Below are 121,667 nucleotides of genomic sequence, written 5' to 3' on the forward strand. Positions count from 1 at the left end.
ATCTAAACTGATGTATAGACAGTAAAGAATAGTTTAAGAAACAGTAGAAGTTACTGGTCACATCTAAACTGATGTATAGACAGTAAAGAATAGTTTAAGAAACAGTAGAAGTTACTGGTCACATCTAACCTGATGTATGAACAGTAAAAGATAGCTCAACAAAAGATAAAAACATACAAGTTACAACTAAGATAAATGTGCAGTTTAAAGTATTAGTCATTACTGAGTTATCAAAATAGTGATAAATAACCTTGTTACTTGTAGTAAGTCCTTGTTTTATATTTCTTAGATTGTCTTCATTTTGTGTCATATACCATGGATAACGAGACATCGCTTTACTATATTGTTTGTTTGGAATTAAGCACAAAGCTACACAATGAGTTATCTGTGCTCTGCCCACCACCACGGGCATCGAAACCTAGTTTCAAACGTTGTAAGTCCGCACACGCGCCGCTGTGCCACTGGTTAGCCATGTTACATTGTACATTATTACCGAATAGACTGGATGGTTGAAATCGACGAAACCAATACATCAGCACGTAGTTAAAGATAAGAGGGTGCTTACTAAATTACACATCATTTAATCCATAAAAAGTTTATTACTTCTCTTTAAGCTAGCTAAATCATATATCTTCTAGCATTTCAACCCCATTAACAACTCAGCTGAGTATGATTGGATAATATTTAGTTTATTTTTTTTAGTATAGGAATATGATATAAATAATCTGAAGACCGAAGGTTGTGTGCTATAAATGATAAATGTGTACTATTACTAAAAATAAACTCAACGTGGGAGCTTCCAAAATGTTTGTTTTTAATTTCAAGTAAAGCTACACGAGGGCTATCTGCGCTAGCTGTCCCTAATTTAGCAGTGTAAGACTAGAGGGAAGGTAGCTAGTCATCACCACCCACCGCCAACTTCTGAGCTACTCTTTTACCAACGAATAGAGAGATTGACTGTAACATTATAACGCCCCTACAGCTGAAAAAGCCAGCATGTTTGGTGTGACGGGGATTCGAACCCGCGACCCTCCCATTAGGAGTTGAGTGCCTTAACCACCCAGCGATGCTGGGCCAATTTCAGTGCCTGAACTTTCATTTGTAGACTGTGTCCCCATCTAACAAAAGGTATACATGACAGCTTTACTAAATGAACGTTTATTTGTTAACTATGCCCCTATTGGTCCATTAAATATGTGTGTTAGCTAACTAAAATTCAGATGATATGAAAGTAGTATATTTGTTCATACTTTTCATAAACATATTACTGGTTATTTAGATATTATAAAAGACAATATGTGAAATAATCAAAAAAGGAAATAAATATAGAATAGCAACAACATGTAATAAAATAATCTAAAATCTCTTAAAATATTGATGAATATATTTTAAAATTTAAGTATATTACAGCTTATCCACCTGGTTGATATTTACAATGGAAATTACATATACTTAAAAAAATAAAAATAAAATTAATCTCACATAAATTTAAAAAAACATCATACAAATTTATAATTTAATCAGCCAAAAAATAAGATAAAAGAGCTGCAAAAAAATGTTATAGTTCCTATTGATAAAGCTTACTGACATTAGTATAATTTTCAAAATATTGTATGCATTAATTACAATAAAAGAAATTATTAATACACAAACTTTTAAACTTGTCAACCAATCCAAAGATACAGTAATTAATAATTTTGTCAAAGCTTATGATAAGCTTTCTTCTAAACATAATTCTTGTGTAGATTTGCCATTTCTTTATGCTATTGCAAAATTACATAAATCTCCAATTAAATTTAGATTTATTTCCAATTCAATAAAATCAATTACCAAACAACTGGCCATATTATTAAATAAGTTACTTAATATTTTACTTGATAAAATAGAAAATGTAAGTATTAACAATAAAAGGCATACGTTTTGGATAATAAAAAATAACCAACCTATTTTAGAATATCTAAGAAAGTGTGAGTAGGTAAATAGTATTCAAACATTTAATTTTACAACATTATATACCAAAATACCATTAAAAATTTAATCTTTGTTTTAAATTCATTAATAGAACAATATTGTTATCCTTGTATAGAACTGGAAAAAAGAAAGGAAAATATAGTTCCAAAAACATAAAAGATAGAAGTTCCTGTATTTATAGCAATTACATACTTTTCAATAAACAGGTTTTTAAACAAGCTATAGGAGTTTCAATGGGAGGTAACTATTCAACTTCTATAGCAAATTTATATTTATACTATTATGAAAATGCATTTAAAGTTGAAAACTATGCAAATCCAGATACTTTTACTTTAAGTTATAGATATATTGATGATTTAGTTAGCATAAAAATTCTGAAGTATGTTATTGACACCATTCATCCAACAGAATTAGAAAGTGAAAATACTTCAATATCTAATACAGATACACATTATTTAGATTTAGAAATTAAAGTAATTGGTAAAAAAGATATCAATATAAATATTTTTGACAGTTTATGGGTTACTCTCCTTACATAGTAATGTGCCATACTCATCTATTATAAACATTATAAATTCGCAGTTATTCAGATATTGTAAAATTTGTAATAAATTACAACATTTTATTAATAATGTTGATGTACTAATACTAAAATTAATAGTTAATGGATTTAATAGAGAAATTTTAGATAAAATTGTTACATTATTCTGTAATAAATAGAAATAACAGAAAATCAGAGAAATTTTACCAAAAATTACTAATAATTATTTTTAGTTAAAAATAAGGTTATTTAATAACTTAGTATTACTTTATGCGAATGTACATCTTGAGCTGCATATAAAAGCACGACAATCACATGTCAACTATTACTTTACTGATGTCGTGTTAATAAATGCCTCTACCATATTAGAGGCGGGAATACTAACTTGAAGAGGTAAATTTTATCTTACTTACTCCCAAATGAGGCCCGGCATGGCCAGGTGGGTTAAGGCATTCGATTCGTACTCTGAGGGTCGCGGATTCCAAACCCCGTCGCACCAAACATGCGTGGGGCGTTATAATGTAACAGTCAATCCCACTACTCGTTGGCAAAAGAGTTGGCGGTGGGTGGTGATGACTAGCTGCCTTCCCTTTAGCCTTACACTGCTAAATTAGGGACGGCTAGCGCAGATAGCCCTGAGTAACTTTGCGCGAAATTCAAAACAAACAAACATACTCCCAAATGGTAGTAACTTATTTTTATTTGTTTATTTATTCATTTGTTATTTTCCATCTTTTTATGCTTATCTTTTTCTTATTCTTATTTGAACTTGGGAGAGCAGTAACCTTCCCACAACTGTCTGGAGCCAGTGAAGGGTGATACAAATGTGGGACGTTGCGGGCTTGAGCACCCACATCTCACTCTCCTAATTTCTAAGTTTCTTATGTGAGACTAGCGAATTGGAGGTTAAGACTGATAGACGGTGTATCCCCACTGCAACGTGGGTCCTACTTTCTCAGTCACTTCCAAAACCTAGGATAAATTTTATAATCCCACGTTGTAGCTTGTACCCATGGGTCTTTTTTTTTTTAATATGCAGCGTATTTTGTTTAATTATAATGCGTTTTGTTTATGGATTAAAAATTTACGGTTATAATGTAATTAATCAGAGGTTGGAATTTACTGTTTTTAATGTACGTGTGTGTATGTATATTTCGAACAATATACATGTTTTATTGAACATCTACATTAGTAACTAATCATTTTAGTTGCCAACAGATACTGGACTCAGTTTTACAAAATAGGACTGTCTTCAGTTCATAGAAACGTGTACGTCCTTCCACGAAAGACAAAGTAAGTTCCTTTCACGAGGACCATACGAAGCTTTCATCTTGTTCTACGAAAGGCTATAATTATTTATTAACTAGGAAGCTTTGTTTTATAAATTTGTTGAAAACAGATCTTAAAAAGAGTGTACTAGTTGGTAAGTTAAACTTGACTCGAAAGAGTTGCTTGTTGTGTAAGGAACCACTTCTTTATTTATTTATTCTTCATCTTGAATTTAATTGTTTAGAGACATTATACCCTGTAGAGTTCGAGGTTTAAATATGTTATTAGCAATCAAGTACAACTTTAACGTCTGTAAAGAATAACCTTAGGGCAGAAAGCCAAATAATCGAACAACAAAATGATACCAACTAGAAGGTAAGAACACCTGCAGCTGTGTAAAATTACTTAATTTAAAAGTACCAACAAGTGAACAATTTTACTTCTAAATGGTAAATTTGTGGTGTGAAGAGGTAAAGTGAAGTAAATTTGTTACTAAATTTTACAGTGATATAGAAAACGACAGGGTTGAGGGACCCGCCCCCCACTTTATAATCTGTACCAATTTAAAGCAAGAGAATGGACGGAATTTAATCCAAAACTGAAGAGTTTACAGAGACATACTGAGAGCCTTGGACCATGACCATAATGAATGCACATTTGATACATTCCTTCGTTTAGCTCGATCAAATAAACCCTGACCCACTCCTTTAATTTATCTCCTATACATTTGTTGTACTACGTTATGCACTTGTGTTTTGTCCCATGAACATCCCGGTTGAACTCGTAATCATTTTGTGCTTTTTAAAATATCAGGTTTTTTAATTAAATATTTGCTTGTGCATTTTTTCTTCTCGATTGTTGACTACCCAACATACAAAGTAATTTTGATTTTAAGATTATGTTATGCATTAAAATGTTTTTCAAATTTTATTTGAGAAATATCTATGACCTTCTAGTAAAATCGAAATAAATATTAAACTTCTTTTTAGAAAACACTGTCTTTCTTATCTGTTATTTTCTCTATCTTACCTCTGTACAGGTTTGGTCGAATTGACCGACGTCATAATCACTATAAAAATTGGAAAATAAAATTTAAGTTACAGTTTTCTCGTTCTAAAATGACTACAGAATTTAACACGAAATCACAACAGACTTAACTCTCGTCCTATCGACTCGTCTTGTAAATTCAGCAGCCGAGGGTTACCGCTTCAGCAAGCTCATTTCTCTTATTAGTCGGGTTATGCGCTTTTCGTAACTCGTTCTTAGGTAAGTGTCGTGGCAAACGTACGTTTCAATATATTTTGTTTGTGCGTTCTTGGACCTGTACAATACGTTTCTCACAGCGTTCTGTTTTTTCATTTTCAGATCCTGTTTTTTTTTTTTTTCACCCATCGTTATGGCTGCTTTTAAAAGAAGAAAAGTGGACTCTGAGTGTCGTGCTTTCAATGAAGAATGGGGAGAAAAGTACTTCTTTGTGGAAACAAAAAACCAGAAAGCTACTTGTGTGATATGTATTGAAAGTGTTGTCGTTTTGAAAGAGTACAATCTTCGGCGTCACTACAAAACAAAACATCTATCAACATATTTGTAATTTTCAGGAAAGCTCCTTTCTGAGAAATTTGAATCTATGAAACGTGTTTTTGAATCTCGAAAGAATCTCTTCACGAGAAAGTTTACTTGAAATGAATCTGTCACTCATACAAGTTACAAAATAGTGCAACGGATGGCAGAGCGAGGAAAACCTTTTACTGACGGCAACTTCATCAAAGAGTGTATGATGGAAGCAGCAAATGAGCTGTGTCCTGAAAAAGCCAATTTCTTTGAAAGTATCAGCCTTTCAGCAACTTCAGTTGTACGGAGAGCAGAAGAACTTGGAGAAAACATCGCATTACAGATACGCCAAAAAGCTAGGAACTTCTTATAGTATTCTCTGGCACAGGATGAGTCTACTGATCTCTCGAGTACTTCTCGTGTTCATTCGTGGAGTTAATTTGGACTTTCAGATCACGGAAGAGTTAGCATCAGTTTGCAGCACGCACGGAAGAACAAGTGGAGAAGACATTTTCATGGAAGTGCATAAAACATTGCAAGACTATAACCTTCAGTGGAATCAGCTTAGAGGTATAACAGTTGATGGAGGAAAAAAACATGGCTGGAGTAAAGAAGGGTCTGGTGGGGCTGATCAGGAAACAGTTGGAAGATCTTCAACTTCCAAGCGCTTTGTTCATACACTGCATCATACATCAGCAAGCACTCTGTGGAAAAGACTTAGATATTTCTTGCGTACTGAAACCAGTTATTTCTGCAGTGAACTTCATTCGGGGTCATGCACTTAATCATCGCCAGTTCAAGGCGTTTCTTGAAGAAATTGATTCGGATTTCTGTGGCGTGCATTATCACACGGCGATGAGGTGGCTCAGCTGCGGTAAAGTCTTGTCTCGCTTTTATAAGCTGAGAAGAAAAATAGATATATTACTTATCGAAAAATATAGATCCGATCCACTTCTGTCGGATCCAACCTTCTTGTCAAAGTTGTAATTTTTGGTTGACATCACATCTTACATGAATGAATTGAACTTGAAACTTCAGGGGAAGAATAACCTTGTCTGTTAACTCTATAGAATCATTAAAGGATTTCGGAGAAAGCTGTCATTGTTTGAAGCACATTTGGAAGGAGGAAACCTCTCTCATTTTCAGTGTTTCAATGAGTTTCATACTGGAATCACAGAAGATGTCAACCTGGCGTTTCAGAAAAAGATTATTGGTGATTTAAATAAACATTATTTTCAGATCTCGACAGAATCGAAAGTGACATTCTCCTTTTTCATAACCCTTTTGATTGTGTCATTGATGACGTGCCAATTCAGTTGGAGGTCATCGATTTGCAAGGACTTGTTGAAAGCAAAACACAGAGAGGGGCAACTTAATGAATTTTACAGCTGCATACCTGAAGATGATTTTCCAAAGCTGAAGCAGTTCGCATCTGGTATGGCATCAGTGTTCGGAACAACTTATGTCTGTGAACAAGCATTTTCAAAAATGAAGTATGTGAAGTCGGTACATCAATCAAGGTTGAATGATGAACATTTGAAAGCAATACTAATGATTGGAGCAATTCAAAACCGAACATTGAAGATATTTTGAAAGCCAAACGCCAATTTCATAAATCTCACTAACCTTTTTGCGGCTTAGTGAAATTCAGATATGTACTCACTGTGTGCGATGTGACAATTGTTTTTGCTAATGTCACATTCTTTGATAACCTTTTGGTAAATAAAAATGTTGGTTGTATTTCTGTTTGTTTTTTATTATATGTGTGTATTGCATGCTACTCTCACATGGCTAATGTGGCATCCTAAACTTAGTGTTACGTCTTTTACAGAGAGCTTTCGTTCTAGCTTATGAGTGTTGAACATAATAATCATGTGGCCCGTGCTTCTTATTCCCCAAGTAATCTGGCCCCCTGTGAAAAACGTTTGGTGACTCCTGGTTTAAATGAACGTTCGTTGTGCAATACGTGAGTAAATTTAACGAAACGTCTTTTTTTTTCCACCTTCAGTGCAGTAGTTTTAAAATTGTATTCATATTAATTTTATTCGTCACCCTTATAACGCACCCACAAATGTTTTTATGTTTCTCTCTGAGGAAACGCAGACATGGACCAACAGATTCACTGTACGGCGTGCTAATCCATCGGGCCACGCTCGGTTCGGCATTTACAGACTTTCCGCTGTACCAACGAAAAATCGTATCAGAAGAACAGATGGAATCTAACAATCTATGTCAACATATATCGTCAGCTAGACTGAACGAATATGATATTTATTAAAGTTTTAAAAATTACGTATGTCCTGTAACCCCAAAGCATAAAGTACAATATTATTTAGAAGTTTAATACCACGAGCAGGATACACTAATTATAAACTAGTAATTAAACAATCGCATAGATAAAAGAGTGTGGTTAAATAGAAGCATTGTTTGATAAACAAACTAACAGACATTTTTATTTTGTTAACGTGTGTCAATGATATTTGTACCGCAGAAAAATGGACTAGCTTTGTTATAATATACGAGTGCTGATTGGCTTTTCTGCCCCTAACTACGCCTACATATTTACAAATACAAACAGTTACCAATAATAAATAAAACCTGAATTCTCTTAAATCTCTGACGCACGTTTCTTAAGGGCTGATTTCAGCCTACTATTAAATTATTAGTTTTAAGAACACATGTGGTGTAAATCAGTGCTGCGATTTCAATACAGTTCATTTTTCGTGACATAAGATCAGGAATTTCATAACATGACGCACTTTTCCCTACGAAAATGACGCCTTCAGGTGCTATAGGAACGATATACGTAAAAGTCTGTAGTTTTTAGAACTTAAGTATTTATAACATTACTAATGACCAATCAATTCCGTTTCAGTATGTGTCTTACTGTGAAACATTACTAATGACCAATCAATTCCGTTTCAGTATGTGTCTAACTGTGTAACATTACTAATGACTAATCAGTTCTGTTTCAGTATGTGTCTAACTGTGTAACATTACTAATGACCAATCAATTCTGTTTCAGTATGTGTCTAACTGTGTAACATTACTAATGACCAATCAATTCCGTTTCAGTATGTGTCTAACTGTGTAATATTACTAATGACCAATCAATTCTGTTTCAGCATATGTCTAACTGTGTAACGTTACTAATGACCAATCAATTCTGTTTCAGTATGTGTCTAACTGTGTAACATTACTAAGAACTAATCAATTCTGTTTCAGTATGTGTCTAACTGTGTAACATTACTAATGACCAATCAATTCCGTTTCAGTATATGTCTAACTGTGTAACATTACTAAGGACCAATCAATTCTGTTTCAGTATGTGTCTGTGTAACATTACTAATGACCAATCAGTTCCGTTTCAGTATGTGTCTAACTGTGTAACATTACTAATGACCAATCAATTCTGTTTCAGTATGTGTCTAACTGTGTAACATTACTAATGACCAATCAGTTCCGTTTCAGTATGTGTCTAACTGTATAACATTACTAATGACCAATCAATTCCGTTTCAGTATGTGTCTAACTGTGTAACATTACTAATGACCAATCAGTTCCGTTTCAGTATGTGTCTAACTGTATAACATTACTAATGACCAATCAATTCCGTTTCAGTATGTGTCTAACTGTGTAACATTACTAATGACCTATCAATTCTGTTTCAGTATGTGTCTAACTGTGTGTCGTTACTAATGACCAATCAGTTCTGTTTCAGTATGTGTCTAACTGTGTAACATTACTAATGACCAATCAGTTCTGTTTCAGTATGTGTCTAACTGTGTAACATTACTAATGACCAATCAATTCTGTTTCAGTATGTGTCTAACTGTGTAACATTACTAAGAACTAATCAATTCTGTTTCAGTATGTGTCTAACTGTGTAACATTACTAATGACCAATCAATTCTGTTTCAGTATGTGTCTAACTGTATAACATTACTAATGACCAATCAATTCCGTTTCAGTATGTGTCTAACTGTGTAACATTACTAATGACCTATCAATTCTGTTTCAGTATGTGTCTAACTGTGTGTCGTTACTAATGACCAATCAGTTCTGTTTCAGTATCCGTCTGTGTAACATTACTAATGACCAATCAGTTCTGTTTCAGTATGTGTCTAACTGTGTAACATTACTAATGACCAATCAGTTCTGTTTCAGTATGTGTCTAACTGTGTAACATTACTAATGACCAATCAATTCTGTTTCAGTATGTGTCTAACTGTGTAACATAACTAAGGACTAATCAATTCTGTTTTAGTATGTGTCTAACTGTGTAACATAACTAAGGACTAATCAATTCTGTTTTAGTATGTGTCTAACTGTGTAACATTACTAATGACCAATCAATTCTGTTTCAGTATGTGTCTAACTGTATAACATTACTAATGACCAATCAATTCTGTTTCAGTGTGTGTCTAACTGTGTAACATAACTAAGGACTAATCAATTCTGTTTCAGTACGTGTCTAACTGTGTAACATTACTAATGACTAATCAGTTCCGTTTGACTATGTGTCTAACTGTGTATCATTACTAATGACAACTCAATTCTGTTTCAGTATGTGTCTAACTGTGTAACATTACTAATGACCAATCAATTCCGTTTCAGTATGTGTCTAACTGTGTAACATTACTAATGACCAATCAATTCTGTTTCAGTATGTGTCTAACTGTGTAACATTACTAATGACCAATCAATTCCGTTTCAGTATGTGTCTAACTGTGTAATATTACTAATGACCAATCAATTCTGTTTCAGCATATGTCTAACTGTGTAACGTTACTAATGACCAATCAGTTCTGTTTCAGTATGTGTCTAACTGTGTAACATTACTAAGGACTAATCAATTCTGTTTCAGTATGTGTCTAAGTGTGTAACATTACTAACGACCAATCAATTCCGTTTCAGTATATGTCTAACTGTGTAACATTACTAATGACCAATCAATTCTGTTTCAGTATATGTCTAACTGTGTAACGTTACTAATGACCAATCAGTTCTGTTTCAGTATCCGTCTGTGTAACATTACTAATGACCAATCAGTTCTGTTTCAGTATGTGTCTAACTGTGTAACATTACTAAGGACTAATCAATTCTGTTTCAGTATGTGTCTAACTGTGTAACATTACTAATGACCAATCAATTCCGTTTCAGTATGTGTCTAACTGTGTAACATTACTAATGACCAATCAAGACTAGAGGGAATGCAGGTAGTCATCACCACCCATCGCCAAATCTTGGGCTACTCTCTTACCAACGAATAGTGGGATTGTCCATCACATTATAACGTCCAGACGGCTGAAAGAGCGAGCATGTTTGGTGTTATGTGGATTCGAACCTGCGACCCTCAGATTACGAAGTCGAGTGTCTTAGCCTCCTGGCTATGCCGAGCTGACTGACTTAGACCTACTGTTTAAGGAAGAAGCACATCGCTATAGAATAATATATATGACACGACTAGGCTTTAATAATACCAAAATTAATGTCATATATCTATAGAAGGGTAGGGCGTGGCTTGGTGATTAGCGTACTGGACTGTGAATCCGATGGTTTCAAGTGCGCATCCCCTTTTGATATAAAATTTGTACGAGGTTCTTAAAAATTAAGTAAGATCCTTTAAACTTTAAATTGCCGTTTGACATAGTAAGACCGATCACTCGTTGATTGAAAAATAAACTTCTGGCAGAGGTCGCACAAAAGATGTTGTCATTATTGTTTTGAATCAAGCCCAAGGCTACACAATGGGCTATCTGTGTTTTGCCTACCACGGATATCGAAACACGCTTTTTAGCGTTGTAAGTCCGTAGACATACCACTGTGTCACTGGGGGCCACACAAAGGAAAAGATAAATGAAAAATAGAAAACCTGTTAATATTTTGTTATTATCGAGGATTTTTGTAATTAAAATATTTCATGTTTCCCTTTTGATACCGAGTATTTTGGGCTTCCAGTATATATCTGTGGGTGTGTTACTAAAAAATGAAATCTATGCATTTCTTATTCAGCTCTGCGTATTTAAGAATTCAAAACATAAAATTGTTTACTACATCGTGAAAAAAATACAAGTGGGCAAAAGCTTGGTTATAAAAGCTATAAGTAATCCTTAGCATATTATGTGTATTTAATAAGAACAAAAGTTAATCATTTACATGCTACATTTTCCATATGCTCCAACTTTGCAAACTGTATTTCAGCATAAGAAATATCAAATAAAAGACATGATTTGAAATAGTACTCTGTAGTGTACGAAATTTATGTTTACATGGAATGTTTTACAAATAAAGCATCATCTGGTTAAACTCTTAAGCCTTATGTGTCTTGAAGGACATGGTCTCTAGAAACTTTGAAGATGCAAAACATGTGTGGAAGTGACAAGAATACTTGAAACAATTTTAACGTTAACCGATCAAGAGATAACATGCAATCAATGGGCGACAGTCATGCCAAATGTATTATGTGCCCAATACCCATTTGACTGTTGTGTCTCTTAAACCACAAGTTCGAGTATTTGTTACGTATGATGTTGTCATCCTTGCTAAATTTGGTGCTGCAAAGATTACCTGAACAGAAAGCAGTTTCTACCCATGAAAGACCAAACCAGCTGTAACAAAATGGACGGGATTAATCTTCTGTGGAATACAAATGCAACAGCAGAAGTATCAAGTGGAAGGTTAGAAGTTGATATGTCGCACAGGTTAACTGAACTTGACTCCCTTAATCTGACTGAACTGTCTCAGTTTGATTATTTGTCTTTAAAAATTTGATCTTTGAAGAACGTCCGAGGTCACAAAATTATGTGATTATCTATGAATTCAAATATATATTTTGTCAGGCTTCTTATATTAAATATTTTAAAAGACCAATTTAAGTAACTTATCTCTAAACTTCAGTGAGAAGCTATCTTAAAACAGGCCACAATTATACCTTCACTTTAATGATGACTTTGAAACTATCACATGAGTTAAAAATTAACAACATAAAGAAATGACTTTGAAACATGAGTTAAAAATTAACAACAACTTGGTGTCGAGGAACTGAAACATTCTCAGTAAAATGTAAAATAAAATGTTTACAAAACTGTGAGGAATATTACATTGAATGTGCCTATGAGAAACAACACCCCAAACGGTGAACAATGCTTAACTTCTTCTGCTGAACATTTTGTCAACAGACAGCCCATGGCTACGATTGCTGAAATAGGGAGGTCTGAAGGTTTAGCTTCTATTTATATGAAACTCCACGTTCTGCTAACAGTACTCTAAAAAATTAACCTAATATTATGCTACAGTATTTAGTGTCAATTTTGGGCATTCATTTTGACTTAAGAAATATTTATGTTGACATAATTATCAAAATCAAATGGTAATTGAATAAAAACCGTTATTTTTTTCAGTTATTTGTTATACTTTATTTCAAAATTAAATATTTCATTATTTTACTTTAGAGTTCTCCTATGGCTGAAGTAAAAAACACTTTGTAATATGAAACCTGTGCACTATACGCTACCTTAAGAACTTTTTAAACTTCTCCAGTAGTCGTGTAGTTTCAAGCTTGTAATTTCAAATAAAGTAACTCGTGTTGTCGCTGTACCTTTGAGGTGTTTCTTAAAGAAAATAAACCCATTTTTGCACAATCCCTTGACAACTAGTTTTTCCAAAACTTTTTAAACTTGTATACTTTCTTTACATTATACTAAGAACACTAATACCAAAGACTTCGAGGCAATCACTGTGAATACTGTAACGGATTTACTATTATGTATATATTTTTAATATCTATATTTGTTTCACTTTAATATATATTTAGAAGTACGTCTAACTTATAGTGTTAAATTCTAGATTGTAAGAATCAACAATGTACCATATGTGTAAGTAAAATATTGTTGCCGACTGAACTTTCGAGAACCTCGCTTAAAGCTTATGAATCAAAGCTCCAAGAGACAGTTATCATAATATTTTTGGTTTGTTACAAATAGTATACCGTAAACCTCGGAAACTATAGCTGTGATAAACACTTATTAATAGGAAAACTACAGATATTTGACTAGAAATGTTTATATATTTCGAACATTACAAACCGTTTAACTTTAGTGAATTAAGTTGTAGAACATTTGTATATAAATTATTTGTAATAACTACTTGTAAGAACTGTTATTATTAATTGTATTGCCATTTGTTTATTAAAATATATTTATGTTAAGGAAGAAAACTGTGTGTATCAAAGTTGTTGACAAATATCACAGTTTTTATACATAACAATATTTAATTAACTTCTAAATACAAATTAAAATTTCCAACTAACTGAAATTGTAATATGTAACATAATAAATCAGATACTTGTCCGGGATAATGAGTAACATAATAAACTAGGAACTAGTTCAGGATCTGAATCAGAGATAAAATTTGATCTAAATTAAAATACAAATCTTAATTAAATTTATTTTTAATCAGTACCAATAAGATTTGATCATGTCTGATTATTAATGGTTTCTAGAATCACCCTCCCTCGAACAACTGGAAAACTATAATAAAAGTGAATTGTTCGAAATTGCCAAAGCTTTATACTTAGGAGTTAAGAACTCAATGAGCAAAAATAAATTAAAAGCATATTGTTGAAATGCTAGTTAATGGATGATTCTTTGTCTGAGGAAGTTTTAGGAGAATACTCTCGTGTCTCCACTAGCAAAGCAGAGTTGAGTGATAAAGATAAGCTATAAATTCAGCTAAAGTGGAAACAAATCCAGCTTGAAGAATCCTGTATCGAAGCCAGAAAGAAATTAGTCTGATAGAAATGGAAATTTGACTCAACTCTGGTCGACCAAGGAAAAATGACAACTTTGAACTCAATATATTAAAGTACAACCATTTAATGAAAATAAAATTGATAAATATTTTCGAAATTTTGAGAAAGTTCCTAAACCATAAAAGGGCTCCCGAAAAATGATCATTATGGTTACAAATTGATTTAACTAGTAAAGCACGAAAAGCTTATGCCGCGGTCTTCTAGAAGGCTTACACTGCTAAATCAGAGACGGCTAGCGCAAATAACCCTCGAGTAGCTTTGTGCGAAATTCAAAAACAAACAAACAAACATGACAGCATAATTGCAAGTGATATTCAGCAACACTAGAATATTTATACTGCAATTCACATATCCTGAATCATTATTCTTGTTGTGCATTACAATGTATGTCATTATATATACACAACAACGTACGGCATATAAAAAGTTATAAAATAGCAAGCAACAAAGTATTTTAGTTCCATCGCTTGCTACCAACAAATATATCAGCACTGCCCTCTACTTTCCTGACATCTATGGGTTGGAAAGCTCATTAAAGCTAGTGTTATGAGAAAATAAACAGACCAAACTTTAAAAGAGATATGACTTTTTAACTGTGATGCACGGAAGGTTTTAGTGCCTTATATTCAAAATTTTATTAAACTACTTTCGGTTTAGGTTATCCCAATTAGAATAGTATAAAATATTAGCCGATAATCCATATTTTAATCGTATATAAGTTTTTAATTTTACAAGGTAACATTTGAATAAAATCCTGAATTTCCTCTATTCTGACATACGTGACACATATCCTCTTAGCTTGTCACCATCCCTATTTTATCCACCACCCCTTGAAAAAGTAAGAAATTAAACATGAATTACTCTCTATAAAATCGTCATTGCTCAGATAAATCATATTTATTATAGTCTTCAATTTTGTTTGGTTACTTAGCTATCGAATAGAAAATCATACCTTTCCTGTCACATTGTCTCTTTCATAATTAGTTAATAGTTCACTCTTACGTTTAATTATACATTACTTATTACCAACAGAAACTCGAAATTTTCAACTACCAAAAGACATGTTGAATAAAGTTATGTTCCAAACGATTAATTGTTCACATGGAATTAGAAAGCCAGAAAATTTTTGAGAGGTAAGGGAATTTGTCTACATTTTGTAGATTATTAGTCTATTTTGTTTAGAGCCTTATTTAATTGAATAAAAATTATTAATTGCAATACTGCGAGTAGTATAAAATAAATTAGGGTTAACCCTCTTCGACAACAGAGAGCGTGTAAAAAAGAATATTTGACAAGTATTTTATTTTTTGTTTTTTTATGTTTATTCTTTATGTATAATTATAAAAGCAACTGAAGTGTATAAATAAGGATATTTTAGGTAAGTTTAAATTAGATCAAGTAAAACAAATAATAAAAATAAACATGTTTCACAAGCCACTCAAGCTAGCTGTTTGTATTAGTTGTAGTAACTTGAGAGTAATATAATTCGATAAAGAAATTTGAGCTGGATGTTCTTCGAATGATTTATAACTTGTAAGCGCGCGGAGATAAGTTAGTCACGGGTGCAAGGGCAATAAAAAAGACAATAAAACAATAAAATTTAATTGTAAATACATGTATATTGTTACGAATTTAGAGATAATTAAGATAAACAAATGTTGTTTTATATTACAATATAACGTCATTATAAAAAGAAAAAATAGGTGATTTAGATTTATTTCGATTTTTTTTTACTTTATTTGGCGGTTACAAGATTGGTCAGACTTACCATTCCCGTTTGGAACTAGGTCAGAGAAAATATCAAAATATCATATTTTACTGAAATGTATTTAGGAGGTCTTAGATATTACACAAAAGAAGTTTGAGATTTTTCAGATAAGGAAAAGTATTTGTAATTATTACATGAAAATTACTTTGCACATGGATTATTCACTAAATATATAATCTTTTGTATGTTAAATACATAGCATTAAGTTAAATAGTGTCAAATTTCGTGAAGATATACACACACTATTGAAAGTTAGAAATATTAAATCTACAAAGACTTTAAGCGAGTACAAAAAGCCACGTGGTCGGTCATATAGACGGACCCCGTGTTGGAAGAAATACGTTAGCTCTTTCAGTCGTGAGGGCGATATAATGTCATGGTCAATACCACTATTCGTTGATAAAGGAGTAGCCCAAGAGTTGATGTTGAGTGATAATGACTAGTTGCTTCCCTATAATCTTTCACTGCTAAATTAGGGACGGCTAGCGTAGACAGCCCTCGTGTAGCCTTGTGCAAAATATCCTAACAATCATTATCAGCTATTGCAGCCTCTAATGTTTTAGGTACTATATCAAATTCAACAACTGTCCTAGGTATTATGATCAAGTGACTCGCAAGTGGTTTTCTTTGAAAACAAACTCCATTCCTGAACTGAAAATAAACGATTTTGTTTGTTTGTTTAGAATTAAGCACAAAGCTACACAATAAGTTATCTAGGCTCTGCCCCCAAGGGTATCGAAACCCGGTTTCTAGTGGTATGAGTCCACAGACATTCCATTGCAACTGGGGGCCAAAAATAAGAGATGAAAATCTGTTTTGATTTTTAAAATCTCGTAGCCAATCTCATCCTATTGTTATCCTAGGCTGCTAATTAGCTGCTGTCCCAGTCATATCAATTTAGAGGCGATGTCATTGTCAAGACCAATCTCATTGACAATAGAGATATTTCATAATCAGCTCATTTTTCTTTAAATGATTTTGACATTCTTACTCTCCATAAAATAGTTGGATTACGACAATTAACATAATAGTAGTTTGTGAATTAACAATCCCTTTCAGTTCTGACCCCATTAATAAACAGTAAACCCATAAGGGATATACAGTTCCAGCTTATAAACATGTTCAATATACTTTTATGTTCCACTGAAGTTCGTAATTTGAAAGCTTTAGATTTCAAAGGCACTTGGTATGGATTTCTCTTCAAGGTGAGAGTAATTCGAATGGAAGTTCTGCCTGTGCAATATTTACGTTTTCTGGAATACAAACATCCACATGAATATGTTTGTCGTATGAAGAAACCAGTGAAAGGAAAAAGAGGATCCCGTTAGTTGGGTTTAAATAGTAACTGGGACACTATAGCATCGCTTAAGCCTTGAATTCGTACGATTATTTGTTATTTTATTTTCTAATTTTTACACAAACATAAACAAGGGCTATAAGTGCAAATTAGCCTCCAATTATAAACCGACAGAAGAGAGAGAGAGAATGTTGTTTTTATTGCAGAGCTACATAATGAGCTATCTCTGCTTTGACCAAATTGCTGAAATCGAACCTCGAATATTAGTGTTAAGTTCATAAAGTTACAGCTGACTTACCGGGAGGCTTATTGGAAAATCATGAGTGTTTACATTTTATAGTATTTCAACAATAGTTATAAGAGAGTAATTGGCTCCTTTGGGTGCCATGACATTAGTTAAAGGATTTTGTTACCCTTGTAATATGACAATGGAGAGCGTAATAACAATTTTCATGTCGTTGTCTTTTATTGTTATCTTATACACTACTGGCCAAAATCTTAAGGTTATTGAACATAAAGAAAAAATATGCATTTTGCGTTGTTAGACTCAACCACTTATTTCAGTAGAGCTTCGAAAGATGAAAATAAGAAAAGGAGAAATAAAAACAAGAAATCTTTTTTAGCTTTTAATAGGGAAAATGTAAACACTATGAAATTAGACTAAATACTAGCTGGTCAAAAGTTTAAGACCATATCAAAAAAAGTCCTAAACAGAGTAAAGTAATGTCCAACAAGAGATCTCAGTAGTGAGTTGCACGGCCTTTATTGCGAATAAGTGCAAACATTCGCTTTGGCATGGTCGATATAAGCGTTTGCAGAAGGCTGGCTGGAATGTTATTCCAAGTGGTGAAGATGGCTTCACGAAGATCATGCACTGTTTGGAATTTACGTCCATTTCTATCGACTTCCCTCGCCATCTACCCCCACATATTTTCAATGGGGTTCAGTTCGAGCGAACACGCTGGATGGTCCAAAAGAATCACGTTATTCGCCATGAAAGAGTCCTTTGTCCTGCGGGCATTGTGGATTGCAGCGTTGTCCTGCTGAAAGATCTAGTCATTTCTACACAAGCGAGGGCCTTCAGTCAATAGAGATGCTCTCTCCAACATGCCAGTGTAGCCAGTTGCTGTTTGACGTCCCTGTATAACCTGAAGCTCCATTGTTCCATGGAAGGAGAAAGCACCCCAAATCATGATGGAACCTCCTCCACTGTGTCGTGTAGCAAGTGTCTCCGGTGGGATATCCTTATCGTGCCAGTAACGTTGGAAGCCATCTGGACCAGGTTAATTTTTTCCTCATCAGAGAACAAAACCTTCTTCCACTTTTCTAAGTCCTTACTTTGGTGCTTCTCAACAAAGTTTAACCAAGCTGTTTTGTGGTGTGGAAAGAGGCATGGCTTTTAAGACGTTTACGGTTTTAAAGCCCTTCTCTCGTAGATGCCGTCTTATTGTTCTTGAGCTGCATTCTGCGTTCGTAATCTGGTTCGACGATCGGCTGGTGTCTTGGCGGACAACCCGTCGTATCCTCTTGCTCAACGCAGGCAAAATTTTCTTGGGCCGACCACTTGAAATTATCGTTTTGTATCCCTCAGGGTCTTTTAAGAATTTTGCAACAACAGTTTTACTACGCCTAATCTCACCAGCAATGACACGTTGAAAGAGATTTTGCTTTTGCAGCTCGACAATTCTGTCACGTTTAAACTCTGTCAACTTTTTAAAAAAGTTTAAAAAAGCGATTAACGCTTCGTTTCAGTATGATCTTAAACTTTTGGCCAGCTAGTATTTAGGCTAATTTCATAGTGTTCACATTTTCCCTATTAAACGCTAAAAAAGTTTTTTTTTTCATTTTTTCTTTTCTTATTATCATCTTTCGAAGCTCTTATCAACTAATTGGTTGAGTCTAAGAACGCAAAATGCATATTTTTTTCTTTATGTTCATTGGCCTTAAGATTTTGGCCAGCAGTGTAGCTACAAAGTTACCTCATAATATATTTATTTACTTATCAATATTGCCCACTAGATGGCAATAGTATAAAATGACAGAAGAAAAAAAAAGACATTCACGTTGTAATGAGTCTCAGACGCTGTTAAATGAAAATACTCAGTTTTAATTAGCGTTTTACTGTAAACATTTCCTATAAATAGCAAGCCTTGCAGTCAGTGAAACTATTTAACAAAAAATAATACTGGCGCCAGACATTTTGACTTGTATTTTCCCAGTTTTTCTCAGTAATCTCAGTACTTTTGGAATTTTGAAGATAAGTCTATTCTTTTGTAATATTATGTAGAAAAAATATGTTAAATTGAAAGCAGATGCTGTTATTTGTATTTAAAATAACCACCTTTTATACATTAGCTTAGTATATCACAATGATATAGTTAGCAATGTAAACAAAATATGATGTTTAGTCTTCGGATAAAATGTGATATTCTTATTTTTAAATAATCTTAACATTTAAATGCTTACTAAACAACTTGAACGTTAATCTATAAAACAGATTTAAATAGCGGATGGCATACCATGTACGTTTTGTTAGACATTTAATCTAATGTAGCACCTGCCTTTTCCCTTAATTCTCTTCCCTAGGATCTTAACTTCCGGTTTCGTAACTTGTGTTCAGGAAATGGCGCCATCCTATACAACAAATTATTGCATCATAACCTGAGCTATAACACAGCTGCTTATACTAAATCGTATGTCAATACGATTCCCTAAGTTTGGGCTCGTTTTGTTGTTGATTTGTTATCCAACAAACTGGTCTTAAAGACGTTTTTCTATAAGTAGGGCTGTACTGAATTTGACACAGCTTTATTTTGTGTTAAGTTAAGAAGAATATCTTAATTAAAACATTCTTGTTTCATTTATACATGAAAATATTATGATTAGCGCTGAATGACTGGAGAATAACAATGAATAAAACAATCATAAAATTACTGTTTGGAATTAAGCACAAAGCTACACAATGGGCAGTCTGTGCTCTGTCCCCCAGTGGTAGCGATACCCAGGGTGGGGTTAATCATTAAAGCTTGTGCGATGTACAGTATTATAAATTGATCTTTTCTTTGTATTTATTAGCCCAATTCATAAACAAATATAGAACTAATTAAATTAGAGCCTAAAAATACAATACTTAAACCACGTTAACAAACTATTAAGATTAATTAAGTCAGAGTATTAATTTAATGAAAAACAAATGGCTTGTTAATTCAAACACTGATTTACTAATTATTTTTTAAATGAGTTTTACACGTATATATCAAGAGTTTTGTAGTTTTAGTTGTGATTACATGGGAACCTAATGAATGACCTAAGTATGAAACTTATGAACGAAAAAGTCACAGCTCAGTCAAAGAACGAATAATTTCTTACACCTGACAACGAGGTCGAACCTGAATGTGTTTGTATATATAATTTGCTGCGTGACTCATAGAAAGGAAGAGGGGAGAAGCACACAGTTCAGTGGAGCCTTGTTGTCACGTGACTCAACGAAAAATAACAAGCCGGTAAAAGACTGTAGGATGCTTAGGAGGAATCAACGGTTAGGCGAGAACGCTTGGACGTTAGTCGCTACTTGTACATCTCTAAGCCGGCTTTTCACACTTAGGTAACTCTTTATGTAAATATACATTTTTAAAGAGCTGCGAAATTATTCAAAAGCATCATTCTGATTTTCTCGGCAAATTTATAGATTTGTTGTCATTTGCAAGTCGTCGAAACGTAAGTGAAGCACATTAGGCCTAACAACTCTTCAAAAAGGAATATCTATAACGTTAACAATCTCCTTTTTTTTTATCTTCTGTCACTACCAATACTGTGCACCAACCTCAGATATAAACAACTGAAAACATGGCTGATCAGACTGCCATTGATTTAAGTAGTGACCCCGAGTTAAGATACTTAGTAGTAGATCGAAATATCGGCGTCAGTGACCCTGCTGTTCAAGCCCAGTGGGCAGCCAAGAAGCTGGTATGGGTGCCCCACGAAATTCATGGGTTTATAGCGGCCAGTGTAAAAGAGGACCGCGGTGAAGAATTAGAAGTAGAAATTGTAGAAACGAGTAAAAGATGTCTAGTGAGCAAAGACGATGTCCAAAGGGTGAATCCACCAAAATTTAATAAAGTTGAAGATATGGCCGAACTTACTTGTTTGAACGAAGCTTCTGTCTTGCATAACTTGAAGGATCGATACTTTTCCGGATTAATTTATGTGAGTATCGAACCCTTTTGAGTTTGCAGAATTTCATCACATAAGTTATAATATCAAATCGTTATTTCGTTTTTGTTTTTTTTTTTCAATCAAGCGTTAGCATATTATTTTTATACAGCAAAAAAGTAGTTAAAAGTAAATGCTACTAGTGAATATATAATTATCTGACGTGTTCTTGGTATTTGATAAATTATAAATGATTAACGTCTTTTATATATTAATTGTAGAACTTAGATATTTGTAGCAGGTAGTTTCTTTATTGATAGCAATACCATTAAAATAATATTCAGAAACAAATAAAGGAGATTTACTTATGTTGTAATTACAGTGTCTTAAGGTAACAGGACATTATGAAACGTAGTTATTTTTTCTGAAGTTGTTACCCGTTATTTTAACTTGGGTTTGGTATTCCTTTTCAAAGTAGTATTTATAAAATCTCCAGTCTCGTTTAATCTGTTACACATAATTCTTGGTTATTGATACGAGTTTGAAGTAAAATATGTAGTACTTGAATAAAATCGAAATTTTGAGACAGCTATATCACATTTGTCATGGATATACACCAACGTTTCTCTCGTCATAGTACAAAAATAAATCATTTGGGTGTGACCGAGATATGTCATTCAAAAGAAGCATGTTTACTGACCGACTCGAGATATATTCTTAAAGATTTTAGAAATGTGTTGATAACAAAACACACATTGTATGTGTTTACATATTTGTTAAACATGTATTTTATCAAACTATTTGCAGTAAAAAAAATCGTGAAACCACACACACACACACACTCACTCACTCACTCACTCAGATCTGCCATCTGAGTATGACGTCATCTGCGAACAGCTGGATTGCAGAAGTTTGTGCATGGTGACCAATACTGACAGAGGTATGAATAATAACAAGCAAATCCTGATGGTTATTCATTTTCAGGAATTCTCTTCCTCGAGAAAATTGTTTAATTAACTTCAATTGAACGTTATAAGATTTTTAATGTCTTTGTTGTTGTTGTTCGCTGTAAATACCTTACTATAGTAAGAGATTTGGTAAACAAAACTGTATTATTTTTATTTGTAGTAATATTAGCTGTTAAAGTATTCACAGTACACCAGTTGTGTAGCAGTATGCCTTTAGACTTACAACTCTAGAAACTGGATTTCGATAACCGTGGTGGGAAGAGCACACGGCTCATTGTGTATCTTTCTGCTTAAACTAATAACAAAGAAACAAGTATTCAAAATGGAACAAGCCTTTCACCTTGAGAAGTACCACTAGAAGTACTCAGAAAATGTCATTATTATGAAATTAGAAAAAGTTTTAAATTAATAATATTTACCAACCGGGAAGCTTTGAAACTTTGGTGAATTAGTGTGATTAAAGAATTCGGTATACGTGGTTATGGACTTGTTACAAAAACATTCTGTTGTGTATATTTCCAGCAGGTGTTATGTGTCATATAATTCACAGCTGTTATGTGTTGTTGTTTATGTAGTACCTGTACCGTTCCCTATTTCTACTCTATATGTTTGTTAAGCATTATATTTTATACTGGGTTTTTCAAACAGAATAATAAATTAATTGTATTTTCAACCTTAGGGCCTATGAACTACGTTTACTAACTATTTTTATCAGTAATCAAATTGTATACTTTAAAAATATCAGCTGCATATGATAATATATATCAGACTAGAAACGTTTGGTGAGTTACCTCATCAGTAAAAGTGTCTGAAATATCAGTACAAAGTAAAAAGAAACTTATTGTTATTTAACAATAAAAGTAAAACTAAACACCAGTTTCGAAGTGTTAATTATTATTTCTTAATTTAGAGTGAAATTATATCCTCATTTGTGATTCATATACCTTTTACATTTTATAACACACTGGTTAGGCAATCGCTTGTATAAACTGTATATGATATTTTTCTATCATTTATCGTCATAGTGCGTCAAGCCATTATATGAAAACAGTAAATCATAATGCGTGATTAAATCCCACCCAAAACCTTTCAAATAACGAGGGCTAAAGTGATAAAGTTCTAGTGTTAAATATCTTTATTTTTTAGTTTTAATTAATCAAACCCAAGTTGGCTTGGTTTTGTCAGTGTTAGTTTTAATATTTCTTTCTACTGTTAGTGATCTTTATATGTGCTTAGTAAAATGTATGTTTGTATTATCAATAAATTGTCTAATGTTTTTCATATTAATATATCTCGGGATAGCTGGTATGGATATTAACACTTTTCCTCATTACAGGTTATCATATTCACCGCAATTTAAATTAAAGTAATAAACACCGAAAATATCGTTTTTCAAAGATAGCACAAAAAGGTAAAAGGCCACTTATAAATAAAGAAAAAAGTCGGAACTTTGGTGTGCCTAAATCGGATAACCAGAAAACGCATTTTGTGTAAGTAAACGAATTGAAAACGGTTTTATGAGTTATAATAACAAAATAAAGTTAAAACAGTTTCGTAAATGTTGACAAAATGCGTGTTTGTTTGTGTAGATTTTTGGGTTTTTCACGATATATTTACTAGGTTTTTGATTCGTGGAAACTGCGAATTATTTTTCCATTCAGTTTTTTTTTTTACTTATTGGAATGTGATATTTATGTGGTCTGAAAAATTCTTATTGCTGTTTTTGTTCTTGTTTTATTTATATTGAGTATCACATTTGCATAAGGCCCGACATGGCCAGGTGGTTAAGGCACTCTACCCTTAATCTGAGGGTCGAGAGTTCGAATCCCCGTCACATCAAACATGCTCGCCCTTTCAGCCGTGGGGGTGTTATAATGTAACGTAATCCCATTATTTGTTGGTACAATAGTAGCCCAAGAGTTGGCAGTGGGTGCTGATGACTAGCTGCCTTCCCTCTAGTCTTACACTACTAAATTAGGGACGGCTAGTGTAGATAGCTCTCCAGTAACTTTGCGCGAAATTCAAAACAAACCAAAACATTTGGATGAATAAAATATTTCTAGTAAATAAAATTTTATTTTCAAAATTGTTTTTCACTTGAAAAACAACTGGCAAACTGTTTGTTATGTAAACTTAAAATTAAACTATTTTTTGAAGATTGTACAAAAAGAATACAGTAGTGGATTATTATGATGTCAATTTGTCGGGAAGTTGTTAAAACTTGAAGATAATACCTTCCGATTACCAAAATTTCTTGGATTACATGTTGTTCGAATTATACACACTAGCACTTACATATATTGAGAAGATTGAAATATATTATTTGTATTGGACTGAAAAACAACAACAACAAAACTATTAATATCCACTAATGAAGTAATGAAACTCGCATTCATAGTAACTGAAATATCAGGTCATTCCATAAGTAATGTCCGAAAATTTAATACAGAAAGTGTATCATTATTTCTGTCTTTGTAGAAGGCTTTAATGACTAAAATATGTAGTAGGACGTGTATAAAAATGTTCAGACAAATAAAATAAACTAACCTAACTCCACTTTTACAGATCATTAATCAAATAAATCTTTATGAAGATGGATGTGTCTCAGGAGCACATTAGGCATATAATGTTTTATGAGTTTAAAAAAGGCAACAGTGTAGCAGAAACTACACGAAACATTCAAGGTCTTTATGGTTCGGAGTCCTTCAATGAAAAAAAATGTCAAAGGGGTTTCAGAAGTTCAGATCAGGTGACTACAACTTAAGTTATGCGCCACGTTCAGGTCGCCCTGTTGAGTTTAATGACGACTTGCTGCTAGCTGCAGTTGATGAAGATTGTGCTGTAACAGTTGAAGAAATAGTACAGAAGCTTAATTCAACCCATTCAACAGTTCGCCGTCATTTGCAACAGCTTGGAAAGGCGTCAAAATTTCGAAAATGGGTTCTCCATGATTTTACAGAAGCCAACCTTAGAGCAAGAGTGGACATTTGTACTTTTGTGCACTCTCGTGAACGTAATTCACCCTCTTTGGACAGGTTAGTTGAAAATTGATATTTTGTAAAAATATTAAGCGCCACAGACAATGGCTCAGTGCAGGTAAACTGGCTAAAGCACAGCCCAAAATGGACCTCCACTATGGGAAGGTCTTGCTAAGCGTTTGGTGGGATATTGTTGATGTGATCCACTTTAAGTTGCTGCTACTCAATGTAACGATTACATCAGACTTCAACTGTCAATAGTTAGAGCGCTTGAATGTTGCACTGAGAGAAAGAGGCCTGCTTTGCTCTATCGTAAAGGTGTTGTGTTACACCAGGATAATGCACGGCCCCATACAGCAAGGATCACATCTGCAAAGATTGGACAGCTAGATTGGGAAAACTTCCACATCTTCCTTATTCTCCAAACCTTGTCACATCTAATTATCATAATTTTCGAAGTTTGCAGATCTATTTTGATGAAAAAGAGCTTGAAACACATGAAGATATCAAAACTTCTCACTCTACATTCTTTTCCTCCAAACCCCAAGGATTTTATAGGAGTGGCATTCAAAAGCTTCTGAATCGTTGGTGGCAAGTAATTAACAATTATGGAACATACATTATTGATTAAATAAAATTAAAAGCGTTTGAAATCCTTTCTCATTTTCTGAACCTAAGATCGGACATTACTTAAGGGATGACCTAATAGAAACCTATGGGGAGTTTCGCATAACTGTATAGTATCCACGAAAGTAGGTGTGAACATTGAACAATGATTTTAATCTTCCGTAGGAACGAATAGATAGTAAGTCTAAAGTATTTAACGAATAACTGAGGTTTAGTCGAAATTTATAAGGAGGATTTGCCTAAGCTAATACAATGGCGTTTTGTAGCAGATTCGAGCCGTGGCGGCACGGGCAGCATATATAATACATCTAAATTTCTCATCTCATGAAAACGATGGCTGACAAAACTTGCCATAGCGCTCGTACAACATCCCTTTCAAAGGAAATATATTCGTATAAGGAGATTGTTAATCCTGCAGAGCCAAGAGATACAACTTTTCGAAGAAGAGAACTTTCAATGTTTTCCCTGGAAGTAGAAAACAGATACAACAGAGTGTGTAAAACTTGTAATAGCTCCAAAAACGCATCCTAAACAATGTACAAAACCAGAAAGTAAAGGCCATTGTTACAAAGGAGAAACATCTAAGCGATGAAACTGGGAATAACTCCTAACGCCTTTAACAAAATAATAAGGATTTGAAGTTGACAAGGATTTGCAAGTCAAAAGTACAAATTCCAACCACAGCTCAAAATTCATGGCTGTGTCCATAAATAGCCAACAGGTTTAATCAATACACACTGGACAGTCATTGGTATAGTATCTTCGTGAAAAAACACGTAGTTTCAAGAAACCTTGAAAGAAATGAAATGGAAACTCCATAATCCGAGCACTTTCGAAAAGTGGACCTTTCTTTTCGAAGGTCAAATTGGTAAGGTATCGATATCAGAGACAGAACTTTGTAATTTTGTTTTTTCAAGTTTTGATACGTATATATATTTGATAACACTTTCATACGAAATGTTAGGCTATTTAAATTCACAAACCAATTCCAGCAGATTCCTCACTCTATCTGTTTAATGTTTATTTCTTCGAAGGGATATATACCACGTATTGAGAACAGATGTAGGTACACACACATACCAAAAAAACAAAAACAAAAAAAACGCCAATTAGATATATCGATTTGGTTGAATTTTGTGCGATTTTCATAAAATATTTAAATGAGCAAGCACACGGAACCAAATCGCCCACTGCACGGGAGGGATAACAAATACCAGTTAAAGTTCGTTGTGAGACAATTTTATATGTTACCTATAGTTTTGTTTTCCTTCATTTGGAGGGAGTGGGAGTGCTACGACGTACTTTGTGTTTTGTTATTGAAGCTACCAAAACACAAAGTTTCGTTATTGTCTTTTACTGTAAAAGCAATGAACAAGTGCGATAGGCCTTATTCCAAGAAACAAATAATACATTAAGTAATAACTCTAAATTCCATTTACAAGTCATTAGAAGCTCTGAAAAACCTGTATTTACAACGTATGTAATAAAACTGTTCAATATTTTGCAACTTTTGTTTGAGGAAACTTTACCCACAGTCTTCTTAGTATTAGAAGTTTTTGTGAGTTTAGGAGATGGGTAAAAAGTACGCTTTTTGTTTTTCTGTTAAATACTTGCATTTACTCTTGCAAATACTCTAACAAAATGGAGTTTGTGCGTTCTAATGAACTGAAGACAGTTTTCAGTTTACTGTATTTATAAGTTCTTAAAACGTGCTGCGTAACTAAAACAGCAATTAAAATTAGCATGTAAGCGTTAGATGCGCTTCCTTACAGATTTGACCCTGGGCTCTTTTTGCTTTGCTTCAAATTTAAAAGATATTTCGCATCACATGTGACAAGCACATAAACCCTGTACGTAACCTTCAAGTAATTCGTTATAATCTGATGTGGCAAGGATCGCGACACAAAGGGATAATTTTGTACCGTTGTAGAGAACAAAACAACAACAACGAGGAGTTCCATTCTTTTTTTTATATTAAATATTTGTTTCCCCTGCTCACCCCTTATTAAATGGAGCCTACAGAACACTTATTGAAACGTCCAATTGCCTAACCTTGTAAAATATGGCAAGAATCATGATATCTTGTATACTCATTCCGGCGTTTTTAAAACGTGCGAAATGTTTTGGAATGTCACACACACACAAGCTGAGGTACCCGTTCCTTGTCCTGGTTATGAACTTAGATATATTGGGGTGAATAGTATGATAAGTAACACTAAAATTCTGACTTTCACACAATTTATTTTTAACATATTACACTATTATCACCTCGCCCAAAGTTTTGTATAAAGTTTAAGAACTCAGTAAATATATATATTTAAAAATAGCATACATTGTTCGATATTCAGGGTGACTGTATTAAGAGGTAGCACCCTAGGTAGTGGAGGTAGGGGTGCTTTCTGTTATCCGCTTTCAACAACTAATTCTTAGTGCCCTTCTGCAGTGTTTCATGTGATTAATTAATTGACGGTCAGTGGCCGCAGAAGTGTCTTACGGGCTGAAGTTGAAACGTCGTAGGTCAAGGTAGTGGGTATAACTCGAGAAACTGCTCTTCATATTAGCTTTATGGTGGCTGTTAGAGTAAAATTTTCAGATGAGTTTGTGTTATTGCAGTAGTTGTGGCCTCTGACTAGTGATCTTTTTTGTTTCCGTTTCTTCTTTACTTTGGAGAGTAGTCTCTTTTTCACAACTATTTGCAGGTAGATAAGGTTTTAGATGTGAAACGTTGTGGGCTTGAGCACTCATATCACCCTCTCTTAATTTCTTTTGGTTATTTTGTTATTTATGAATTTCTTCATGTGAGATTGACGGATGTTAAGACTTACAGATAGTATATTCCCACCGATATGTGGGTTCTACTATTTCAGTCACCTCCAAAACCTAGGGTACATTTTATATCCCACATTTTAGCCTGTTCCTTGAGGATCTTTTGTGCGGAGTTTATTATTTTTGTTTTGGCTTGCTATTATTACAAAATATTATTATTCAGAGGATTCGATTTGCTATTTTTAACGCAATCCTTCCTTTGATTTTGTTTTATATTACTTGACTCTATATATTTGTTTGTTTGTTGGGTGTGTGTGTTCCCAATTAAATTAAAAACTATTTACACGCATTTCATGATTTTGCTCACTTTATTGTCAGGATTTTTTAAATTTCTTAATATGCCAGTATAGAGAGAAAAAGGCCCGACATGGCTAGGTGGTTAAGGCACTCGACTCGTAATCTGAGGGTCGCGGGTTCGAATTCTCGTCACACCAAATATGCTCACCCTTTCAGCAGTGGGGCGTTATAATGTGACAGCCAATCCCACTTCGTTGGTAAAAGAGTAGCCCAAGAGTTGGCGGTGGGTAGTGATGACAAGCTGCCTTCCTCTAGTATTACGCTGCTGAATGAGGGACGGCTAGTGCCGGTAACCCTCGTGTAGCTTTGCGCGAAATTCAAAACAAACCAAACCAATAGAGAGAAAAGAAAATTGAATAGTTTTAAAGAGACTCGTGAAAATGCGTAAATGAATCATTTAACCCTGGTAACAATATGCAGGATCATATTATATCCTCCAGACTGGGCTTCGATACCAGTGGAAGACACTATAGATAGAGTTTTGTGCTTCACAACAATCAACCGGATACAAGTTATAATAATCCAGTTTCGTTTGTGTGGTTGGCATTTTTCTCTTACTATAAGTAATATTCAACAGAACATATTTCAGTGAATACAGCACAGATTAATTGCTTATAATCAATTATACTACACATACGCCATACCCTGAATTTTTGCTGTTGTTTCCTCACGCTGAACTTCAAGTTTTCTTCCTTTATGTTTAAATTGAATATAATGAATACCATTCAGAAAGGTATAGCACAAATAAAGTGTTTTTGCTTTCACATAATATTTCAAATCTACGCCTGAATTAATGTTGTTAGGCCAATGCGTGGCCCAGTGGTTAATGTATGGGGTTATCTTCGGACCACATATTCATATCGTGTTGCAAAAACAACAACAACAAAAAAGAAGAAATAATTTTAAAAAGGCTGCACACTTTCGAGCTGTGGATGCATTATAAGGATAATTGCCAAATCCCACAAAAATAACCCAGGTGTTGTCGTTGAGTGCTTTTGACTCGATGTCTTCCCTGAAGTTTAGAGGCTAATAGTGTGGTGATAAGTAAGTTTTATTGCTATTTTTGTTTAGTTTGAATATAAACACACGCATTTAAAGGATGTAAAATGCAGGTGATGATTCATTGGTATATGTACGTAAACACGAAGTTTCTGGGTGTTGATTTTCGAATTTCCTTTTCAAGACGTATTCAAGTGTAATTTACAAGTTTCTTCGGGGGAAATCGTGGCTTTACACTTTTCACCACTAACAATGTACTTTTGAAGTTTTATTGCTTGTAAAGTCTAAACAAGAATTAAAATTGATTCCTTTCCGGTTTCCATGATTTTTCAGCCTTTTTTTTTGCATTTCTCGTAAATTATGAATTCTAAATAATTTTCTTTGAACCTTATAGAATGGTTTGATTACATATTTACCAAACTTCCCTTAGTTTTACCAGGTTTCTCGAATTAACGGATAGTACATATTCGACATCTTTAGATGGCTACAAGATGTGTCTCACTGCAGTTATTTCAGCCAAAGGGGGTAACACTAGGTATTAGGGGGTCGGGTGTCCTGACTTTTTCCTCAGTTAGAATATGCATTTGTGTAGAATTACATTTACAGGAGATCTTAAAGTCTTTTCTTCAGTTTTAATTGTTTAGTTATATTCCTATAAACTCTCACTATTGCTGAAATTGAGATGAAATATCTATATATCCAAAAATGTTACACAATACACAGGCTTTCATAGGGTGTCCTAACTTTTTCGCATGACTGTACAAATCAAAGTACTTCGCTATGCATATCTTTAAATGGAGCTTTCTTGGTATTTATTGCACGTTGTTGTCACAATTTTGTCTTTGCCAGGGTGTGGAGAAGTCGTAACAGATGAAATGTATCTCAATGAATAGTGATTGTCATGTTGTTGTTTTTTAAACAGATGTACTGTTGGTTGTGTTTTTCGTTCACCGTGGTAAAAGGCAACCTTCACGGAATTTCCTGCTTAGATATTTTGTAAGTGGTGAAGGTTTTGCACTGTTTAATTTAGTGAAGTTTATACAAGTGGCTTCACGGGGGAACTGGTTACTTGGCTTGAAAAGTTAACCAGATGCTAATGTCAAACTAAGCATAATGATCAAGTTCTGCTTTTCTTTTGGTCGCTCAACTTCATAAAAAAAGAAAAGAAATTGGTGGGAAAATAACTTTCATATTTACATCGCAAAAGACAAAAATCTGCTTTGACTATGACTAGTAAAAATTAAATATATTGGTTCCGGATCTGAACCCGTCCCCAAACGCCCACTCTTTTAGAAAGATGGCGATTTTAATGTGACGTTCAATCAAATTGGACGTTGGTAGATAGTATCTGATGGTGAGCAGTGTTAACTACCTACATTCCCCGTAGTCTAGGTATAAGAACAAAATTAGGATAGCTAGTGCAGATGTATCCCCTCGAATAGCTTTGTGCAAACTTCAGTAAACAATCAAACAGATGTAATGGTTGTACACGAGATAACATTTCGTGGACAATGACTTTTGTTATCAATCTTCTTCAGTTTCTATCAGGCAACTTAAAATATATCTTATGCTTTTCAGTCAGTTGAACGAGATAAGCTGATGTTCTTTACATTCAGAAGTTCAGTGTTGGCTCTCTCGTCAAGTATTTTGTTACGAATCCTTCACAAATTGGACACGGTTAAAATCTTGTGTCTTAGTTACAAGACGTAAATGAAATTTCTAAAAAAAATTGAAGTAGTCTCGAGACGTGTACATGGAAAATTTCGTGTAAAAACGTCAGTGAAGTAATTCATTAGTTCTGAACTTATAAAACCGTGTTCCATACAAATTCTTTCATAAGGTCGTGTAAATGCTAAAAAAAAGTTTTCTTGAAACGTCGCCTAAAAGAGGAAAGTTTACTAGTGTTTTCTTGTACGCTTCACCCAAGCTTAGTCACTTTAAATCTATTGCGTTTTAAACAAAAATGTACTAACCTTGTATTGAGTCTTAGCAAATCGATTGAAATTTCTTTTCCTAGTAGCTTTCCATTTCTTTTCAGTTATTAGTACGAGCCTGCTTAATTGTCATATTTCATTTACAAGTAAATATTATTCAAATTTTTAAAATAAATAAGTTAAATATCATTGTAGTGTATATCACGTTTAGAGTTGGTATCATTTAGAATTCGTATATTTACTAAGCCACCTCTAACAACCATGCAATCATTTTTCATTTGAAAACAAAGCTTTCTTCTGAACGTCACAAATTTAAATACTTTATTGTTTTAAATGAAAATGGATTTTTTCCATGTCCACTAATACCATAATGCATTCGTTTGTCCTAAACTTTTATAGCGATTGTTAGTCTGTCTGTGTGACAATTTCTAAAATAACGTTTCATGTTTACAAAATTACATTGAAACTGTGAATTTATCCCTTTTTACGCATTTGTGTTTTTTAAAAATTTTGTCCATATTTTTTTTATTTGTTTATGTAATACTTAACCATTTCCTTTTGTTCCAAGTGAGTCTCGTCAAGGCTGAATACAAGAAGTTGATAGTGTTATTTCATAGTAGTTAGTGAACATTGACATGACTTAAACTTCATGTTAATTCCAAACATGTGTAAAATTAAAAAATTCAAGCATTGACGGTATGCACAAATTCGATACATACAACGTGCTGTTGGCCCGGCATGGCCAAGCGTGTTAGGGCGTGCCCACTCGTAATCTGAGGGTTGCGGGTTCACATCCCCGTCGCACTAAACATGCTCGCCCTATCAAAGGTGGGGGCATTATAATGTAACGGTCAATCCCACTATTCGTTGGTAAAACAGTAGCCCAAGAGTTGGCGGTGGGTGGTGATGACTAGCTGCCTTCCCTCTAGCGTTACACTGCTAAATTAGGGACGACTAGCACAGATAGCCCTCGTATAGCTTTGTGCGAAATTCTAAAACAAACAAACAAAACAACGTGCTGTCATCAGTAAGACCGTTTCTAACCTGTCTCATTAAATACCTCTCAATACATGCGTACCGTTTTTTAGCACGTTGTGAAATGGCTTACCATGGGCGATTGCCCAACTACGATTTGGCGCGTATGCTCTACTTTCATTTATTGAATATGATGGTTTAACATGGCTGCTGAGTTTCCTATTTAGGGATCTGCACTTATGTTCTATTTTAATGTTTTTAACATAAATTAAGGACCACTCCCTGCGATGATGTACTCTTACGCTCAATCAATAGTTGTTTATTGCAGAATATGCAAGTGTAATTTAGTAACGAACGGTTTTTTGTCCTGGAAGTGGAAGTTTGCTAGAAATATCACTTTCCAGAATGTGTCTTAGACTCCCCTTTACCACCACATAGTACCACACCCAACGGACAGTGCTTACTGTTAAAGTTAATTCATTTTCTAAATACTACACTATGTGTGCTTACAAGATTTGAAGTGCAGCCCCTCAATTTTTTTTCACAGTGAATACGCTGGCAGTACCCCTGCTTTTTTCACTAATTACCTCTCTTCCTTGTTGTTGTTTTTTAACAACTAACTTGGATTTTGTTTGTTCATGTCTGCAGTTAGCACAAATTACTTTCATTGTTTCCCAGTACGTTCATTATTCATTTAATACAAGACTTTTGCATAATTACTTTTAAACAAGGTCAGTGGCGTCATCACATGTGATCAGCTGTAAATAATAAATATTATGATCAGAATTTAATATTTAATACTTAACATACCATTCTAAAACATCTTTCTCGACGTTGCGGATGACAGCTCAAATATGTTTGATAATTGTTTTGTTTGTTTTTGAATTTTCGCGCAAAGCTACTCGATGGCTATCTGCGCTAGCCGTCCCTAATATAGCAGTGTAAGACTAGAGGGAAGGCAGCTAGTCATCACCACCCACCGCCAACTCTTGGGCTACTCTTTTACCGACGAATAGTGGAATTGACCGTCACATTATAACACCCCCACGGCTGAAAGGGCGAGCATGTTTGGCGCAACGGGGATGCGAACCCGCGACCCTCAGATTACGAATCTCACGCCTTACACTGCTAAATTAGGGACGGCTAGCATAGATAGCCCTCGAGTATCTTTGTGCAAAATTCAAACAAACAAACAAACGGGACGTTTAGCGCAGATAACCCTCGTGTAGCTTTGCGCGAAATTCAAAACAAACCAATTTAACGGATTTTTCTTTCGCAAATTAAATGTTTTATGAATTTTGACTAAAGAGTCTAGGCTGCGAAAACAAGATTGTGAAAAATAATTTAGTGAAAAATTGGACTCTATTTACACAGATATATTGTAGAGAGTTTGAATATATACTTGTATAAATGGATGACTTGTATTATTGAGTGACATAAACATCGAACAGTGTAACGGCAAACTGGAAACACGACTGCATCAAAGGTGGAAGAAAATTTAGAAACGATTCCGTAACTGTGTACGTACAATGCTTATGTCTTGCATGAGCGAAACGTAAGTACGACATTGTTAGCGTGCACGTTGGGTGGAATGATGACACTTTGGAAAAGGTTTTGGCTTTTATGTCTAAAGGAATTTTGTACATTCGCAGGACTTGCATACACAATATACATTGTTCTTAGATGCGCACATCTAAAGGAGTGTGGATGTATACCTAAGAACTACTTTCGCGCATCTCTTAACGGAACGAAGCCAGACGCGCTCTGTGAAGTTTTATCATTTTATGGACGGAAACGAGCGACCACATGGTTCGACGAAATCTGCATGTTAGCGAGAATGGAGATAAATTATTATTTTTTTTCAACTACTTGGAGCTCGGCCAAGTCGAGGACATTCTTTCTTTTGCGCCAGCAACTATTTTTGTTCCAGTTTAAGTGAATGTCACTGTCAAGAAGACGTGAAGTCTTGAATTTTCATTTTTTTACCCCGTGCGTATTACGGTTTGGTCTTTTTTCACTTTAATGTTATTTTTTATAACTTAGTTTAACTGAATGACAGTAGCAATCCCTTAAAATAATCTAATAGTTCAAAATTTCATCCAAGAACGTGTTTACGACAAGTTACACGTTTGGATAAATATGTTTTCTACCGTCATCATTTGTAGATATTGTTTAACAAATGGGTGAATATGCAGTGATTTAAAATTCTATCTCGTGTATGTAAGTATAGGGTTAATTGCATTTTATGTAAACGGCTTGTATACGTTAATGCAGTGGCGTGTTTTCGTAGTTGCGAGCCGTGGCGTCAAGGGCCACATACATTTACCATACTTATATATTCATGGCTTTAGGATAATACCATAAGGACAAAATTTTGAAGAAGGAAATGGCCTTCCATTTTCTTCCACCAAACAGATAAACTTCCATTGCAAAGCATTTAAAATATATAGTTATGTCCGTAACCATACCATGCCATAAGCCAATCCGGAGTGACCACCCCATCTGTAAGGTGAAAGCTATGTTAAAAGTGTAGCCCCTGGCTCAAAAAAAGCCACAGCGATAAAACTAATCATATCTGCCAGTACCGTTATCAAAATCATAAACAAGGATTTGAAGTTAATTAGGTCGCAAGCCAAAATCTCGAGCTTCTAGCCACACCTCGGAATCAAGTTACAGTTGTTTTCTTGAGAAAAAAAATGGCTAAAACTGATCGTAGTGGTTTTGTCCTACTGCGTACTTGGCAAGTTACCCAGTTCGTTTCCAAGTGATGTTTGTTCCTTTGGCTTTCTTAAACGTAACCTTAAAAACCCGATGTCCATGTACAGTTAATGAACTGTTTAAAGTTTAAGGTCTATGATCTAAGGCTGACCTCGCTATCCGTATTTGCTCCTACAATTTTCGTACCACGGAACTAGAAAAAAGGCAAATAATCAACGTTATCTACCTCCGTTAGATTGTATACTTTATTGACGAGAGTGACTGTCACCCGGATAAAGTGGCGAGCATATTGTTTGTTTGTTTTGAATTTCGCGCAAAGCTATACGGGGGCTATTTGCGTTAGCAGTCCGTAATTTAGCAGTGTAAGACTAGAGGGAAGGCAGCTAGTCATCACCACCCACCGCCAACTCTTGGGCTACTCTCTTACCAACGAATACTGGGATTGACCGTCACATTATAACGCCCCCACGGCTGGGAGGGCGAGCATGTTTGGCGCGGGCGCGAACCCGCAACCCTCGGATTACGAGTTGCACGCTTTACGCGCTAGGCCATGCCAGGCCCTGTTTGATTTAGTAGGAAGTATCTAATTTCTTTGTCAGAACAAAACGGAAACTTGCTTTTGAGTAGCTATGATGCAAAAAATACTTCTCTTTGGCAGGAAGGTGATGAAATATATAAATGTTTATAACAATGTCGAAAGTAAACAAATAAAAGTGACTTTTTAAGACCTCATCTTACTTCGCTATAAGTATAGTACATTTTGGTCAAGTGCCCCAAGTATACGTTTTAACAAATCGGTACACACTCACGCAAATATCAAACACACCTGTGTTTATACTTAGTACAACTAGTTCCATATTTTCATTATGAAGTGGATACAAAACTGAGAAAAAAAAATATTGTCCGAAACTCAAAATACTCGGATATTCTACTTTTCTGTCTTAAAATATATATATATATCTGCTTCCTCCCCGTCCCACGAATCACTTTCACAAACGAGTAGGATAAAAACTCTTTAGGATTTTGCTTTTATTTACAATGAATACAATTAGTGAAGTGCTGTTGACAGCCCAGATTGGTGCGGTGTGCATCTAAGCCAGTGGTTTCTAAACTACGTGTCGTGACACACTAGTGTGTCGCAGAAAGTTTTTGGAGTTTCACCAAACGAATAATAATTAAGAACACAAACTGCAAAATGATCTTACACCTGGCAAAAGGGGTGTCGTGCAAATCAGTGTAAGTTGATTAGAGTGTTCTGAGCGAAAAAATAAAACATTTGGAACCACTGATCTTCATATACACAATATATATGCACACGAGGTGGAATCTAAAATACAACACTCGCGAATCAACAAAGAAGCCGTAGTTTTTATTAAAATTGCCACGAATGACAGGTTTTATATGTATATTATGTAGAAATATAACATTTGTATTGATGTACGTGCCAACAAAAACAGGAACGCGCTGGTAAAACTGTAGAAGAGAAATATATATGCAAAAATGGCTCGTCTGGGTTGAGAAAATAATGACCGAAGAAGGTCGAAACGTTGTTCGCTCTTCTACGTAAAATATTTTCTCAACCCAAACGAGCCGTTTTTGCATATATATTTCTCTACAAGTGAGTTTTCTGGACATCACTGTAGAAGAGAAAAATGTAAAGTTATTTTTAAAAAAGTATAAACGGTGTCATTTAAGCTAGAGACGTTGAATGTTAGTGGGATCGTGGAGGGCCCGGCATGGCCAAGCGTGTTAATGCGTTCGAACGTTTTAACAAATCGGTACACACTCACGCAAATATCAAATACACCTGTGTTTATACTTAGTACAACTAGTTCCATATTTTCATTATGAAGTGGATACAAAACTGAGAAAAAAATATTGTCCGAAACTCAAAATACTCGGATATTCTACTTTTCTGTCTTAATATATATATATATATATCTGCTTCCTCCCCGTCCCACGAAACACTTTCACAAACGAGTAGGATAAAAACTCTTTAGGATTTTGCTTTTATTTAACAATGAATACAATTAGTCAAGTGCTGTTGGCAGCCCAGATTGGTGCGGTGTGCATCTAAGCGGGTTCGAATCCCGGTTGCACCAAACATGTTCGCCTTTCCAGCCGTGGGGGTGTTATAATGTGACGGTCAATCCTACTATTTGTTGGTAAAAGAGTAGCCCAAGAGTTGGCGGTGGGTGGTGATGACTAGATGCCTTCCCTCTAGTCTTACACTGTTAAATTAGGGACGGCTAGCGCAGATAGCCCTCGAGTAGCTTTGCGCGAAATTCAAAAACAACAACAGACGGATCTTTGATATTGTGGGTCCTGGCGGTAAAATAATAACTCCTTATTGAATCTCCAGCTTGCTTTCCAGTTTTGCATCATTTATTTGGATTATGTCTAACAGGCTAAATATCCCTAGTACTTTTGGTTACTATGGCCGCAGACGTTTTCACTTTAAAATCATACCGTTTATTTTTATTTTTTTGTATAAATTACACAATTTAATATATTTTTATAACAGTTTTGCTCTCGTGATCTCTGTTTGTTTGACATGCAGATCTGTAGTAACAATAATAATAACAAATTGTATAATTCTCATCAGGTTTGTTTAGATCGTAGTAATCGCTTATACGCATTTGATGTTGTACAGATAAATTGCGTATGTATGTTAAAACGCAATTTGTACATTCTATTTTACTACACATTATTTCTACGGCTGGCAGTTAGACTACCGGTCTTCGTAATAATATCTAACATCCTTACGGCGTTAATGGAAAGTACTGTTTGTCCTATTTGAATGGTTGTGAATGGAAAAGTTATGTTATTCAAGTATATAGGTTGCCTTAGAGGTACACACTTTTGAAAGTTGCTGTGTACGTGATAGTCTTCCGCAGTTCAAGATTTTGCGAAACTTGCGTGGCTCCTCTGGAGTGTACATGGAGATGTTAACTAACGATATGACAGAATAAAACTATTTATAAATCGACAAACTGTGATGCTAAAACATGTACCTGGCTTCGGGCGATGTGAATTCAACATCCCAAAAGTAAAAACGGTTTCCCGTGGGCTTAAATGTCCTCCCCCTCCCTCATACAATGGCTTAGCGATATGCAGGAGGGCTTAAATGCTAAAAGTAGGGTTTCAGTACCTCATAGTGGGTACATGGCAGAGAGCCCATTGTATAACTTTGTGCGTTAGCATAAACAAAGTAAAACTTCTGAAATATCGTTTGGCGTTATTAAATTTATGACGAAGAAATAGGTAGACGGTGGTGTACAAATTTTGTTTTTCGTACATTTGTAACGCTGTAGTCTGTGAAGCACACGTTACTCACGTGTATCTCACTTTTTTCAAAGTTGCAGCACAAGTAACTTCGGCAGGAAGAGAGGATATGTTATCCATGACAGGAAGTGGAATGCTAAAAAGGAAGGAGTATCTTGTAAGAGGCGAGAGCTAGTTAAGAGTTGTTGGTTTTCTGGACTAGTCACGTGATCTTTCATTAGGGCATGCGTCTTATTTAATTCTTTCGTCTAGTGTATAGAAATATAAAAATACTACGGCATCAAATAAACAAGATGTAAATAAACTATATGGCGGGAGGGGAAGTATGCACGAGCGTTTATATTTTAGTTTCTTTTAATATTATCTGTTTTGAAAATCATGTGATGGTTCATAACATTATTATAATTTTATCCAAAACAATTTCAAATGATTCCATCGGTATTCATCTACCATATGTTTCTATGTTATAATTCATGGCGTTTATACAAATAGGCTATACCAAATAAACAAAAAGAAAAGTGAAGGACTAACTCCTTGATGAGAGCGATTGTATTAAACTATTAATTGGTCTTAAATCTCAGGCTCTATGAACCATATTTGCTTAAAAGGTAATTCGTAAGACGAAGTGCATGTAATACTTGGCTGTTGGTGAAGTTATCTCTGAATGTGCGTTTATGTTATTATAGAGTGTGTAAAGGGAAAATGGTTGGGTCTCGTGTTTGTGTAAGTATACAAGTAATTGAAAGATACACTCAATATTAGATGGTCTAACACATATATAGCTGTTTCTTGGGATTGCTCTGTCAATGTTTATATCAGTTTACTACTTCGATACATGTACTTGCATATACTTGTAGTTAATGTACACTTCTATCTGTACTTGTTTCGTGAAGCTGGTATACCGTGTAATTAGTACCTAATTTATAAAGCTGTTATGAGTAACCTTATTAGTACCTGTGTTGTAAATCTGGTTTCTTCTGTAATTAATGCCTGCTTTATAATATACAGTTTTCGTTAGTATCTCATCAGCAACTTGAATTTCCTCCATATCTGAAAACGTAATTTCATAAGTCTACAAGGTTCGTTACGTGTAGATTAGAAGAGTTTACGTTGTTGGTTTAAGCTTGCAAATGTATTTTATTATATTTTATATATTATTATATATTTTATCTTATTATATGTCTGCTTTAGAAATGATACTAAAATAAATATCATACACGTTTTGTTATCAGTATTCTAGAAATGAAATATAAGTAACCTCGTTCCAGTGTATACGAAGAAAAATCTAGAACAACGCATTAAATACACGTCTCCAAGTTAGTTCGGAATTTTTTAGTCATTCTAACATTTTTTAGCCCCCCGCTAGTACAGCGGTATGTCTCCGGATTTACAACGCTAAAATCAGGGGTTCGATTCCCCTCGGTGGGCTGAGCAGATAGCCTTTGTGGCTTTGCTAAAAGAAAAACACAAACACACTAACATTTTTTAAGTATATGATCACCATAACTTTATTTCATTTGTCTTAAGGTTTGAGGCATAATTTTGATATTATGTTCTTATATTAGATGTCTAACAGCTGTAATATTTAAGAGATAGGAGTTTGTAGCTTAAAGAAATAATGTCAACCCTATGTCCCAAATCGTAAGCTTCTTTGCTGTTGCATTTTCACTTGTTTTTGTAATTTTTAAAGATCCCTATTTCACCTTTTTAAATTAACATTTTAATAGTTTTGTTTCTTTATTTATTTTTTTTCTTTTAATGTCCATCATGGATATAAGTCTGTATAACAGCGACACTGTCCTGTTTGAAATATTTTATTGTAATACGTAGTTGGTGTATGATGCTCTATCGGGAAACAATGGCAACCTTTGGATTGGCTTCAGGGAGATTGGATGGCTGTTGTTCCTGATATTGCTACAATGTTATTTTTGATAGTGGTACTGTATGTGTGATCACTATGATGCATGGTAGCCTATATACCATATGTTATGTATATGTTTGTAAAACGTATGTATAACTACTGTTTTCATGTCTTTATAAAATATATATAGTTACAATGTTTATCCACTGTAGCTGTGTGTTTGGAGCCTATAAAAACACTGGATTGGAGGGACTACTCAATTATAATGGAATGGTGCATGGACTGGATTTTGTGATCGCATGTGATTTTTATATACCCATGTTGCCTACTGTGTGTGTTTTATTTATAGTATCCATGGCTATATAGTTAATTCATTGTAAATTATAAATTCTTATATTATATATAATTTGTTATAAACAAAAACAAGCCCAAACAAAACTAAAAAGCACTGCATTGACACGTTTGTGTGTGTGTATCTATATATAAAAAGAAGACATCTTGTCATAAGATAATAGCATATATGTACAATTAAGCATTTTTTAATGTTTCTTATATTTCCTCCTTTCCCGCTGGCCACAGTAAGGGCCGTCACGGTTTTCCTACAGCTGGTCAGAGTTATTGTTAAAGTGGCATTCTAAACACATTACAAGGTCGAAAACGTGATTAATAAAATTATAAATTGATCATATTAATATACTTCCACCATTTCTCATGGAGTCTGGGTCGTGACGATCCTTCTACGATCCTTTTCCACTGTGGCGATCTTAAACTGGTGAGCCGTCACCACTGCACACTTCATTTTGAATTAAACGTTTTCTAAATAAAATATATAGCCACAACAATTTCTGCTTCACTTTCGCATAGTATCACCATCTATTGCTTGCACGATACTTGCGACTCCTTGTAGTCAATTTCAAGACTGACAATTTAACTGTTATTTATAAAATTCGCAGTTGCACATTGTTGGCTAAAGTTCAACACTAAATATCATCGTGATTGCTGATCAGATGCTCGAAACGGAGTTTCATGCTGTCTTGTATACTACAACTTAAGAGGTTTTTATTGTAAGTGACAACCTATATGTTTGCTTAACGTTTTTGTATGTTTATGTAGCAAGGCACAAGTTAAAAAAACAAACAACGATTCTGTCAGTGTGTTGTCCGAAAGGGCAGGAACTCTATACATACACAAATGAAACGTGACATCCATACAGTTCCAACATTAAGTTAATAATCATTACTATGGTACATGCGTTGTGTCTGCCAAATAAACATTTAAATTACATCCATTGTCTACACGCAGCTAAAAATGTATGCTTGATGTAGATTGTGAGGTTTTGTGTGTGTGTGTGTCCTCTTATAGCAAATCCACATTGGACTATATGCCGAGTCAACCAAAGGAAATCGAACCCCTGATTTTAGCGTTGTAAATCAGTAGACTTACCGCTGTACCAGCGGGGGAGGTGAGTCTTGTTTAAACCACAGACTACATTAAAGCAACTTGGAATCAATGGTTAGTCGTACAGCCACTTCTCTTTGATAGGGTAATCAAATACACTTACAAATTACCTTACACAATGCGCATTGGTGTGCTTAGTAACATTGCCTAGGTTTTATTACAATACTCAACCATTTTTATTGTAAGCTGGCGGAATAATATTGAACAATAACAAAAAATACAGCAATTGGCGATGACTTCGTTCTAATCTTAAAGGTTTCGTAAGCTAAGACTCTGCGAGTTTTTCTCCCCATCTAATAGAACTTCATAGTTAACAAATTCATCCCAACACTATTTCATCTGATGGAAGTTTTCCGTAAAGAATCGAATAAGATCAGTTATATTTATAGCGACGCCCAGCATGTTGTTCAGTCGCTTCCCCGCCTAAAAAAATGAAACGGACAATTGTGAAAAAATAAGGTGAGAGCCAGTGAGATATGAATTAGTGACATGCCAACGTAAAAAACAACCCAGTCTGGTTAAATGGGGTTACTAGGCAAAGATAAACACATCACACAGTCTGGAAGAGTATTTTTTTGTTTTTGTACATAGAGAAATAAAAAATTGAATGAACTTTTTCATAACCATTAAACTTGTTTTTTAATCAAAGATAGAATATCATTCGAGAATATATATGTTGGTATTTTCGTTTCTTTGTTTTTTACTCTATTAAAGATCTACACAAAATACACGCACGCATATTACGACAGCTATAGGCAGTGACGAATATTTAGCCGTGGGGGTGAGTGTTATTAAGGAAGCAGGTGTAAGTTCGACCGTCGTGGGAGGGAGACTCACGGCGAGAATTCTTGAAATTTCGATGTTTTGTAATATTTGGTACAAAATTGTAGCTTATTTTCACTTCTCAGCTGGCGTTCGTAACCAGATAATTTCATTGTACAGGGTTGTAAGAAAAGGTTTTTATCTATCTGGATTAGTCGAATAACACTTTGTTTAAACGTGCGATATAGTTTGCCTATATGACTTTTACCATTTTTTTTATGATTTAAATAAACAACAATGATATTCTTTTATACTACAGGTTTATTATAATTAGACTGTGTTCAGTGTGGATATGATAACAGCTTCTGGCTTCAAATAGTAGAGTAAAAGAAACACTGTTTGTCTTTATGATGTATGTATTACCAACATTCAGAAGTATCTTTTTTTTTTTTTTTTTTACATAATTTCAGTCATTACACTTGCTTTCAAAATTGTATAAATGATTTTTGTCCGTTCGAAAGCTTGCGACAAATATTTTGCCGAAGTTTTGTTTGTTTTCATGAAACGATTTGAAAGCACGTACGGCATCTAATTTGATTGTAATTTTACTGCTGATTGACTAATAACGACTTAGGGAAATATCCGAAAGTGTAGGTAACTAATTGATAATTATTCCTTCTTATGACAAAAGAAATACAGAAGTGTAAAAATTAGCATGTGATTCATTGACTATTTGTTTGACAGGATTATCATGTAACCAGTAGACAATAATTATAACGCATTCGATAACCACACAAATAAAAGTATGTTTGGAGATTTAGTATTATTGTTGCCCTTACATTACGAAGAAAAGAGCACTTGCGTTCAAGAGATACGCAGTGTACGGCTTTTGTTGTGACGCAATAGTGTATATTGTTAGATCATAGAAGTGTGAAATACAAAGGGAAAATCGTCCTTGTAAAACAAAAATAATTAGTATGGCGACGCTTAAACGTTAGAAAATATTATTACAGAACTACAAGTTTTTCTATCTTTGCATGTATATTTCTTTAGACTTGTAACATATATTTATATCATCATAAATATATGTGAACACAGCATTTAAACAAAACATTAAAATACCCGAAACATTGTAAATAGTTGATCATACCTTTCTGCATTTTATGTTATTTGTTGGGGAAACAAAACATATTTTATCTACCAAATTACTAGTTGAAATTATATCATAAAGTAAAAAAAAAAATCAGTTACATTTGAGACTTGGATGCCATAGCAATTGTCATTTTATAATCACTTTATTAATTAAGTAATACAGGATGCGCTACTGTATTTATATGTGTGTGTGTGTGTAAAATCCATAATATCATATATTGTTATCCGGACATTGTTTTTACTTGTACCGAGATATGGGCAATTCGAGAACGAGTAAAATAAATTTAGAAAATTCGAATCTATATCATCAGAAAGTTTGTTTCTCGAGGTGGTGCTGTAAGGAAATTGAATGTACTTGAGTGACGATTGAATGTAACATTATAACGCCCCCACGGCTTAAAGAGTGAGAATTTTTGAGGGTCTGGGGTTCGAATCCCCGCTATATCAAACTACGAGTCGAGCGTCTATATATATATACAGAGAGAGAGAGTAAATATTTAGTCTCAACAAAAGAATAATTTCTATATAAGATTAGTACAATTTGAAAAAGAAAAACAGAAGGCCATATTTTAAACCAGAAAAGAACACTACAAGGTAAGACGTGAATAAATGTTTTTCTTTTATCATTTGGTATTCTAAGCTTACTGCTTGTAACATGTTTTCTAAAACTTAGTTTAGAAAAAAACAACGAATATTTTACTTCATGACTTGTGTTTCTTATTTTATGCAGACTTACTCAGGGCTATTCTGTGTTGTCATCAACCCATACAAGAGGCTGCCCATTTATACAAAGAAAGTCATCGAACTGTATAAAGGGAAGAAACGCCATGAAGTCCCGCCTCACATCTTCGCCGTCACAGACGCATCGTATAGGAATATGTTACAAGGTACAGCATTCGGGCTTCAGGCAAAGCCTAGGAGGGGAGGGGTGCGCAATCTTCGATTATAATTTTCAAGTTAATATTTTCTCGGACAAATGTTTACATAAATCTTTCCTTTTTCAAGTAATCTTAGGTATTTGTTCCACTGTAAAATTTTTAGAAAACATTTATTACCATCAATGTTTTAGTAAAAATTAAATGTTCAAAGTTACCGAATTTTTGAAATTATGAAATGCGGATGTATAGTGTCGCCTAAGGCTGCTAAGTTATCTCGTTAACAACTTATTGATATGCGATATTTAAAATATCGTAGCATCCAAGAACTCCAATATAATTCCACCGATCCAACAATGAGACCCTAGAACCATCTCTAAGCCCCCCGCTAGTACAACGGTATGTCTACGGATTTACAACGTTAAAATCGGGGGCTCGATTCCTCTCGGTGGGCTCAGCAGATAGCCCGATGTGGCTTTGTTGTAAGAAAAACACACACACGCACTCACACCATCTTTAATGTAAAGATTAAATGCAGCATGAAAGATATATTACAACTAAATAGTGCGTTTTTTTTTTCTTGCCCGGCATAGCCAGGTGGTTGAGGCGTTCGACTCGTAATCCGAGAGTTGCGGGTTCTAATCCCGGTCGCACCAAACATGCTCGCCCTTTTAGCCGTGGGGGCGTTATAATGTGACGGTTAATCCCACTGTTCGTTAGTAAGAGAGTGGTGATGACTAGTTGCCTTCCCTCTAGTCTTACACTGTAAAATTAGGGACGGCTAACGCAGATAGCCCTCTTGTAGCTTTGCGCGAAATTCCAAATAACAAATCGTTTTTCTTTCGAAAACCGTAATAAATATAATTGCATATTCATTGACTAGTGTAGTGTCATGATTTCACCTATAAAGGTACTGTCTGATACACCTAGGCATATAAATTTCTTACTTAGGTTCTAGTATATGCATTCGTCAGAAGTTTTGACAAAAGGCCTTAAGGCCGTAACATATGAGTGCAACTCGCATATAACTCCTGACAACTGAAGTGCTAACTCTTGTTATAAATGAGGTTTTTGTGTGGCTAAAGTTTATTTAGAGGTGCGAAACTGTTTTATTAACACGTGAATGACCTGAAACTGGAAAACAGGTGAATAGCCCGGCATATCTCAAGTGGTATCACTATTCTAAATACAATTTGTTTTAATTAGAATGTATGCTGATTTAAATAAAGAACTAGGAAGAAAGTCAAATGTCCTCAACAACGGTTTCTTAGGCCTATGAGATCGAATTTCTATATCATTTTAGTCTACTGTTGTTCACTATTTACAGGGAAAATTTTCGCCAAAACAGTTACATTGATGAGAAAATATGATATAAATAATACTTCAACCACAAATGTGTCTGTCGTATTCCAGCTGGCCTTATAAAAATAAACTCTAGTGTTGACAGAAGGCTTCATCGTCCCTGGATTTGGCGTGTATTATAGGGTAGACATATAATTACGTTTTTTGTTTTTGCTTTCTCTTAAGTTCTGGAATTACTAATTGAACTTTCTTCCATTGATACTTTGGTTGCTTGAACCACTATGGGAACAAGAAAACAAACTTTTTAACTCGCCAGTTCTGATTGATAATAAAGTTAATTCAGGTAAAAATAATAAATAATTTGGTGTTAAAAACCAGCAATAACAAAGAAAATGTTACCTGAATTCTGATATATATAAATGAAAAATAAGAATAGCAGTAATTACAGTTCATTTACGTAACCAAGCTTATATTATAGCAGCTGTCATTCGTGGAAGTAATTACATAAGTAACACCTCGACCTCACCTATGGCTGTCGAAAGGACTCTTCGGTACATGAATTGAGATTGACTTACATTCTTCTTTGCTTTCACTCGCAAAATCTTAAAACTTCTATTGAAACAAAGACTGTGACAGTGCAAACCTTTGGATGACAATTCATGCTTTGAACCGACATGATAGTGCGTGCATATATTTACGTACGACAGAATAAGGAGGAAAATCGATAAGATAAAAACAAATAACGACAAAAGAAGTGAAATAAGAAAGGCGGGAAAGGTATAAGCAAAATAAGAGGCAGCTCACGTTTGTAGACCCGTACTTCCTTGCCTAATTTCAACGGTCACAATCTAATTAATGAACATTTTGGGTTTGACCCACTGCTATGGAGGCATGGAGCATGATACCTCATGTACACGTTATGAGTTTCTTTGCTTTATTGTTTTATTAACATTTCCTTTTCTCGAATGGTCTAATAAATACAGATATAATTGTTCAAATAACCATTAGAGACCAAATAGTAAACATTATCTCTGACGTGTTCAACATCTAAAATGTAACCTGTTGATTGTAAGGTGGTATTATGGAGTTGAGCATAGAGAATGACATATTTTCAGTTCGTATCTCACTGCAACTCCTATGAAGTAACAGAACAAGTACAATTTAAGTTGAAATTAAGTAGCATTAGGAAATATATTTTTGAGCTGTTTCTTCCAATGACATCCAACAAGTTTTACATATAATAGAGGGTGCTGCTGCAATTTAAAAAAATATGTCAAAATATGTAGGTCATATGTTTAACAGCATAGATGCAATAATTATTTATACATTCTGTGATAAGATAATTAAAAATAAATAACTGAAAATTGAATTGTTTTCTAACTATCTACTTTTGATGTTTCAAATTCAACATTCAAAATTTGCATTTTCATTAATAGTTTCTCTTAATTAAAAAAAAACTAAGTTCACTGGTAGTCAAAATATTTATTAAGGTTAATTTTAGATATAAGTAATGTTGTATTTTTAAATATTATTAATCAATGTTTACTTCAGTAATTAATCATTTTCTTTTTGGTTTTTTTAAAGCTTGAAGTAGTCAATAAATAAGAAACTAAATTTCAAAGTTATTTATATTACAAATAAAGATTTAAGTTATATTAACTGACATTGATAGAAATACATAGTTTTACAGAAAGAATAAAGTGAGAATACAAAACACAAATTAGTTAAGTAATTTTGTTAAAACTCATTATTTTAAAACTATTCACATTGTGAAGTAAGGAATTGTGTAAGAAATGAGTTAATAATTTTTTACTTTAGAAATATTTTTTAAAAATGTATTTTGCTTAATTTATGTAATTATCAATAATTTGCAAATGAAAATTTTTAAATTTCACTGCTCTGATTCCTTCAATTTATTCTTTTTCAGATAGAGAAGATCAGTCCATTCTTTGCACGTAAGTATCATGCAATACTGACTAATTCAGGGTTCTCAAACTGTGGGTCATTACCCTTTGGGCCTAACATGGCTAGGTGGTTGGGGTGCTTGACTCAAAATCTGAGGGTCATAGGCTTAAATTCCCATACCAACAAACATGTTAATCCTTTTAGCCATTGCTATGTTATATTGTGATGGTCAATCCAACAGTTTGCAGTGGTTAGTAATGACTAATTGCCTTCCCTCTTGTTCTTCACTGCTAAAGTAAGGATAGGCAGTACAGATAACCTTTGTATTGCTTTGTACAAAATTCAAAACAAACGACTACCCACTATGGGCTCCAAAAGGTATTGAGGTTGGTTCCAGTCACAACACTGTAAAATTATTAATGAATTAATAATTATAAAATGTTTTGAATAAAAAATTCAAGCAAATTTAGAATATAAGAGAACCACTAGATGATAGAAAAACATGCATGCTCAATAAGTCTTGAAAGAAATTAATAAAAAAAATAACCTAAGTGCTTTTGAAAGGTCCACCGTCTAAAAGTGCTTGGGTTATATAGTTTTTCATTTTTGTCATGAGCACTACTAGACTTACTGAAGTATATTAGGATAACCCCCACTCTTTATGTTGAGCATGGTACCCAGAAAAGTTTTTGCCTACTCAGGTTGGTCTTGATTTGGAAAGTTTATGAACTCGTAGGTTAGCTTAATTCCGGTTTCTGTAATACAGTATTTATATGACTAGCATAAAATAATATTGTAAACCCTATTGTGTTAAGATTAAATGTTTCAGTTATACACTTAGTATATGAATAAAATGTCTTATTCATAAATTTGTTCATAAAATTTTGATAGGACAAAAGAAAGGAGCTTATTAGTTCATCAAGGATGTCCCTTCCAGCTCCCTACAATATGTTTGTGTTTAATTAGTCATCATTTATATGAACATGTGCAAGACCAAATATTTTTACCTGATGCTTTGTTTATATTGAAATTCAGAATGTTTATTTTAAGAAAATATCAACTAAACTTGCTTATGCTGGATAACAGTCATTAATGTATTTACAGGATCCAGAACAGCCTGTTTAGTGATACGTTGTACATAAATGAACCATTTGATATGTGATAAATATCATGTAGTTATACATAGTTAAACAGGCTCTCACTCGCATACTGATAGCAGTTGGTCATGTAGTTAAATACTGATTATCAAACTTTTGCCTGTTGATATGCTGGATGGCAGTTTGCCATCTTTTTTGTGCTTAATAACAGTCTATCATATGCCTATATAAAGTGTATTATGTAGCACATATCAGATAACAATGCACAGTGTTAATTTGTAAAAGGAGAGTGTGCATGTTTTATCACAAGGTGTTATAAAGAACTGGCTAAATCAGTTTCAGTGAAATATGACACAGTAACTCGGGTAGATCCTCCTTCACAGATATCAAGTTTAAGTTAATGAGAAATTTGACAACTGGTTCAAATTTATTTGGGTTTTATTACAAGTGAAAACACATTTCAGTAAGAATTTTGTTGGCAAAATAACTTAAACTAAAACCAAGTAAAAATGGTGTTTGATGGTGCACGTATAACAAGGATTTTTGCATTGGAAAACATTAATGTGCTACAGCTTAACAGTGAAAGGAGGCAAATTGTGTAACAGTTTATAGTGTTACCTTTAAAACCTGGCATTACCAGGTACATTTAATAGTATTATTATAAACCACAAGTTTTATGTATCATGTGTTTACTTGTTGGATAACACTTACACGTACAACAGCAATGTATGACCTAGTTTTATTCTTTCTGCTGTGTGGTATGTTACATGCTGTGTGTAATCTACTGTATCCTTGCATACCATAGCAAAGTGTCAGTTAATGCGTGAGAAGTGACGGTGTGCTTTATAGTTATAGAATGTATAATGTTTTGTTTAACATTCTTACTATTACATATGTTAGCAGTAACATTATACATAATGAACATCGTCATAAAAATATTGATATACTGTCCAACTTGTGTAATGAGTATGTCACTACGAACATTCTTTCAAATAGTAGCATACTTTATAATATTTATATAAAGAATTTATGTGTTATAAAATAGTATTTAATGTATTTGAAGAGGAGAATCTGGAGCAGGAAAAACAGAGAATACAAAGAAAGTAATCCAGTATTTAGCATATGTTGCCTCTTCCAAACCAAGAGTTAGTACATCATCAGGACTTTCAGTAAGTTGTTTTAATGAATTTTTATGTGAACTATAAAACCAACAAAAACAGAGTTGTTGGCCAGTACAGTCAGCATGATAATAATAATACAGGCTTGGACAAAATTATGTTACAAAATTTATTAATATTTATTTCTGTATGTGATGTCACTTTTTTCAAGGCTATGTCATGCTTCTTGTGATATTCCATGCATGCTGTAATATACATTTATTGGTTGGATGGAATTCCAGTTGCCATATTAGAGGCTCATCACCCATACTTTGCAGTACAAGTAAATAATTGTGTTAATGTTATTTCCAAATATTTGTACTTAGAAAATAATTATTGTAACTTTTCTGTGTAAATAATTTATTGATCTGTTTGATTTGCTTTTGTACTTTGCATTTTTATCTTGCAATATATTGTGTGAACCCCAATGCATAAGAAGTACAGTTACAAACTAATTCTGTTAAATAAATCTGTATATTTCAGTACCATTTAATATATCTTGGGAAACATGGTTTTGTATTTTGCACAGCAATATCAAATTCCACAGATTGTATTGGCCTTCTACAACTTTAATCAACTTTAATTTTATATACTTTGTGTAATCATAGATATAGTCCTTTTAACCTTTTTTTGTATGGATGACTTGTGAACAGCTAGTTAATCAACAAAGTAAGCATTATTTATTTAAGTGAGTTGGTTTCATGGCACAGCCTTCAGTATTTTTCATCTTAATAGATTTTAACACGAGAAAAATCTGTGTATAAGTTAACTTCTTACGCTCATACATTAACTTTAATTGATGGTTAATGATAGTTAAAAACCTGGCATGGCCAGGTGGGTTAAAGCGTTCAACTTGTAATCTGAGGGTTGCAGGTTTGAATCCCCATTGCACCAAATATGCTCACCCTTTCAACCTTGGAGGCATTATAATGTGATGGTCAATCCCACTATTCATTGGTAAAAGAGTGGCCCAAGAGTTGGCAGTGGGTGGTGATGACTAGCTGCCTTCCCTCTAGTCTTACGCTGCTAAATTAGGGATAGCTAGAGCAGATAGCCCTTGAGTAGCTTTGTGCAAAATTAAAAACAAACCAAACTAATGATAGTAAAATGGTGCAACCAAATGTATCTTGTTTTTATTAGCTAACATCAAATATTTTCCCAAGATGCAACATGAAGATTTTTAACATAAGTGTATATATTTATTTATGAGAAATATGTTTCTGAAACTGGGCACTAGTGAAAAAGAGTGAACATTATCTTTGATTTCTTTGTTCAACTTTTAATCAAATTGTTTTAAAAAGTATTTTTGAATTTCACCAATATTCTGAGCTTTTCTCTTTATTCTAAAATTATGAGAAAGTTATAATAAAGTTAATATGAAAATTTAATGAAATCAATAATTGATTTGAAAGTAAATTTGTTTTCAGAGATTTAATGCATGAATTTTTATGTATTTGTAATTATTAATACTTATTTTGGCCTGCTTGCATGTTTTAATTATGCATGGTATCCATTGTTTTTCCCATCATTCCTTCCACCTGTGAGCAGCAACCTTCAGAAATCAGTCTGATAGTAAGTACTTTGCTTTGGGTTACAATTTTATTAGTAATGTGTAATATATATACACACATGCACACAGACAGAAAGTAACAGAGGAATAGATGCTATATCTGGAGGATAAATATAATATTTATACATTCATGTGAATATGAAATACTGTTAATGTACCACATTATCTTTGTGCACTGTGGTAATTATTGAAAATTTTGCTTACATTTGTGTTTCATAATATAGAAGTTTTATATTCTGGAAATGAATCAGTGCCATTGTTTTCTTTTCACCTGACACACAACTGATTTATGTTTTTAACAGGTACAATAAATTTATTGTACATTTCATGATATGATAAATTATGACAGAGGCATAATTAATATGCCATACACAACCAACAGTAGCCTTAATTTTGTGCTTACTGTTTTAATAAGTTATATATGTGTGTATACTAATATATATATATATTCTATACATGTGTAGTATATATATTTGTGTGTGTGTGTATGTAATGTCACAACCATATTATTAAATTGTCTATTTTATCAAATAACTCATCATCTACTAGCTTTGCAAGGATTTTAATTTAATCTGAATAAATCTGAGTACAATAAGTTCCTTTAAAATGGAATTAACTGGTTGTATTAGGCTGTATCCTTATCAACATCAAACACACTAATAATGATAATAATAGTTACTTAAATAATCCTAGCTGCTAAAATTGAATGAGTTTATACACTTTTCAGCCCATAGGAAGTCTTTATACCAAAACTTAATAACTAAAGTATAGCCCTCACACTCATTCAAGCAGAAAAGTAAGAGAAATATAGAATGTGTAAAATTTGTGAAAATATAGTATTGGAATTATAGATGTGTAGGATTAGTTATGTTAAAAGTGTAGTGGAATTGCTAATCTACATGTTTGAAAAATGTAAGTTATGTTTCTCTTTAAGATATATCTAGATTTTTTCCTATTCTTACCTAATCTGGTTTTAAATTTTTGACTAATAAAATGTAGTTATTTATTTGATTAACTTTATTTGACACATACAAGAATCTGTTCTTATGTGTATTCTTCTAATTATGTTTTTTATGATTTTGCATAACTTTTACCCATTTTATGCTGTTGTTCTTTTCTGTGTTAAATGCTTTATAGTAATTTGAAGATTTTATATGATAATGCTCAGAATAAAGTAATGTAATTTGAATAGTATAATTATTAGCACCTTTCTTATATACATAATAAACTACAGGCAGGCTTATCTAGTTTGTGGGGATAGATAATCATTTTATGTTTAGTAACTGTGACAGTTGTACACTATTCTTATAATACAGTGTCATGCTTACAAAAAAAGAATGTCACAGCACCTTTAAATATTTGTACATAACAATATTAGGATCATGACAATAAGTGTAATTGTAGACAATTTTTAAATATACAACTATAGTTTAGCTGCTATTAATCTTTAATAAACAAAATAAATAACTATCACAGTGGAATAACTGTTAAAATATTTTACAATTTTTTTATTTTTCGTGTAATTTAATCAGTTTTTCTTGGAGCACATTATTTAATGTTTTGCATCCTATTATTTGCAAAATTTAATTCTTAACAATATCTCTCATCTGATAATAGGTTCATGAGGAGGTTTGACTCCTTGCAGTGATAAACTTAGGCAATATATTTTATCCAAATGTTTTATTTTAATATATTATTGATAGTTTCTACTTTATGGCTCTTCTTTAACTTTGTTAATAGTTGGTAGTATTTGTCACATAATGGGTTTGTTTTGATGTCATTTCTTATTCAGCTGTTTTGCAATTAGAAGGGAAAATATTTTACATAAAACTAACTTCACATTCTACATTTTGAGAAAGTTGAGTATAAAGTTCAAACTTGAAACAAACTTATTTTTTCTTATTTGAATACAAAAAAGAAAACAACAAAAAAATATGAATATACATGTATATAATTGCATTAAAATAATTGTAATTATTGGTATGAAAGCACTGATATTTAGAAAGAAAAGTGTTTTCTTTTTACTGTAAAGATTAACATGAAATAATTATATCTTTACTGTGATATTTTGTGAAAAAAGCAATGACAGTATTAAAATCAGTTATTAAGCTCCTGATAACAATATGTGAACTCTTATAGGAAGGAACTACTTCAATGCTATCCTTTTGTTTTTCAGGGAGAACTAGAGCAACAGTTATTACAAGCTAATCCTATCCTAGAAGCATTTGGAAATGCCAAAACTGTGAAAAATGACAATTCTTCTAGATTTGTAAGCAGATTTTTAAAATATAGTATTATGGTTTTTAAAAATTAATTCCTCAAAAGTTTTTAAAAAACAAAGTCTAAACATATAAGCTATTTCTACTGGTATGTTTCAAAAACATTCTTTTTTTGCTGATATTTATTATATTAGCTTGTAATAAGAACAATGTTTTGAACTCAAGAAAATATTTTGTAATTATTAAAAGCTCTAACAATTTTTTTATCTAGTTCTGTTAATGTCTTTCAGGGAAAGTTCATTCGAATCAATTTTGATGCTTCAGGGTTCATTGCTGGTGCCAACATTGAAACTTGTATCCTTCTGTGTATATTGAAAGTTAACAACTGCTTTTTCATTTATAAAGAATCAAAACTTGGTACATCTGTGATTTTTTAAAAATTTTGTTTAATATGTTATCAAATTATATTGAAAACTTACTAGTTAACATAAAGACTTTTATTAACCCAAACAGACTCGTTACAAGATAATCTTAACAGACCATAAGACATTAATTTAAAAACTCAGATAATCTCCTAATATTTACTTACTAAGGGTATTTTGAGTATTCATTGTACATTTATACTTACATGCCGTGAAAAGAATAATATATCAAAAACTAACACAGAGAACAATTTCAGCATTTAGTGTTTGGTTGCATAATTTTACAACAAAAGAATGTTAAAAAAGGGGAAGCAGTAAGTTTTAGATATACTCAAAATACACAGAGTTTTAAAGACTGTATACAAATTATGTTTAAAATTTTTATACTTGAAAATAGTCACAGTTCTATTTTGTACATTGTAAGCCATGATGCTTCTCCATATATTCATCTGTCCCTGTTTGCAGAACTTTTTGCATTGCATATGAAGAGCTGCACATGCAGGAAAAACTCAGCGTTCGCCTGTGAAATGCCAGAAGAACAGGCGTGAATAAAGTTAATGCCAAATGTTATTTCAACAGCAGGATATTCTACACAAAATTGTTAGGAACTAATCACATTATCATTCACATTTCAAAATGTGACTTAAAAAATAAAACTGTAGATATATACCATATGTTATCTCAGGTCTTAGCATGAGTGAAATGCTCAACAGTTACTTTTGACAGTGGGTAGTATGATAAAAGTAGCTCAGAGCTTTGGCTCTGAGTGAAACCAAGTGTGCAACAAAATTAACCTTTTTAAAGTCCTTTGAATTGATAGATTAACTTAAAAGTTTCCTATCATTAATAAAATTCATTGTTTATAATGAGAAACACTCAATATTTTTCTTTAAGTAACTCAACAGATTTATTGGAAAAATCACGTGCCATTCGCCAGGCTGTTAATGAGCGTTCCTTTCATATTTTCTACCAGCTTGTGAGTGGAGCTTCACCAGAAGAACAAAGTAAGTTTATTGCAGACTTTAAGTTTTGTGTACTTAAATCTATGTGATCTGTGTCTTGTATTTCTATTCATATGAATTTTATATAATTTTATTACTTTTTATGAAATTGCTTATTTCTTTTATGTGAGGCATAGATAGCCTAGTTGCTTTTGCACCATAAAACACCAAACTAACCAACCAAAATCCTTTATGTAATAAATTAATTAGCTGTGTCATGGAAATACATTATCATACTGAAAGAATAATGAGAAGGCAACTTCAGGATTGGTGTGGATACTTCCCCATGTTGGAAATCTTAGTGAAAATTTAAAATATGTTCTAAATGAGTTATTCGTCTGTACTGTTCATCAAAGTAGAAAGACACTTAGCATTTCATTGACAAAGGCCTCTCTAACTATACTACCTTCTAAATAAAAAGTATAACTTACAAAATCACCTGCAGATGTAACAAAGATCACATTTAACAAAGAAAACACCAAATAATTAAAGGCAGTACTCTATTATGTAAAACTTAAAACGTTTTGTTATCAGAAATAGAGTGTAATAATTATGGCTACATCATTTCACAAGGTCAACCTGGTATCATCAGGTACAACAGTTACAAGGAAAGTGAACTCCTGAGCTATGTAATACTAACTAGTTTTGTGTATTATAATATTTGAGATATTATATACCCCAGTAATTAACTCTTCTTGTAGTACAAATAGCTTATATAAATAGTGTTCCAGTCACTTCTGTATTTCATGTATCCCAGCCTTCTTGAAGAACACTGGATTAAGTAAAACTAATTATTGGCAATTGTCTCTTGGAATGGCTGGTATGGGTATTAACACTTTTAATGATAAGGAGAGAATAACATTTTGACCTTACATTTTTGAACCTGAAGATGACCTAGAAATGGTAAAACATTGTTCTCTCCTTATCAATAAAAGTGTTAATATCCATACCAGCCATTCTGAGATACATTTTTATTTCAAGTGGGTTTCTCATCATCAAGAATGATATATTGTCTGTCATTATCCTAAGTACAAAGTAATCTGTATAAATATGTATTTTATCATTTTATAGAAGAGTTTCTCCTTGAAGACCTTAAGAACTACAGCTTTTTAACACATGGTAATGTGCCTGTCTCTGGTGTTGATGACTTACAAGAGTTCAAAAATACTGTTAAGGCTATGAACATCATGGGATTTACTTCAGATGATGTCAGTGGTGAGTGCTTGTCCTTTAAAATATCTTAAGTGCATGTTTTAAAAATGTAGGTATAATTTCACATTTATTCATTGTTTTATTTTTATATGGACAATAAAGTTAGAAAACAAATGACTTTTACTTTCCACATTATAATAGAAAAACTTGATTTTAGCCAAAGTGTCACCATTACAGCTTCATCATGACTAGTAGTACATGAACTGTTTGGTGAAAAAAAAATGAACATCAAATAGTTCTGTGAACCCTGATGAACCTTCAATGATAAAATATGTACTGAAACAGGTTTTTTTTTATTAATATTATTATATATTGTTTTTTTAACTTTATTACCAAAATGTCTAAATCCTGCTAGTATGCACTACAAATTCTAAAACGAACAGCAGTACTTTTTATTTTGGATGTTATAGCAGAATTAGAAAATTTATTCATGAAGATAAGTTTAAAATGTATGTCTTTGAAATAATGTTTGTAAGTACTTCTGTGTATATATCTAATACTTTTATATTTCAAAAACAGATGCATTGTATGAGCAATAAAAAAAGCAACTTAAAAGTGAACTTGATGTTTAAATTTCAAGTTAACTAATGAACCTTGAAATAAAACTACTTCTGATAACTTTTGCATATAAAGTATATGACATTACTTATTTTGTATTTATTGATTTTGGTATATTTTGAGTGAAACACTGTTGTTTGTGCACTGCAGGTATATTTCGATTGGTATCTGCAGTGATATTGTTTGGCAATATGAAATTTAATCAAGAAAGAAACTCTGATCAGGCCACTTTACCAGAGAACACTGTTGCTCAGAAGATAAGTCACTTGCTTGGTCTCAGTGTTACAGAGATGACCAAAGCTTTTCTGAAGCCTCGTCTCAAAGTTGGTAGAGATAATGTCACCAAAGCTCAGACAAAAGAACAGGTGATTATGTAACTAAACATTTAAGAAAATAAATAATGAATCTCTAGCAAAAGAAAAAATGATATATTGCCAAAGTTTAACAAAATTATAGATAATAATATATTATATTTCAAACAACCAAAATATAGCAATAACAGGATAGGGAGTAGGGAGCAGCCTTCATGACATAATAGTCAGGGATTATCAATTTGAGACAAGAATTTTGGTTGCTCTTTTGTGAAGCATCATCCTTAGAATAGCAACATGAGCTAAGGCTTCCAGATCATGCCCAAATCATGGTGGATCTTGTAACATTTTGATGTGTTTAATTTTGGCAATCTGTAAGATATTGAACCCATCTGAGATAGTACTGACCTGGTTTAATAATAAATGAAAGCAGATCAAATATTCTAGGATGAGTTGAAAGCAAACCAAACTGTCTGTATACATGATTGGTTTAGAATCAAGATGGTAAAGTATCTGATATGTAATTTAGTCATGTACTTGTTCCTTTTAAAGGTTATAATACATTGTGTCATCAGTTGGGTACACCCACTGTTAATAATATTTTTAGTTTTATATTAATCCAGTAATACTTTGTGAGTTTGGACAGCTTAGCTGATTTAGGTTAATTTTAATTCCATATACTAAGCTAGTAATGCAAAACTGTACCAACTGTTAGCTGAAAACTACTTTGCTTGTGACAGTTAAGCTGGAATTTGGCACCAAATGTTCCAACTCAGCATAAGAAGGATTTGACCTTTCAACATACTAGTTTCACTGTGTGATCACTCCTTGATTTCTTCTCTACATGCTGTTTCTGATTTTTCTTTTTCTGTACTAGTTATTCTTTTATAAAGCTTTGTGATATTCACTATTGCATTTGACTCTAAACTTTAAACCATTAAATTGACATAGTTTATTTAATATCTCAGAATTGCCCTCTTTCCTTTTCTTCATTATTGTTTTTATACAATCTTCAATATTGTACACAATACTAGTAAGTTTAAACTGTGATGTAATCAAATATTACACATTATTTTGATCATGATCATGGTTGTTTATGTGCCTGTAAAATTGTAATTCTTAGGTTGTTGTAGCTCGTAATGATGAAAATGAATCCCTGAGATTAATAGTCAAAGTAACATAGAAGTGAAAATATATGTTATGTTACTGATGTCTTTAAACTTGAGCAATTAATGTTTTAAATGATACTTGTATATAAAAGTAAAGATGACCTCCAAGGTCATTAGTAAGTTAGTTGAAGATAAAAAGCATTTAATCAGGCAGTTATATTATTGAAGTTCCAAAAGTGTACATATTATGTCTTACATATGTTTCAACATCAAGATAAACCTAATATGTCAAACAAGTCTTCTTAGTTCTTCATTATCAAGAGTTGTTTGGGTAACATTACACTCATGCCTGTGGTAACTAGTTGTTTTTAATTTTAATAATCTGAATTAATACATATTCTTTCTTTTAATATCTCACAGAATATTAATTTATTTGCATACTTTCAATGATTTGTTTCAGTGCATTTTCAGTTATAAACCTAAGTTTTATTTATTTTGTCAACAATTCAAATAAAATATTAGTTCCAACCTTTTATGTGAAACTGTGTACAGATAGATATAAATCCATGTTGTAAAATAAGGCATTGAAATGTGGTTTCAGTGTAAAAGCATGCAAATGTCCACCCTGAAGTGTAAAAATTGACATACTATTAATATGTATTAAGGCACACTTAGTTTGACTAATAAACTGAGACAAGAATTTAGTGCACATTTTTAGTGAAATTAAATAATTACATCCAAATGAAGCTAAATGAATAAACAAAATCATGAGGAAGGACTGCATTAAAAACAGCAAATCTCAACCTCTGTAAGATTTTATTTAATGAATATTTACTAATATTGTGGCAAACAACTTAAACCATAATTATGTGTTTCAATAGCATGATGTTAATTCATACTCAATTTATTATTCCTTATGATCAAATTACATTTGTAAATGTATAAAAATGTTTGTAATAAGTTAACGTAGTGTTAAATGAAGTTATATGATTTACAGAAAATTTGACTGCATGTAATACTTTTGATGAAATGTTATTAAATATGTTCACGCTTTATAAAGTTAAGTATAATAGCCTTCATGGCTTAAAAAGTTATGGTTATAATTAATCAGAGGTTGGGATTTGCTGTTTTTAACACAGTCCTTCCTCATGATTTTGTTTATTCATTTAGCTTCATTTGAATGTAATTATTTAATTTCATTAAATTTTATTCAGTGTATGTGAATGGTCACTGATTTATGTTGCACCTTCTATTGCATTGCATTGTTCAAACTTTATGAAGTTAAGTATAGTGGGTTAAAAATTTAAGGTTATTATATATATAATTTACAGCTGAGTATTTATCTTAGCATGTTGTTAAATTCTTGGGTTTATAGTCTGTACTGGTAATGTTTTTTGGATTAACTTGAGCCAATTTTGTTCAGCCAGACATCTTTCAAATATTTTTGATTGATCTTCAACATTTGAGTTGTTATTTATTACGAACAGCAAGTCTTGTTTCTCTCTGTCATAAGGTGGAATTTGCTGTGGAAGCTATAGCCAAAGCTTGCTATGAACGTATGTTTCGCTGGTTAGTTCATCGTATAAATCGTTCCTTAGATAAAACAAAACGGCAAGGAGCGTCTTTCATTGGTATTCTAGATATTGCTGGATTTGAAATTTTTGAGGTAAGCATTAACTTTCTTTGAGTATATCCATGGATAAAATTATTGTGTAACATAAAATGCAAATACAAGTATTAATATAACAGCATTATATACAGATTATATACAAAGTTAAATATATATAAAAGCAATATAAATAGAATATGGTAAATATTAATTAATATTTATATAGTATATACTCACATCCAAGATTTATTCTAGAAGTTTCATATCAAAGTGTAGTCTTCAGACAAATGTAAATCATTTTAACTTCTTTATTAGGAATTTATTAAAGAGATTAAGACTTGTATACAATAATTTAGACTTTGGGGTATTTCATTTAGTCTTATTTTAATAATTTATTATAACAGATTTTATCTTTAATAACTGTTTACTAATATTGTGGCAAGCAACTTAAACCATAATTATGTGTCTCAGTGGCATGACATTAATTCATATTCATTTTTATTATCCCATATGATCAAATTACATTTCTATATGTAGAAAAATGTTTGTAATAAATTAAAGTAGTGTTAAAGGAAATTATATGATTTACAGAAAATTTGACTGCATGTAATACTTTTGACGAAATGTTGTTAAATATGTGTTTACGTGCTGTGTGCACATGTGCGCACACATTTTCACTGATGATACTGAACTATGTATTCAAAAAATATTATTTGTTATCTTACATAAAACTCTATTGAAGTGACATGAAAATTAAATTTGTGTGTCATACTTCATTTTGATATATAAATATCTATACATTCCTCAGCTGTGTTGTGTCTTATAAACATATGGTGGTTTAAGTTTTGAAGAATAACAAATATTCTTTTTAGCTGAACTCTTTTGAGCAACTGTGTATCAACTTCACCAATGAGAAACTGCAGCAGTTGTTTAATCACACCATGTTTATTTTGGAACAAGAGGAATACCAGAAGGAAGGCATACAGTGGAAGTTCATTGACTTTGGTTTGGATCTTCAACCTACTATCGACCTCATTGAGAAGGCATGTTTAGACTCTTCACACTTTTAAATATTGTCATTTTAATCATCATAATTTAATATTTGAGTTGTGCATTTTAACTGCTCTTGCCTAATTATGAAATTGCCAAAGGTCAACTTAGTTTTAATTTTTTAAAAAATTAAAAAAGAATTTAATTTGAAGTAACAATTAATTATAATAAAAATGTTCAGTTGCATTAAATTTCAAATGTAAACAGTTCTGATTGAGTGTTTTTTTTTGTTTTTTTCCAAATAATGTAATATTAAGTTATTTCAATTAAGGAAATATTGATGAAATCACTTGAAAAATGTAGGTAGACATGTATATGAATGCCTAAAATATAATATTGTGTTTTAAATACAAATAAAATATACTGTCCATTTCTTCCATTCACAGTTCAATTTGCCTGTGTTTTGGTGCATTGTTTGTATTATGTTGAATGATTAGTAGTTTTTAGACAAAGAATGATGTGGAAATATCTTGTAGCCACATTTAGACTAAAACAAATGCAATTTTGACTGTACATGTACCTGTTTTATATCTTTCTAAGTCTGTTATCCACTTTACAGTTTTGCTTAAATAATAAGCCCAGATGTCTAGGTGACTAGGGTGCTAGACTGTCAGTCTGAGAGTCACAGGTTTGAAACCTCATCCCATAAAACATGCTTGCCCTTTCAGCTGTGGAGCCATTATAATGTGATGATCAATAGCACTATTTGTTGATAAAAGACTAGCCCAAGAGCTGATGGTGGGTGTTGATGACTAGTTGCCTTCCTTCTAATGTTATGCTGCTAAATGGCTATCACAGCTTTGAAATTCAAAAACAAAGATTGAATAATCTCAGTTGAAGTTACTTTTACTCATTATAGTTGGACATCAAATATGCTTTTATATGAGATTAATATTTTGATTGTAGTGAAATCAAACTTTAATGAAGGTTTGACATGATAGCAAGAAAGCTATTCTTGTAAGAAGCTCTATTTTATTGGTGCAAAAATGTATAGTTTTATATTGTAATTGGTACTTAATTTGTATTAAATTTTTCAATATTCTTTTTGGAATTGATATTTGAAGGTTTTTTGTTTATGTCCAATTTATCTAGTTATTTAAAAACACACACTATCACTATTTTTTCCTTAGCCAATGGGAATACTTGCTCTTTTGGATGAAGAATGCCTGTTTCCTAAAGCAACAGACAAAACTCTTGTGGAGAAGATGATAATCACACATAGTGAACACCCAAAGTTCATAAAGTCTGATTTCAGGGAGTCATCTGATTTCAGTATTTTTCATTATGCTGGAAAGGTAATTTAATGATTACTGTCTCATTAATTATGATTTTCCTTATAATATATTATGTTGCTTTTTTTACTACACATAGTAACAGTTAGTAATATTTTAAAGTCATAATCTATAGTTAGATAGAAAGTATTAAAAAATATAAAGCTATCTCAACATTATAATTTGTAGGCCTTCTTGGGAAACATGTTAATTAAAATTAGATTAAACTTAACTCTTAAGCACAAAATGTATAAATATTCAAGCATGCATGTTGAGCTTTGTTGTTGTTTTTTAAATGAATTCAAAATAGTCCTGGCTTAAAAGGTAAAATACATTGAAATATTTAAAAATATTATGGATCTCTAACTGCAAAAGGAACAAGATAACAAGAATAAATAATTAAAAAGTGTAACTTAATACACTGTTATTCTTACAAGATCACTAAATGTATTCCAGAACATGAAGAGTATGGAATATCTTCTCTATAATGTTGAAACATTTGCAGCTTGTCTAACTTACAGTTCTCATCTATAACAGTTGCCCCTTACATGTATATCACATAATTTTTTGTTTATAAAGTCTTTCTCAATGGAAAGGAATCATAGTTGGCAGAAAGCAGACTAGGTAATACTTTCTTGCTTTAATTAGTAGTCAAGTCTGGATGGAATTCAATGCAAAAATACTGATTTGTACATAAATTTTATCATTACATTGTAACTTATTATCACTTAGTTTTGATAATTTCATTTGCTTTGTGTAACATTTCATGGGCAAAGAAAATGTGAACAACAAAAAAAAGCACTGATTTTTCTCTAATAGCCTGACTACTGCTTTAAGTAAGCTATTTTCTTGTCACAAGGTTAGAAATAACACTAAATTCTTTTAGTTGGTACATGCTGGGTATTTTAATTTTCTTTGCATGTACATATTTCTGCCTTGTGTTAATATGCTTGATTAACCACCAGGGATAACATGAGTTCAGTAACATACCAGTATCCAAGTGTACTTAACTTTTATTGCTTTAAAGTAAGATAAAATCTTACTATGTAACTATACAATAATTCATAGTAACTGAAGAATATTAATTGATATATATTGGTAAACTGGTTGTTTTAGTTATTCTTATGTATTTGTATTTAATCATTTATTCATCTCAATAATTGAAATGTTGAATAAAGTTAATTCTTATGTTGTTAATGCAGTCTGTAACGTTTTATAAAATATGTAAATTATTATTTTCCTGAAAACTTGATTGGTTGTAGCTGCCGTTTGTGTATTTTCTTTTCTAGCACCAGATATATTAGTTCAGTAGAACTAATATTAATGGTATATATGTGTGTGTGCATTAAATATTTCTTTTTCACCAGTGGTGAAATTCAAAAGAGAATCTATGAAGTAAAGGCCTAACACATTTTTTTGACAATTGACTGCAGTTTTTTGTATTCAAGACTCTTCAGCCCATCGTGGGACAGCAAATGAAAAAATACCATTAGGGGTCTTGTAATGGTGTAGTTATATAACTTGTATGGGGGTTTTTAGTCTTTTTTACTTTACCATTTATAGTAATATCAATTAATTTAGGTATGTGAATAGTTTTTTTACATTTTGTCAAATTCATAATTTAATATTATATGATCAACAAACTAGTTAATGATTGTGTGTGTGTGTGTGTGTGTGTGTGTATTAAAGATCTTTTTTTTCTTTCACGCGGAGTGAAATTGAAAAGATAATCTATGATGTAGAGGCCTAATTTAAGTTAGTATATGGTGAAGTAAAATGGATTTTAAAAGATAACAGATAGAACTACTGTTATTGGTTTTCTGCAAATTTATATTTTTTATTTTTGTGTGCCTTTAGGTAGACTATCTTGCTAATCAGTGGTTAATGAAGAACATGGACCCCTTGAATGAAAATGTTGTCTCATTACTACAAAGTTCTCAAGACCCATTCATCACTCAGATTTGGAAAGATGGTAAGTGAAAGGGAGCATTGTTTAATTAGCTAGCCTACAGAATTATGGGAAATGGAAATGTTTTACATAAGCTGTGAGTGACATCAAAGAAACTTACTAATTTAAACTGTAGTGGAAAAAAAAACTTTCAATTGTGCTGTTTCATAATTAGAAAGATTTTCATTATTTAGATATGCAAGTGTTCTGCATATGGTTAGTGATATCCTTGCAAATTGGATGTACAAAGGTTGTAAACTTATGCTAATCCTCTTATGTAGGTGAAGTTTACACATCACGTATTTTCAATAAAGCTTATGCTTACTTCACTCTGTTTCTGTGTCATTACCTCCTGGAATGGAATCATATTTGTTTATAGGTACAGGGATGTTTACAAGTTAATGCAATTTTCAGGTTTATCTGCATTGAATGCATATAATGGGTATGATTGTAAAGTTTATAAACTGTGATCAAGGAAGGGCACTTATTAACGCCTCATAGAACTTGTGGTGGAGAGAGAAAACAATGATTGAGTAGGGATTTAGTCTGAAAATGCAACAAGGAATGGATAAAGGCCTTCTATGGACTAAGAAGTTTGACCAGCTATGATGAGAGTTATGTCAACATCTTAAATCTATTCTGAGGATCAAGAGGCCAATATGCAGATAAGGAAGACCTAACTTGTTACTGTTACACATCCTTTGCTGGTTAACCCCTTAACTGTGGAATGCTCCATATAGTGCTATTGTAAACTGACAATCAATTGCAGAACCTACCATGTTGTGCAAATTAATTTTTTTCAAGCAACAGCCTGTGGAATGCACCCAGTTGATTAGTAAACTATGATTAGTTGATAATCTATTTCAGCTGATATGATGGGTTTCATTCATTAACCAAAAACATGCTGAATTACTTTTTAAAAGAATTACATTTTCTTATATACTGAAATATTACATAATACAAATGAAATATAAAAAAATAAAAAATTATTAAATTCTGCACTGCCCTATAATTTTCAATGAAAAATCTTTAGAGCAAAGTGGTTAACTTTAACATCAAAGATCATATTTTTGCTAAAATGAATCATGGTAACAACATTTAACCTGAATATTTATGGCTTACTGAGATGCTCTCTGTGGATTCCAGAGATATTGTTAACTAGTGCAGGCATTACCTGATTTTGATATGATTTATCCATGGTAAAGGGAAGCAGTTGATGAAGTTCATTACAGTGTGTTGCAAACCATTCCAATAAAGCAGTGGTTCTTAACCTGGGTTCAATAGAAACCCAGAGGTTCGGTGAGTTGGTCTCAGGGGTTCAGCGGTGGTCCGTTCACCCCACTCATATGATTCATGATGTCATGCTCCACTTGGACATCATTGGCTACAGCTGATCATGTCACATCACTTGGCCTTAATATATGTGCTGCAGGGAACTTTGTGCGTTTTGCAGTCAACTTGTGACTGTAGTAACCGTGCGTCATTTGTGATTTTTTTCCTAGTCTTTCAATCCCTTCATACTAACTATGTCGAGCAAAAACAGAAAGTGGTCAGATTAATACATACAATATGGATTCACGTGTATAACGGAACATGATGGGAGTCAGCGTCCTCAGTGCATGATTTACAATGCCAAGTTGAGCAATTCTAGTCTAGCACTGGCAAGACTAAGAGAACACTCCCTAAAGCTGCATGAAGATGGGAAATACAAGAACACAATGCTTGCTGAATTCAAGGTAAAGAGAGCCAGGTTCAATGAAAAGGCTACTTTGCCTGTTCTCAGCTTTGTACCCATTGACAAATCAATCCTCACAGCATCGTACAAAGTTGCGTACTTGATCACAAAGCAGGACAAACTACCCACCATTGGTGAAGCACTCGTAAAATCAGCTGCATTGAAGATGGAGAATATCATGCTGGAAAAAGCTGCTGAAAATAAGTTATCCCAAATACCTCTTTCAAATGACACCATTAGCAGCAGAATAGATGACATGAGCAATGACATCTTGGCTCAAATTGTTACAGATCTGATTTCAAGCCCAGCGAAATTGAGCCTTCAACTCGATGAGACCACTGATGTTTCCAATCTAAGCCAGCTTTTTGTATTTATGCTCAATGTGAAGAACGACGAGAGAAAAGTAGATTTTTTATTTTGTGAGCCTCTTGCAACAACAACTAAGGCAGCTGATGTGCAGAAACTTGTGGATGGCTTCTTCAGAGACAACGATCTTTTGTGGGATATGGTTTCTGCAGTTTGTCCGGACAGAGCTCCAGTCATGCTGGGATGAAACTCTGGTTTTGGTGAGCTGGTGAAAACCAATGCACCACACATCATTGTAACACACTGTGTTCTGCACAGGCATACGTTGGCAACAATAATCTTGCCTTCAAAATTGGCAAAAGTATTAAAAATTGTAGTGGAATGTGTGAACTTTGTGCGAAATAGTGCGCTTTATCCCAGAGAAAGGTGCTGAATTGTGTTTTTGCCAGGCATGTGGAATTAAGCCCTGTTTTTGCTAGAGCACCAACATTGTCATGCAGATTGCTTTGAAAAATCTGAGTTCATTCTCATTTTGACGTACATGGCCGATATCTTCCATACTCTCAATTATTTCATTCAACAGATGCAGGGCAGTGGAGTCAACATCATTGAAGCGGAAGAAAATCTGAAGGCTTTTCAAAAAAAGCTACCATTATGGAAATGACGAACAGAGAATGATAACTTTGCAAACTTTCCCGTGCTGGACAACTGTGTAAGTAAGATCGAAGATGTGTCTGAAATCGGAGATCCAGGGAACTAAAGCAAGCAATTGCCATGCACTTAGATAAGCTCACAAAGTCTCTCGACAAATATTTCCCCACCAGAGAGTCATATCCAGCATGGGTGAGACAGCCGTTCACGTTTAGTGTTGCAATAGCAGATGTCAATGATGAATACCTCGACGAAATTATTGAACTTTAGCAGAGCCAGGTTCAACAGCAACTTTTCAGAACAACAATGCTCTTAACGTTTTGGTGTCACTAAATCATAACGTACCCTCTTATTGCTAAGAAAGCCCTTGAGATACTCATACCATTTGTTACAACATATCTTAGTGAGCAATCCTTTTCGAGGATGGTAGACATAAAAACGAAGAAAAGGAACAGACTTTGTTACGAAAATGATATAAGAGTGGCACTTGCCAAGGTGAAGTCGCGCATTTCTGAACTTGTCTCTGAAAGGCAACAGCAAAAGTCACATTGATTTGCAGTAAATATTCATTGAGTTATGTTTTTGTTTTTGTGTGAAATTCATGTTTTGTTCTTTGAACACAGTGATATTGTGTGCAACTGATGCATGGTTCATTTTGTGCACTAATAAAATATCTACCTATGTTTTGAATTTGAAAAAATCATATTTTATTTTTCCAATTATGAAGGGTTCAGTGAATGCAAGTATGAAACTTCTGGGGTTCAGTACCTCCAACAAGGTTAAGAACCACTGCAATAAAGGAACTGTCATTTTACTGTGGCTCATCAGATTTTTCTGGCAGCTAGGAGTCATTCCAGCCAGCAAGGTATGCTGACATTTCACCCAGAAGCTGATCACAATACAGTGGTGACTGATGTCCTTACTTGTGGAATTTTGCTCCTAAGGACACCATATTCACCAGAATTCAAATACCTTTAGACTTTTGAAGACTGACAAGAATCTCAATTTCATAGCAGTAGAAAAGCTATTTGTGCTATGAGGTTGTTATGGTAATGATATAAAATAGTTTAACTTGTTTATTTAAGATGGCCACTGAGGATTAGAACCATTTCCTCAAATATTTCAAGCACATTGTTGAGTACATGATATGCAATGTTTGATGCTGAGTCTATATAGTCTGGCATTTAATGCCTTACACAGCTCAGAAGTGAGACTGCAACAAAACTTTGCTAGAAGACTTGAGCAGTTTGAAGATCATAGTCTTTTATAGAACATCTTCTGGTAATGTTAGTGACAGACATTTATTGAGGGTCTTCCAATTGAACCCATGCATTACCTTTTGAGTTTCAGGAATGTCTTGTCTGTAATGGAGAGTTTCTGTGATATAGTTACTTGATTTTATTTCAGTAACTTGTACATTGGGGCAAAGGAAAAAATTCGCAGCAGTACCAACTGCTGCTATGGATGTGCCTCCAAAGCAGTCTCCAAAATTTAGAGCAGTGCCCATGTTTCAACAGATCTACCAGTCACTAACTTCACTCTGCCAGATACCAGAATATATCATGGTGCAACTGCCATGGTTTCACATGGGAGAACAGGGCAACCTAAGGCCTATTTGTCATGATTGCATTATGAGTGTAGCTGAAGTTGGACTCCTGAAAATACCAGGGTAGTTAGAAAAGGAACCTGTTCTTAATTCTGGATTATGAGTCATTGGTTATGAGAATGACCATATCCTGTTTCATATCCATATCCAAACACTTTTCCCATATAATACTTCTTCAAAAAGAAAGAAAAAAAAACCTTATAAAATATTTACATCTTGTAACTTTTTTTCTTTTCAGTGAAACGTGAATATTATGATTAGTAATTACAAGCACAAACAACCATCCATAGGATGGCATTTTTGTTAGTGTTAAAGAATTTCTGAGAATACATCTAGTCACTTCTGTGTCAACAACTTAACTGCATTTTTTTACTTCATGTTTTAAGTTTGTGTTACCATAACTTGTTTACTTGTATAAATGTATGCTTATAATCTAAGAACATAATGTAGATAAAGCTTTTAATGTTCTGTGTTATTTCTGCAATATCTCAAATTATCCAAATGAAAATAAGGTGATTTGTCGAAAGTGATGGTATTATTTCATAACCAAAAGTCAGTTATTAAAATATATCCTGTACACACACACACAGGTCAGTAAAAATGCATAGGAACTGGAGAAATTAAAGTTTATTTTAGAGATAACTTTAATTTAATTTTTTATGCTTGAAATTATGTTTCTCTCCATGTTTTAATAAATAGTAGTTATATCAGTAGTACTGTATTTTGTATTTAATGTGTCTAGAACGTTATATATGTTGTTTCATTTTAACATTTACAAGTTTCTCTTGTAAATACTTTTTCAGATATTTTGTCTGGTCATTTATATAAAAACTTAATTTTTTCTTCTAGCTGAAATTGTTGGAATGGGAGCAACTACAATGTGTGACACAGTGTTTGGAGCACGAACAAGGAAGGGAATGTTTCGAACAGTTTCCCAGCTTTACAAAGACCAACTATCTAAACTTATGGTGACTCTGAGAAATACTAACCCTAATTTTGTTCGATGCATCATTCCTAATCATGACAAAAGAGTATGTGTGATCTTGTTAAATATTCTTTATAAAGTAAAGAATAAACTCTTGTAGAATTTCAAAATATGAAACCTCTTTTAATAATTTTATTGCATTTTTATGTTTGTTACATACTGATATTCTCTAGCCTGGGAAGATAGATTCTATTCTGGTTCTGGATCAGTTACGATGCAATGGAGTACTTGAAGGAATCAGAATCTGTCGCCAGGGCTTTCCTAATAGAATCCCTTTCCAAGAATTTCGTCAAAGGTAAAAACAGTAGATAATTCTTCATATTGCTTAAATTAACATTCATTTGGTTGGTCCACTACAGAAGAAATGTTGACTATGTTTCCAAATTCAATGTGTATCTACATGAAATATGACAAGCTTTTAGTAAAATGTACAAACCAGTATTTGTACGTAAGATATGTCTAAAAATGACAACTTTCTCAAAACCTTAAAATAACTTAATGCTTACTGAAAGCTTTCAAAATTTTATGAAAATACACAAAATACATTAGAAGTATGGAGTTTTAAAGATCAATTTGAGATCAATTTTTAGGTCAAATAAATTGAGCCCATAATGAGAGAGTTAAAGTATATATTGGTCACTTTCATTGATCTAATGTTTACATGAAAATAATTAAAACTATGATTGTATTTGTAACATTCCGTTAAGTTGCTTTTATTCTATTTTAATCCATCAATTTCATGTTGTTTCCAAATTGTCTGCTTCCAAACCTTTCAGTGGTATTATATCAAATAATAAACTTGATATTCAAACTCTAAACTTATTGAAAATATTTCTAGAATGTTATCAGTGTTTTATCATAGCTCAAAGTGATAAAATATTTTATACTTGTAATGTTTCAAGATGCACTTTTTATACAAAACATTAAGTTAATGTATTTTAATAATGCACACATTCAACTCTACATTAAAGATCTGATGGACAGCTAGCATTATTTTTAATAACACAAGTTCTTAAATTATATCTATCTATTATATCTATTTGCTTTGACAATGAAGCTGTCCCAGACCATAAAAATTATACATGCATCATTGTTTTAAAGGATACTCCATACATTTTCATGTTAAGTAATGCCAGTCAGTATGTTTGTTTTTACAAAGATTTCGTATATAATTAGATTTAAGGTTGTTATTGGTAATGCTCTTTGAAAAGAAATTATGCAAGGTGTTTCTGATTTTTATATAGGTATGAATTATTGACACCAAATGTTATTCCAAAAGGTTTTATGGATGGTAAAGTTGCTTGTGAAAAAATGGTAAGATGTTCTTGAGAGTAAGACATTTGTTTTGAATAAAGTCATATAAAAAAAAGTAAAAACATATAGTTATACTTGTACAATTCAAGTAGTGAGCTATAATTTTGCCAACTTTCTACATAAAGAAAAGTATCATAGAGATATGTTGAGTTTAGTAGTATAGCACTTTCTGTGAGATTCTTTTAGACCAAAATATTTCTCTTTGTGTTCACATTCAAATTGATTTATCATTTGTATTAAGTGAATTGTACACTTTATTACTATCTAGTATCATGTTTTATCACAATATTTGTAACTTTAACTTGGAATTGTTATTTTTTTATGTTTTTTTATTTTAACTGTCACTAAAATACATTTTGATTCAGGTGATTGGTCTAAGCAATTATGTTTTCTATGTTCCATGGTCTTCAAGCTTCCTCTCTGTCTTTTTTTGCTTTATCTCTACTTTCAGTGTTAGGTTTGTGCCACAATTTTGTGTAAATACCATTTTTTACATTGATATCTACATACTTAACAATAATATTCATGAACTACTGGCTTGCTCCTCAATCTAAGCATTTATATTGTTGTTTTATTTTCAGATACATGCACTTGACCTTGACCCTAACCTTTATAGGATTGGTCAGAGTAAGGTTTTCTTCCGAGCAGGTGTACTGGCACATTTGGAGGAAGAACGTGACATGAAGATATCCGACCTCCTAATCCAGTTTCAGTCTTTTTGTCGTGGATATGTAGCTCGAAGGTAAAATTTACCAAATGTTTAGGTAGATTCAAAGATAATAATGGAAAGTATTTCAAATGCAAAATATTTACTTGCACAATGCACCTGTAAAACTTTGCAAACACAGAAATGGTTCATTAAATGTTAAACATCATCTGAACTTTATGTTTATTTTAAGGATTATGCATATTCAATAATTTAAATTCATATCTTATAAAATCTAGCTTGTTTTTGTAAAATATTTAGAAACTATCAGAGACGGCTTCAACAACTAAATGCTGTAAGGATTTTACAGAGAAACTGTGCTTCATACTTGAAGCTGAGAGACTGGCCCTGGTGGAGATTATACACCAAGGTTAGTTACTATAACATTTTATTTACATTAATATGATTGGTATATATTCTAAAAAAAAATTGAGGGTGTACTTTTTGTATATAAGATAAATTGGGTAGGAAACATCACATTGAGTTAATGGTTGATTCAGTTGAAATGTTGTATTCAACTCTTACAAATGAAAGCTGACAGTATCCTGGTTTTTTGCCATTTAGGTCTTAAACATTCTGTATCAGTACTTAAAGCTGTAAGAATTGACTTTTCAGCAGTATATGATTAACATAATTGTCTTTAAATAGGTCAAGCCACTCCTACAAGTTACTAAACAAGAGGAAAAATTAAATGCAAAGGAAGAAGAACTCAGAGACATAAAAGAAAAAATGGAAAGAGCAGAGGAGAAAGCTACAGAGATTGATAAAAGGTTTCAGCAAGTAAGCACTGATGAATATTTGTATCTCGCGTGTTGTGATTTAGTGATTCAAAATTTATTGTAAAATGAGTTTTGTGGTGTGGATTGTTGTTATATGTGAACAAAGCAGTTAATCTTGTATAGGTTAGGCTTACATGATATTATAAAAATGTGATTTACTTGTAGTTCATTTATTATTATTGATTAAATTATTATGAAGCTGGTAATGGAGAAGAACACACTGACAGAACAACTACAGGCAGAAACAGAGCTGTGTGCAGAGGCTGAAGAGAGCCGTCTCCGTCTCCTGGAAAGAAAGCAAGAGTTAGAAGAAATTCTGCATGATCTGGAGACACGTATTGAAGAAGAAGAAAGTAGAAGCTTAAACCTGTCATCTGAGAAAAAGAAAATGCAACAGACCATTCAAGATTTGGAAGAACAGTAAGATTTGCATGATTAAAAGTAACTTTTAATACTTATTTTTATTACATGGTTATACAGAATGCCACCTTTGTAAAGTATAGACTTTACTTAAAAATAGTTTTTCAAATTGGGGTTATAAGTTATTGGAGAAACCAAAATTGTAATTTTTCTTAAATTAGTTTGACATCAAATCATGACCAAGTCAAAATATTTTTATTCAAGAAAAAAGAATTAATCATATTGATAGCCACAAATTTACTATATATGTTTTCATATATAGCACTATTTTTTAATAAATGGAGAAATTAAAGCTGTACCTTACACATGGATAAGTTAGGTTTTTTAGGATAAATAAGAAAAGGTTATTTGAAGTGAGAAAAAGATAAAAGACTTTAAGCATCCCTTACATCCAACACATTCTCCTGATCATATTTCACTATGTAATTAAATGGTCTATAAAAGGGGGGAAAAAGTATTAATACAAAGTTACAAAACAGCTAGTTCCTATTTAATTGTTCTGTGTTTTTGTTAAGTGTCAAATATGAAGTAGATTGCACAATTCTGTTGTTTTCTCAATACTTAATTTATTTTTATTTGATTTTCTTTAATGTGTGTGTATGTGTATTATACTGTTATTAGTGTGATTCGTTTTTCTAAGTAGAAATTTTGTTTTTTATGCATTAATAAAAATCTAGATTAGAAGAAGAGGAAGGTGTTCGCCAGAAGCTCCAGTTGGAGAAAGCTAGCCTTGATAGTAAATTTAAAAAACTCGAAGAAGACTATGCTGTTATGGAAGACACTAATCAAAAGGTTTACAGTGTGTTTCTATACCACATATTAAAACATTAACACTAAAATCATTATGTAGTTTCATAAAATGTTTCATGTAACAGTTGATATTGTTTTGAAATAATTTTTGAAGTTTAGATTAGAGATGTATAAGATAAGTAGTTTGTTTATTTCATCTAACACAGTAAAGGGTTTTAACATCAGTATTTAAATAGTATTTATAATTTCATTAAAAGTAACTTGTTCATGCTGTATTATGCAGTTACTGATTATGTTAAAAGTAATGAGAAATAGACAGAATGTCTACATTTTTCATTTCATGATGTTATAGTTTATTTTGGCGATTTTTAGCTTGTCAAGGAAAAGAAAATTCTTGAGGAACATCAGGCAGACTTGGCTCAAATTTTAGCTGAAGAGGAAGAGAAATCTAAACACTTGGGAAAACTGAAGGCCAAGTATGAGTCCAACATCTCTGAACTAGAAGAACGTCTTCATAAAGAACAGCATGTAAGATACTCATTTCAAATTGTTAAACTTTTTTAATATTTGGCATTTTTAAACTCTGTAATATTATTATAATAAAAGTTTGTTTTACGTATTCATTCACATCATAAATATAATTTTTAAGTATTGTTTATTTCATTTATACTTTAAATGCTATACAGTGTTTCAAGCTGTGGAAGTGACATTTGCAGTTTCTTTTGTCTTGGCTTTTAGAAATTTCAAAATTTTATTTTTGATGGCTATTATGACCAGGTCAGGCAAGAGATGGAGCGAGTGAAACGACGATTAGAAACAGAACTAAATGATGTCAAAGAGCAGTTGAGTGAAAAAAAAATTGAACTTGAAGAAATACAAAATCAGCTTATCAAGAAGGAGGAAGATTTGAACCAATCACTTGTCAGGTGCTAAAATTTTGCTTTATTATTTGTCTAATGTTATTGACATATGCACTGTTTAATAATGTAACCATACGTCTTGCATATTTTGACAGTTATTAAAATAATATAAATTATATAATTCAAGTGCTTTTGAAAGGTGAATCTTTCTTCTTTAGAAGTAATCTGAAAAAGAAAGTTCTTCCTTTCAAAAGCACTCAAGTTATACAGTTTTTATTGTCTTACATTAAGATTTTTTTTAACCTAGTGTTATTCTGACATCTTGACAATTATTAAGCCAGCTCTTATAAGCTGTGACAGCCAAGTTTTAACAACTATCATTGTTTTGGTGCTTATCAATTACAATAAAGAAATTAAATGTTTGTCATTCTTTTGATATAACAAACAAATCTTGTTACTTTTCATTGACTTAATGGTTGTCAACTTTTTACAATTTATACAATTCCCATTGTTTCATTGCTAATCATAAGCAACAAACAAATCTTGATACTTTTCATTGACTTAATAGTTGTCAACTTTTACATTTTATACAATTACCATTGTTTCATTGCTAATTGCTTATTGAATAATGTTTTTACTAGGTCTGTGTAAACCTGTTTTGTTTGAAAGTTCTCATTGTTGTATAGTTCTTGCATATTCAGCTAATTATCTTGCCACGACACATTTATTTAAACTGGAAATGACATGTACTCCATTTTAACTTCTGTTATTAATTTATTCATTCCTTTAAATAGATATCTTATATAACATATTCAAAAGTGATTTTACCACCATAAAATATGTTTAATGTTAGGTGTGATGAGGAAGCTGCAGCCAAGGCTCAAGCTCAGAAGGCCCTTCGTGAGGTAGAGAACCAGTTGGCAGAAGTGCAGGAAGATCTTGATGCTGAGAAGGTAGCAAGGACAAAGGCTGAAAGAGAGAAGAGAGATCTAAATGAGGTGATTCATTTTTAAAATGTTTTCTACACACTATTTTAAAACTGTTGTGTGAGTTTACATATATGTTAATGGAAATAAAAAAGTGAAAGAAAATGAACTACATATATTTTGATTTTGTGCTTTGCTTTTGCATCATAAATACTAATAAGTCTCAAAATAGAGACACTAAAATCTTAGTAATAAGTGAAGAAACTTGACTTTTATGAGTTTGATCATGAATCGTAATTTTTTTTGTTCTTTTTCTTTACTTCAATACAGAGGTATTGCTATTTCCTTAAAACATTCAGTGCTCGGGCCCGTAGGCATGAGAATTCTAGGCACTTCAGTGTGATGTCAATCATGATTATCTATTCTGATTTTTCAAGACATCAACTGGGGATTCAGGGCATTGCCAAATATAAGGACACAAGCCCTGTGTGCCAGTGCCTAGCAATGTTTCTGCTTCAGTGTTATTAGAATATTAATACTTTTGTTAAAACCTAAACAATGATATTTATTCCTGTGGTTGTTTTATTGTTAATGTAAATAAAAAATGTATTTTTACATTACAGTTCATTTAGTTGGGGCATAATAAGGAAATACAGTGTATAGAATATTTTCATTAAAATAAACAAACTTAGAATCACAATAATAGTGTTATATTTTATGGAACTTTCCATCTATTTTAAGGAATTAGAAGCTCTGAAAAATGAGTTATTAGATTCCCTTGATACCACTGCTGCACAGCAGGAACTACGAACAAAGAGGGAACAAGAGTTAGTAATGCTGAAAAAAACTGTTGAGGAAGAATCTTCTGCTCATGCCAACCAAATTACTGAACTTCGACAAAAGCACATCCAAGCCATTCAGGAACTTAACAATCAGTTGGAGGCAGCAAGAAAGGTGATACATCTAGTATTATTAGCTTTCACAAATATTTCATCCTAAACTGAATTATGTGTGGAATGATGGGTCTTCAGAGATGGTAAACAATGCTGATTGTCTTCGACTTGATTGCTCTTTTTGAAGTAGTTGGTTTTCTTTTCATATATTATGTATTGTTAATCACCCTGGTGTGAATCATCTATGATATGAGAAGCATTATTACTTTGATTAATTTTCTCAAATAATGAATTGTAGAGCTTCATGGATTCCCTAAAAAAACATCTGAGTTTTTTTCAGTTTGATATATACACTGTATGCAGTTTAAAACCCATTTATTAAACATAGACAAAACTGTGCTCATTATCTCTATATTAAAAAGAATTGATAATAAGGTAGAATGATTATTTAAAAGTAATATAAGACAAAATTGTTTTTATAGACATTTAATTCTTCTGATTTATGTGAAAGTCAAAACTTAGTAAAACTTAGGCACTGTTTTCGTTTTAGGCTAAAGCAGGTCTTGAAAAAATTAAAGCTAACTTAGAAGGAGAGAACTTGAACATCACCAGTGAGTTAAAAACATTAGCAGCAGCACGACAGGAATCTGAAAGAAAAAAGAAACAGTTGGAAAGCAATGTGCAAGAAATGACAGTGAAAGTGACAGATCTGGAGCAAAGCAAAGCTGAGATTATCGAACGTGTTCAAAAACTTCAAGTAAGTTTTACTTGTAAAAAAGTAGTGTTAATTTCTTGAGAAATGTCAAACCCATGTAAACTGTCTAGTAAAGTTTACAGGATGTTAAGATATTCAACATGGGTTTTCTTATTAGAGAAATGGATCCTACTTGAAAAATCTTTCTTTAATATCGTTGTCTTAAATAGACCAGTGTGTTAATAACATAACATTTTGCAACAACATGGGACCTATTAGCTCATCTCAACTGTTCCACACTCTAAACTAAATTAATTTAAAAAAACAACAACTTAAAGCCAGCCATTATCATTCATATGTTTATCATTCTTTTTCTTAAACTCATTTCAATTTGCTGTCTCTACAACATTAGAAAAACAAATAATTTCAACCACCCTGTTAGAAAAATAAAACTTTCCTAACTGAAGATTACTCCTACTCTGCAAAAATTTGTACTTGTGTCACATAGTCCTACCATTCCCACTGTTGCATAGGCAAAAAGGTGATGTATCAGCACTATAAGTTTCCTCTACAATCTCAAACACCTCAATCAGACCCCCTTACCAACTCTTTTATTCTTATGAGAAAACAATCTGAGAAATTTCAGATGTGAAACCCTCACTCTCTTCTCATGTGACAACCCCTCCACCCCAAGCACTATTCTAGTAACCTTTCTCTGAGCCATTTCCAACAATTCAATGTCTTTCCTAATGTAAGGAGTCCAAGACTGAACACTGTACCCCAAATGTGGCCTAACCAGTGACCTATAAAATGAAATTATAACCTCCTTAGATTTGTATTCATTATTTCTGTGGGTACAATTTAGAATCCTATTTGCCTCTTACCACTGGTAACAGTGAACTGCTAGGTCAGCTTTAGAGACTGGTCAACTATTACACTAAGATCCCTTTCTTACATCACACTGTTAAGGTTATTCCCATCCAAGTCTTACTTGTAATTAAAAATATGATAACCCACATCCATTATCATGCATTTATTATAATTAAAACACATCTGCTATATATTTGTCAAATTCACTAAATGATCTAAATCCTTTTGTATAGCAGCAGCATCCTATTCACATCTAGCAACATTCAAGACCCTAACATCATCCACAAATTTAATAATATATAAAAACCAGTGTGTGTTGAATATGAAGATTATAGACTTTCAGTTTTGAGATTTTGTCAATGACACAAAAGAAAAAAAAATGTGAAAAATGTTTCTAGGAATAATTTTAATTTTATGTTTATCTTCAGATGATACCTCAGGCCATTGAATTTCTATTGTGCAAGTTCATCTGTATAATAATAATAATAATAAAGATTTTTTCTGGCCAAGTATTACAAGAGTTTCTTATTTCTTTTTATTAAACTTTAAGTTTAGGGAAAATCATAAAAATAAGAAACTATAACCCAAACACTTTTGAGAAACAAATCATTTTTTGTTTCTGATGAAGAAAGGGCTACCTTTCTCAAGTACCAAGGTTATAAGTTGTTGTTTTTTTAACCTGTATTTTCTTATGGTAAATCTATTGTAGGTAATTTATGCTATAATTAATTTATTTATTTGCCTTTAAATTCCAAGTAAAAAAAATTAAACCATCAAAATAAGTAATCTTGATAAGTTTGGTCTATGATAAATTATGATTTATAACCATTTTATAGTTTCTAGTAACAAAAAGATTAATCTTTTGTTAGGCTGAGCTTGAAGCTGTTAATTGTCAGTTAGAAGAGACTGAGACTCGAGCTAATCAGGCAGTCAAATATACCAGCACCCTTGAAAGTCAACTCTCTGAAACACAGGTTATTAACATGATTTATTATTATTTTCTCTTGAAAACTGTCTTAAAAGTCATTTTATTGAAATCTATGAAAATAACAAGCACTGCTTAGTAGTGAATAACTATCACCTTTACTGAATGTTTCAAATTACTTGTTTTTTTAGACAGGCACTTACAGTATGGTGATAATTAAAACTATCTTAAGTTAATTAGTTGATATTGTATGTTATGGCTGATATATGTTTGACTAAAATTATATAAACTTATTTTATTTTTTTAAATTCAGAAAACTTTATTTGATAAATGTCTCCTTAATTACTCAAAAGTAAGCTTGAGAGTTAATAATTCTAAAATTTGGTATCAGTCTTTGTGCTTAACAACAAAGAAACAAATTATCAAAATTCATTTGTATTATATTTTGATGTGAGCATAGTATTGCATGTTCTTAGTAAATCTAAAATTCATCATACCACTAAAATGTTTAATTGTTGATTAGTTATGAATTATACATTACAAACGTTTTTTTTTTTTTATTTTGCACTAAGTTATATTTATTATAGTTGTTAGTTCTATAGAAGATCGTTTATGGTTGATGATAATTATCCTAATGTCAAATCACCTTGCCTTATCTATCCACATGGCCTGTGATTATGCAGGTTAAATTTCTGGTCTTGTTGCATTTCATTAGAAGTGTGATGATTGCAAATGTATGTAGTTCCAATACTGACCATTTCTGGTGCAGGACGTTCCAGTATTAAGTTGTTTTATTGCATTATAATAAAAGCAGGTAAAGTACAAATTTTAGCATTTCAAAGAAAGCAATATCTGTAGTTTGAACATTATCAGTTAAGGAAATAAGTGTATTATCATGAAAGTACAAAACAGACTGAATATAATTCAGTATTGGCTACAAATAAAAAGAAGTTTTTTATGGAAATTGTACAAATTGACAAGACCAAAGATGAATCTGCAACCTGAAATAATTAGATAAATCCTGCATAAAGATAACTTGTGAAAGTGAGAAGAAAAGATATAATAGTTCTGTACCACCTCTTCAAGATATTCTTTTGCTAGTAATATAATAGTAAAAATTGGTTATGAATGGATTGCAGCAATTAAGTTGAAGGAAACATTTAATACATTATAAATTCCCTGCTGGTTTAAGCTAGGTTTAGCTGGTCTTTTAACTGAAATAAGTTTTCAGTTTTTATTATAAGGTTGCACATTTGACTCTATCTCTTATTAATTAAAATATATCCTTACTTTTGTTATTAAGTCATAAATCAGTGTGGTGTCAGTTGATAATAAATTGATGGATGATTCTTTCATATTACTACCAGGAAATTCTTCAGGAAGAAACCAAACTGAAGCTAGCCCTGAGTTCTAAGGTTCGGCAATTGGAAAATGATTATGAAAATATGCAAGAGCAGTTGGAGAATGAAGAAGAAGCTAAAAGAAACTTAGAAAAACAGTTATCAAACTTAACCGCTCAAGTATGTCAGATATATTACTAATGCAAGGAAAGAAAAAAAATATTTTTGTGGAACTACGTCAGTAATTTGCAATTGGTTCAAACTGAAAAAAATTAGAGGAACATACTTAAAAGAAACTAAATGAAGTATTAATAATGTTCAGGTGAAATCTAAAATAGATTGGATGAACATCATCCAAATATTTCACCTTTTGAGAATACTTTACACTAAAATATAGTACATCATTTTAATCTTAATGGTGAAACTGTTTGATTAACATTTAATTCAGGACATATCCTGTGGATTCACAAGACACATCTCGAGTTAAATGTTAACTGTAATGGAAACAGATCCTTGTTTGTGTTAGAATGTGCATTAAGTTTTTATTATAAAATTAATGATGTATGTACTGTTAAATTTATTGTAATAAAATTCACATATCTAATAAATGCTTGAAACAATTAGTGATAGCTATTTCTTTCTGTGTTAGTCCTTGTGACTTGTTAGCATCATCTTACACACAAAATAACAAATATTAAAGTATATTATTTATGATCAACAACAGGTTCATGAGTTAAAGAAAAAAGTTGATGAAAGTGATGAACAAACTAATGCTTTAGAAGAGCAGAAAAAAAAATTGATGAGAGATCTAGAGTCCATGCAGCAACAATTAGAAGAAGTTCAAGCTTCCAATGACAAGTTAGAGAAATCCAAGAAAAATCTCCAATCAGAGGTTTGCACATTATTATATTCAAAATCACTCGATTAAATGAGTCATGACTAATAAGTTAGAGAATGCTTTGTGATGGAAAAACATTCAAATATACTGGAACTCGTACCTGTTAATTAAAAAGCAACTTTTCAATTATTAAGAGAGAAATGTAGAGAAGTATTTTCTGAAATTATTTTCCTGCAGTTTCAAACTTCAGAAGAAATTTGCTATTTTAAGTCATATTATATTAATGTTATGTACTTGTGTGAATTTTGATTTTGAAATTAAATGAAGTGTTTAAGAAAATATTTTATAATTTTTGAAAGGAATAAATTAAATAACATTTTAAAAACTTTCATTCAGTCACTATTTCTCCTTTTTTTCCATCTAAGAAATTTTTTTCTCACTATGACAAAATAAAACTTTTGCTAAAACTAATTTACAGCAACTTGTTACAGTATTTAATTAATAAATGTTTGACTGTAAAAGAACAATTGAATGTAATTAAAATAAGTAAATATTTAATATGAACTGCAGTTATTGAAAACTAAAATAGTTTATTAGCTTAAGAAATGCGAAGTAATGATACATTATTCTGTTCTTTTTATTATCATTATTATTATCTAATTGTTATAGCTAGAAGACTTGAATGTTGAATTAGAGGGATACAGGGGGAAAGTTGTGGAACTGGAAAAGAAACAACGTAAGTTTGATCAAATGCTAGCTGAGGAAAAGACTAGATCTGAAAGAATTAATCAGGAGAAAGAAAATGCTGAACGAGAAGTGAGAGAAAAGGAAACTAAGATATTGTCTCTTACAAGGGATTTAGATGATAAAAATGATCAACTGGAGGAATTGGAACGAGTTCGTCGGACCCTCCAGTCAGAACTGGATGTACTAGTCAACACTCAAGGAACAGCAGACAAAAATGTAACGGTTTTTGTTGTTGTTTTTTTGAAAATTTATTGACAAACTTTTTCTGGACAGTTTTTGTTTAAATACTTGCAAGTTCATTCAAGATACTGTTTACTTGATGATCATTTTAACAAATTTTTGTAAATTTTTATATTCTTCATATGTTAGAAAATACCAGTTAACATTAAATACAAATATAACCTACCATGTGGAAAGCACTTTTGCTATCATTTTATCATATTTTAAATAAGTCTTTTCAAATTGTAGAAATTTATTTAGATTTAAGATAAAAAAATTCCAAGAAACCAAAGTTAGTAATCTTTGGGAATGTCTTGAATAAAGAAGGATATTTTATTTTTGCTTTAATTAAAATAATAAAAACTTAACTTTTATATTAATTCAGATGTTTAAATCTGATGGAAGGGAAGCTGAGTAAAAATTTGAACTTGCAGAGAATAATCATGATATATGGTTTAATTTTTTGTAACCTGTACATGAATAATTTGTGATAATACAATAGACATCAAATAAAAATGAAGGCTGTCTCAAATTTATATTAGTTTCACTCTTGAGATGTTTTTACTAAACCTGTTACATGCAAAATGTTCTTTGAGGTATTATATATAATAAAACCAAATACAAAATTTACTTTTTAAATGCTTCATTTTGTTTTCTCTGTGAATTGAGCTTTTAGCTAAAGATTGGTCTATTTAATATAAAGTTACTAGGGATAAATTGTTATGTAATGTAAATGTGAATAAACTTTAGTGGAAGCTAAAAACTTAACTAATAAGACCAAAGTCCATAAAATGTATATGAATTAATTTTATGTTACATTTTCTGGACAAATAAAGATGCACAAATTCTAAAACATAATGATTTTTTAGGTGCATGAACTTGAAAGGGCCAAGAAAACGTTAGAAAGTCAGTTAGATGAACAGAAGACACAAATTGAAGAACTAGAAGATGAATTACAATTGACTGAGGATGCCAAGTTGCGGCTAGAAGTAAACATGCAAGCACTGAAGTCTCAGTTTCAACGAGAACTTCAAACAAAGGAAGAACAAGCAGAAGAAAAAAAACGAGCCCTTGTTAAACAGGTGATAAAAATGAAAAAGTATTTTCAGTCTTTTAACCATTTAAAATTAGACATATCAATATTTTATATAATCAAAGAAATATGAGGAAGTATGTTGGGAGTAACTTGTAGTAGAATTTTTTGGGTTATTATTATTCTACTTTAAGAATTTTTGGAACCTTAAATAAAGAGTGGAGGATGGTAGGTAATGTTTATTAGAAATATTTTTAGGGTGGTTTCATTTTATTTCTAATTTTGAACTTAATACATCTCTTTTTAAGAGTAACTGCTTTTCCACAACTGACTTCAAACAGTGAAAGGCAATAAGAATTGAGATGTTATGGGTATAAGCATTCAACTCTGCACCCTTAATTAATTTTCCATGTCTGCTAACTGGTTTCTTCTCTGCTTTATTGGATTTTGTCTGGTACGGGGATATCCCCAGCACTTTTGGATACTATTACCACAGGCATTCTTTGTCATGACGTTTAGATTATAACTGGAGTGTGCAATGAATTTTCATTTAAGATAAGTTTTGAAATTTTCTCATAAATAATAAAATCTCATCATGAAAGAAGAAATCTTTTGTGGAGACATTTCAGTGCTTCCTAGATGCTGGACAAAGACTATATTGGTACTGTCCAAATACAAAGAAATATACTAGGACTGTCTTTTCTAGAAGTGAGAAATATATAAGTGGTTTCACTTTAGACTCAAAAAATGTATTGAACTAACTCTTCAGTTAAGAGGTTGAATGTTTTAGTATTGCAACTGCAGAAAATTTGAGAACAAACACACTATTCAAAATTACAAAATTACTGGAAATTATATTTTCACTATGCAGAGAAGGAATTTGTATAGATCTTAAGTTTGAGGATGTAAAATGGATTAGTTTAAGAAAAAATGAGTTTTATACAATCTTTCTTTTTAGGTCCGTGACCTGGAAATAGAGTTGGAAGATGAAAGAAAGCAACGAACAGCTGCAATAAGTGCCAGGAAGAAGATTGAAGGAGATTTTACAGATTTAGAACAACAGCTAGAGACAGCGAGAAAAGGAAAAGAAGATTCGCTTCGACAACTCAAGAAAATTCAAGTATGTATTTTTGCTGGCTGAAGTAAGGTGTGTTTCATTTTTTTCTATATTTATATAATAATGTGTATTGTATATTTCTAATAATTATAAAAATTGTTTTTACTTCTGTGTATATGCTGAATTTTCAATTCATTAAGTTTGTAGGTAGTTTTTCATAAGAATTTTTTTTCTTTTAGACTCAAGTGAAAGATTACCAAAAAGAATATGAAGATGCAAAAAGCTCTCGAGAGGAACTTATTACACAATTAAAAGATGCAGAAAAAAAGTTAAAAGTAATGGAAGCAGAAATGATTCAACTTAAAGAAGACTTTTCTAACTCTGAACGAGCCCGTCGTTCAGCAGAGACCGATAGAAATGAATTACAGGAAGAAGTAAACAGTAATGCATCAAAGGGGTAATAGTTTTGTATCACATGGCATACAGAGAACTTTCAGTTATTTAAACCTGATCAGAGTAGTAAAGTGTTGAAAAGGTTTTTTAATAATCAACATATATTCTCAAACGTTAGTTACATCTTACCTAGTGTTATTTGTGTACCTATCAGCATTCACTCTTGTTTTACCAACAATTATTTTATTTTCTGTCATTTACAATCATTGTCTACAAATAACACATTTTTTGCTTTCTTAGTGCATTTTTCAAATTTAGAAAAACCTTTACATTTTTCCAGAACAGTAATTTCAAACCTTTTAAATTTGATCCAATATGTGCCAAAAGCTTTAGATATCAGATAACTATAAGAGAAGGATTCAATAATAGAAACTACTAACTCTTTCTTGGGTTGGTATTGTGGAATATTTTACTTTACCTTGTGTATATTTGACTTTTCTGCAACTGTTACATGGAGCAGAGATATTCACAGATATCTTTAATATAACTTTTGTGTTATTCAACTTACCATCAGATAGCTTCATTTTTTTTATTTCATTTCACACAGATCACTTCTCCAGGATGAAAAACGACGGTTGGAAGCCAGAATCCAGCAGTTAGAAGAAGAGCTTGAAGACGAACAAAACAATTCTGAAGTAATAATGGATAAGACTAGAAAAGCTCAGGCACAAGTAAGAAAAGGCTTTTTATTGTTAAACTATATGGTTTATAAAAAATATGACAAGCCTTTTAACACTTTCTCTGTGGTCATGGTCAAAGAGCACATTATCACGATTTGTACGCTTACATTCAAAATTTTATTTACATTACTATTTTATAAATGTATATTCATAAATTTGGAAATACACACACATGTATGTACACAAGAAGTGAAAATATTTTTCTGTGTTTTTCTCTACTTTTTTATAACAATCTTAAGGGATCATTTACCTTTGCTGTTCTTGACTTTTTTTTTTCACTGAACTTTATATTTCTACTCTGATAGTGATATTATTTATTTCCAGCACAATTACAGCTTCAGGTGATGGAACTCAACATGGGTATTTTATCATGTTTCACATGTTGGGAGATTGATCATTGTATGTTTTGACCATTGTTAGGCCTTTGTGATTCTGGGCTCACATATTTTGAATATGATTTGCTCACCCTTGGACTGATAAGCTGTTGTAGTTATAGACTTTTTGAATATTTTTTTGTATTAATAATATTATTTTTTTTGTTATTTGGTAGAATACCTTCCCCTCCTTACCTCCACTCTTGAATGATTACCATATTCAGCTCTTACCCTACATATGTGACTCTTTTGGTTTTTAGATCCTCTAGGATGGAACAGTGTCTTATACCAAGTTCATTTACAGCTCACTTCAACTTGGAATTTTTGGTTGGTTCTTTCTCTGGTTTGTTTTTGGGGATGTTACCCCTGTGACCTTACCATCAAGTGGGAGATCTGTAATGCTTCATTCTGTTTTTCTTTATTGGTTACTCGTTTGTTTCATTCTGAGTTATTTCATTCTTTATTTGCATTTCATCTCTGATATTTTCCTGTCAATTGTCTTTCATCTAAGGGTTTCTTCATTAGTCTTGTATTCTCAATGCTGATTGGTATCCTGTAATTTGATCTCTTGCCTCAATTACTTCTTTGTTCTTCTCTGTTTTATAATGTTATCATTTATTACACTCTGGTAGCCATTTTTCCAGGACTAACGATGCCCAAAGTAGATGTTACATATTCTCATACCCAAAATCCTATTTATCATCCATTTTGTAGGGTGGTCAGTTTTACCCAACTTCAGCAGGATGAGGATTGTACTTGCACCACATCTTGGTCACCTGACTTCTCTTAGCTTATTCCATTCTGGAGCTGTCACAACATACTAATCTGCTCTTTACTTACATAGCTCATGTAGTAGGATTTTCCAGTTGGAGAAGTCTTTCCCATTACCTACCTAATATTCTTGTCTTTTTGTGGTGTCTTTCTCAACATCCAATTCTGTCAGGCCTATCTTTTTCTTCTTTGACTGCTTTTTATCAAGCTCTGACTTATCCATACCATTACTATTAACTATTTTGCTACTAGCAAGGTTCTGTTGTATTTGGGGATGTGGCTTTTATGAAAGAACTTTTCCCATTGGATCTGGCACGTATGCAGTCTCTTTAAGATATGCTATATGACTCATGGCATAATAATAAAATGGCACAGTACTGTGTATAGTAATCATAGAAAAAACACAGTAATAGGAAAAAAATTTTTAGATGACTGATATCAAAGAAACTAGTTTTGACAGTCACGTATCATCTTCAGTCTTGCATTGTCTTCTGGTAGGAAAAACTGGTCAACAAATGCCTGTGTGACATTCTTAGAATTCCTTTAAAGACACAGGAGGTCAGGAAGTTGTTAAGTGTAAAGTGACCTTGGGAGGTGTTGAAATTAGGCAGGACATTTTGGCAGTTCAACATACCTTGGTTCATTTTGCTCCTCTTCACAGTATTTGACTAATCATGATCCATTCTGACAATTTTACAGTAGTGGTTTATATCACTCACCAAGGAGACACCCTTTCTAGTTTTATTCGTTGTCAGCGTTGGATCTTCCTTTTTGGGCTTACACACCATGGCTTTTCCAAATCTGAAACAACATCCCACAGAGTGGTTTCTGAATCCTCAAATATTTTTAGTGGCTCTGACTCCAGTGAGATACTTCTTAGCAGGATGTGTTTGCCTTTTTCCTTAATTCCAAGATTTTGTTTTATTTGTGTCTCTGGCTCCTCATCCACTCATCCTAGCTGCTATGAGTAACAGGATTGGAACCAGTTTATACATTTATTTTATTCATCCATTTCACATCTTTCTGATTGCTTTTTGGCTGGCACAAAGCTGTTTTTTCTTGGCTGCTTCAGCATGATCTATTCTCTTTGTTTTGGATCAGTTTGTTTTTTAACCTACACTTTGAGTTGTGTGCCATGTTTTTGCTTTCTGTTATTTTCGTTTCCCACCTCCCATCTTTATTTCTGGTCAGATCAGGACTTCCTTCTTTGTCCTGTATGTCCTCTTCACTGCTTAATTACCTTAAAGGCTTCTTTTTTTTAGGTTTCTCTTCCCACAGTTTCATTCCCTGGCATCTCTCCTTTGTGATTTTTGGGTAGCTGTTTTTTCTTTGTCTGGGTTGTAATGAATTTAATATTATTTTAATATCTGTTTGTTTCAGTTTAATATATATTTAGAAATGTGTGTAGTTTATTATTACATGTGTATTGTGCAAGTTCTGCTTGTTCTCTAAATTTGTAGAAGATTATTGAGAGTAAGAATCAACAATATATGTTTTATGAAAGCATAGCATGTTTCCAGATACTTTTGCCAACAAAACTTTCAAGACTCACCATAAAAATATATAAATCGATGTCTCAAGACACAGCTCAGTATTTTTGGGTCACTACAATCCGTATACTGTAAACCTTGGAAGCTACAACTGTGACAAGTTCTTATTAATTAGAAAACTACAGCTGTTTGACCAGGAACTTTTATACATTTCAAACATTACAAACTTCAGTTAATTAACTTCAGATGTTAGTATTTCTACGAGGACATTCGATATTTTCATTGGGAAGAACTTGCATGTGAAAAATCAAGCTAGCTGGGATTTCTATCAAGCTAAATGTATCAACATAAAAGTAATTTGGCCTTGTGAACTATTAACAAAGTATTCAGTTCCAGACCAGATAAAATACTGAGTAATGTTTGTAAGTTTGTAAAACATTTGTATGTAAATCATTATTTGTAACAACCATTATTATAAATTGTATTGTTCTTTGTGTATTAAAATATATTTGTATCAAGAAAAAAAACTGTGTGTATCAGTGTTGTTGGTAAATATCCAGAGATGCCAACTACTATGATTTGAGCATAATCATTACTATTTTGGTGTGTACATTACGACTATACGCTCATACAGACAAATGTTACGACTTCTTGCAACTCCCAAATTATTATATATTATATAGGCCTATACAATAAATTGATAAATTGTTCCCCCAGGGCTTGAAAGGGGTGAAAAGAAAATTTCTAGTTAGATACAAATAAATTTCGATAATAAACAAAAGACACAGTCCAAATGGCTACATGCGATAATTATGTTTGTGCTTGAAATGATAAAAAATATTTGTATCTCTGATGTCTACCAATAGTTTGAGTGCGGTGCTTCTCCATACTGGGTACGTGGGAGAATTCATTGTTACGTCATCAGTGCTTGTCAGCCAATCAATGCTCGCATAGATGGGTATTTCTCATTTTTAAGCGGCATAGAAACACCAATGCGATAGTTCATAAGATGGAGAAAAAGAGGCCTCGTTCACCAGATTGTCTTGTTTCTGGCAAATCTAAAAGGACTAAAACTGTGAATCAAACATTTAGGAAAGAGTATAGTGCAAAATATTTGGTCATTGCATCAAACGTCAGTGACAGTCATATGTTTTATACAGTTTGTCACATTGATTTTTCTGTGGCGCATAGCGGGATAAACGATTGTTCCAGACATACAAAATCGGCATCTCACCAACAAAAGATTGAGGCGAAGACAAAAACAATGCAGATAATGACATTTATGAGTAAGAATTCAGAATATGAAACCATAAATGCAGAAATGATGTTCACACAATTCGTCATTGCTCATAATTCACCCCTAGCTGTAGCCGATCATGCAGGACACCTATTCAGAAAAATGTTCCCAGACTCTGATATAGCAAAAAAATATGGCTGTGCTAGAACCAAAACTACAGCTATTGTACAAATGTTGGGTTGTGAAAATGACAAAATGATTTCAAGCATACTTACTAACAGTGTTTACAGTTTAGCCACAGATGGATCCACAGACATGGATGACTCAAAACTATATCCAGTGGTTGTATGATATCTGTACGGGCTCTGTCTACAATCATTATGCTGAGTCATTTGAAATAGTTGGCATCTCTGAATATCATAAATTTAATAAATATCAACATTTAGTTAACTTCTAAATTCAAATGTCTAGTTGTTTGAAATCATAGGATGTACATAGCACAATAAATCAGACTCATCTGAGTTAAATTATAATATATAACACGGTACTGTATTCAACCTGTTGCCATCCTTCACTTTTTTGGTGAGACTATAACTGAGTAAGTTACCTTTCTTTGTATATTTAGCTTTTTCTCTTTCAGGAGCATGTCGCTTTTTTCTCTAAGGATCCTACTGTACTGGGATTGGTGCCTGTCCAGTCAGATTTGTACTGTGAGTCCATGAAAACTTCACAGTTATAACTTCCATAGCAACTAAACATACACTGTTGAAATGGGATTTTCCACAACATTGCTTGTAGGTTTTCTTCACAATATATCTGCATTATTAATATACCCATTCTAGACAGCACTAACCCATGGACTTTATGGGTGAAACAGAATTGGATAGCTGCCTATCCCTGCCATTCCTTTGATTTAATAATTCATGAGTGGTCTACTTTTCAAAATAAGGTATATGTGGTCACCCATTGCATTGTCTCCAGTATTGATATTCCTCTGGACTCTTTGCCACCCACTCTTTCTTCCAGTCACAAACTGCTGGTGTGGTGTGAAAATTATATATACAATACAAAAAAGTAATGAATCCATTCAGTTGAGAGTAGAGCAGTGGTGTTCTGCTGGTTTAGATAACAAGATGTCTTCCAGTATGGCACTCCATATCTAAGTGGGTATATCTCAGGAGATGTTGCAGCTTTGGAATGAGCCATCAGAACTGTAATTCATCCACTTGATGGTAATTGAGTGAGGTAACAGGCACACCATTAATACATGTATGAGGAATAACATTGATTGAATCTGTCCTAAATCCAAAAACTGGTCACTGTGAACCAACATCCATGTGGGAGTAGGACGAGAGGTCCCAAGTGTCTGAAATTCAAGTTCATAGATTGGTAATTTATTATTAATTTTCTCACACATGCCCCCTTCACAGACTGATGGTCATGATATCTTCCACCAGTCTGTTGAACCTGAGGTGAAGGTGGTGTAATTGTCTTTCCTTCCCTGTTATGGAAAAGACATCTAAATCAACTGCATCCAAAATCCATGTGGGGGTGGGATCAGAACCATACTGTCAGTGAGGCAGCTGCAGTTTAAAATCCATCCACGAGGAACTGACATCCATGTGAAGGTAGGAAAGAAGATACCATTGACAAGTCAACTACAATTTGAAACTCAGTTACTTGGAACCAGTATCTGTGTGTGGGTGTGGAGGGTCCATCGTGCCCTAGCCACGCTACTTTTTGGGGCACATCCTTTTACTCTCACCAACATTACTGACTTCCAAAAGGGTTATATATATGTGTAGTTCTACTCCATATCCAAAGAGTGTCTCCCATTTGGATGTGTGTGTCTCATGTTTACAATACCATTTCTCATGCCAGGCATAAATTATACCTGGTACAGGTGTGATGCATTCTCTCATGTAGGATCTTCCACTGTGAAGATCTCCACTTTTTAACTGTTCTTCTAACACTTTTGAAGGAAGCTTCTTTCTTTCCCTCCCAATTTTTTCTCCATCTATTAAATGTGAGATTCTAGTTATAACTATGAGAGGTACTTGTTTGGTAATTACAAGGTTAGTAAAATCAACCATTAAGGTACAGAAAATAATATATAAAGTTTAAAGTTATTCTGAAACAAAATGTCTGATAGTTATTTATGAGGTTATAGATATTGCACAAATGAAACTGAATAATTGTCAGATGAAGAAACATATTTTGCATGTTGGAAGAAAGAACTCAATAGCAAATCTTTGTTTAAAAAAATCTTAATACTTAATTTAAAAACCAAATATTTCGTATGCTAAAGCCTTATATTTACTGATAATTTGCAAAATTTGGTGAAGATATGAATACATTATTAAAAGTTATAGTATGACTATTCTTTCAGTTACTTTGGTTGTTACGTACTGGGTGCAATGCACTCAGATTTATAGTCAAAGAATTAAGGCCAGTATTGAGGTAACACATGATAGGAAGGAAATTTTATTCTTTGAAACTATGGTGATACAACTAATATTTTAATTTATCCATAAAATATTTATTTAAAAGCTTAAAATCTAGGAAAATTCTTAATGCAAGAAAAACATAACAATGTTAGTATGAAATGTGTATGAGATATACTATTAGGAACTAAGGTTTCAGTGTAAAGATTGTAGCATATCCTTTTTCTTTGAACAATAAGGATAATCAAAATGATACCATAATTAAAAAATAACAGAACTGAATATTTATTTAAACTTCACAAATCATACAAAATAGCTCAAAATTTGAAAACATCACTCTCAGACTTTTCCAAAAATGCATTTAAACCCCATAGAAATTCTCACTCAGTCACATTATTTTGAAACAACTGTAAAATTTCTGATTCAATAATATAAACTTAGCTGAAATATGTTTTTCTTTCTGCTTAAAATTTACCTAACTACAGAAGTTAATAAAAAATTGATAATATGAGACTTTTATAAACTCTCTGATTAATTATAATTTCCTACACACCTGGCATATTAGTCTTCAGTTATGCTTTCTTTTATACTTTTATATGCTACTAGATGGTGAGATTATAATTCATTGTAGGATGATTATTAGCTATTAGAAAAAACATGATTTAATTTATTTTAATATAGTCACATTATGCTATTTACTGCAGCTGTTGCAACAAAAATCTTGGAACTATCTAGTGTCATTCAAAGATTTTTTTCGGCTGTGAAAATAATATTGTTCTACTAACTTTAACAGGGTATGAACCAACACAGTATATAAACAAATTAAAAGGAAAAGGTATGTAAATATATAAACATAATAATAGTAATTAACCAAAAAACAAAGGTATACCACCTCAGTTGATATAGATACTGGATACAGTTTATTTCATGTTTGTGAACAGTTGACATGCATGTTAGCAGCCAGAGTTAAAATAGTAAATGTATTGATTTTTTTTTCCACAGATTGAACAGTTAACAACAGACCTGGCAAATGAAAGATCTGCAACTCAAAACCTTGAGAATAGCCGAATGATCTTGGAGAGACAGGTATCTATACATTATTTCAATTAAATTTTAATTTCTAGAACATATGTAAGTACTTAAATACTCTCTTATCCAACTTATATATTAAAAAAAAAAAAGATGTATCATTAAAAAAATCTTGCAGACCAGCATAAACTCTTAAGTGATAATATATGGGTAAACTGAATTCAAAAATATTTAAAATTTATTAAAAAATAAAAATCCATACATCTTAAAGCTGAAAATTATAAATTAATTTGAGGGATCAGTAAATAAAACTTAATCATATGTATCTAAATATCTGAAGATGTTATTAAGTTTTATTTACCCATAAAGTAATTTAATGAAATAATAAAACAAATTCATACTAGTTAATAAGTAAACATAACTCCTTTTGAAGGATAGAAGTTACCAATGTTTGATCTAAAACCAATAAACAAGATTTTTTATAAGTTAATAAATTGATAGTCATTAATATATTTTTATGTTTCTTATTATCAAGATAATTGTTTGTTCTTTTTTATGTTATGTTAAATTTCTTATGAAATTTAAAAAGATCAGTTAAGTAAAGGTTTTAAAGCTTTTAGAAATTTATAAACAAAGTACATTTATTGCATTGTAATTATCATATATTTAAAAGCAGGAAAAGAATTATACTTTAAATCTCAGTTTGTCAAAGCTTAAATTAAACAAGCTGGAATTAAATTTGTAAATACAATTTCAGAATAAAGAATTACGTGCAAAGTTAGAAGAACTGGAAACATCTTATCGTTCCAAGGCTAAATCAACTATCTCTGCATTAGAATCCAAACTTACCCAACTAGAGGAACAAGTTGAAGTAGAGTCCAAGTAAGTAACAATAAAACAAATATAAAGAAAATAAAAAACTGATATTTTAGAGTTGGAAACAGAGGATCAGTGTGATCTCTAATCATCATTGTGGAAATATTGTTAAATGGATGCCGTCGGCATTTTGAACCTTAATAATTAGTTAAGTAACTAAAAATGTTAGATTTTACGTAAATAAAAACATAGACCTAAGGAACTTTTAGAAAAAAATAACTTGTTGATTCAGCTTAACTTGAAGCATTTGGAGCAAAAGTAGACTAAAATAGTTAGAGGTATAGTTTATGTTTTAGTAGATATAAGAGCAATTACATTTATGTATAATCTAAGTAGTAAAAAAAAATTCAGGTATTTTGTAAGCAGTTAGAATAACAGTGGAATAAAGCTAACCCTTAAACTTAAGGAATGTTAAACTGGCTAGTTTAAAAATGTCAGCATTTGTAGTAATTGTAAAGTCTAGGTAAACTAAAATTACATAAAGGAACATTTTCAGTTTTCTTGACTTTAAACAGCTTTAAGACTTAAAGGAATAGTTAGTTGGAGCAATTCATTTTTTTAAAACTTAGATAATATGAAAACATAGGAATAAACGTATCTAGATAAGATCCAAGTAAATTTAAAACATTTAGAAGCAGTGTGGAATAAAGTTAAGTTACAAACAAAAAAAAAATGTGAAATTCAAACATTTTAAACTATTATATGAGTAGTGTTGAACTTAGATAAGTTTAATGTGATTGAATCAGGCCATTATCCCCTTTTAAGCTTGGCCAGTTAGTAGTATTTGATGAATTGGTGGCACCATTAATCAGTTACTTGTTACAAATTGATTAGTACAGTGATCCTTAAAACAAGTTACAATGGCAGATAGCCTTAGTAACTTTTATCGTAAAAAAGATAGGACAAGCAAGTTTTTATCAGGGAGTAAACTGAATCCAGGTCCTTTGATAATGAGCCCCCTCTCCTCAAAAATACAAAATTACCAAAGATGAACAAACTTCAAGTTAAAAGGAAAAAGAAAGTTATTTTTAGGCTAAAGTTGGGCAAAGCACAGATAACAAGTTATGGAGTTTTATGCTTAACAATAAGAAACATAACAGTAATATTTCAATTATTTGAATAACTGGAATAAACAGAAAACCTAATTTTATTTACTTGATTATTTTCATGACAGTTGAATTAATTGCAATTTTGATTTTTTCTTTAATTGATCAAAAACAGTCATCAGAAACAATAATTTTGATTAATTAGTTGTTGGAATGATCAAAAACAGTATTAAGTCTATGTGAACAGTGCTGTTACTTTGAACCATCAAGTTCCTACGACACTATACATAGCAATATTTATATAATTCCAAATTTAGTAAATATGTGTTTATAAAGTTTGGTAGGCTTTTATTAAACATTACAAGTATATTACACACACAGAACAATCAGAACTTTTATTAAAGTACTTTTACTAAAGAGTTTTCTCTGAATTTACTGTGTCAATCTAACTCAGAGTCTGACTAATTTTATTTTCATGTTAATAATAAAAGTATATTTTATCTTGCAGTTTTCATATTTCACTTGCATAATCTTTAAGACCTCCTAAATAAATATCAAAAGTTGTTTTTTTTCAGTAAACCTTTATGTTTTATGTTATTTTCTTTACCTTAACACTAATTGTATTAAAATCAACAATGTGTAGAGTAAAATGTAAAGTTGAAAAATTAAAAATAAATCTAACTTTCCCTTTTCAGCATTCTGGAATGACTATACACACTTTTTGTCTGTACAACCAAAGCTTTGACTTTTCAGAATTAGGCTTATTTAATTTTATTAATTTACATCTGCACTAAGACCCTCTCAAAGTTTGCTAAAGGCCATTTATAACAGCTATGTGCATAGACAATGACTAAGTTGAAAAAACCAAATGAATTAATTACAAACATACCTCCACAAATAGCATGCTACAGTATTAACTATCACAAAGAATTTTTTGTTTCATTTAAGTTTTTGTATCTAACCTAATAAATTTCTAATCTTGTTTTTACATTTTAGTTACTCAAGTAACAATAAATAAAAAGTTGGACATAAATGGAAAAAAAAAGAAATTTAGCACTTACTTTGTTAAAGTCCCACTTTTTGCTGTCAACAGATGAAGCACAGCAGGCCTGGTTTTTTTGTTAAAATATTGGTAATCCAAGAAGACTGGAAGAGTCTCCCACAAATTTCTTTATTTCTCACTAATTCAATATGATGGGAGGTTTAGATTTTATATTATAACCTGTCAATATCTATAGTTTCTGAGTGGTCAATCTCTCTGAAAACCTTAGAAGGAAATAGAGAAGATTAAAAATAAAAAATAAAAGAAAGATGAATGATGTGGTGGAAGTCAAAATTCAAAATTGATTTTAAAACTTTTTTGAAATTAAGGAATTCAATTTAGATAATATAAACCTTAGATAGTATTAACATACATTGAAAATAAACTTGTTTCATTAACTTTTGAATTTAATTCAATAAAATAAGTATAGTTATGAAGTTTAATGCCGTTACTACTGTAGGATGTATGATTTCCAGAACTTAGTCTATCAAACAGGTGATTGTAGTATATGTATTTGAATTATTGGAGAAAAATAACCATTTATGTAGAAAAAAATAATACATGTTCAATTATTTTCAGGGAAAAACATGTAGCAATTAAAAATGCACGGAAATTAGAAAAGAAAGTGAAAGAAACATTGTTACAGTTGGAAGATGAGAGACGCCATGCTGACCAGTACAAAGAACAAGTAAGCTTTCATATAAAGTTCTAAAATTGTCTAGATAAATTCATTAATTAGAGGACAAAAATAGGGTTGTGCACTTAAGTTACTGTTGGTTGTTCTTGCTAATCTTACTATATATGGTTATATACAGACATTATTAATATAATTTAAACCTTATAATGAGATATTTAAAAATATTTTGCATAATTGTATCATTAATAAAGGAACAACAGAGGTTTTAATTACTTTTGATAATGCATTTGATAATAACAAACGTAATTTTTTATAGATTTCAGTTGTAGTAAACCTTATTTTTCTATTATTCATTTTCAGAAATTTTTGGAAAGTTTCAATTGTAATAAAGTTAATTTTATAAATTATAATCCTATAGTTATATCTATATATTTATTTATTTTTTGATAAGCTATAAGATGAAGCTAGTGTATAAAATATAAAATTTGTCCTGCTACATTTTTCAGGTAGATAAAGTTAATAGCCGAGTACAAGCTTTGAAGCGGCAGGTAGATGAAGCAGAAGAAGAGTGTTCTCGTGAGAAAACTCAGCGGCGAAAAGTACAGCGAGAGCTTGAAGACATGATGGAATCTAATGAAACCATGTCTCGTGAACTGACTAGCTTAAAAAATAAAATGAGGTAGGAAATAATACTTGATGCCCTCTTTCCTAAGCTTTGTTTATTTGTAAAATGAAAGAAAATAACTCTACCAGCACAATGACTGAATAATCTTGATTCAAAATGGATTGAGAATGATATCCTTTATTCAGTAAAATCATTATTCTTAACCCTCAACTTATACCTTAATTTGAACAACAAATATTCATCTTTTGCTGTGATATTTAGAAACTTAACCTCATTTTAGTTGTAATAATATTAATAGTAGTAATATAGTTTTACATTGTTTTAATTGTTTGGCACTTCTCTAATGTTTAATGCATGAAAAACTCTTATTTTAAAAATTATAATTTTAGTAAATAACTGTTGGTTTTAAAATAATAGTGAGTTGTGTTTTTAAACATGGTTTTAAATGCCTGAAAATAACCACAGAAGTAATTGAAAGCTTATTTCAAAATGCTAGGAAGTGCTTGTGGTGAATGAATGAAACAAAGGAGATAGTACTTATAAATGATCAGCATGAACCTAGTTTATAAACTGATGTGCAGAACTTTTATATTTAGTTTAACAAGGAAAGTATATTGACTTACTGTTGTTGAATCTTTGTCTCTAAGTCAGTATTCTCGAGAAGTTCTATACTTTTTTTTTTAATGCTGATTTCTATTTATTTAAGGATTTTTTTTTTTATTAAAATTTTGCATTCCTTAAATGTATTTACAACATTTACATGTTCTTTAAAATCTTTAGAACATCAACTTGTAAATGCTGTAAAAAATTTAAGTAATTTACATATAAACTGTATATTTATAGCCACTGAGCAATATATTATTCCACATTTCAAACAATAAATCCTGGAGTTTAACATTTAATGTTTTGAAATGAATAAAATTGGTTACTAACATCACTTTTTAAGGAGGTGTTTTTTAATAATTGTCTTAGAAAGTGATCTGTTAGTTAAACTTACCCTGCTTTTGAGAGTATGGTCTGATTAGAATAATTCAAAATAAATATTATTATTAATTCATAATCTATGTGATTTAGATTTGACTTAAAACCAGCTGAAAAGTGAGAATAGAATCACTTGTTCTTGCATGGAATTATCTTTTGTTCATGTTGCTATGTTCATTAGTACTATTTATTTAAGCAAACCAGAAACTTTATTACATTAGTGCATTGACAAGATTTATTATTTATAACTTAACATATGTATTATAAGTATATATTAACATTAACTTCTATCACAGCAAGTTAACTACTTATAACAAGACTAGAAATCAACCTGGTAATGTGTACAGCTAATTAAATGTACTTTCCTTACATTTTTAGAATGTATTATTTAATTAGTTGGCTTGCTTTCCTGTTACAAGTATTTTCAACTACAAGCCCAAGAAACACAACTAAGAATTTTATTATTTCATTGTTAACTTTTGTGTGTAATTGTGTTGCTTTTATAATCTTGTCAAAATATTACAAAAGTGAAATAACTGTTCTCAGTATTACCACTTATTAATTAGCAAGAAATGGAAAGGTCATCACATTTGAAACTGCCTCTTTTTCTCTATTAATTTTCCTTATTCTTTGAGAGTTAAACATTTACTTTAGATTCTAAAATGCCAAAAAAGATAATGTCAAGAAGAGCAAAGCTTAATCATATGAAAAGCAATTGGAAAATAAGAGATGCTTTGAAACATTTTTAGAGCCACTCTATATTGTTTAAGTACAAAAAGGTTATTTGGATTCTTCTTAAAAGTAAATGGAAAAATCTGAAGTGTCTTTCTTTGACTGATCTTATCTGTATTTGAAACTATAAAATACTAAGATACTTATTAAAAAAAACGAAAGAAAAACTTTTATATCTTGGTTTTTATACAGTTTACTAAGAAAAGACTTGTTACATGTTTTTCTTCTAGACGAGGTGGAGCATCAGCCCAACAGTCCTCTCGCGTCTCTGGGACAAAACGAGGTTCTATATCTGCTGTGGGAAGTGGGAGTGGAGATGAGGCAACAGCAAGTTTACTTGAAGACTCTTTGCATAATGAGAGTCATGCCTGATGTTTAAAGTAGTCATTTTGTGAGTACAGAGAAATTGCAACATTCCCACATGAAAGTTTCAAATTAGAAGTATTGGATTTAAAGTTTTTGAATTAAAATGAACTGTTCAAAGTTTTTTTTATGATAAAGAAGTAAGCCAGCATTTCTTGGATGATCATGATTCAAGTTTTGGCATGCATAATGCAAATATCATATAATGACAATTATTTTATCATATAGTTTTCAAATTACACGATTGAAATTTCGTAATTGTTATCAAACCTATTTAACCTTTACAACTTGATTCATCCTAGGAATGAAACTGGATTGAGTAATTATGTTTTTATTTTGTATATAAAACGTTTGTAGTTTAGCTATATTACTTTCTATCAAAGACTTATCATCAAAATTCAGTAAAACTAGAATCTGTGCAATCTTTTTACTTTCACATGTATGGTGTTGTTGTTCTATAACACATCTGTGATGGCTTTTATGAAAATTCTTTTCTAATTCTTCACACTTCAGGGTTTTTATTAACATAGACATAAAATTCCAATTCATTTTAAAATCAACTAACTTTAGCAATTTTTGTTTTGAAGTATTTATATTTGCTTTTTCTAACAGAGAGAATATGATCTACATGCATAAATATATTTATTTGACACTGGATTGAAAATTGTGTTTTTACCATACTGTGGTCTATAATTGTATCAGATTGCTATCTAAGGCATCCTGTTTGATACATTTTGTTGTGCCAAATGGACTCTTTATTTTTCTAAGACTTTTGTGGAAGAGGCCATTAAATAAAGAAATTAGTAAAACTCAATCCGTTTTCAGTGTTTTTCTTTAATTTTCTGTTTTTCACCCATTAGGTCTATCACAGAAGTTTCATGTAAGTTTGAACACTGTTTTAACATTGTGTGGTTAATATTTTTAGTTATAAATATGAGTTTAATATGATTTTAAACATTGTACTAAAGTTTAGAGATTAATGTCTACAATATATAAAATTATACGTACATACAGTTATAAAATTTTATGATGCAAATTTGCAAGCTATATTTTAATGTTAACTGGCTGTAAAACGTGTGTAAGACAATGTTGAAAGATTAGTAATTATAATGCTAATAATACTTATTAGTTGTTATCCACAAACTTATAAATCATAAATGTTCAGTGTGATTAGCTTTGACAAGATAGTAAGCTGTGAATTATGGCAGTTTTCAGAATGATAAAACAGACAAAGAAAGCTTCATAAAGATGACATTATGATTGACACATCCACTCAAGAGTACAAGTTCCTTTTGCTCTGGATTGTAGAGTAAATTCCTCAGTTAAAAGTATTACACTTTTGCTTACAGTAAGTGATTTTCTATAAAGCTTCAATACTATGAATACTGTATTGCATCAAAAGAAAAAGCCTCACCAAATAAGTTTCATTGAAGTAGTATTCTCTGCTAAAAAATACATTGAAGCATTACTAACTTTTGCTGTTGGAAATGGGATGCACCAAATTACTGCGAACTCTTTTTAAGACTTCTTCAATTAGCCTAAAACTTGCAGGAGATTCAGATTATGACCATTTTGTTATTTTTTTTCTGATGGACATTTTACAAAGTACTGTGTTGCTCTGTTCTCCCCACCATTTTCTGGAAACCCCAGTATCTCTCGGCATACTCCAAATTCCACAAAACTGTTTAAAGTAATGCTGCTATGTTTAATAAGCATGTCAAGTCACGGTAAAGCATCTTCTAGCATTAACAGATTCATGCTGTGAAACAGCAAACTTAAGACTGATTCAATTCTTCAACCAAGTAAATATTCCTACTCTGATACTAATTTCTTAGCTTCTAAGAGGTGAGGCTGACACTCAGATGTCATAGGTACATGTTCCACATGGTTGTCAATGTGATCAGAAATCACCAGAGGTAGCTCTTGGCAAGAAATCAATAACTGAAAACAGGTTAGCATCTCTTCATTAGTGGTGATAAAGAATGAAATATTGAAATTGAATTAATCAACTATAACATTATTCTTTGACACCAATTGCTGTGATATTATTTATTGTTTTATTGCTGTATTTTCCAACAACATGCATCCACCAATATTTATTTCTCTAACTTTGTAAATTATTGTTTAGTATTTGTCATATACTACCCTGTTAATAATTTTGCCATTTCTCTTTTGTTAATATGTAATTTGTTTAATTTTCATAAATTTTATTTTATTTGTTTTTAATTTAATTTTGTACTAAATCCTTTTCAGGACATAAATTTGTCATATTATCACACACATTAAACAGTCTGTTTATTTTAGAGCAAAACCACCGTGTGTTCTGTGTATACCACTGATTACTTTTTCCAATCACTTGAAAAATTCATTTAAACTTTCATTCCTTTGTAAGTAAACAGTTTTCCAGTACTATTATTATTTCCCAATCACATTCTCAAATGCATCTCTTTGTGCTTCACAAACCACTAATTTTAAATTTGTTGAAATGCGAAGGTAGCGATGCAAGCTGTTAGCGCTGGTCACACGTTTTTTTTACAGGTAAACAAAATTTGCTACATATTAGTTAGTCTCTTCAAACTTTAAAGGTCTACAACTCTATTTTAGAAAAGACCCACATAACCACTTCAAAATATATCGAATCATATAGAACAGTGCTTCTCAACTGGGTGAATGGCTCACTCGGGGGTTAATGAGTGTTACCGATTAATCGACAAATTCAAGAGCCAAAAAGTCATTAGTTGTTATTAATTGTTGTAGTTTAATAAATACATTTAATCTATAATGTATTCATTATAGTTGTAGTTTGATATATGTTTAAGTCATAATAAAGAATTTTGCATTTTAATTTAGAACATTTTTTTCTTTATTCGAACGGAGATGGGTTAGCTATTTTGAAAAATTTTATAGGAGCGAATGACATTGGAAAACATTGAGAAGCACTGATCTAGGGCATCTGTTCAGAATAACTTTCATTATGTCAACAGATATCTCTATTTTCTAAAACTTCGATACTCATTTCCAAAATCCGGTACATTTCTAAATAATGTCCACACATCAGAAGTTGCATCATTTTCTAGCTACTGTAACCACACCTGCATATTTCCCAAGAATTTATTGTCAGCAGAAGTCTATTATTTAACGTTTCTGTGGCCTGGCATGGCCAAGCGTGTTAAGGCGTGCGACTCGTAATCTGAGGGTCGCGGGTTCGCATCCCCGTCGCACCAAACATGTTCACCTTTCAGCCGTGGGGGCGTTATAAAGTGACGATCACTCCCACTATTCGTTGGTAAAAGAGTAGCCCAAGAGTTGGCGGTGGGTGGTGATGACTAGCTACCTTCCCTCTAGTCTTACACTGCTAAATTAGGGACGGCTAGCACAGATAGCTCTCGAGTAGCTTTGTGCGAAATTCCAAAACAAACAAACCAAAAAACTTTTCTGTTGGATATTCCCCCTTCTCTTGTTTACCGTGTTTCCGTCTGATTTTGACCCCAATGGCACAGCGGAAATGTTTGTGAAATTACATTGCTACAAATCGTCTTTATTCCGTGGTGGACAGAGCACAGGTAGCCCATTGTGTAGCTTTGTGCTTAATTACAATCAAATAAACTGTTTGATATTTGTTGTTGTTCCCACTTATCAGTTGCCGACATTTAAGATATCCCTGGCATTTTGTATTATCTCCAGTATATGTTTAGGTTTTCATTCATTTATAATTGTCGAAAGTTTATTCTTTTATGTCACGAGCTGTTTATTTTATTTTATTTTTTCTATTTTTATTCCATTCGTCCACGAGTTGGAAGAAGATGAAATGACATTTTGGTTTTCCTGCTTATAGTCTCAGTATTAGAATGATTACTTTTACTGTTCATTGATATGAGTTAAGTATTTAAAAGTAACAACTTCTCTATGGAAATTGGTATTCTGTAAACTTAATTAATATGGGACTTATAATTTCGTTCTATGAGTTGAGAGGTCAAGAATCCCTATAATAAAGTCTAGACATTAGATTGTTTATTATCCCCGTCACTCCGAAGGATTATAAGTCTGATAATGGCCGTTTGGTACGTTAGAAAAGTTGCATAGATAACTTAAAAATTCGGGATTGCCAAAATCACCAAATTTAAAGTGCAACCTCTAACCGCCGTCATGGGCGGGAAAAAAAACATTTGAAGCGCTCCGATAATCTTTCGAGGTTTTATTACCGAAATTAATACCATGTTCTTTTATTTATTTATTTTGTGGTCGAACTAAGCCTAACGTTTTGCCACCGTTAACTTGGCGTGATCACATACTTTACACAACTTATTGAACGTGACGTCATGAACATGTACTGTAATTTTATTGCATCTATTCCATTTAAACGTTTTGTTTTTCATATTGACATAATACTTACACATGACAAATGTGAAATCAAAATAATTTCTTCCTTTTTATAGACGTAGTTTGTAATACAAGTGCCCGTAGAGATACTAATTTTCAGATAATGTTATATTTCTGCGACATTCTCGTACTTCTATTTAGATATTTTAATATTATTACATTTCGAGTAATATAAATATGCATTATTTTTTAATATGACCATAAATGTATTCATGTTCTATAATTTTACGCGTTTATGTATTCTGTGCTTTCTCATTAATTTGTTTGTAGGCTATATTTTGTAATTTTAGCTGAAACTGGTACTCAGTTATCAGCAGTAGACTAAACATTGTTTAAGATAATTAGCTTTTGTAATGTGAATACTGACGCGTGTGTGTATATATATATATATATATATATATAGAGAGAGAAAGAGTTAATCGAGCTTTATAAGACGATTTGCATGCTATAATCTTGTGGCGTATCATTGCAACTACGAGTTATGGCAACTCAGGCACATTCTTAGCACTATTAGATTTAGTTCACAGCAAATTTTCGACTAGTCGACAGTGCAACTCCGTTATAGGTAATTATGATAGAAATAACTTTTCGTAGCCCTTTTTGAAGCAGGATATTTTCAAAACTGACTCTTAAACGATATAAATCTCGGAAACGCAGTATTTTGTAAAAAGGAACCCACAATGTTCTTCATAAAAGTGGATATACTGGCACAGCAGAGAGTTTAAGACAATAACGGACGCCAAAAGCACAATGCAAATCCAATCTGAAGCAAAGCTTTAATCAGTAAACGAAGAACAATCTTCTGACCTGCAGAAAGCCATTGCAATTAAGTTTAATATGTCTATTGACAATGCTGACGCTACAATAGAGTCAATGATTCACAGTAGTTTTGAACTACCACGCAAAACCAGTGCTTGTTTTAATGAAAAAGATACAAGTATAAGTTGAAGTTCATCAATTCCATTCGACCACGTCCTCCGCTGGTACAGCAGTAAGTCTACTAAAATCAAATTCACCTTGGTGGACACAGCAGACAGCCCGATGTGGCTTTGCTATAATAAAAACACACACGTTCGACCACATATCTTTTAATTCGTGACGCAAGTCCAATCAGACTTTTGTGCTTCTGGTTTTTTTTTTAATATAGTCTTGGGAGCCATGTTCCTATGCAGTGGAATATCTATGGCAACTTTATCAAATTATAATCTAAGATCGACCCCTACGTACTCTCCACACATTTGTCACAATTAGGAATATCAACAGTTTTATGCATTCTTCTCTGTAGCTAAATATTAAAAAAAAAATGGAAAAAACTCTCGTAATAACTGGACATTTAAGAAATTTAATCTACAGATGTTTTCAGAATTCGGTTGCGTAACAAAAAAGGCATTTGTATGTAATCTGTTAAATTTGTCTCGTTTCTCTGTTAGGCCTTCTGGTCACTATACGTGGCTGAGTATGTGAGAGTTCTAGGTTCGAGCTGTTATACTGTGGAGTTGTTGTAAAATGAACAATCGATCGTATTATCCACTTTAAAGAGACAAACAAAAGCCATTGTAGCAGCGAGTGCTACTAAATTACTAGACTGTCATTGTTGTTATTGATAGTTTAAAATAAGGACAACTCTATCTGAAACTAAAAGTCTCTTATCTGTCCGTGTTTTGTAAGATACAATCTAAGATGAAAATCCTAAATATTGGTTTAATTAAAGTGCTATCTGACGTGAGTCACAAGTTCCACGTCTTTTTTTCCCCTTAATTTAAGAATGTAATAAATCGCAAATGAAACTGGAATATGAAAACTAATTCAGTTGTCAGAAAAACGAAATTGAATTTGTATCAATGTTTCTTATGTTATTACTTTTTATCCATTTAATTATTTCAGCTGTTTGAGAATTTTACTTGTACAAAATTGAAATTATCACTTTTTATACACCTGTATACATTTGATATTGGGTTATATTGTTAATTATTTTATAGATTTAAGAAACTGGGGAACAGTCAAGTGACACTGCGAAAGTGCTGTTCAGCTTTTGTTTTCAGATATTAATAAAATAGGGAACTTTACATTGTGTCTATTTTATTTGTATTATTTATATAATATATGGTATCTTAGGAAATAAACGTTTCTGATGAATAGCGCTTTATATACATAACAATAATCAGATGTACGAAACAATTCTTATGTTCAGTAAGTGAAAATTTAAGTTTTCTGTTTAGTAACCACATTAGTTTAAACCTTATATAAAGCGCCGGAAATATAATAATACTGTGTTAATAATGTATTAGTTTTTCTTCATTGTCTAGCTTTACCTTGATACAACTAGCGTACAGTATATCATGTATTACGCACGTGTTACTTCTAAAAAATATATTCTACCTGTGCTAGTGACGTCTTTATGTCCAGAGCTTTGAAGAAGAGCCAGAGAGGTTGTTTTAGTCCAAAGTTACACAATAGGTTGTGTTCGCTCTTTCTACCTAGGAGAATCGAACTTTAGTGTTGCTAGTAACCACTAACTCACCGATGAACGAGAAACTAAGTGAATAACGGTTGAGCTTCTAATGATGATAAGTGTTTTATCTTTCACCTGACGCAACTTTGAGTAAATATTCTTTCCTTGCAGTTCCTCAAATCAAAATGTAGATTGAAGAAATATCCTGAAAATGTTACCACCATTATACGAACGACTTTAGTGTGAATAATTTGGATGAGCTATTAAAGAATTGCAACCAATATTTTTTATTTCTTTAGTGCTAACTAGTGATATATTAGTTTACGTTAGTTACAATGCTGGGCTAATTTAAATCAGGATATACGTTTTGAATGTTTTAACTTGCCGAACTAAACAAGGAATGTGTACCCAATTTTTATTATTTTAAAAACTTAAAGTTGAATGATAATCTATAACTGATCATAATTTTCATTTTACTAAGTATAAATGTAGATGTATATATGTGTTCAACTTATACATGTCAACATATTTTTACCAACTCGTAAGTATTTTTATTCTATTTTTTGCGTTGCTATACCAAGGACATTTGGATTTTAAACTCGCGTCCTATATGTTTTTTTGTTTTATCCTTTGGAGATCAACATTTACAGCAGTAACAATATTAACTTTTGAATAACTTTAGACTCACGTTGATTTTTCGCGCAGTCATGACCAATCAAATTTTACGTAGTCACGAAGGAAATTGTACATGATCAACGCGAAATTTTGTACGAAGCTAATCTTTGGTCGCTACCGAACCATTCACTGGTGAAATATTTCACTGTGAGTCTTAACGGTCAAAGTCATCCCGGCCTAGGAGTGTTAGAGAGAAAGACCAAAAAATCTATAACTTACCATATGCTTACAGAAAAGTCTTTGAAAGTTATACTTCAGATTAATTAGGAATTTTGTCGTACGATGACACCTATTAAAGAGTGATAAAACATTACTTACGAAAACAATTTTCCCTCGGTGTGGATTCCTGTACAAGGTGAGGGAGCCTACCAGAAAACGTTATTTGTTTTTCAGTTTACCTCCCCAGGGATCTAAACATCCACCCACGTGTTTGCCGTGTGTGGCGACCCGTCAAGGGGAGGAGAGGATCCTACTGGTTGAAGGGTCCAACCCTAACACATCATTTTGGCCTTCAATACCATAGACAGGTGGTCCTCCCGAGGGTCAATCGGTTGGCCTACTTCGGCTAAGGTCAACCAAGTACTAGCGTTGGATTTTCTCAACAGGTGTTATGGACATTGTCGCTAATGCTGATGTTTGGGTATAGTGCTTAAGAAATCCTGGCGTTGCTGCAATATCCTTGCTTGACATTGTAGTGCGTCCTCTCGTAGAGATCCATGATTGGTGGGGGGTCAGTGGGTACCAAAACATTCTTTCTTTATTATGGATCCCCCAAATAAAAACTTAAATACAATAGTGAAAAAACAGTCCAGTGGTAAACGACCACGTCTTGACAATTCTGAAAAGCAATCTTCAACACCTGTAACATATCTCATTTTTTTTATATTACATTCTCTTTCAGACAAACCCTTAGGGCAAATGTCTCCCTTTTTTATTCAGAAGGGACTTGCTACCTCTCCAAAGTCACTCAAAAAGCTTCGCTGTGGTGACATATTGATGGAAATATCCACATCTAAATACAGTGAACTCTTCTTACATTCAAAGGCGATTAGGGATATATCCATTGAGGTTACTCCATATGCTACTTTGAATTCGTCACGAGAAGTTATTGTTGAGAGGGATTTGAAAAACATCCCCAAGTCGGGGATTCTCGCTGGTTTCTCCACCCAAAGAGTTTCTACAGTAAAGCTTATCTATACTCGCAAAGATGGAATTATGATGCCAATTAGTGTTCTCACTTTAACATTTACATCACCGTGTCCACCTGCCACCATCAAGGCAGGTTATCTTAATTGCAAGGTACGGCCATATATTCCAAACCCTCTGAGATTTTTCCATCGTCAGTGGTTCAGTCACTAGAAGACATCATGTCGTGGTTCCTTGACGTGTGCTCGTTGCAGTGGCAAGGGCCACGATGCCTGTGTGTGGCACAGACCCTTATTGTATTAATTGTAACGGCTCTCACCCATTCGGCTTTCATTCATGCCCTAAGTGGTTGAAAGAAAACGAGGTGCAGTATTTGGAAATGATTCAAAACATTACTTATCCTGAGGCTCGTAAGTTACTATCCACCACCGTGGTGAAGTAATTCTTGATGACGAGAAACCCTCATGAAATAAAAATGTAAGGTAAGACGTAAAAGTCAGAAGGAATCTAATCTTGGATTAAGTTTACGACCAGCATCTCTTCTACCACCAGATCCAAAGTCATATTGGACAAGATTCGAAAGGTCAGTGGGCAATATAATTCTGATCATCTTTCGATCTTGCTCTCTGATGGCCAGGAAGTAGCTGATACCTGGAGTATCGCCGATATTCTCGGTGAAAGCTTTTGCCAGGTATCTGGCACTTCTGCTTCATCCTCCACCTCCTTAACCATCAAGACTCGGGCAGAGACATCACTTCTTTCCTTTCGAGTTGATCGTCTTTATGTCTATAGTTGCTCCTTTACACTGGTGGAACTCAAACTGGCATTAATCGGTCTGGCAGTGCATCAGTCGGACCTGATGACATACACTACGAAATGCTGCGCCATCTATGTCCTGCTTTTCTCGTTATTATTCTGATTGTCTACAGTTTCTGTGTTCACTGCTGAACTGTATGCCGTTTCTCTTGCCCTGGATCACATAGAAGTTGAGCATCACTCGAATTGCACTATTTATACTGACTTGCTTAGTTCTCTACTGGCCCTGGAATCGCTTCACGTTGGTTTCCCCCCTGTTCACGCTGATATTAAAATCCAACTGGTCCATTTCTCTTTAACATCTACTTCTATCCAGTTTTTCTGGTGACCGGGCCACGTTGGTATTCGCGGGAACGAGCTTGCTGACATCGCAGCTAAGTCTATCTACACTGGCGCTATCACTGCTGTGTCTGCTCCATACATGGACTGTGATTCTCTATTCAAGGCTCGACTCCGTGCCAGTTGGCAGTCGACTTGGAATGAATAACGTGAAAACAAGCTTTTCCAAATAAAACCCTCTATTGGACTTTGGCCATTTTGTTTCCTCAAGGACCAGAAACAAGAAGTTGTTCTAACTAGACTACACATTGGCCACAGTTTTTTAATTCGTCATTATCTTTTATGTGCGACTGATGCATCAATGCGTTGTCTGTGTGACACTAAGGTCACAATAAGCCACATTTTACTGTCTTCGCGTCGTTACGACTCTTAACAACGGCACCATTTTAGACTCCATTTTTGGCCCAGCATGGCCAAGCGTGTTAAGGCGTGCGACTCGTAATCCGAGGGTGGCGGGTTCGCATCCCTGTTGCGCCAAACATGCTCGCCCATTCAGCCGTGGGGGCGTTATAATATGAAGGTCAATCCCACTATTCGTTGGTAAAAGAGTAGCCCAAGATGTGGCGATGGGTGGTGATGACTAGCTGCCTTCCCTCTAGTCTTACACTGCTAAATTAGGGACGGCTAGCGCAGATAGCCCTCGAGTAGCTTTGCGCGAAATTCAAAAACAAAGAAACAAACACTATTTTGTCCCAAGGTTTATCCATAACGTTGGACAGTGTCACTATCGATAGTGACACTGTCCACCTTACAAATGTTTTTAGTTTTTTAAAGACCATTGACTTTTTTAACGCTATTTAAGTTTTTAATTCATAAATTAGACCTTTTTTAATGTGATTCCTTTTTACGAATTAAAGTATAAATCGTTTGATACAAAATTAGAAAATGGCCGTAACGTCAAATAACCCGAAACCACGACTGAAAAGGTTATCCTTAGGTGTCTAACGCTGATCTATGAACTACCAGTGAATCATCTTTGTGAGTTATAATAATACAAATTTTGCTATGGAAAGTCTTTTAAAACTTTACTTTCTCTCTTAGTGTTGTAAATTAGATATAAAAATTGGATTTAACGCTATTTAAGTTTTTAATTCAAAACTTGTGTGTGTTTGTTTTTCTTCTATCAAAGCCACATCGGGCTATCTGCTTAGCCAATCGAGGGGAATCGAATCCCCGATTTTAGCGTTGTAAATCCGTAGACATACCGCTGAACTAGCGGAGGGCAATTCAAACTTACTCTTTGTTTTGTTTTACCTTGATTCCATTTTAATAATTTTATTTTAATTTTAAATTTTTATCGGATGTTTGGCGCAGATAGCCTGGTTGCTTTGCGCCATAAAACGCCAAATGAATCAACCAACCAACTTAAAACATTTATACGTTCAAACTAGAGCTGGAATTGTAAATACATAACAATGGTAGGTCAATAAATATCAGGAAAAAGTGTTCATTATACAAGTACTCTCATATTATGAGGTACACTTATGTCTTCACTGAGGCTAAGTCAATGTTCGTTTGTTTGTTTTTGAATTTCGCGCAAAGCTACACGAGGGCTATCTGCGCTAACCATCCCTAATTTAGCAGTGTAATACTCGAGGGAGGGTAGCTAGTCATCACCACTCACCGCCAACTCTTGGGCTACTCTTTTACCAACAATAACGGGATTGAGAGTCGAACGTTTTTGGTGTGACGAGGATTCGAACCCGCGACCCTTGGATTACGAGTTGAGTGCCTTAATCTTCTGGACATGTCAAGCCCGACTAAGTCAATCCATGAAGTTTTAGTTTACCATGATTTTGATAACAACAGGTAATAATTTTAACAGTGTGTACGGCCTTCTCTCTCAAGTCAAGCTCATACTGTTAAACATGTCACGTTTACTTTTTTCTACACTTGTAATTGACAGCTTCTCGTTGTAATTTTGTCCTGTGCAACTTTGAAATCAAGATTTTGATATCTTCAAAACCATAACAAATGAGGTGTGTTTTTGACCATTTCGTTTTAAGCTTTGAAATTTTCTAGCAGCTAACCATAAAATTGCGGTTTTGATTGATACAATATTGAAACTGATCTTGTCAATAATTAGTTAGTTAACGTATTCGTAACAGCTAAAAAAAAAAAGAGTAATAACAAAAATATGGTAATTTTACAGAAAAATTACTAAAGTTTAGGCCTTTCCTTCTGACATTAGTAAACTGATATTAAGAGGCGTTTCGTCATCCAGCATCACACCGGCATGTCTGACGTTACAACGCTAGACACCGGGTTTTGTGCTTAACTTCAAACAAACAAACAAACAGAAGCAGCTCGTTTAAGAGTTATCCAGTAACAAGGCTCTTGGACTTAAACAGTTGTTACTGGGATGTAGCTAAACTTTCACTACATCTTCAAAGCTTCATTAGATGTATTTCTAGATGTTTTAAATAGCATAAATCATATAAGTTCGTGAATCAAAAATTAACAGTGGATTAATCATAGTTTATAAAAACGAGTTTTAAATGCTAATTTAGTAGTGTGTTCCCGTAACGTCACAGTGGCTTGGTTATATATTTGTTTCAGACCGATTTTTCAACCATCCTACAGTGCAATACTGTTGCGGATATCCATATATCTCCAAACGAGTGTCACAGCCCTTTCCGAAGAAGAATATTCATATAGCAGAATTTTTTAACGAGCGTTCATTTGCAAAGCGAAAACTTTGGTAATGAGAAAAAGTAGTCTTGAGACACAAAAAAGTCATTGTAATGAAGCTGTTACTATTAACAAGATAATAATAATCACCCCTATCAATTTTGCGGTCATACCTCGAAATAAACTACCGTTTTCACGAGAATAACTACTAGAAGTGGAATTGCTGAAATCTCAGTTGATCACATATCTATCAGCCCCTCTAAATGCAGTCCAATGGATTTTGTATCTTTAATGTATTTAAATTCAGATCTGGAAGTTTAGATCCTCTGAAAAGTACACAAGCATTAATATATTGTTTCATTTTCACATTGCTTATCCTAGACGATAGCAAAGAAAATAACCCTTGTTCAATGTAATTAAAAAATGGAATAGTAGACATTAATTTAACTGAAATCCTAGTATTAAAGGAGAATTTTCATTATATAGATAAATAAATAAATATGTAGGTATGTGTTAAAATAAAAATATAATAGCTACAAACACAAAATTATTTGCCATCTCACGTAGTGTGTTAGTTATTTTACTGAGGTCTCTTAGATAAACAAGTATTGGGACTGGTTTATAACAAGTTTTTTGTAACTACGCTATCAACCAAATTACGTAAACATTTAGTTAACCATGCTTCCTTATGTTCACCTGAATAACAATAACAGTTGACACGAATTATTGATTGATTTGATTAACATTTCGTAAACACTTTGTTTGAAAGAAACTAAAGAAAGGTTGTGGCAAGTGTTAAACAATTCTGCAAACAGGTTTTGTATGGACCGTGGCTGTAAACGTTAGGTGTATTTTATTTAGTGCTTTGATTTATTTACTTAAAGCTTAGTTTAAAGCGTAAATTTGCTGAAAAAAGTAAAATTGGCTTCTAGTATAAATAACGATGCACAAGACTACAAGTACACCTGGAAATCAACGGCTATTTTCGTGAGAAATAAAGCTGATGAAATTCGAATCACGGCAACCAGATGCAGCTTCAATGGCATCAAAGAACACAGAAATGTTGAAAATGGCAGAATTCATTTTGCAAGTTCTACCAATTAAGATCTCAAAATCCATTAAAAAATAAGAGTTGAAAGAATTCTTGTTACTGAAATAAACCATCAAACAGTGTTCGGTATGCCATGTCTGACAATTATCCATCCGAAAAACAGAACGTTTTTTCTTACCGTAGACCTGGAGTTAAACTATTTGACGTGACTGCTGAACTGGACTAACATGAATGTGATGCCAAAGCTTATAAGTTTCTAAGTGTGGCATGTAGCATTCTTCCAAATAAAATTAAAATAATTAGCATATCTTTAATACTCGAAGGGACACACGAAAAAAGAGGAGGATTTCATGCATTATCATTTTTGGTTACCATCTATCAGAACCACTAATTCATCTTTGGTTACCATCTATCAGAACCACCAGTTCATCTTTGGTTACCATCTATTAGAACCACCAGTTCATCTTTGGTTACCATCTATTAAAATACCAGTTCATTTTTTGTTACCATCTATCACAATCACCAGTTCATTTTTGACATTAATTGGGTATTATTGTATTTTATGTACATGTTCAGCTCCCCAGTGGCACAGCGGTATGTTTACACTGCTAAAAACCGGGTTTCGATACCCGTGGTGGGCACAGCACAGATAGCCCATTGTGTAGCTTTGGGCTTAATTCTGAACAAACAAATACTCGTTTAGAGTTGAGTACATTATATAAAAGTGATCTGAATTTTGCAAATCGTCAAAACGTGATAAACACAACTGGTATAAAGTCACGGTTGAACGGGATGTAACAGAACTACATCTTGAAATCGGTAATGTGATGTCACCGAAAAACTACGACTTTTTGGAAGGATATATAACAGCCGTTTTCAGCACAAAATATTAATACACTCGGGTCATAAAGATGTGTTCAGAACAGGGATTTACAATTTCCAAGACAGGATATCCCTTATACTTAATGACATTGAAAAACAGAAAGAATGTGTGTTAAATTAGATGATCAGGATCGCTCAACAAGAGATCTGAAACAAGTGGTATTCCTATCACGCTTAGCAAACTGTGGCATTTTGTGACGTAAGAAACCACAAATACGAAGGTTAATAGCAAATGCTGACCACATAGACGTGGCAATAATATACAATATAATAAACAAATATATCCATCTAGAAGAGAGGCGAACAGAGTATGGGTATATCAAGGTAAGGCTTCCAGTCATATTTCCCATTCAACTACTGCATACTTCAAGCAGCTTGAGAATAACATACATATTAGGACATACTGGTCAAATCGTCTGTGTGATTTGACTGTTGCAACAAGGAAACACTGGTAAATTTTTCTTGTACAATAGATGAGTTATGGAAACAATATAGGGAGTAGTAATGTGTTTTGAGCATTAAGGCCTTATGAAAGAACACTTTGCAATGGACACTACACTGCAGAGCTATTGCCAAAATGCATAATCATCAGACAGAGCAATCAGACGTAATATTGTGTGTTGTTACGACATGGTGAAGGTCCAAAATCATTTTAATATAATGTACTCAATTTTCTGTTCACCTAATAGCACTGATATTGTCATAAGAAATCTCAACTAATATTATGTGACAATAAAATTTCAAATTTAAGATTATACAAAAAATTTAATAGAAGTTGAGTATTCTTATGCACATTGTGTTGGCAGCAAATAGTTTTTAGGCGTTGTTTACACACAAAAGTTATGGCTTTAAGACGACTTACACAAAAGTTTATGCTAATGATTAGCAGTCTTTACTTACATATTACAGATATGAAATTATGTCAGTTTGCCTTACTAAAGTATTTATGACTTTTTATTATATGTAAACCAAAAGTCTCATGATACTAGATACTATACTGAGTCACTCACTAAGACATTAACTGGGGCGTGATACCAAATGATTTATTGAATTTCTCACACACAATGTAAGGTGTGTAAATGTAAACTATGTTATTTTCAGTTATTATGTTGAATTTTCTTGCACTTCACAACATACTAGAAGAAATATTGTTTTCCTTCATACAAAACAAGATATTAAAGTAGGTATTGTACTGGTTTTATTTTATATAAAGACATATAGCATTAGATAATATGAATTTTCTTGCGCAAAAAACTTGTTTCTCAAACACATGATACATAAATATATAATCTGTTTATTTTCTTCAAACAATCTATGAACATTATACATTGTTTACAAGTTTCTTTTAAAATGCATTGTCGAATGGAAGGTCAAGAGTTGATTTATTTGTATTTGGCATGGAACAAGTAGAAGTGTGTCATCACTTCATATCTGTACTTAAGCGTCTAGAAGGTGCAGTCAATGTATTATAATTCTGCCAGGATACAGCATTACAATCATACTATAGATCATGTTATGAAAGTTTTCCAAGAGACTGATGGGGCTGCAAGTTAAAGCTAATTACCTGAAGAACTATAGATTTGCCGCAATGAGCTTTCATTGCTATTAAGTTAAATTACTAACTCCATCATCCTTGTCAGGACTGAAAGCCAATAAGGTGTAGTTCTATTAAGGCAAATCAACTAAATACACATCCATTTTAGCAAGCTAGTTCCTCCACAAGATGCAAGTACAGATGCGAATTTAAAATGCGCCGTTTGTAATGTTTCCTTCGGGTTGCTCAAAACTAGTCCTTAGAAGTTAATGTCCATGTACGTGGAAATCACATTAAGAGGAGGGAACAAAATTGATATCAGTAGATTTCATAAAATATTTCCAAAGTGGAAATTGCACAATAGAGCAATATTCCTTAACCTGAGCAACCACATAAAATTATGTTAGTGATGAAAGAAAGAGCAGTAAAAGCTAGATGTCCATTCTTGTATCTATACCACAAATCATGAACATTCCTCTGTATTCAAATCAGAGTTCTCATTAGTATGTTCGATCTTAAGAGAGTTTCGTCTCATCCTCTGCCCTACTCTTAATAATTATTATTACATTACGTCACCAGTGCGTTGCTGTAACAAATCTCCTTATTTGTGACATTTCTGTTTCTAAGCAAAAAAACTTAGTCCCTCTGACACAGATGTGCTTGTTGCAAAGAGTAGTAGTTTTAAATATATTATTGTGCTGTGAATGTTTGTACTTCAGGTTCTCTTTCTCCTGAAATCTGTCATCTTAATTCACCTGAATATTGGTTTGTAGTATAAAATCTGTTTAGTGTTAAAGTTCCAATTCAAGAGTTCAATTTTATTTTAAAATGTTACAAATTTATCTACACGTGACGTTGTTCTAGTCCGTCATCTGGATATTGCTAAATGAGTGATGGAGTCTTCTCATTTCACTACAAACAAAGTAGTAAGAATAAACATCTTTAACACAGTCACTGTTGAATAAAAGTCCTTTCATTAAAATTGATAAGATTTGTAGTGTATACACGTGATTGTTGCTCTAACCTCATACTCTAAATGTGATGTTCTCATCCTAGTTAACATTATTGTGCATTGTATCATCACCCGAATATCATAATTATTGCATGTAACTTTTTTCTCAAGTTAGGCTTCAATATTTCTTTTTATTTATTGAGTGGTACTACCGGGCAAAGAAGGTTAATGTGTAACTTTTGACATAAATATGACATAAACAAAGAAATTCAAATAGAGCTTAACTTGACCAGTAAATACGAAATCACACATGTGAATGTTATACACTGAAACAAAACAGTTTATTCAATAACCACAGTCTTTCAACGTCAAGTTGTGAAAAGCATTAATGCTTATTTCAAAATGGCCCTATGTATCTGGTTGACAGAACTGTACGCATGCACTAGGCAATGTGAAAGAGGGGATATCTCCTGCGATTATATACACAATTTGAAGTTCTATCAGTGCTCTATGAATGTAATTTACCCATGTTATACGCTTAATCTTACAAAATTGTGAGTAAGATTAAATGTCCCTTTTACGTACATGATCACCGAGCGAGTAGTCTATCACTATCAGAAAAGCCCATATGAACACTATTTTAACAAATAGATGCAAGACTGAACATTGGCCTTGGAGCAGACTCAAACATTTGGAATGTCTTACTCCGACATCAATGCCTATCAAAACAAAGTATATATTCGTTTTTACACAGCAAAATATCTAGGTTAAGAATTTTCAAACGTTGTGTGAATAAAGCATATTAGTTTCCACGCTATAAAGATATAAAGTTTATGATATTAAGATATAGGCTTACTGTCTATTTTAAACTGTCTTTTAATTGTAATTCCCAGATAATATGTAAGCTTGTGACTCATCTTGAGTTGAACCAAGATATTATGTTAAAAACTTGGACACTAAAGTATTCTCGATTAAAGCTAATTTTCCGTAAGGGTGACAAGATAAATCCGTAAAACAACGGGAGATTCGACAGGATATTCATCATGAAGTAATTATGAATTTTAAGATTTTGACTGAGTTTCTGGGGAAAAAACCATAGAAATTAAGCAAAAGTAAAATACAAATGAACAATCTTTATTACAACATTAACAGTGTACACTTGCTTGCTTTACAAAGGGATGACTGCTTTCACTAGATCAGTAATCTAAATGTTTTTTCTCTAGATCAATACCAAACTTTTAAAACTTAGTGTTTCTTTCCTAAAAATTAGCGTTTGTTTTACTTAGAATTATTATTTTTAGCAAAGTGATTGGTCATCTTCATTCAAACATAATTTAAACGATAGTGTAGCCTGGAGAGTTACTTGATCATCATTGGTAAACACCATATTTACATTCTGCCACAATGTAAAGCATTACAGTCATATTCATACAGTCATAAAAAATAAATAAATACAATATATAAAAGATATTATTTGATAAATAATTATTTAATTAAAACCTTGCTTTGTTTGAATTTCGCGCAAAGCTACACAGGGGTTATCCTGTGCTAGTCGTCTTTAATTTAGCAGTGTAAGGCAGCTAGGGGGAAGGCAGCTAGTCATCACCACCAACCGCCAACTCTTGGGCTACTCTTTTACCAACGAATAGTGGGATTGACCGTCACATTTTAACGTCCCCACGGTGAAAGGGCGAGCATGTTTGGTGTGACGAGGATCCGAACTCGCGACCCTCGAATTATGAGTTGAGTGTCTTAACCACCTGGCCATGGCGGGCCCAATCAAAATTTATTTACCATAGATAATTAAATATAAATATTAAAATAACATTTTAAAACTTATAAAATCTTATTAAAAACAAGCAAAATTATTTAATAAAGGTAACTCTGAAAGCTAATTTGATTAACATATACATCTGCACACTCAGTCTGATATTATACCTCCAAATAAAGCTAAAACCAGCTTACTGTATCATCTTTTACTTTAAAAGTTTAAAATAAAAAAATATTGCTGTGATTATGAAAACAGTTTGGGTTGTATAGCGCAATATACAATACGTATATAAATATTTAGAAATATGGTTGTCAAAAGTTATAGATATGTTAATTATCACCGGTTTCTAATTATACTATCCATGGAATCTTATAGTCCGTGAAACACATGCACTTAACTTCCTTTGGCCCATCAACAAGTCATTCAGACTTCTTATAGTTTAACAGCAAGACGTCAGCCTGCAGAGAATAGAAAGGTAGACCCTCCACAGCCAACAAAGACCACTTGCTTTCAATGCAAGCAACCCCAGATTAAGGCATTAGGGTCTCACACTAATTATGGGGCCTGAAGCTCTGACTATAAATGTATTGCACGTAGAGGCTCTGTCTTGAGGGGGTCTCTATAAGTTTAAAAGCCTAGGGCTAATAAGACCCTTAATCCGGCCTTGAATGGAAGGGTATAAGAATTTATATTGCAAATATGGCCATGAAAACGTCACATTTTTACCATTTTAAACATATATTTATAATTCTTAAGTAAACAAAAATGTTATTTGAAAATATGTATATACACTTACAATGTGGTGACCTTGCTAACAAATATCAGTTATTTGGCAAGAATACAATATCTGGCTTCAGAGATATGCAGTAACTGTTTTTTTTCTTTTGTTTGTTTTGTTGAAATGCAGTACACGTACAATATTTTTGTTTTAGTACAATGTGTTAATGTAAAGTCTGCTGCATGCCATAATGACATCATTGCTACGAGTCACCTTTACAGCGCTATGTTACTTTGAAAAAGTTTTCTGTAGGCTACAATAAACATATTTTTAATAAGGATTTTGAATGGTAGATTTTTTCTCTCTTCCGGAGGTGTTTCTTTAGATTTGCTGTTGTATCTTGTTGTCCTTCATTAAAAGTCTTTTTCTTTAGCCTTTATGGTGATAGTGATCTTGTCATTGACATTAAGTCCTCTAATATCATGGTGACCCTGATAAATGTAGGATGTTCTCATTGTTTATGGGTCTCAGATGTAAGCTGCAAATTTCTAGACTGATGTGTGAATGATAACATTTATGTATACATTATTTTAGCTATGATTCATCTTGTAGTAAAGTTCCTGAGAAAAAATACAAAGATTAGACACAATGTAAAAAACAAATGAGAAATCTTTATTGTAACATAAACAGTGTACACTTGCTTAGTTTACATATGAATCACCAATATTCCTGCACCGATAGCAAGCATCTGTGATTTCATCAAATCGTTTAGCCTTCTTATAGTACGATCTGTGAATTTTTCTTTGGGTAATATCTTGTTTAAGCAGAAGAAGCTTTCACCAACATCTGATTGCACATAGGAGAGGGCCAGATTTACAGGTAGGAGAGGGCCAGATTTACAGGAAAAGAAAGATCATAAACATATTACAAACATTTTTCTGCTACCTTATTGGCTAGCATAAGATATTCTGTAGATATTACAATATGCAATTCGATCAATAGTTTTCGAGGTAAGGATAGAGTTCTCCTTCTATCATTCATTAAAGCTATTGCAACATACTTCTTAGGAGTGGTCGATATTTATCCTCATTATCCTCAATATGCTTTCGTACATGGAGAGAGCATTGCATCTATAGAATATAAAACTGTTGTCAAGATGACTCTGTTGTTTCTGTACTGCAAAGTCAGACTGTGTTTCCTTGCACTAACTGTTTGCTTTATTGTTATATTTCTTTTACCTTTGGCTTTTTACATCTTCATTGATGGATAAATTCATCTGTACAAAATAATGCAGATTTTAACTAATTCGTATATTTCCATGAACTCTGTGGGACATCGTATTCACTGAAAGCCATGTTTAATATCAAACTAGTACAATGACACGAAGCAGGTATTCATATAGGTATTCACTAATGAAAACTTTGCAAATGTACATTTAAAATTTTGTAAAACCTGTTTAGCCAAACCAACGAACATAAAATAATACGTCATAGCTAAAATTCGTTAAACTTTTCAAGCAAGTGGTCGTTGAAGCTTGCTCTTTTATCATGAGTTTATCAATGATATATGTGCTAAATTGTATTATACGGTCTACTGATAATTATCAATGACATGTTTTCTGAAGTGCTCACCCTCACTTAAAAAAGCAATCAGTAATAGCTGTGATCAGTCGTCAGGAGAAGATCAGCTACATCAACGACTATGTTTTTGAAAAAGAAATTTTATAATTACCTGAGATGTATTTATCTGGAGCACCTGGTTTGCACTCTGAGCAGTAAACATGATACAATGTTTACATTACTTCTCAAAGACTTGAAAACAATGTAACCAGGATTTCACTCTGAGCAGTAAACATGGTACAGTGCTTACATTACTTCTCAAAGACTTAAAAGCAATGTAACCAGGATTTCACTATGAGCAGTAAACATGATACAATGCTTACATTACTTCTCAAAGACTTAAAAGTAATGTAACGAGGAAAAAAGTAACACATTTTCTTCAGCATGTGAAACTTCCTGCGAGTTCTAATTCTTGCTTCAGGTAGAATTTCAAATATATCCTGCCTCAAAGATTTTGGTAAAACTAGTCGCATCAAAGTTGGTACAACAATCTCATTGTTCATAGTAGTGTTGCACAACACTATTCTGCACTTGTAACAGTTCATACCAGAACTAAATGATTAATTATTTTCATGTTACATTTCATATCTGAGAAGGTCATTGTTTCATATTTATCCATGGAAAGCATCCATACTACATCCTGGTCCTTTATTAGTTCTTGATTTATTGATTCACCGTCTCTGCTGTTGAAGAAGCTTACACAACTGTTTGCCTCGTCCAGTACCTAAATATTCAACATACAGCCAGGTATTACCTTCTAGTAAGAAAATTAATATATTTTATTATGTTGATGTCCTAAATGATGTTATACAACAGTTTTATATGGTGTAGTGTTTTAATGATACGTGTAAAAATACCTTTGAGTTTTTCAAGTTTGCAAATGATTTCACTAACACATGGTTCATTTAAATAGTAAATTCTCTACCACACAAGTAATAATGGTAGTTTTGGCAAATACTACAACTTTAAGCAAGTTTCTCTTTGACATGCAGTATCAGCATTCAGGTAATATCAAGGTACAACAGACACATTCAGAAATATAATTCATAGTTTCTTGCACCACTGGCAACACTGCTGTGACATCCATATCCAGGATGAATTAACAAACGACTTTAAAGTAAGCTAACGACGTATCATATTTTAACAACTGAAATCTTTTTTCACATTTCTTAGTTCATCTCATGTGCGATCAACCTTAAAAAGTATTAATTAATATCTCTAAAAAGCTGGCCACAAAATGTTTTTAAAATAATTTAATGTTCACAGAACATTTTCAGCAGGAGATTACAACATGAGGATTTTTATCTCATTGTGCACTTGCATTGTAAAATCCATCAGTCTGTCAAAGATGACTGATGTATCGTGCAGACAAAATGACATGAAATTCGTTCAAGACATCTGAAGTATTTGAAAGCAGCCTTTAGTCAGCTTTCATTGTCTACTTGTTAGT

General features: G+C 32.6%; 1 protein-coding gene across 6 annotated transcripts; it reads left to right on the forward strand.

Annotated features, from left to right (window-relative positions):
* The first annotated feature begins 20,688 nt into the window (after nt 1-20,688).
* Nucleotides 20,689-106,109, forward strand: LOC143238500 (uncharacterized). 6 transcript variants are annotated; one of them, XM_076478788.1, is made up of 42 exons: nt 20,689-21,415; nt 44,932-45,088; nt 48,306-48,333; nt 50,444-50,549; nt 52,086-52,109; nt 54,284-54,376; nt 54,617-54,680; nt 55,654-55,752; nt 56,821-56,964; nt 57,670-57,884; nt 60,453-60,605; nt 61,421-61,591; nt 62,729-62,893; nt 64,727-64,841; nt 69,965-70,146; nt 70,274-70,395; nt 71,345-71,414; nt 71,996-72,156; nt 72,382-72,490; nt 72,769-72,900; nt 73,099-73,319; nt 73,997-74,111; nt 74,442-74,597; nt 74,847-74,995; nt 75,783-75,927; nt 76,597-76,809; nt 77,299-77,505; nt 79,182-79,286; nt 80,605-80,757; nt 81,302-81,469; nt 82,085-82,378; nt 83,251-83,463; nt 84,373-84,534; nt 84,711-84,928; nt 85,472-85,595; nt 92,923-93,006; nt 93,707-93,831; nt 96,493-96,601; nt 97,057-97,229; nt 99,119-99,279; nt 100,112-100,131; nt 106,020-106,109. In XM_076478788.1, the coding sequence occupies exons 1-40, from the start codon at nt 21,056-21,058 to the stop codon at nt 99,258-99,260; spliced, it is 5,946 nt and encodes a 1,981-aa protein (XP_076334903.1). In that variant the 5' UTR covers nt 20,689-21,055; the 3' UTR covers nt 99,261-99,279; nt 100,112-100,131; nt 106,020-106,109. The 6 variants fall into 6 exon arrangements, with proteins under 6 accessions (XP_076334903.1, XP_076334902.1, XP_076334901.1 ...); XM_076478787.1 differs by having other exon boundaries at nt 105,938-106,033; XM_076478786.1 differs by lacking the exons at nt 100,112-100,131; nt 106,020-106,109 and having other exon boundaries at nt 99,119-100,065.
* Nucleotides 106,110-121,667: the final 15,558 nt, after the last annotated feature.

Source organism: Tachypleus tridentatus, chromosome 13 (genome assembly GCF_004210375.1).
Source record: "Tachypleus tridentatus isolate NWPU-2018 chromosome 13, ASM421037v1, whole genome shotgun sequence".
NCBI lineage: Eukaryota > Metazoa > Arthropoda > Merostomata > Xiphosura > Limulidae > Tachypleus > Tachypleus tridentatus.

Bases quoted from the DNA above. Each gene is read 5' to 3' on its own strand.
- LOC143238500 (XM_076478788.1), top strand. From the start codon at position 21,056: ATGGCTGATCAGACTGCCATTGATTTAAGTAGTGACCCCGAGTTAAGA. The intron at 72,491-72,768 runs GTTAGTTACTAT...GTCTTTAAATAG, and splicing joins GGTGGAGATTATACACCAAG to GTCAAGCCACTCCTACAAGT. The intron at 73,320-73,996 runs GTAAGATTTGCA...ATAAAAATCTAG, and splicing joins ATTCAAGATTTGGAAGAACA to ATTAGAAGAAGAGGAAGGTG.